General features: G+C 38.2%; 2 protein-coding genes across 2 annotated transcripts in view; one reads left to right on the top strand and one right to left on the bottom strand.

Annotated features, from left to right (window-relative positions):
* The window catches only part of KEL (Kell metallo-endopeptidase (Kell blood group)), a 74608-nt gene extending 65992 nt beyond the window's left edge, over window positions 1–8616 (bottom strand). The window contains exons 1-5 of the mRNA XM_053691816.1: window positions 8505–8616; window positions 6694–6840; window positions 6015–6080; window positions 3474–3653; window positions 2352–2494 (exon numbers count right to left, since the gene is read on the bottom strand). Of these exons, the coding sequence (XP_053547791.1) occupies window positions 2352–2494; window positions 3474–3653; window positions 6015–6080; window positions 6694–6840; window positions 8505–8564 (596 nt within the window). The 5' untranslated portion in view covers window positions 8565–8616. The remainder of the gene's footprint in view (window positions 1–2351; window positions 2495–3473; window positions 3654–6014; window positions 6081–6693; window positions 6841–8504) is intronic.
* Window positions 8617–58235: 49619 nt separating this feature from the next.
* On the top strand, window positions 58236–91439 carry LOC128640553 (DBH-like monooxygenase protein 2). Its single transcript, XM_053693022.1, has 8 exons — window positions 58236–58511; window positions 61123–61269; window positions 62035–62190; window positions 76187–76270; window positions 77509–77676; window positions 79504–79606; window positions 91164–91330; window positions 91413–91439. The coding sequence occupies exons 1-8, from the start codon at window positions 58236–58238 to the stop codon at window positions 91437–91439; spliced, it is 1128 nt and encodes a 375-aa protein (XP_053548997.1).
* The last annotated feature ends 52740 nt before the right edge of the window (window positions 91440–144179 follow it).

Genomic DNA, 144179 nt, shown 5'->3' with positions numbered 1-144179 from the left:
GGTGGAAAGGGTGGGTAAGCAATCTGGGAGGGGGTAGGGTAATGAGTGAGGGCAGCTACACTACAGAAAAAAATGATTTTTTTGTCTGTTTTTAATAAAAATTAAGTAAAACTTATAGCAAACTGGGTACTGGCAGACAGCTACCAGTACCTAAGATGGCGGCTAATAGGTAGAGGGGGGAGGGTTAGAGAACTGTTTGTGAGAGGATCATGGAAGTTGGGGAGGGTAAGGGGGGATCCTACACTGCAGAAAATATATATATTTTTTAAATTATTTAAAAAAAAGCCTTTTATTTTCATACTGGCAGACTTTCTGGCAGACAGCTACCAGTACCTAAGATGGCGGCTAATAGGTAGAGGGGGGAGGGTTAGAGAACTGTTTGTGAGAGGATCATGGAAGTTGGGGAGGGTAAGGGGGATCCTACACTGCAGAAAATATATATATTTTTTAAATTATTTAAAAAAAAGCCTTTTATTTTCATACTGGCAGACTTTCTGCCAGTACTTAAAGGTATTGGAAATCGCAAACTTTTCTTTCATTATTTGGATAGAATATACAATTTTAAACAGCTTTCCAATTTTTTTCTATTATCAAATGTGCTTCATTCTCTTGCTATCCTTTGCTGAATGCACACCAGTGCTAGTATCCTTTGCTGAATGCACACCAGTGCTAGTATCCTTTGCCGAATGCACACAAGTGCTGGTATCCTTTGCTGAATGCACACCAGTGCTGGTATCCTTTGCTGAATGCACACCAGTGCTAGTATCCTTTGCTGAATGCACACCAGTGCTAGTATCCTTTGCTGAATGCACACATGTGCTGGTATCCTTTGCTGAATGCACACCAGTGCTGGTATCCTTTGCTGAATGCACACCAGTGCTAGTATCCTTTGCTGAATGCACACCAGTGCTGGTATCCTTTGCTGAATGCACACCAGTGCTGGTATCCTTTGCTGAATGCACACCAGTGCTAGTATCCTTTGCTGAATGCACACCAGTGCTAGTATCCTTTGCTGAATGCACACCAGTGCAGGTATCCTTTGCTGAATGCACACCAGTGCTAGTATCCTTTGCTGAATGCACACCAGTACTAGTATCCTTTGCTGAATGCACACCAGTGCTGGTATCCTTTGCTGAATGCATACCAGTGCTAGTATCCTTTGCTGAATGCACATCAGTGCTGGTATCCTTTGCTGAATGCACACCAGTGCTAGTATCCTTTGCTGAATGCACACCAGTGCTAGTATCCTTTGCTGAATGCACACCAGTGCTGGTATCCTTTGCTGAATGCACACCAGTGCTGGTATCCTTTGCTGAATGCACACCAGTGCTAGTATCCGTTGCTGAATGCACACCAGTGCTAGTATCCGTTGCTGAATGCACACCAGTGCTAGTATCCTTTGCTGAATGCACACCAGTGCTGGTATCCTTTGCTGAATGCACACCAGTGCTGGTATCCTTTGCTGAAAGCACACCAGCACTATTACTATTGGTACTATTGGTGATAAAAAAAATAATAATATGGGCCTACACCCTAGTGAAGGAACAGAATTTTGAGTGAATAGGGCAGCACAAAACCTAAATATTCCACTGAGTAAACAGTAAATTTACTTAAAATTGTGTTATCATTCTGAATCATGAAAGAAACATTTTGGGTTTCATGTCCCTTTAAGTAATGTAAATTAGATAATGAATGAGCATTCAATGTCAGATACAAACAGAACGTTAAAGGGACACTGAACCCAATTTTTTTCTTTCATAATTCAGATAGAGCATGCAATTTTAAACAACTTTCAAATTTACTCATATAATCATTTTTTCTTCATTCTCTTGGTATCTTTATTTAAAGAGCAAGAATGTAAGTTTAGATGCTGGCCCATTTTTGGTGAACAACCTAGGTTGTTGTTGCTGATTGGTGGATAAATTCACCCACCAATAAACAAGTGCTGTCCACGGTGCTGAACCAAAAAATTGTCTGGCTTCTTAGGTTAGATGTCTTCTTTTTCAAATAAAGAAAACAAGAGAACAAAGAAAAATTGATAATAGAAGTCAATTAGAAAGTTGCTTAAAATTGCATGCTCTATCTGAATCACAAAAGAAAAAAATTGGGTTCAGTGTCCCTTTAAGGGACACATTAGCCATTTTTTTGCCTTCATCTAAAATAAGACATTTCAAAATGTCTATTCATTAGAATTGTTTCCTTTTTTTTCCTCAATAAAACATTGTTTCCTTGTAATACATGCAGGGCTGTGTCCCTCACAACCAGTAAAGGAAAATGTTGCTTTTTCATCTGCATGAACATTTAGTACAATATTTCTTTTGACTTAATGTAACCATTACCCATATTCTCACCTGTTTTGCACCTGACTGATAATCTGGGACATCGCTACAAGGTAGTCCATGTCATGCACAATAATCTCTTGAGAACGGTTCAAATCAAAACCATGAAATGTGTCTTGTAGACAAGTCATCCAATTAATAGCCGGCGCCACAGCCTGAAAAAGAGGTTAATTCAATGTCCTATGTGGGAGTAGATTCAAATAACACAAACTATATATGTAAAAGTTTCAGATTCTTTTCAGCCAAGATTATTGGCTTACCACAGACCCTTCTTTAAAATAAAAAAATGTGCATGAATATTTTATTTTGTTTTGACAGTTGAATTGTAGAAAGAATGTTCCCCTTGACACACGTTCTGTTATTTGAATGTTTCCATGGAGGAAATGTTGACCTTTCGAATGCTGGCTCACATAAGTCCATGAGAAACAGCAGTTGAATTTTGACAGAAGAATATTCAAATGTTTTATTTAAAGAGACAGGAAACACAAATGATTTATTTCATGATTTAGATAGAGCATACTATTTTAAACAACTTTCCAATTGACTTCTATTATCTGCACATTATATATGTGCAACCACCAACCACCAATCAGCCAATAGCACACAGGTGCTGAGACTACCTTGCTATGCTTTTCAACAAAGAATATCTAACTGATGAAGCAAATTAGATAATAGAAGTAAATTGGAAAATCATTAAAATTGGATTCCTGTCCCTTTAAAAATGGAATGATACATTCCTCAAAAAGGAAAATGTACTTTTTTGTAAAATGTATTTAGAATGTTCAGCAAACAAAAAATATAATTATTATAAATTAATAAGGAAAACATTTGTTATTTTTTAACAACTGTTTGAAACATTTGAACATTTTCAGTAAAAATATGCAACTGAATTCATATATAAATATTTCAATGAAATTTCCTAAAATACTGCATTGTTATACAATTTACAGTTAATCTGACATTTATTATGATTAAAAATAGCAATATTTTACATTACTGATGGTTTAACACTTTTGCCTTCATCTGTTCTTGAGTTCTGGTATTCATTCTGTTTGTATTTATTTACTTTACTTATTTGTTTTGTATTTAAAAACTGTTCTTGGCCTGTCTGGTCAGTACGAGTTTGCCAGTTACCTGTAGCTCTTGAGCGCTGCTTCTTTGGTAGAGTTTTCGTTGTTTGATTCTGTCCGGCATTGGGGTTACAGCCTGATGTAACTTAGAGGTGAAGACGAAGACATCTTGAATGAACTGAGAAGAGGATCCATTTAAAAGTAAATTTACACTCCACAAGTATTTACGATATTCATTATCATCCTGTTATATAAAGAATGTAATTTGCATTGCATTACTTTGTAAGGAACCAACATATATATATTTATACATTCTATACAAAACATATACATTGTTACCTATGTACCATTTGGTATAAAGGGTGGGAAAAGAGAGGGCAAATGGCCTTCCTTGAGTTTACACATGTCCATCATTTATACCTTAGCTCCTTGCAACCTTGAGGACTTTAAGACTCCTCATTAAACAGAAAAGAGAACATATTTTATAAATGGGGGACATATGACTTGTTAATTATAGGGTTGGTGGCCTAGTTATGATGGTGTGAGCGGACATGATCCATTATTGCAGATCATGTCCGCTGCACATCGATAAATGCCGACAGCAAGCGCAATCAACATTTATGATTGCACCAGCAGTTCTGGTGCAATGCTGCCCCCTGCAGATTCACGGCCAATCGACCGCTAGCAGGGGGTGTCAATCAACCCGATCGTATTCGATCAGGTTGATTTCTGTCTGCCGCCTCAGAGCAGGTGACTTGTTAATTATAGGGTTGGTGGCCTAGTTATGATGGTGTGAGCGGACATGATCTGATATTGTGGATCATGTCCGCTGCACATCGATAAATGCCGACAGCAAGCGCTCTCAGCATTTATCATTGCACCAGCAGTTCTGGTGCAATGCCGCCCCCTGCAGATTCACAGCCAATCGACCGCTAGCAGGGGGTGTCAATCAACCCGATCGTATTCAATCGAGTTGATTTCTGTCCGCCGCCTCAGAGCAGGTCTTTAGACCGCTGCTTCATAACTTCTGTTTCCGGCGGGGCATCAAGAATCATACGGAGCTTGATAAATATGCCCCTTGGTGTTAAAATGAGAGTATCCTGGTTCAGTATGGGACTGATTTATAGCAATAGATCATGGAAGTCTCTGAAGAGTTGCTTCTCAATCAGCCAAACACATAAATCCATGAGATCTCTGACTGAAAAGGACAATTATTCTATATTACTATAAGCCAAATTGTAATTAAAGGGATAGTAAATCCAAAAATTGTCTTTAATGTAATTTAAAGTAATTTTCTAGTTTACTCCTATTAATAATCTCTATTTGAAAAAGCAGGAATCTAAGCTAAGGAGCCAGTCCATTTGTGGTTCAGCACCCTGGATAGCGCTTACATTTAGCCACCAATCAGCAAGCGCAACCCAGATACTGAACCAAAAATGGGCCGGCTTCTAAGCTTACATTCTTTCTTTTCAAATAAAGATAGCAAGAGAACGAAGAAAACAATAATAGGATGCTCTATCTGAATAATGAAAGAAAAAAAATTGTGTTTACTATCCCTTTAAAAGGGAGGAAATTCACGTTAAATGGTTGAATAAAAAAAGATGGAAATGTAATTTTATAGACACTTTGTAGAAAAATAAACTAGTATGGGCAACTATGGCAACTTATCTTCCAAAATAAAACCACCATAATACGTAGAACCTTTTCAATCAAATGATCAGTCCCATGACCCTGATTATGACTTTGTTAATTAACTATTGCGAATATTTAAATGGATATAAAAGTTCCTGCAGCAAGTAAGGGACTCAAATGTTAATTCATTTAACTGTAAAATTGTAGCTTGTGTCCACATAAACGTTCTTAATTTAATTAACGTGGTATCAACTTCACACTGGTTGGGTGCAAACCTGCAACAAATCTGAATCAAATAAATCCACACTTTTTGTGTTCATTACAAAGTATCAGAAGCATCTTTGATTTTGCTGATTTCAAACACTGGGAATGGGGCATTTTTGAAAGTTTAGTGCTGATAAATAACTTCACAGGAGTGAGCACAATGTTATCTGTATGGCACACATGAACTAGATCTGTCTAGCTGTAAGAAAACTGTCAAATGCATTGAGATAAGAGGCAGCCTTCAAGGGCTTAGAAATTAACATATGAGCCTACCTAGGTTTAGCTTTTCTCAAAGAATACTAAGAGAACAAAGCAAGTTTGATGGCAAAATTAAATTGGAAAGATGTTTAAAATGTAATGCCCTATCTCAATCATGAGAGTTTAATTTTGACTATACTGTCCCTTAAAGTACTTACAGTATCATTATATATATATTATTTGATTGTCTATAATGTAATATAATAGTATTTTTTAGTTTTTAGTTTAATTCCTTTTTTTGTCCCCGTAAAAACAATGATATGATTTTTCTTTTAAAAATAATTTATTTATCTTAGCCTCTTTTGTTGCACTACATTTTTTAATCCTTGTTCTATTCTACCCATCACATATTCTTAGATTTGTTAAACTCTTTATTATCCTGAACAGATTTGATTTTTTACCCCCTTTCTGTCTGAACCATCAGGGAGCAAGTTGACACTTTCTGTCTTACCTGACCATCATATTTAGTGTCACTGGAGCCGATATCAGAGAAAATGTCAAACTCTGGCGGGTCAATCTACAAATTAATTACATAGAAAAACACATATTTAGCTTCCAATGGTATAGCAAATATTTAGTGATGTTATTTATCAAATGACCAATGAGGTTTAAGATCATTTATGCCCAATAATAGGCAAAATTACAAGTGGCACACAAAATGATAGCATGCGCACAATAACCAATATCGCTTAACCGCACTACCATTAACGCACAACTTTGATAAGCACATTAACCAGAAAAGGGTAAGCGCAGCCAACTTCGCTCGAGCACAGCCTATGCTTTCAATTGATATTGTGAACACGCTAAGTTGCACTGGTATTAAAAGTTGAAAATGATCATTTGCCCTTGAGTGCAAGACAAAATAGAACTAGAATATTTAGCACAACTCAGACCTGAAGTAAACTGTAGCAGTTAAAAAAGTTGAACAAAACAAATCATACACGCATTAAAATTAAATACTATACCCATATACTGTATACAATTTTAAATAACAAATATATAATTAATAGTAATAAAAACATTTTAAAGGGATAAAAGGGATATGCATTGTGGCAAAGTGTTTGACTTGAAAGGGCTCCAATGAGTGTGTATATGTAACTGTAATTGCAGTGCACTCTTTTTCATATTACCTGAATCCGATTGGTCATTGGGTCCCAGGGGGTGGAGTCTAGGTAAGCTTTGAAAAATGGGAATGTGTTAAATTTGCTCATCAAAAGTTTCAGAGTCTCATTGAAATCTGTTTTTGTCCAGTTATCAGAACCTGGCCAGCCCCCCACCTAAAAAATCCAATGACATGGAAAAGCAACAATAAATGAAATAGCACAATACAAATACGTCAGATTTATTTTACACTGTGAAAAACTTGACAAGCAAGAACAATGACCCAAAACACATAAATATACATAACGTATTCATACAAAATAAAAGAAAACAAAAATATGACAGTTAAGAGACGAGTTGCTCAAAGACTGGGCTTTTTTTTCTTTTTTTTTACTTTTTTGTAATTCAGTTAAACTTGGTTTATTAAGGTTCAATTCCACCTAAGACCAGCATCCTTAAAACATGTAATTAACAAAAGTATCTATTTAGAAACAGTATGGATGCTATTTAATATACTGGACCTAATTCCAATCTATCAGAATAACTGTGCAAACGTTATATGGCAGCTCAGGAGATTTAGTATGGCAGCTGTTTCAATTAGTAAAACCGCTAAAAATGTATCAACTTTATTTTATTATTATAATTTATATGTAAAGTACTAAAATATTATGCAGAACTATAAAATGGGTGCATTGTGCCATAATAAAAATGACCAAAAGTATTAAGGGTAGAGGGTCCGCCTATGAGCTTCCATCTGAGCGTATATATGGAGGTACCAGAGGAACAGATATGAGAAGGAAAAAGGATCTGAGGTGAGAAATTAGAGAAGTAGTTAGTGTAAGTTGTATGTAGTCTTTTTAGTAGTGTTTTTTTAGAGAATGTGTAAACAAATCTGAAGGTTTTGCAGCGGGTCTTTGGAACAAGGCAGTAAGTTCTACAACATAGGGGTTGTTCTATAAAAGACCTGTACGGGCAATGGGAAAAGGCAGCAAGAGAGGAGGAAAGAAGAACGTCTTGGTGAGAGCAATGAGTGAGTTGGAAAATGTTTTAAGACAAAGGCAGAGATGTAGGCTAGTGCAGTGGTGTAAGGGGTTTTGAAAGTAAGAGAAGAGTTTGGATTTTATTCTGGAGGTTAAAGTCAGCCAGAGAGATGCAACAGATGAGTGGGGTGGGGGTAAGTAATGTAAGTTTAGCAAAGGCAATTAGAAAGGATTGCAGAGGGGATACATGGGGAACCAGGGAGGGTAAAGGGGGAAAAGAACATTAGAATCTTAGATGTTTATAGAAATAGTTAAACGCATGAAAAGAAAATAGGAGCTAATAAGAAACAAACATATTGCAAGTTTTTCGTGGCTTTCCACTTGGTTTTAAATAAATCTTCATACTCAGCCAGAACAGAAGAGGAACATTTGGCTAATTCATTCATTATAATTAACGAGTTCTTAATATGTCTGAATTTATGTTTTCACTTAACCATAAATATTTATGTGTCCAGTAAACAGTTTCATGTTATTTTGAGTAATTGTATAATTATTAGTCCAAACACTTGTAAACATTGTAATTGTGAACAAACTTTCTGATATGTGATTAGATCAAAATGTTTAACTATTTGTAAACCAAAAAATACTGTTTTATTAACATGTGATCTGAGCAAAACAAATTTATTTTGAAAAAAAAAGAGATCGATTCTCACTTTGAAATTGAAAACCCTGAATAGAATTCGTACAATTCATTTCATAGGGGAATCCTGATGGATTGGAACAGACACTACTGCTAGGTAATAAGCAAACTATCAAACAACAGCAGGTAAAAAAATTGCAGATTACTTTCATAGGCTGACCTTTTCTATGACTTCTTTTAAGGGCTTGGACCCAAGGTGATTCAATGTTTTAGTGTCCATACATGAAGCATAGAAAGTCTGAGCTTGCTTTATAACAGAATCTCCTTCTCTGTTCTGTTCAGCTTCTGTTTGAGAGACAGACACACAATATTAGCAATGTATAAATATAATTGTAATTATGAAAACATGTTAGAAATGAGATATTATAAGAAATAGTAAAGACATTCAGAAACCAATAAAAAAAAGACAATACCCTACACCAGTGATGGTGATAGACCTTGACACTCCAGATGTTTCAGAACTACATTTCCCATGATGCTTCATGAGGACTTCAGAGTTCATCATGGGAAATGTAGTTCTAAAACATCTAGACTGCCAAGGTCGCCATTACTGCCATAGACCAATGCACTTGCTGTTTAACGGCTACTTCTTTTTAGAAGTAACTAACAGAAGGGCAGCACCTTTTCTGAATGTAATTTAATTTGAATTGAATATTAAAAATATATTTTTTAAGAAGCCTGTATGATTAAGTTTGTATCATTGCTTTATTCCTTTTATAGATATAAAACTTGATATGTAATGATTGGTACTAAACATTGTATTTCCTGTGCAATACTTCAATATGTTTTTATGAGAATGTAGGTTAAAGGTTGGTAGTCACAGATATGCACAACACATCACATGTGCCTGTAACACATTGGCTACTATGCATGATATATGCTCCCATTTTACTCTATGGACTCCATTTACCAAGTTACTAAAAGTAGAGGTGAACCTGTATGTGAATATCCTCCTCAATTTGCATCAATTTGAGCATCCCAAATTATAGTCCAACCTTAAAATTGATAAAAAATAGAGTTGTACCTATTCATGTCAATTCAGCACAATAAGAGGCAATGATTGATCAATTTGAAGCCAAGACGCGCATAAATTGATACCAGCAATACATGATTTTTTTAAAATTTTTTACTGATTATCATTCCTATGCAGTTTCTGGGAGACAAACATGATGCTTAAACATAGTGTACATTGCATCTAAAACAGTTTTCTAGCTGCCTGGAGAATGTCAGTTGACTCATACCAACCACAGCACTAGAAACCATGAAATTCAGGATGGCCAAATAAAAATTTGAGGTTACCAAGAATAAGCCTTGTTCTCTAGTTGGCCAGCTCCAAATAGAACACATTTCTTTAAAAATTAATTATCATTATTTGTTGCCTTGACAGTCTGAACTTGTTTGTAAGAGCTTCCAGACCACAGCAGGGCAAAAATAATCGCAGTACCCTTATGTGCTGTTTTTGGGCTAACTGTTGTGTGTGAGTGATAAGTGGTTTATCGTGGATCTTTGAGTGCATCGTATCTACCGCACATATAACAAGTTGAAAGTAAACGCGTTTGCTTGAGAGCAAATTTAATTTAGCGCAAACCCTCAGATCTCTGGTTAACTGTTACACTCGAATAAAAAGTTGCAAAACACATCTAAAATACATAACACCATCTAATAAAAATGATTTAAAAAATCTGCAATAAAAAGTTATAACGGCTCAAGTTATAAGGGGTTATAAGGACTCAAGATATAAGGTCTCAGGTGTTCATAAAAAGAAAAGACTGCCAAAGGACTTTAACATAGAGATACATACATTTACATGTCTATATGTATGTGTATGTATATATATATATATATATATATATACAGTGGGGCAAAAAAGTATTTAGTCAGCCACCAATTGTGCAAGTTCTCCCACTTAAGAAGATGAGTGAGGCCTGTAATTTTCATCATAGGTATACCTCAACTATGAGAGACAAAATGTGGAAACAAATCCAGACAGACAATCACATTGTCTGATTTGGAAATAATTTATTTGCATATTATGGTGGAAAATAAGTATTTGGTCACCTACAAACAAGCAAGATTTCTGGATCTCACAGGCCTGTATCTTCTTCTTTAAGAGGCTCCTTTGTCCTCCACTCATTACCTGTATTAATGGCACCTGTTTGACCTTGTTATCAGTATAAAAGACACCTGTCCACAACCTCAAACAGTCACACTCCAAACTCCACTATGGTGAAGACCAAAGAGCTGTTGAAGGACACCAGAAACAAAATTGTAGACCTGCACCAGGCTGGGAAGACTGAATCTGCAATAGGCAAGCAGCTTGGTGTGAAGAAATTAACTGTGGGAGCAATAATTAGAAAATGAAAGACATACAAGACCATTGATAATCTCCCTCGATCTGGGGCTCCACGCAAGATTTCACCCCGTGGGGTCAAAATGATCACAAGAATGGTGAGCAAACATTCCAGAACCACATGGGGGACCTAGTGAATGACCTGCAGAGAGCTAGGACCAAAGTAACAAAGGCTACCATCAGTAACACACTACACCGCCAGGGACTCAGATCCTGCAGTGCCAGACGTGTCCCCCTGCTTAAGCCAGTACATGTCCGGGCCTGTCTGAAGTATGCTAGAGAGCATTTGGATGATCCAGAAGTGGATTGGGAGAATGTCATATGGTCAGATGAAACCAAAGTAGAACTGTTTGGTAGAAACACAACTCATCGTGTTTGGAGGAGAGAGAATGCTGAGTTGCAACCAAAGAACACCATACCTACTGTGAAGCATGGGGTGGCAACATCATGCTTTGGGGCTGTTTCTCTGCAAAGGGAACAGGATGACTGATCCGTGTACATAAAAGAATGAATGGAGCCATGTATCATGAGATTTTGAGTGCAAACATCCTTCCATCAGCAAGGGCATTGAAGCTGAAACGTGGCTGGGTCTTTCAGCATGACAATGATCCCAAACACATCACCCGGGCAATGAAGGAGTGGCTTCGTAAGAAGCATTTCAAGGTCCTGGAGTGGCCTAGCCAGTCTCCAGATCTTAACCCCATAGAAAACCTTTGGAGGGAGTTGAAAGTCTGTGTTGCCCAGCGACAGCCCCAAAACATCACTGCTCGAGAGGAGATCTGCATGCAGGAATGGGCCAACATACCAGCAACAGTGTGTGACAACCTTGTGAAGACTTACAGAAAACATTTGACCTCTGTCATTGCCAACAAAGGATAAACAGGTGGCCCTCATTTTACAACGGTTCAATTTACACCGTTTCAGAATAACAACCTTTTTTTCCAGTCATGTGACTGCTATTGAAAAGCATTGAGAAGCAGTGCATTTATTAAAATAGCCAGTAGGTAAAGCTGTCCGCTTGTGTTGCAGCAAAGCCAAGCAAGCTGAAATCAATCAGTTTAACCAGACTTGAGCTATTGATCAGATTTCAAAGGAACAAGACCTTCCGGTCTATAAATCAGTCCAGATTGGAATGCATAGAAAGAACTGTTTGCAGAAAAATGCAAGTGAAGTCTGTGTTGTGTGATTATTTTATTAGGATTATAATGCTGTTTAGCAAATGTTTTTGTTCATATAACTTAGTTTAATTATATATTCTTTGTTGTGTGATTATTTTATTAGGTTTATAATGCTGTTTAGCATTTAAAGTCTTCATTTCAAAGCTTTAAAAATAATGTATTAGGTGTTACTTATGACAATTTTGAGAGGGGCCTGGAACCTATCTCCCTCACTTCCCATTGACTTATATTATAAACTGGGTTTCAATTTACAACGGTTTCGATTTACAACCATTCCTTCTGGAACCTAACCCCGGCGTAAACTGAGGGCTACCTGTATAACAAAGTATTGAGATGAACTTTTGATATTGACCAAATACTTATTTTCCACCATAATTTGCAAATAAATTCTTTCCAAATCAGACAATGTGATTGTCTGGATTTGTTTCCACATTTTGTCTCTCATAGTTGAGGTATACCTATGATGAAAATTACAGGCCTCTCTCATCTTCTTAAGTGGGAGAACTTGCACAATTGGTGGCTGACTAAATACTTTTTTGCCCCAATGTGTGTATATATATATATATATATATATATATATATATATATATATATATATATATATACAATTTATCTTTTTACAGATGTAAGCATGTGTTTATATATGTATTTACAGACATAAATACACATTTAAATACATTAAATACACATGTATACATATATATGCATTGGAGCCCTTTGCAGTCAAGTAGCTGAAAACATGTAAAAGCCTTATGCAAAATTCTTATTTAATAAAGTTTTTACCTGTTTATTTACTGTACATGTTTGACATTCCAATGCTCTTCACATAAGGGAATATGTTCTAAGTATTAATAAATAGATATTCATATATATATATATTTACATACAGAAAGAAGTACACTCACAGGAACGAACAACTGGCTCAATACCATTGTTAGCCTGTTCTATGGTGATTTACCACCTGGGTGCAGCTTTTTAGCCCAGTAATGCTTTTCACAGAGAAGAACTTTCCTGTAGTATTACAGTCTCATTCCGCCTATTACGGTCAGTCCAGTGCCGAAATACCAGGCAATTCCTCTCTGAACAAGGAACACAGCCACCCCAGATGATCATTTCGGCCTTCATTGGGCCTCGTCAGTGAGGTGTAGCCATATTCCTCTAAACACACTGAGCAAGGAGTCCACGTCTGGTTGCCCCTTTTTCCCATAGGGAGACTAAATACATACAGAAAGAAGTGCACTCACAGGAATGAACAACTGTCTCAATACCATTGTTAGCCTGTTCTATGGCGATTTACCACCTGGGTGCAGCTTTTTAGCCCAGTAATGCTTTTCACAGAGAAGAACTTTCCTGTAATATATCAGTCTGATTCCGCCTATTACGGTTAGTCCAGCACCGAAATACCAGGCAATTCCTCTCTGAACAAGGAACACAGCAACCCCAGATGATCGTTTCAGCCTTCATTGGGCCTCGTCAGTGAGGTGTAGCAATATTCCTCTTAGCACACTGAGCAAGGAGTCCACGTATGGTTGCCCCTTTTTCCCATAGGGAGACTAAATACATACAAAAAGAAGTGCACTCACAGGAATGAACAACTGGCTCAATACCATTGTTAGCCTGTTCTATGGTGATTTACCACCTGGGTGCTGCTTTTTAGCCCAGTAATGCTTTTCACAGAGAAGAACTTTCCGGTAGTATATCAGTCTGATCATGCCTATTACGGTTAGTCCAGCGCCGAAATATCAGGCAATTCCTCTCTGAACAAGAAACACAGCAACCCCAGACAATTGTTTCGACCTTCATTGGGTCTCATCAGTGAGGTGTAGCCATATTCATCTAAACACACTGAGCAAGGAGTCCAGGTCTGGTTGCCTATTTTCCCATGGGGAGACTAAATACATACAGAAAGAAGTGCACTCACAGGAACGAACAGCTGGCTCAATACCATTGTTATCCTGTTCTATGGCGATTTACCACCTGGGTGCAGCTTTTTAGCCCAGTAATGCTTTTCACAGAGAATAACTTTTTTGTAGTATATCAGTCTGATCATGCCTATTACGGTTAGTCCAGAGCCGAAATACCAGGCAATTCCTCTCTGAACAAGGAACACAGCAACCCCAGACAATTGTTTCGGCCTTCATTGGGCCTCGTCAGTGAGGTGTAGCCATACTCATCTAAACACACTGAGCAAGGAGTCCATGTCTGGTTGCCCATTTTCCCATGGGGAGACTAAATACATACAGAAAGAAGTGCACTCACAGGAACCAACAACTGGCTCAATACCATTGTTAGCCTGTTCTATGGCGATTTACCACCAGGGTGCAGCTTTTTAGTCCAATAATGCTTTTCACAGAGGCAATATATTTATATTGAACCTGCCCAGGATATACCTCTTTAAACATTTGGGGGTTCTGTGTGCAGCAGGGTGTAGTTGTTTGAATCCTCACTCTACCAAATTCTTGCTATCTGCTAAGCCTTACAATGTTTTTTATATGCTACTTATGCATTATGATTAAACTCGCTCTGATATGAGTATATTGTCGATAACATAGATCCCCCGACACTAATCTGCCCAGGCTACACCTCCACACTATTGTTGAAGGTTCTGTTTGCAGCTGGGTGTGGTTATCAAAAATATATTTCCTCAATACGTATTGCTTTGTGCACATTTGCATTACGAGGTACCTTGGTTCAACCTGGCCGGTCAGGTTTATTCTATTTCAATATTTTGTATCTGCTACTTATAGGAATTTGCTACTGTTAGCAATTTCACATAGGTTAGCCTACATTGTTCGCTTTAGTATTAATTTGAACATCCTCTGTTTTCTGGGGGATGCAGTGTGTCACATCTTTCAATTGCCTATGCCAATAAATTGTTATTTCGTTCACTTCAAATTTTGGAGCTGTTTATTTAGATGAAAAGAGTGCTGAAATCCCTGTCTATATAAAAATACGTATTTTCATTGTTTCTTTTCTCTCTCTAGCTTTTCTTGATATATATATATATATATATATATATATATATATATATATATATATATACCTATATATAATTATATATATATATATATAAAACACACAGAAAACCTGGCACTCGCCAGCAGATTGTCAGTTACATTTGGTGCCAAAGGATCAAGCCCAGGACCACGACAAGTGACAAAACACTGGGGGACTTCCCCTAGTTTTGCTTTTAAACATTACTGTGAATCTGCTGGCGAGTGCCAGGTTTTCTGTGTGTTGTGTTGATAATGTTTGTAATGCTTCCCTGCGGGCCTGTCACCCAAGCTGCTCTGGGGTTAACTGCCTGGGTTGCAGGGAACTTTGCAGCTGTCTGTCAGTGTTTAGGGCTGTGGAGTTTGATGTGGCTTAGGATGTGTACCCAGTCCAGTCTGTGAGTGCAGTCCATTCCTGTGTTTTGTATTTGCATAGGGGAGGTTACAAAAGCCCGTGTCACCCTGGGAGGTTCCCAGTTGGTTTGTTTGGAAGTATGCATTGTGTGGGTGCTGGTTTAGGGTCCCAGGAAGGGAGATGCCTTGTCGTGGTCCTGGGATTGATCCTTTGGCGCCAAATGTTACTAACTTCCCCCAGTTTTACTTTTAAACATTACTGTAAATCTGCTGGTGAGTGCCAGGTTTTCTGTGTGTTGTGTTGATAATGTTTGTAATGCTTCCCTGCGGGACTGTTACCCAGGCTGCTCAGGGGTTAACTGCCTGGGTTGCTGGGAAATTTGCATCTGTCTGTCAGTGTTCAGGGCTGTGGAGTTTGTTGTGGCTTAGGATGTTTACCCAGTCCAGTCTGTGAGTGTGGTCCATTCCTGTGTTTTGTATTTACATAGGGGAGGTTACAAAAGCCTGTGTCACCCTGGGAGGTTCCCAGTTGGTTTGTTTGGAAGTATGCATTGTGTGGGTGCTGGTTTAGGGTCCCAGGAAGGGGATAACTTGTCGTGGTCCTGGGCTTGATCCTTTGGCGCCAAATGTTACTGACTTCCCCCAGTTTTGCTTTTAAACATTACTGTGAATCTGCTGGTGAGTGCAAGGTTTTCTGTGTGTTGTGTTGATAATGGTTGTAATGCTTCCCTGTGGGCCTGTTACCCAGGCTGCTCAGGGGTTAACTGCCTGGGTTGCTGGGAACTTTGCAGCTGTCTGTCAGTGTTCAAGGCTGTGGAGTTTGCTGTGGCTTAGGATGTGTACCCAGTGCAGTCTGTGAGTGTGGTCCATTCCTGTGTTTTTTATATATATATATATATATATATATATATATATATATATATATATATATATATATATACAATTCTTTTAAAAAAAGGCACTCTCTATTATAAAACACTTTTACTTAATGTGAACGTTTTCGGGGATACCCCCGACCTCAGACTTACATACATAATAAAAACATAAACTTCTATGTGTTACCTTCACCAATGTGCAATCCCGACTGACTAGTGTCCCCTCAGCACAACTGCACATGCACGAGAGTCCGTATGGCAGCCCTGAGGGATCAAAATTAACCCCTTAACGACATACGTCGTACAGGGTACGTCTTGCACAAACTGGTCTTTAAAGACCAGCGACGTACCCTGTACGACATTAGGGTTGAAAGTGGCTGGAAGCGATCCACTTTCCGTTAATTGCAGTGATGCCTCGATAATTTGTGAAAAAGTGAACAATTTTTTTTTATTTGATCGCATTTGGCGGTGAAATGGTGGCATGAAATATACCAAAATGGGCCTAGATCAATACTTTGGGATGTCTTCTAAAAAAAAAATATATACATGTCAAGGGATATTCAGGGATTCCTGACAGATATCAGGGTTCCAATGTAACTAACGCTCATTTTGAGAAAAAAAAATGGTTTTGAAATAGCAAAGTGCTACTTCTATTTATTGCCCTATAACTTGCAAAAAAAGCAAAGAACATGTTAACATTGGGTATTTCTAAACTCAGGACAAAATTTAAAAACTATTTAGCATGGGTGTTTTTTGGTGGTTGTAGATGTGTAACAGATTTTGGGGGTCAAAGTTAGAAAAAGTGTTTTTTTTTTCCATTTTTTCCTCATATTTTATAATATTTTTAATAGTAAATTATAAGATATGAAGAAAATAATGCTATCTTTAGAAAGTCCATTTAGTGGCAAGAAAAACGGTATATAATATGTGTGGGTACTGTAAATGAGTAAGACGGAAATTACAGCTAAACACAAACACCACAGAAATGTAAAAATAGCCCTGGTCCTTAAGGGAAGAAATTGAAAAATGGCTTGGTCCTTAAGGGGTTAAAAGACAAAAAGCACAATGTCAGACATAAGCGCACGGCAGAACTGATAGATATATTGATTCCAAGATAATCTACTGTCAGCTCAACGTAATCTCAATATGTGAAATAAATGTGATGACTCAAAAAGAATCATAAAAGCAACATAAATAGAACGTGAAAAAAATTAAAAGTTCATTAAGGATATGCATATTCTTGCTGGGAATCTTCTGTTTTTTGTATCCTTAGAATCTCTCAGAGAAAAGAGAAATAAATTGCAACATAGTGTGATTCTGTAACAATAACCAGAATATACCAAACTTGTGGCCAAATGACTACTCACATGGATTAGAGCTTATGCCCAAGCTCAAGGAAATGCGCACACCCACTTTATACTGGTGGGTAAACAGTACTCACGGCAAAGTAGTATAAAAGAATTTATTAAAATACAATAAAAGCGTCACAAATGCTTAACATAACACCTATCACGAGGTTAATAGAGCAGTAAATGCTTATTATTGCTCACAAAAGCAAACTTCACTGAAGGATGCAAGCGGATTCGGGCAGCAGAAATTTAACCGCTAAACCGTCCAACCTGACCACAGATGGGAGTAGCTCCTCCTTCCAGTGCAAGAGCAAGTGTAGAGACGCACAAAAGAGTTAAAAGTTATCAATATGTGAAAATGATGTCAGTATTAAATTGGGCCTAATGTAACGATCTGAAGTATGTATATATATATATGAAGTATATGTACTATATATCGTACTAATTGATCATCAGTGTCTAAATATATTTATTAGGCTAAACGGGTAAATTGTCACCTAAAATGTATTGCTTAGCAAAATTTAGGATACCATTATTAGTCTATATGTATCTCAACCTTTTAGATTATTTCTTGTAATGGTCGGTCCACTGCCCATGTGGGAAGTTCTATGTAGGTAAAACCCAAGACGACGCACAAACTAGAATGGCCAACCATAGGTCAGCAATTAGAACAGCCATAAATTGTGGTAAATCAGACCAACCTGTGGCCAGACATTTTGTTCAGGGACGACATAATGTGACTGACCTTAAATTCATCATTATTGACCATATCCCCCCACTTTGGAGGGGGGTGACAGGGCTAAACTGCTGTTACAGAGGGAGAGTCAGTGGATCTTTAGGTTGGATACTTTGGTACCTAAAGGGTTAAATGTTCTTGATATGCAGTGTTTTTGTAATTGATGAATGGACAACATACACTCAGGATGGTTGTGCTTCCCTACTGGGGTCCAGCAGGGGTACTATGTACCTGTTAGCACCAATTAAAGGTTGAGATACATATAGACTAAGATGGTATCCTAAATTTGCTAAGCAATACATTTTAGGTGACAATTTATCCATTTAGCCTAATAAATATGCTATTTGGGTTAATGATAGATTGTGGCCGTGAATATGTATGTCCTATTATTTGCAAATGTGGACAGGTAGCCGAGGTTAGCTATGGTATGTAGGGTTATTCTGATTGGACATTAGTATACTATTGTATGTGCCAACATTAATACAATAGTACTGTGACTGTTGATTTAGTTCTATGATCAATGTAGGGTCATTATAAGTACTGTTATTGATTGATCAAAGTGACAGCTTTAGACTTGGTACATGGGGTTCCTTTCTGACCGGTTATACAGTGATATAACATTAGAACATTAGATCTATAGAATTCTAGTTACTTGGTGACTGGTGGCATTATCCTATTGAGCTGATATATTATTTTGTGACCTATATGAGTAATGAGTTTTGTATACTGCTCTTGTTATTAGTGTTAGATAGACACTGATGATCAATTAGTACGATATATAGTAGATATACTTCAGATCGTTACATTGGGCCCAATTTAATACTGACATCATTTTCACATATTGAGATTACGTTGAGCTGACAGTAGATTATCTTGGAATCAATATCTCTACCAGTTCTGCCATGCGCTTATTTTCTGACATTGTGCTTTTTGTCTTTTTAATTTTGATCCCTAGGGCTGCCATACGGACTCTCGCGCATACGCAGTTGTGCTGAGGGGACGCTAGTCAGTCGGATCGCACATTGGTGAAGGTAACACATAGAAGTTTATGTTTTTATTATGTATGTAAGTCTGAGGAGGGGGTATCCCCGAAAACGTTCACATTAAGTAAATGTGTTTTATAATGGAGAGTGCCTTTTTTAAAAAGAATTGTGGATATCTGTTTTGTAATACTCTCAGTTCCCTATACACGCAAAAGCTGAAGTTTATCGCAGTTCATGCATGAGTGGGAGCAATAAATTGTGCTTCATTTGTAAATTAGCCATTGGACCAATAACTTTTGCCTCTGTTGTAGAGCAATATGTTGTCTATGGTACCTTAGTATTGGTAAGATTGCAGCAATTGTAAATACTTCCATTCTCAAATCTATAAATGTTATGTGATTTTTTTTAGGGCCCAATTATATACGTACATATTGTTATGTATGGTAATTGAAAGAAAACTGATTTTGAATACACAATGTCATATTGACTAGTTGTGACTTTAATCTAGAGAACTCATTTCAGACAGACTTTCAGATCACTGTGCTCTATGGTGTTCACGACAAGAAAGGTGCAGAATACAGATTTGCTATACGTCAGATTGTTAGTCGCGAGTTACAGATATCACAGTTTGATAACTTGATCAGATTTGCTAGGGTGGAAAATAGGTTAAATCGATCTGTTGCTAATCCACATCGTAATTAAATTCAGTGCCAGTATAAAAACATTGTTTTAAATAGGGTTTGTATGGCATATTCTAGCAAAGAGCTTAAATGCTTAAATTTAGGAATGTAGCTATGCTCTGACACAATGCAACTCGTATTCTTACGAATTTAGTTCATACTCAGAGATGACTTTTTAAATGACAGCAAACTTTTAGTTAAAAAAAGATTTACTTATTTTCATGTAGTATCTCATCAAAACCTCACCTTAATGTTAGATTTGTTTCGGTTCGGATCGATTCAGAGTTTTTCAAATTTAGTTTCAGATCGATTCGAATTCGGAAAATGAAAAAAAAAAATGAATTCGTTTCGGATTCGTTTCGGATTCATTCGGATTAGAAAAAATTCGGCTGGATTCGGTTCGGTTCGGAATTTCGGTATGTGTGCTGTGTATTAGACTAGTATTATGTACTGTATATTAGGTGTAACCAATAGCAGAGTGATATAACCTAATATACTGTACAATACTAGTGTAATCCATGGCCATCCGAATTTACCGTAAATTCGGCAGTATTTTAATTCGAGAAATTCGGATCGATCCGAATCTCTGAATTTGCCGAATTTTCCGAATTTCCAAATCGATCCGAAACGAATTGCACATGTCTACTTAATATTAAACTCTTCTTCTTGAGGTTTTTTTTAGTGGGAAAGGCAAGAGGCATTTCTGAAAATTGTACAAGAAATATTTGACATCAATATATATTTACTTGTGGTTGTTGCTCAAATGCTCATGGGATTCCAGCAGCCATTTCAGCTTGGTGTATATGATAGAAACACAGTAATGAAATGCTAGAAACACTTTTTTGTCCATATATGCAGCAGAGTACCCAGAATGCACTGGTTCAATAACTTTTTTTTAACTGCAATGCTTGAAACCCAAGTCATAACATTTTTTTATGGTTTTAGCAACAATTGCAAATTATGCTATGGAATGCATTGTGGTCATATTTGGATACTAAGGGGTTAATGGTTAGAAACAGTACAATAAACACACATTAATACATATTTAGATAATTAAGTAATGGGCACACTGTGAAATACCCAATAGGCTCGGAGGATGACCATGTTGTTATAAAGCAATAGGGTAAAAGTTGTCTTGGAGAGATCTTGGTTTAGATCTTTACTGCGCTGCCAGTTACCACACACATGAGTAAAGAAGTCGTCACATGGATCCACAGAGGGGTCTTTAGATTTTATCAGGCGTTCAGTAAGAGACAGGCACTCGTGAGATACACAAGAAGTTGGACCTGTAGATGAAACAGAATTAGGAACAGATTGTGCTGAGCTTGGAATGGATCTGTTTTTTTTAATAACATCCATGGTAACAAATCAAACCTAAACACATAATAACTAGAAATAAGCAAATGTCACATTTTCATAGTCAAATGGTAGATCAAATGTTCCCCTTGACATTCATTCTGACGTTCAAATGTTTAAATGTAAATATTAGTTTCAAGAAAAACAGCTTTGAAACCTATAGGCTTAAAATTTAAATACATAACTCATACATAAATGTATTTAGAATGAATGCATCCAACATTATTTATTTAACAAATGAAAAAATTCACTTTTATTTTATTTTTAATGATTTTTTGTTGCAGTTTTTGTGTTTTTATAGAAATTCTGCTATATTAAATTTAGAAGTGACAATGTCTCTTCTAGCTTTGAAGGCATTTTTCAATAAGTAGTTTTTTATCCACAAACCTGAGCACAATACGTTTGTTTTTTTCCCAACCAACTTTAATTCAAATGAACATTCAGAATTTTTTTTAAAAAGAAGTATTTTACCTTTTAAAAACAGAAAGAAGATTTAAACCTTATTTTGATGTGCACTTTAAAATAAACTTGTATTTTGAACTGTTAAAAACATGGAAACTAATGGACAATCATATGTTCAGTTTTTATAACCATTTCTTTCCATAGCAGATTTCATATATATTTCTAATGTAAATTTTATAAAGTCTCTATTCAAAGAGATGAATTGCAGTATATACACTTTGGAGCCCTTTCCACTCAAATACCTTAAAACTTTATACAAAAAGTATACAAAATAATTTGTACTAAATTTTAATATTTAATAATGTTTTTAACTGTATATGTAATGTAAAATTTTTTTATACAATAGATACATCTGTATATAATTATACCTGTATATTTTCATAAAGATATATAGATATGGATTAATACGGCTAGATTACGAGTTTTTGTCGTAAAGCTTGCGGGGCTAACGCTCCTTTTTTCTTACCGCTCCCTTTAAACAACGCTGGTATTACAAGTTTTCTGCAAGCCGGCGTTAGCCTCAGAAAGTGAGCGATGAGCAAAATTTAGCTCCACATCTCACCTCAATACCAGCGTTCCTTAAGTCAGCGGTGAGCTGGCTAAACGTGCTCGTGCACGATTTCCCCATAGGAAACAATGGGCTGAACTGGCTGAAAAAAAAACTAACACTGCAAAAAAGCAGCGTTCAGTCCTAACGCAGCCCCATTGTTTCCTATTTTCCCATAAAATAAAAAATATGTCTACACCTGACACCCTAAATGAACCTCGAGTCTAAACACCCCTAATATACACTTATTAACCCCTAATCTGCTGCCCCCGACATCGCCGACCCCTGCATTATATTTTAACCCCTAATCTGCCGTTCCGGACCCTGCCGCCACCTACATTAATACTTATAAACCCCTAATTGCTGCCCAACATCGCCGACTCTACATTATATTTATTAACCCTAATCTGCCCCCCCAACGTCGCCGTAACTATATTAAATTTATTAACCCCTAATCTGCCGCCGCCGCCAACGTCGCCGCCACTATAATAAAGATTAACCCCTAAACCTAAGTCTAACCCTAACCCTACCCCCCTAACTTAAACATAATTTAAATTAAGCAAAAATTAATTTAACATAATTAAATAAATTACAATATTTAAAACTAAATACTTACCGATAAAATAAACCCCAAGATAGCTACAAATAACTAATAATTACATTGTAGCTAGCTTAGGGTTTATTTTTATTTTACAGGCAACTTTGTATTTATTTTAACTAGTTACATTAGTTATTAAATAGTTATTAACTATTTAATAACTACCTAGCTAAAATAAGTACAAAATTACCTGTAAAATAAATCCTAACCTAAGTTACAATTACACCTAACACTACACTATCATTAAACTAAATTACCTAAACTACCTACAATTAATTACAATTAGATGAAATAAACTAAATTATGAAAAACAACAAACACTAAATTACAGAAAATAAAAAACAAATTTATGCTTACCTGATAAATTTATTTATCTTGTGGTGTATCCAGTCCACGGATCATCCATTACTTGTGGGATATTCCCACAGCAGAGCTGTCTATATAGATCCTCCCCTAACTGCCACCTCCAGTCATTCGACCGAAGACAAGCAAGAGAAAGGAGAAACTATAGGGTGCAGTGGTGACTGTAGTTTAAAGTTAAAAAATACCTGCCTTAAAATGACAGGGGGGCCGTGGACTGGATACACCACAAGAGAAATAAATGTCAGGTAAGCATAAATTATGTTTTCTCTTGTAAGGTGTATCCAATCCACGGATCATCCATTACTTGAGGGATACCAATACCACAGCTAAAGTTCACGGATGAAGGGAGGGACAAGGCAGGTACTTAAACAGAAGGTACCACTGCCTGTAAAACCTTTCTCCCAAAAATAGCCTCCGAAGAAGCAAAAGTATCAAATTTATAAATTTTTAAAAAGTATGAAGCGAAGACCAGTCACCGCCTTGCAAATCTGTTCAACAGAAGCCTCATTTTTAAAGGCCCATGTGGAAGCCACAGCTCTAGTAGAATGAGCTGTAATCCTTTCAGGAGGCTGCTGGCCAGCAGTCTCATAAGCCAAGGTATTATACTTTTTAGCCAAAACGAAAGCGAGGTTGCCGAAGCCTTTTGGCCTTTCCTCTGTCCAGAGTAGACAACAAACAAAGCAGATGTTTGACGAAAATCTTTAGTAGTTGTAAAAAAATATTAAAAGCATGAACCACGTCAAGATTGTGTAATAGACATTCCTTCTTTGAAGAAGGATTAGGACACAATGACGGAACAACAATCTCCTGATTGAAATTCTTATTAGATACCACCTTAGGTAAAACCCAGGTTTGGTACGCAAAACTACCTTATCTGCATTGAAGATCAGATAAGGGGAATCACATTGTAAGGCAGATAGATAACACGGAAACTCTACGCCGAGAGAAATAGCTACCAAAAAATAGAACTTTCCAAGATAAAAGTTGATATCTATGGAATGAAGAACTTTAAGAACCAAATTTAAACTCATGGCAGAGCAACAGGTTTAACACAGGCTTGATTCTAACTAAAGCCTGACAAAAAGCCTGAATGTCTGGAACATCCGCCAGACGCTTGTGCAAAAGAATAGACAGAGCAGAAATTGTCCCTTTATGAACTAGCTGACAATCCTTTTTCCAATCCTTCTTGGAGAAAGGATAATATCCTGGGAATCCTGACTTTACTCCATGAGTAACCCTTGGATTCGCACCAATAAAGATTTTTACGCAATATCTTATGATAGATTCTCTGTGACAAGCTTTCGTGCCTGAATTAAGGTATCAATACTGACTCGGAGAAGCCACGCTTTGATAAAATCAAGTGTTCAATCTCTAGGCAGTCAGTCTCAGAGAAATTAGATTTGGATGGTTGAAAGGACCCTGTGTAGAAGGTCCTGTCTCAGCGGCAGAGTCCATGTGGAAAGGATGACATGTCCAAGATCTGCATACCAAGTCCTGCGTGGCCACGCAGGCGCTATCAAGATCACAGATGCTCTCTCTGTGATTTTGGCAATCAGACGAGGGAGCAGAGGAACGGTGGAAACACTAAGCCAGGTTGAAGGACCAAGGAGCTGCTAGAGCATCTATCACATTGCCTTGGGATCCCTGGACCTGGATCGTAACAAGGAAGATGGCGTTCTGAATCAATTGTGCAAACACCTCCGGATGGAGTTCCCACTCCCGGATGAAAAGTCTGTCGACTTAGAAAATCCGCCTCCCAGTTCTCTACACCTGGGATATGGATAGCTGATAGGTGGCAAGAGTGAATCTCTGCCCAGCGAATTATCTTTGAGCTTTCAACATCGCTAGGGAACTCCTTGTTCCCCTTGATGGTTGATGTAAGCCACAGTTGTTGATGTTATCCGACTGAAATCTTATGAACCTCATTGTCGCTAGCTGAGGCCAAGCCTGAAGAGCATTGAATATCGCTCTTAGTTCCAGAATGTTTATTGGAAGGAGTGTCTCCTCCTGAGTCCATGATCCTGAGCCTTCAGGAGTTCCAGACTGCCCCCAGCCTAGAAGGCTGGCATCTGTCATTACAATTGTCCAATCTGGCCAGCGAAAGGTCATACCTTTGGACAGATGGACTCGAGATAGCACCAGAGAAGAGAAACCCTGGTCTCTTGATCCAGATTTAGTAGAGGGGACCAATCTGTGTAATCCCCATTCCACTGACTGAGCATGCAGAGTTGCAGCGGTCTGAGATGTAGCAGCAAACGGTACTATGTCCATTGCCGCTACCATTAAGCCGATTACTTCCATACACTGAGCCACCAAAAAAAAAAAAAAAAAAAAAAAAAAAAAAAAAAAAAAAAAAAAAAAAAAAAAAAAAAAAAAAAAAAAAAAATACGAAGGGTGAGGAGTGGAATAAAGAACACGGCAGGAATTTAGAAGTTTTGATAACCTGGTCTCTGTCAGGTAAATCCTCATTTCTACAGAATCTATTAGAGTTCCCAGAAATGAGACTCTTGTGAGAGGGGATAGAGAACTTGTTTCTTCGTTCACTTTCCACCCATGCAACCTCAGAAATGCCAGAACTATGTCCGTATGAGACTTGGCAATTTGGAAATTTGACGCCTGTATCAGAATGTCATCTAAATAAGGGCCACTGCTATGCCCCGCGGCCTTAGGACCGCCAGAATTGACCCCAGAACCTTCGTACAGATTCTTGGGGCTGTAGCTAACCCAAAGGGAAGAGCTACAAACTGGTAATGCCTGTCTAGGAAGGCAAACCTGAGAAACCGATGATGATCTTTGTGTATCGGAATGTGAAGATAAGCATCCTTTAAATCCACTGTAGTCATGTATTGACCCTCCTGGATCATAGGTAGATGGTACGAATAGTCTCCATCTTGAATGATGGGACCCTGAGAAATTTGTTTAAGATCTTGAGATCTAAGATTGGTCTGAAGGTTCCCTCTTTTTGGGAACCACAAACAGATTTGAATAGAATCCTTGTCCCTGTTCCTCCTCTGGAACTGATGGATCACTCCCATAACTAGGAGGTCTTGAACACAGTGTAAAAATGCCTCTCTCTTTATCTGGTTTGCAGATAATTGTGAAAGGTGAAATCTCCCTTTTGGAGAGAAGCCTGAAGTCCAGAAGATATCCCTGGGATACAATTTCCAACGCCCAGGGATCCTTGACATCTCTTGCCCAAGCTGGGCGAAGAGCGAAAGTCTGCCCCCTACTAGATCCGTTACCGGATCGGGGGCCAATCCTTCATGCTGTCTTAGAGGCAGCAGCAGGCTTTTTGGCCTGCTTACCTTTGTTCCAAGTCTGGTTAGGTCTCCAGAGCGACTTGGACTGGGCAAAAGTTCCCTCTTGTTTTGTATTAGAGGAAGTTGATGCCGCACTCACCTTGAAGTTTCGAAAGGCACGAAAATTAGACTGTTTGGCCCTTGATTTGGACCTATCCTGAGGAAGGGCATGACCTTTTCCTCCAGTGATATCAGAAATGATCTCCTTCAAACCAGGCCCGAATAGGGTCTGCCCCTTGAAGGGAATATTAAGCAGCTTAGACTTTGAAGTAACGTCAGCTGACCATGATTTAGCCATAGCGCCCTACGCGTCTGAATAGCAAAACCAGAATTCTTAGCCGTTAGTTTAGTCAAATGAACAATGGCATCAGAAACAAAAGAATTGGCTAGCTTAAGTGCTCTAAGCTTGTCAAGTATATCATCCAATGGGTCTCTACCTGTAAAGCCTCTTCCAGAGACTCAAACCAGAAGACCGCAGCAGCAGTGACTGGGGCAATGCATGCAAGGGGCTGTAGAATAAAACCTTGTTGAATAAACATTTTCTTAAGGTAACCCTCTAACTTTTTATCCATTGGATCCAAGAAAGCACAACTGTCCTCGACAGGGATAGTAGTACGCTTAGCTAGTATAGAAACTGCTCCCTCCACCTTAAGGACCATTTGCCATAAGTCCCATGTGGCGGCATCTATTGGAAACATTTTCTTAAAAATAGGAGGGGGTGAGAACGGCACACCTGTCTATCCCATTCCTTAGTAATAATTTCTGTAAACCTTTTAGGTATTGGAAAAACATCAGTGTAAACAGGTACTGCATAGTATTTATCCAATCTACACAATTTCTCTGGCACTGCAATTGTATCACAGTCAGAGCAGCTAAAACCTCCCTGAGCAACACGCGGAGGAGTTCAAGCTTAAATTTAAATGTTGATATTCAGAATCAGGTTGAATCCTCTTCCCTGAGTCAGAAAAATCACCCACAGAAAGAAGCTCTCCTTCCTCAGCTTCTGCATATTGTGAGGGGGTATCAGACATAGCTCTTAAAGCGTCAGTATGCTCTGTATTTCTTCTAACTCCAGAGCTGTCTTGCTTTCCTCGTAACCCAGGTAGTCTGGATAATACTGCTGACAGTGTATTATCCATGACTGCCGCCATGTCTTGTAAAATAAACGCCATGGGCATGCTAGATGTACTTGGCGCCTCTTGAGCGTGAGTCCCTTGAGCGGGATTTAAAGATTCTGACACGTGGGGCGAGTTAGTCGTCATAACTTCCCCCTCGTCAGATTGCTCTGGTGATAAATTTTTTAAAGACAGAATATGGTCTTTATTACTTAAAGTGAAATCAGTACATTTGGTACACATTCTAAGAGGGGTTCCACCATGGCTTCTAAACATAATGAACAAGGAGTTTCCTCTATGTCAGACATGTTTAAACAGACTAGCAATGAGACCAGCAAGCTTGGAAAACACTTTAAAGCAAGTTAACAAGCAAATAATAAAAACGGTACTGTGCCTTTAAGAAAAATAAAAAAGGTCAGAATTTGAAAAACAGTGAAAAAAAGCAGTAAAACGAAATATTTACAGTGTGTATAATAAGCTAACAGAGCATTGCACCCACTTGCAAATGGATGATTAACCCCTTAGTTTAAAAAACGGATAAAAAAAACAATATAAACGTTTTTTAACAGTCACAACAAACTGCCACAGCTCTGCTGTGGCCCTACCTTGCCATACAAACAACTTTGGAAAGCCTAAAAACCCTTTAGAGAGGTCCTTATAGCATTCAGGGGACTCCTTGAGGGAAGCTGGATGTCTCAGTCTGCAAAAGTTACTGCGCAATTAAGCACTAAATTAGGCCCCTCCCACTCATGTCTACACAGTGGGAGGCCTAAGAAAACTGTTTCTAAGCAAATTTAAGCCAGCCATGTGGAAAAAAACTAGGCCCCAATAAAGTTTTATCACCAAAACATATATAAAAACGTTTAAGCATTCCCAGCAAACGTTTTATATGACAGGAATTGAAAAATAATAAGAGTATTACCTCTGACAGTAAGCATGATACCAGTCGCTATTAAATCACTGTAATCAGGCTTACCTTAAATAAATCTTGTATCAGCAGCATTTTCTAGCATTTACATTCCTCTAGAAAAAATTTAAACTGCACATACCTCATAGCAGGATAACCTGCACACCATTCCCCAGCTGAAGTTACCTCTCTCTTCAGTTATGTGTGAGAACAGCAATGGATCTTAGTTACAACCTGCTAAGATCGTTAGAGACCACAGGCAGATTATTCTTCTATTTTCTGCCTGGGACCAAAATAGTACAACTCCGGTACCATTTGAAAATAACAAACTTTTGAATTGAAGAAAAAACAACTACATTTCACCACATCTCTCTTACTGCTTCCATGCTTGTCGAGAGTTGCAAGAGAATGACTGGAGGTGGCAGTTAGGGGAGGAGCTATATAGACAGCTCTGCTGTGGGTGACCCTCTTGCAACTTCCTTTTGGGAATGAGAATATCCCACAAGTAATGGATGATCTGTGGACTGGATACACCTTACAAGAGAAAAGAATTACAAGAATTTTAAACTAATTACACCTAATCTAAATAATAAAATTTCCCTACCCTATACTAAATTACAAATAGCCCTTAAAAGGGCCTTTTGCGGGGCATTGCCCCAAAGTAATCAGCTCTTTCACCTGTAAAAAAAATATACAATACCCCCCCAACATTACAACCCACCACCCACACACCCCTACTAAAACCCACCCAAACCCCCTTAAAAAACCTAACACTAACCCCCTGAAGATCACCCTACCTTGAGCCCTCTTCACCCAGCACAAGTGGTCCTCCAGAGGCTCGGAAGCCTTCATCCGATCGGGGCAGAAGAGGTCCTCCAGATGGCAGAAGGCTGCATCTTCTATCTTCATCCTTCCGGAGCGGAGCGGGTCCATCTTCAATCCAGCCGACGCGGAGCATCCTCTTCAAACGAAGTCCTAACGAAGAATGAAGGTTCCTTTAAATGACATCATCCAAGATGGCGTCCCTTGAATTCCGATTGGCTGATAGAATCCTATCAGCCAATCGGAATTAAGGTAGGAAAAATCCTATTGGCTGATGTAATCAGCCAATCGGATTGAACTTCAATCCGATTATAGGATTTTTCCTACCTTAATTCCGATTGGCTGATAGGATTCTATCAGCCAATCGGAATTCAAGGGACGCCATCTTGGATGACGTCATTTAAAGGAAACCTCCGTCTTCGTTAGTACTTAGTTTGAAGAGGATGCTACGCGTCGGCTGGATTGAAGATGGACCCGCTCCGCTCCGGAGGGATGAAGATAGAAGATGCCGCCGGGATGAAGCCTTCTGCCGTCTGGAGGACCTCTTCTGCCCCGATCAGATGAAGACTTTGGACCCTCTGGAGGACCACTTGTGCCTGGCTGGGTGAACACTGCTCAAGGTAGGGTGATCTTCAGGAGGTTAGTGTTTTTTTAAGAGGGGATTGGATGGGTTTTAGAGTAGGGGTGTGTGGGTGGTGGGTTTTAATGTTGGGGGGGTATTGTATTGTTTTTTTACAGGTGAAAGAGCTGATTACTTTGGGGCAATGCCCCGCAAAAGGCCCTTTTAAGGGCTATTTGTAATTTAGTATAGGGTCGGGAAATTTTATTATTTTGGGGGGCTTTTTATTTTATTAGGGGGATTAGATTAGGTGTAATTAGTTTAAAATTCTTGTAATTCTTTTTATTTTCTGCAATTTAGTGTTTTTTTTCGTAATTTAGTTTATTTCATTTAATTGTAATTAATTGTAGGTAGTTTAGGTAATTAGTTTAATGATAGTGTAGTGTTAGGTGTAATTGTAACTTAGGTTAGGATTTATTTTACAGGTAATTTTGTACTTATTTTAGCTAGGTAGTTATTAAATAGTTAATAGCTATTTAATAACTATTGTACCTAGTTAAAATAAATACAAAGTTGCCTGTAAAATAAAAATAAACCCTAAGCTAGCTACAATGTAATTATTAGTTATATTGTAGCTATCTTAGGGTTTATTATATCGGTAAGTATTTAGTTTTAAATAGGATTAATTTATTTAATTATATTAAATTAATTTTGTTTAATTTAAATTATGTTTAAGTTAGGGGGTTAGGGTTAGACTTAGGTTAAGGGGTTAATAATGTTATTATAGTAGCGGCGACGTTGGGGTCGGAAGATTAGGGTTAATAATTGTAGGTAGGTGTCGGCGATGTTAGGGGGGCAGATTAGGGGTTAATAAAATTTAACTAATGTTTGTGAGGTGGGAGTGCGGTGGTTTAGGGTTAATACATTTATTAAAGTGGCGGCGATGTCCGGTCGGCAGATTAGGGGTTAATAATTGTAGGTAGGTGGCGGCAACATTGGGGGGGGCAGATTAGGGGTTAAAAAAATTTAACTAATGTTTGCGAGGCGGGAGTGCGGCGGTTTAGGGGTTAATACAGTTATTAAAGTGGCAGCGATGTCCAGTCGGCAGATTAGGGGTTAATAATTGTAGGTAGGTGGCGGCGACATTGGGGGCGGCAGATTAGGGGTTAATAAATATAATGTAGGTGTCGGCGATGTTAGGGGCAGCAGATTAGGGGTTCATAGGTATAATGTAGGTGGCGGCGATGTCCGGTCGGCAGATTAGGAGTTAAAAAAAAATATTTTAGTGTTTGCGATGTGGGGGGGGGGACGCCTCCGTTTAGGGGTTAATAGGTAGTTTATGGGTGTTAGTGCACTTTTTAGCACTTTAGTTAAGAGCTTTATGTTCCGGCATTAGCCCATAAAACTCTTAACTACTGACTTTTAAATGCGGTAGGAGTCTGGACAGGAGAGGGTGTACCGCTCACTTCTTCCAAGACTCGTAATACCAGCGTTAGGCAAATCTCATTAAAGAGATAGGATACGCAATTGACGTAAGGGTCTGGCAGGTACACCTGCACCTGCCAGACTCGTAATACCAGCAGGAGGTAAAAAGCAGCGTTGGGACCTCTCAATGCTGCTTTTTAAGGCTAACGCCAAACTCGTAATCTAGGCGATAGGGTTTCACTAGTGTGCCAACAGTTTGCTTTCAACTTGTAATATGTGAGCTAGTCTTCCACATTTAAAGCGTCAATCAGAAACTCGCCACCATGAGGAGAAATTTACACAACATCTTTGGTATTTTTTTAAGACCTTATTTTGTAATATAGGAATCTCTCCCTTATATATAATATAGAACCTGCAGAGTGAGAAACATCTATCAAGGTAAAATTTGTGTTTCAAAAATTCTTTTAGAGACCTAGTAGTACTGACAAGACATTTTACATCACCTTTAAGGGCAGTAAAAGAGCTGAATGCCCTTTTGAGGGCAATTCCCATACAAATGCCCCTTTAGAGGCAATGGGTAGTTTATTTATTTTTTAGTGTTAGGTTTTTTTATTTGGGGGTTTGGTGGTGGGGCGTTTTACTGTTAGAGGGGGGACTTAGTATTTTTTTAAGGAAAAGAGCTGTTTAAGGCCCCTTTAAGTGCTATTGATAGTTTAGTATTAGGGGGGGTTATTTTCATAGGGATCAGGTATAATTTTTTTTATTTTTGATCATTTTGTTTTTTATTTTCGTTAATGTTAGACTTTTTTATTTTCTGTAATTTTAGATTAATTTAAACTTCGTTTTTTTTATATTTTTAAAGTAATGTTAGTTTTTTTTATTTTAATTGTAATTTAGTTTTATTTTAATTTATGTAATGGTTAATTTAGGGGGTGTTAGGTTAGGGGGCTTAGTGATTAGTTATTTGTGTTGTGGGGTTTGGTGGTTTAAGGGTTAATAGATTTATTAGCATTATTGTGTTGTGTGGGTTTGGCGGATTAGGGGTTAATAGTTTAATAGGTTTATTGCGTTGTAGGTTAATGGCAGATAAGGGGTTAAAAGTTTGAATAGGTAGTTTGCGATGTTGGGGTTGGCGGATTTAGGGGTTAATACTTTTATTAGGTAGATCGCGATGTGGGTGAATTGTGGATTAGGGGTTAATAGTTTAATTAGGCATATTGCATTGGGGGTTGTCATTTTAGGGGTTAATATTTTTATTATTAGTTCCGATGTGGGTTTGATGGCAGATATGGGGTTTTTACGTGTCGGGTTTACTTTAGGGAGGCGTGTTAGACTTTTATGGGAGATTTTATGTTTTTTTTTATTTTCTTAGGTGCCGGCAGTTTAACAACCCACACACTGCTAAATACATAGTTAAAATACTGTTCAGGAGCCACGGCTCAACAGCAGTTTCTGCTTAGGACCAGCAGTTCTCTTTGGCTCATGAATGGTACTTTAACCATGTGTTTGACCCTTTTGCAGGGCTAAGTATATAGATTTACAGTGTTGACAATGATACAATAACATGCTCCAACAAATAAGAACATTAATTTTTTGTTGTTGCTATAATGGTCCTTTAGTTCTATTTGACTCTCTACATGTTAGTAATCTGAAAAATATGTTGGGTCATTCATATAGTAAGAGATTTATTTTCTTAATCAAGTTTGCATTTCTTTAATGCCTTATCTATAGAGAGCAATGCATACTCTATCTGTACAGGTAAGTGACAATTTTGTATAATACCCTTCATAAAAATTGTTGTAGAGAAAACCAATATCACAACGAATATTGTCAGTCCAAGGGTCCCGACGCCCCATAGGGCCACCAGCTTTGTCACCTTACATGTTTCCATCCCTAGATCACAATGATGAAAAAATACGTTCATTACTGGCACATTGTACCTTTCTTGGTTTCGTTTAGTCTTTTAATACCTTAAGCCACTTTATACACTTTTTATTGTCTCTCTTATCATTAGCCAATAAGAATGTAATATTTTTATCACTTCAAAATTATTTTCAAATGGAATTATTCATCTTAATATAGCATTAGTGGTAGTTGTAGAAGTACCACTATTATACTAATAATAATAATTTTAGAAATAATTATAAAAATATATATTATTTAGTTATGAAAAATAACAAACCAATCACATTACCAAAATGAAAAATAAAACATAGATTGGTCATAACTTCTCATGAATATAAAAACAATTTATGTATGTATAATTAATGTATTATTATTATTATTATTATTATAATAATAATAATAATTATTATTAGAACTGTATATCTTAATAAAATCTAATAATAATCTAATACCACAATAACAAGAATGAAATAATAAAAATATTATGCATGCACAACAGTATAATTATATGATACTAAATTAAAAAATAATCATCACACAGATGAGGAACTATGCTACATATATGTGCAAACTACGTATGTATGTTTTAGAAAAAAGTCAGTATTCACATCTTCTAATATTAATGTTGATGTTTTAATATTCATGTGATGCTTGTTTTGATATGTGTATTTCTTTGATAGAATACATCATTAATGCAAATTAAATAAATTATGTAACAATAGCTCGTAATAATAATATAAAAATGTAATATAATTATATATTAAAAAATATTAACTCCCAATATTCTGGTCGCTCAAGCAGTTAAAGAAAATGTAATGCTATATACAGTTGTAGTTAATTTATTTTCTGTCACTTGCTTCAGGTTGCAACTCCTTACATGTAAAGTATTAACACACTTATCATAATTATGTCATTAATATTTTTAGCTGTATCCAGTTTGACCAACACTTATTAGCTATCAGCCGTATTACTTAGTTAAGCTGTTTTCCAAACGTGCTCTCATTTAACTGGATACAATGAAAAGCATTAAAACATATAATATTAAATGATTCTTCTCACTGACCTGCATAGGACCTTGGTAACCGAGGATCTTATCTGTGAGCAGCAGTTAACTCAGTCTCCTGGAAAACTCACAGAGCTTGGCTGATATCTGCACAAAGCAGACACCATCCTCAGTACTGAAGAAGTGAATACTGTATGTAACCCACATGCTAATTGTAAACAAACAGCCACAGGCATCAAAAAGACCACATCAATCCACAGGCTGAGACCAGTACTGATAATTAAACGCAACACCCCAAGAACAGTAAATTAATTAACCACTTGACTACTGGACTAAATTAGTTCCAGCAAAGCGTAGGATTTAGTAACATGCCAGGATAAATACTATTTACATATAATATGTTTCTATAGTCTGTTTCTCTGAGCAGTATTTCCACATACAAAATAAAAAATATGAACTGAGGATCTAGTAATGGTTATCAAACTCACCTTAAGTAAACAAGTTATAAAACATTATTACAACAAAACATCCAAATGTCATAACAGGAACTTGTCTAAGAGAGTGAGTTATCCCTGCAGTAAAGCATGCTGTATCTTTAAGAAGGCCTAGAAGATCAGTTAAGCCCTAATTGTAGTAGTCTTCATAAGCTTTCTGTTTGCAGCATGATGTGGCTTGTGTATTGAGCATTTGACTACCTTTAACTCTGACATTTGTTATTTGGATATTCTAGTATTGATTTTTGGCTTCCCCCTGGATTTTGATTTTTTTTAATGATTCTGTGCTGTTTCTTTCTGTGAAGCTTTTACATGGACTGTCTGTCTTTGGGTTTACTTATTCCTTACTTGAGCACAGTGACTTGTAGTTAGTTATTGTAGCAAGACTACAGGGAGTGCAGAATTATTAGGCAAATGAGTATTTTGACCACATCATCCTCTTTATGCATGTTGTCTTACTCCAAGCTGTATAGGCTCGAAAGCCTACTACCAATTGCGCATATTAGGTGATGTGCATCTCTGTAATGAGAAGGGGTGTGGTCTAATGACATCAACACCCTATATCAGGTGTGCATAATTATTAGGCAACTTCCTTTCCTTTGGCAAAATGGGTCAAAAGAAGGACTTGACAGGCTCAGAAAAGTAAAAAATAGTGAGATATCTTGCAGAGGGATGCAGCACTCTTAAAATTGCAAAGCTTCTGAAGCGTGATCATCGAACAATCAAGCGTTTCATTCAAAATAGTCAACAGGTCGCAAGAAGCGTGTGGAAAAACCAAGGTGCAAAATAACTGCCCATGAACTAAGAAAAGTCAAGCGTGCAGCTGCCAAGATGCCACTTGCCACCAGTTTGGCCATATTTCAGAGCTGCAACATCACTGGAGTGCCCAAAAGCACAAGGTGTGCAATACTCAGAGACATGGCCAAGGTAAGAAAGGCTGAAAGACGACCACCACTGAACAAGACACACAAGCTGAAACGTCAAGACTGGGCCAAGAAATATCTCAAGACTGATTTTTCTAAGGTTTTATGGACTGATGAAATGAGAGTGAGTCTTGATGGGCCAGATGGATGGGCCTGTGGCTGGATTGGTAAAGGGCAGAGAGCTCCAGTCCGACTCAGACGCCAGCAAGGTGGAGGTGGAGTACTGGTTTGGGCTGGTATCATCAAAGATGAGCTTGTGGGGCCTTTTCGGGTTGAGGATGGAGTCAAGCTCAACTCCCAGTCCTACTGCCAGTTTCTGGAAGACACCTTCTTCAAGCAGTGGTACAGGAAGAAGTCTGCATCCTTCAAGAAAAACATGATTTTCATGCAGGACAATGCTCCATCACACGCGTCCAAGTACTCCACAGCGTGGCTGGCAAGGAAGGGTATAAAAGAAGAAAATTTAATGACATGGCCTCCTTGTTCACCTGATCTGAACCCCATTGAGAACCTGTGGTCCATCATCAAATGTGAGATTTACAAGGAGGGAAAACAGTACACCACTCTGAACAGTGTCTGGGAGGCTGTGGTTGCTGCTGCACGCAATGTTGATGGTGAACAGATCAAAACACTGACAGAATCCATGGATGGCAGGCTTTTGAGTGTCCTTGCAAAGAAAGGTGGCTATATTGGTCACTGATTTGTTTTTGTTTTGTTTTTGAATGTCAGAAATGTATATTTGTGAATGTTGAGATGTTATATTGGTTTCACTGGTAAAAATAAATAATTGAAATGGGTATATATTTGTTTTTTGTTAAGTTGCCTAATAATTATGCACAGTAATAGTCACCTGCACACACAGATATCCCCCTAAAATAGCTATAACTAAAAACAAACTAAAAACTACTTCCAAAACTATTCAGCTTTGATATTAATGAGTTTTTGGGGTTCATTGAGAACATGGTTGTTGTTCAATAATAAAATTAATCCTCAAAAATACAACTTGCCTAATAATTCTGCACTCCCTGTATACTTTTACTAAGGTCATTTTTTCTTTGGCATATAGATTTATTAATTTGTAGCGATGTCGCAAATAGTTCGCCGGCGAATAGTTCCCGGTGAACATAGCTTGTTTGCGTTCGCCACGGCGGCGAACATATGCGATGTTCGATCCGCCCCCTATTCGTCATCATTGAGTAAACGTTGACCCTGTATCTCACAGTCTGCAGACACATTTCAGCCAATCAGCAGCAGACACTCCCTCCCAGACCCTCCCAGCTCCTGGACAGCAGTAATTTTAGATTCATTTTGATCCTGCATTCTTAGTGAGAGGAGGGATAGTGTAGCTGCTGCTGATTTTATAGGGAAATTGATAGCTAGGCTAGTGTATTCAGTGTCCACTACAGTCCTGAAGGACTCATCTGATCTCTGATGTAAGGACAGCACCCCAAAAAGCCCTTTTTAGGGCTAGAACATCTTTTTTTTTTTTTGCCTGTGTAATTTTGACTATGAAACATCAGTCTGCTAGTGTAATCTAATTGCAGTTGCCTGCCTGCAGTGCCACCACTCATATCTGTTGTAACAGTAGTGTAAATTTAAAAAAACAAACTTTTTTGACTGTGAAACATCAGTCTGCTAGTGTAATCTAATAGCAGTTGCCTGCCTGCCAGCGTGTGTGCCAGGCCCACTTGCCAACTAGTGCCACCACTCATATCTGTTGAAACAGTAGTGTAAATTTAAAAAAAAAAATACTTTTTTGACTGTGAAACATCAGTCTGCTAGTGTAATCTATTTGCAGTTGCCTGCCTGCCAGCGTGTGTGCCAGGCCCACTTGCTAAGTGCCACCACTCATATCTGTTGTAACAGTAGTGTAAATTTTCAAAAAAAAATTTTTTGACTGTGAAGATAATCACAGTCAAAAAAGTCAATGTGTTAGTTATGTAAAACTGGGAAATGGGTAATAAAGGGATTATCTATCTTTTAAAACAATAAAATTCTGGTGTAGACTGTACCTTTAAATGGGGAGTTTGCGGTCCCAAGACTAAACCCACACATAAACACTTTTATTCGAATTTTATGTACCACTACAAGAATAGCTATAGCTAAATATTGGAAAAGCGAGACACCGACGTGGACAGAGGTCCTTAATAGAATACAGATGGTTTATTCAATGTACGAGACAGCAGCTTATATACAAGACACAGGGCCTACGTTCCAGAAGATCTGGTTTTACTGGATAACTAAAGAGGGCAGAAATGAGGTAGGAAGAAAGACAGGGATTCCCTTAGAGGAAGATAGTCGCTGATTTGACACGAGAGATTATTTAATATAAGGAAAATTGATGAGAAAGCTACTAATAGCAATATAAGTGAGATAAAAGGCGTGAGGTACCCGTGACTCCATTAGTTTAGTTTAATTTGTTATGTTATGAGAAATGTTGAGTTTTTGTTTATCTGTCCTAATTAGATTAACGATAAAGCTAAAGTTACATGAATCTGACCCCCCATGATTAGTTACTTCTAACAAAGAGTCATATATCCAAGGATTGCATAAAGAAGTAATGGAAGGAAAAATATGAAAAAGGGGAGAAACCTCCACATATACTGGAAACAGAGTAGCAGCATAAATTTAATGGAGATATCTATGGACATGAGGATAAAAATAGATACAGAGGGTTCATTGGAAACTCTGCTCAAGGAACTGTCTTCACAGCTGAGAACCATTCGTACCTTATTATATAAAGTATGAGTAAGGTATTCTTTATCATGCCTCCGAATGTTTTTCTCTGATTTTTGTTTTTTGTTTGTTTTGTTTGGTGCTTTTCTTTGTGCTTGCTTAATGTATCCTACATGTAATGTATCTGAAGTGTAATGGGGGAGGTTTGTGGTTTAATAAAAAATATTTTATCTAAATGGGGAGTTTGGTCTGTCACTGTGAAGCGGGCGTAACCCTTACACAACCTGATCGATACAACATCATACCTGATGTTTTAAGCACGTTATTCTAAACAATTTAGGAATGTTAGGTGATTTATGCCCTTTATGTTCGCGAACAGTTGCGGAAGTTTGAGTCCGCCGTCGCGAACACGAAATTTTTTAGGTTTGCGACATCACTATTAATTTGTAGTTATTTTCTAGTACTTGTGTGTTCTTTTACTTTGTAGGCTATTTAAAGTACACAGAAGAGTTCAGCTTATAAGTTTAGTCTCATTGCCTTGTATCCTTAATGTCTGTTTGGTTACTGTAAGTAATTTGCAGTGTCCTGCTAAGGGTTTGTTGTAAGTTGGGCCCTCTCAGCCATTGATCCTGCTCCTTATTTTTGATGCTGGTGAGATTCAGGTCTGGCCCAGGTAACAGTTTGCTGTTTGTTAAATTGTTCAGCCTATGGGGGTCAATTTCTCAAGCTCGTACAGAGCTTGATGCCCCGTTTTTCGGCGAGCCTTCTGCCGCCTGCTCCAGAAACGGTCTGCCTGCTCTGAGGCGGCAGACAGAAATCAACCGAATACGATTGGGTTGATTGACACCCCCTGCTAGCGTATATTGTTGGCATTTATTGATGTGCAGTGGATATGATATGCTACATTGTATCATATCCGCTCGCACATAATAAATTGACCCCTTAGTTTTAATGAGTCTATATTTTTTACTGAATAAAGTCATGAGAGCTCATTAAGATGATTTGTCATTACACCTGCTCTGCCCAAAGAGGACCTGTAGTGCCCTCATGTTATGCAGCAGTAAACATGTGCCCTACAGTAAATGCATTCTGTTATAACATATACAATCTGGGTAAAAATATTGCCCACCAAAAGATGCAAGAGTACCTGCCTTGCAAACTCAGCGTACTATCTGTGAGGATTTGGGAGTGCGATGGCCCCAATAACCCATGGATCAAGTGGAACAACAGGACCCAGATGGCATTTTGCAGGGTATGCCACAGAGGGCAACGTTGTGTCGGCTTATCCGTTTCAATTAAGAGAAATAACTCTCATAGGAGCCGTTAGCTGATATCCGCAAGTTCTTGTGAAAAAAATAAATCTGCAGAACTTTATTAGTGAGAATTCTAACTTTAAGTTGAGGTTAGACTTTAGTGGGCAGAGTCATTTTATTCTAGGACCAAAGTAGCACAATGTCTTGAGCCAGCCCTGGGTGCCAACAACCATCACTTCCTAAACTGGTAATGGCCAACGGTGACATTTTGTATGAAACCCTATAAATGGGACATTAAATGCTGGGTATAACTACTTTGGGATAGTTACTGCTAACCTTGGTATTGTTTTATTCTACTGTTCTGCAGCGCCCTTCAAATGAGTTTTCTTATTTCGAACCCTCTACAAGTGCTGGTTGGTAAAGTTCTGCATCACACAATAAGTGCCGCCATATTGGAGTTTTGGCATTTTTCCACCTGTTACCGAAGCGCTGTATATTTACAGAGCATTTATATTTGTCTCCTTGACAAGCCATAGGCATCTACTTATGAAGCCGTCACCCCGCAAATATGCTGGAATTCCTCAGCGTAATTGTGGAGAGCTTGCTTCGCCTTATTTATCAAAGGCTACGATCAGCACCAGGAAGAATCTGTGACGTTACATACGTTCCGCTGGTTAAAGTCCGACACAGATCGATGTTTACGTCACTACAGATATTCCGAATGCAAATTCGGCACTATCTGACTACTTTTGCTATTTAAACAAATACCTACCAGGTACGCTCGCCACTATCCGGCCCAGCGTACCTGGTTTTCAATCCGCCGCCCTGGAGCAGCGGATGCCATAGGAATCAATGGGAGTCTGAAAGCAGTGAAAGCTCATGTTCGCTGCTGCCCAATATCCCATTGATTCCTATGAGAGAAATAAAGTAACGTTTACACCTAACACCCTAACATGTACTCCGAGTCTAAACACCCCCTATCTTACACTTAATTACCCCTAATCTTCTGCTCCCGAACACCGCAGCCACCTCATTATACTTATTAACCCCCTAATTCTGCTGCCCCGACACTGCCACAATGAAATAAACTTATAACCCCTAAAACGTTACCCCGGAGCCCACCGCCACCTACATTATGTTATTAACCCCTAATCTGCCGCACCCAACGTCGCCACCCACTATTCTAAATGTATTAACCCCTAAACCCTAGTCTAACTCTAACCCCCTAACACCCTTAACCTAAATATTATTTATATAAATCTAAATAAAAATTAATATTATTAACTAAATTATTCCTATTTAAATCTAATACTTACCTAGAAAATAAACACCTAAGCTCAGCTACAATATAAACTAATAATTAAATTGTAGCTATCTCGGGTTTATTTTTATATTTTACAGGCAAGTTTGTATTTATTTTAACTAGGTTACAATAGTTATTAAATAGTTATTAACTATTTAATAACTACCTATATAAAATAAATACAAATTTACCTGTAAAATAAAACCTAACCTAAGTTACACTAACACCTAAACACTACACTACAATTAAATGAATTCCCTAAAATTAAAGTACAATTAATTTACAATTAAATTAAAATTATCTAAAGTACAAAAAAACCATCCACTAAATTACAGAAAATAATATAACAAATTACAAGATTTTTAAAACTAATTACACCTAATCTAATCCCCCCTAACAAAATAAAAAAGCCCCCCCAAAAAAAAAAAGCCCTACCCTACACTAAATTACAAATAGCCCTTTAAAATGGCCTTTTGTGGGGCATTGCCCCAAAGTAATCAGCTCTTTTACCTGTAAAAAAAAATACAAATCCCCCCCAACATTAAAACCCACCACCCACGCAACCAACCCTACTCTAAAAACCCACCCAATACCCCCTTAAAAAAACCCTAACTCTAACCCCTGAAGATCACCTTACCGGGAGAAAGTCATCACCCAACCGGGCCCGAAGTCCTCAACGAAGCGGGAGAAGTCTTCAGTCCAAGCTGGGCAAGTGGTCCTCCGACGGGCAGAAGTCTTCATCCAGACGGGCATCTTCTATCTCATCCATCCGGCGCGGAGCAGGCCATCTTCAAGACATCCGACGCGGAGCATCCTCTTCATCCGGAGTCTTCTTACTAAATGACGGTTTCCTTTAAGTGACGTCATCCAAGATGGCGTCCCTTCAATTCTTATTGGCTGATAGAATTCTATCAGCAATCGGAATTAAGGTAGAAAAAATCCTATTGGCTGATACAATCAGCCAATAGAATTGAAAGCTTCAATCCTATTGGTTGATTGGAACAGCCAATAGGATTGAGCTCGCATTCTATTGGCTGTTCCAATCAGCCAAAAGGATTGAAGTTCATTAATTCATGCTACTTTAGTTGTACCCAGCAGTTTAATGTCCCTTTAAAGTAGTGAGCATTTATATTTATATACATATATACTAGTCCTTAAAGCCCGTGTACACGGGCCATTTTTTGCAGTACAGCAGTCACACCCCTTGATCTCTTTCTCTGTCACCCCCCTCTCTTTTGTGCTCTCTCTCTCTTGTCCCTCTCTATTTTATGCTCTCTCTCTGTCCCCTCTCTTTTGTCTCTTTCTCCCCCTCTCTTTTGTGCTCTTTCTCCCCCCCTCTCTTTTGTGCTCTTTTCTCCCCCCCCTCTCTTTTGTGCTCTTTTCCCCCCTCTCTTTGTGCTCTCTCTCTCCCCCTCTCTTTTGTGCTCTTTTTCCCCCCTCTCTTTGGTGCTTTTTCTCCCCCCTCCTCCTTTGTGCTTCCCCCCCTCTCTTTTGTGCTCTTTCTCCCCCCTCTCGTTTGTGCTCTTTCTGCCCCCCCTTTCTTGTGTGCTCTTTCTGCCCCCTCTCTTGTGTGCTCTTTCTGCCCCCTCTTTTGCGCACTCTCTCTACTGACCATGCCCCGTCACACCTGCTCTACCCGGTCATGCCCCACCACGTCACGCCCCGTCCAATCTGCCCGGCTCCACCCACTCTCTCTGGACAGATCAGGGCGGTTTCGTTTGTGTAAGACCAGGCAGGGCCGGTGCTAGGATTTTTGGCCACACAGGCGAGGATACATTTGCGCCCCCCCCCCCCATTACATAACATCCCATTGCTAGTTAAAAGGAAATGAAACCCATTTTTTTCTATCATGATTCAGCTAGAACATGACATTTTAAGCAACTTTCTAATTAACTCCTATTATCAATTTTTCTTCATTTCTTGGTATCTGTATTTGAAAAGCAGGAATGTAAGCTTAGGAGCAGCACTGGCTGATTGGTAGCTAAATGCAAATTAAACAGTGGTAACACAGCATTGCAAATCAAACAATGGCAGTGCAGCATAGCAAATCAAACAGTGGTAGCACTACAAAGCAAATCAAACAGTGGTTGCACTGCATGACAAATCAGACAGTGGTTGTGCTGCATAACAAATCAAACAGTGGTTGTTCTGCAAAGCAAATCAAACAGTGGTTGTGCTGCATAGCAAATCAGACAGTGGTTGTGTTGCATAGCAAATCAGACAGTAGTTGTGCTGCATAACGCATCAGACAATGGTTGTGCTGCATAACGCATCACACAATGGTTGTGCTGCATAACACATCAGACAATGGTTGTGCTGCATAACACATCAGAAAATGGTTGTGCTGCATAACACATCAGACAATGGTTGTGTTGCATAACACATCAACAATGGTTGTGCTGCATAACACATCAGACATAGTTGCGCTGCATAACTATATATAACTAACAATCAAACCCTCTAGGAGGTACTTGTAGGAAATATGCAATGGAAAGCATTTTTGAGATAGGAAATCATTCTCACCTGTTCTGTGTGCTTGCTATCTCAAATATGCTTCCCATTGCATATTTCCTACAAGTACATCCTAGAGGATTTGGTTGTTAGTATAGGTACAGAAGGGGTAAAGAGTGACTGAGCTACAGAGAGAATGGGGATAAAAGGAAAAATATGAAAGAGATGCACATACACTTTTCAACCATTTTTTCCCTCTAAAAGGAACCAGGGGAAAGGGCCTGCAGTGAAGTCAGGGGTGTCCATAGGCTTGACATGATGGTTTAGGGGCAGGGTTTGTCATTTCTATTTTTAAGTGGTCCACGAACATAAATAGGCAAATGATGGATAGCAGGACAGAGCTCCCAAACTGGGGCCCTGTGCAGATACTCAAAGCCTCATAAAGTGATTCAGGTGGACTGTGTGTGTGATTGTTTAGAACAGAATGTTAAGAAAAAGGAAATAAGATTATGTAGGATTCAATCTTAAGCATACAGTGACTTACAGCCCTGTGCAAATTCTCACAGCCTTACAAAGAGTTACAAGCACCCTTGACTGACCATCAGGCAAACTGAGCAAATACTTAGTGGACTATGCCAGGGCCTTGCAACTCCCACATTGCCTACTGCTAGCAAGGGGCTGGTTGTGGCCCTTTCTGTCTAGTTTTTAGGAAGTATAGTGTCATTTACTGTGCCACTGCTCAGCTGCACTGACTGACGCTCAAAGTGCAGAGATTGGATCCAGCCCCTGCAGCAGTCAGGTAGTACACAACTGAGTACACAGTAAGTGACTAGTTGAACTTGGTGTGCACTCAGGGTGGGAGGAGGGGGTAGTTTTTGTATCTGGCTTTATTCAGTTGATGGCTATGACCAAGCACTGGCATTGCTAAAGGGGTTTATGCATTGTGGTGCTGTGCACTCTGACACCTGTTATACACAGACAGGCAGCACCACTGACAATTGCAGGGAGGGAGGCTGAGACAGACTGTAACAGAAAAGGCACCCCAGACCTACAGGACCTCAGGAGTCATACTATCTGTGGAAATAGGAGGGATGGGGAGATAGTGTAAAAGGAGAAAAGCAGAAAGGCAAAGTTAATAAAATGTAGTGTTAGGAAAAAATGATCACCTGTTCTGTGTCCCTGCTAACACTACATTATTTTAGCTTTGCCTTTCTGCTATCCTCCGTTTACACATTACACTATCTCCTGCCCTTTATTTCCCACAGATTATCATAGTATGACTCCGGAGGTCCTGTAGGTCTGGGGTGCCTTCTCTGTTACAGACAGTCTATCTCAGCCTCCCTCCCTGCATTTGTCAATGGTGCTGCCTGTTAGCATGCCAGTGCTTGGTCATATACATCAATATAGCCAGATTTAAGAACTACCCCCTCCTCCCACCCTGAGTGCACAGCCTCTATCATATGCATTCCTGACCTTTACCGCAATTAAATTATAATTAAGCGGCTTTAAGCCATCAAGGCTCACGCCATGATGAGTTGACATGACAGTCACCATGATTTTTCAGAAAATCCTACCGTAAGCAGTAACTGGTGGTCCTGGCCTGGCTGCTTTCTGGGACTGCAACTTCACCTCGACCGGGATGGACCCACCTAACCTGAGACCTCCTCACGAGTCACGTCGCCACTTGAGGCTCAGAGATGGTGGCTGGCTCAGGCTGCCTTTGTCACGTGGAGACCGGCGTCCGTTCCCTCTCACAGTCACTCAGAGTAAGTGACGTCATCAAGTAGGCTGCTTGTGGCTGATGGCTGTGTGCTGCGCGCAAGACAAGTAAACTCTGCCTCCGCATCCGCCTCCCTCGGGCTTGGCTTGTCATCATTCGCGGTTCACCACCAGTCCTCCTACCTCCTCCAATCATGATCCACCACTGAGCGCCTCTGCTCTGAGAGTCTGACGGCCGGCCGTCGCGGTCGGGTCAACTCATCAACAGACAGTGTGTGTACTGACTGTAGTGCTCAGTGCACATAAGTAAAACATAAGTAACTAACATACGTAACAGAATTCACTGACACCACATCGGGAGGGGGGGGGGGGAGTGCTGGATTCGGCACACAGAGTGAGGGACAGATATCAAATAAAATAAAAAAAATACTTTTAATTTTTTTTTTTTAATGGCAGCAGTGTCGGCAATAATCAGAATAATCAGCATTGCTCTCAGCGCCCCCTGCTGGTGCGCCCTAAGGCAGCAGCCTATGCTGCCTAATACAAAACGCCGGCCCTGAGACCAGGTGTGTTTGTCCTCACACTGTCTCTACTGCGCATGACAGCTGTGGACAAACACACTTGGCCTTTTATATTATAGGATATACCTTCTTTACTCAGGCCTTAATTATGTAAAAACTGTTAAATAAAAATAAAAATACTCTGAAATAACAAGTATAAATAGGCAATATGAAACAACGTTCAGCATGAAATCCATAAAAAGCTTGTGATTTTTGTTAACCCTTTCAGCTAAGGGTTGTGATACTCCAGGGTATGCTAACATTTGATTAACACTGACATAAGTGATTCAACTCTTCACTTTTAACATTTGATTAGAAATTTAAACTCTACCACATAATTTCCTTTTTTATTGGAATCATGTCATTGTGTGTTTTCATGTGATATATGTGTGCGTGTATTCTGTGTGTGCACATGTAATTTTTTCTGTGTGCGTTGATGTGTGTGTGTGCATATGATACTTTTGTGCACATGTACAGTCAATTTGTAGTTTGGGAGTAGTGTGTATGATGTGCTTAGTGTGTTTGTGTAATGTGTATGATGTGCATGGTGTGTGTCTGTGTGTGTTTAGTTGTATGATGTGCATGGTGTGTGTGTTTGTGTTACTTGTGTAGTGGGTATGATATGCCTGGTGTGTGTACTAAAGTGTGTGTGTAGTGTACATGACGTGCATGGTGTGAATGTTTGTGTATGTGTATTTGTGTAGTGTACATGTGTAAAATAAGACCTAACCTAAGTTACACTAACACCTAACACTACACTACAATTAAATGAATTCCCTAAATTAAATACAATTAATTACAATTAAATAAAATTATCTAAAGTACAAAAAAAAACCCACTAAATTACAGAAAATAATAAACAAATTACAAGATTTTTAAACTAATTACACCTAATCTAATCCCCCTAACAAAATAAAAAATCCCCCACCAAAATAAAAAAGCCCTACCCTACACTAAATTACAAATAGCCCTTAAAATGGCCTTTTGCAGGGCATTGCCCCAAAGTAATCAGCTCTTTTACCTGTAAAAAAAATACAAATCCCCCCCAACATTAAAACCCACCACCCACGCAACCAACCCTACTCTAAAACCCACCCAATACCCCCTTAAAAAAACCTAACTCTAACCCCTTGAAGATCACCTTACCGGGAGAAGTCTTCACCCAACCGAGCCGAAGTCCTCAACGAAGCCGGGAGAAGTCTTCATCCAAGCTGGGCAAAGTGGTCCTCCAGACGGGCAGAAGTCTTCATCCAGACGGCATCTTCTATCTTCATCCATCCGGCGCGGAGCAGGTCCATCTTCAAGACATCCGACGCGGAGCATCCTCTTCATCCGGAGTCTTCTTACTAAATGACGGTTCCTTTAAGTGACGTCATCCAAGATGGCGTCCTTTCAATTCTTATTGGCTGATAGAATTCTATCAGCCAATCGGAATTAAGGTAGAAAAAATCCTATTGGCTGATACAATCAGCCAATAGAATTGAACTTCAATCCTATTGGTTGATTGGAACAGCCAATAGGATTGAGCTCGCATTCTATTGGCTGTTCCAATCAGCCAAAAGGATTGAAGTTCATTAATTATGCTACTTTAGTTGTACCCAGCAGTTTAATGTCCCTTTAAAGTAGTGAGCATTTATATTTATATACATATATACTAGTCCTAAAGCCCGTGTACATGGGACATTTTTTTGCAGTACAGCAGTCACACCCCTTGATCTCTTTCTCTGTTACCCCCTCTCTTTTGTGCGCTCTCTCTCTCTGTCCCTCTCTATTTTATGCTCTCTCTCTGTCCCCCTCTCTTTTGTGCTCTTTCTCCCCCTCTCTTTTGTGCTCTTTCTCCCCCCCTCTCTTTTGTGCTCTTTCTCCCCCCCTCTCTTTTGTGCTCTTTTCCCCCCTCTCTTTTGTGCTCTCTCTCTCCCCCTCTCTTTTGGTCTCTTTTTCCCCCCTCTCTTTGGTGCTTTTTCTCCCCCTCTCCTTTTTACTTCCCCCCCTCTCCTTTGTGCTTCCCCCCCTCTCTTTTGTGCTCTTTCTCCCCCTCTCGTTTGTGCTCTTTCTCCCCCCTCTCGTTTGTGCTCTTTCTGCCCCCTCTTTTGCGCTCTCTCTCTCTGTCCCTCTCTATTTTATGCTCTCTCTCTGTCCCCCTCTCTTTTGTGCTCTTTCTCCCCCTCTCTTTTGTGCTCTTTCTCCCCCCCTCTCTTTTGTGCTCTTTCTCCCCCCTCTCTTTTGTGCTCTTTTCCCCCCTCTCTTTTGTGCTCTCTCTCTCCCCCTCTCTTTTGTGCTCTTTTTCCCCCCTCTCTTTGGTGCTTTTTCTCCCCCTCTCCTTTGTGCTTCCCCCCCTCTCTTTTGTGCTCTTTCTCCCCCCTCTCGTTTGTGCTCTTTCTGCCCCCTCTCTTGTGTGCTCTTTCTGCCCCCTCTATGTGTGCTCTTTCTGCCCCCTCTTTTGCGCACTCTCTCTACTGACCATGCCACGTCACACCTGCTCTACCCGGTCATGCCCCCACCACATCACGCCCCGTCCAATCTGCCCGGCTCTACCCACTCTCTCTGGACAGATCAGGGCGGTTTGTTTGTGTAAGACCAGGTGTGTTTGTCCTCACACTGTCTCTACTGCGCATGACAGCTGTGGACAAACACACTTGGCCTTTTATATTATAGGATATACCTTCTTTACTCAGGCCTTAATTATGTAAAAACTGTTAAATAAAAATAAAAATACTCTGAAATAACAAGTATAAATAGGCAATATGAAACAACGTTCAGCATGAAATCCATAAAAAGCTTGTGATTTTTGTTAACCCTTTCAGCTAAGGGTTGTGATACTCCAGGGTATGCTAACATTGATTAACACTGACATAAGTGATTCAACTCTTCACTTTTAACATTTGATTAGAAATTTAAACTGTACCACATAATTTCCTTTTTTATTGGAATCATGTCATTGTGTGTTTTCATGTGATATATGTGTGCGTGTATTCTGTGTGTGCACATGTAATTTTTCTGTGTGTGTTGATGTGTGTGTGTGCATATGATACTTTTGTGCACATGTACAGTCAATTTGTAGTTTGGGAGTAGTGTGTATGATGTGCTTAGTGTGTTTGTGTAGTGTGTATGATGTGCATGGTGTGTGTCTGTGTGTGTTTAGTTGTATGATGTGCATGGTGTGTGTGTTTGTGTTACTTGTGTAGTGGGTATGATGTGCCTGGTGTGTGTAGTAAAGTGTGTGTGTAGTGTACATGACGTGCATGGTGTGAATGTTTGTGTATGTGTATTTGTGTAGTGTGTATGATATGCATGGTGTGTGTCTGTGTGTGTTTAGTTGTATGATGTGCATGGTGTGTGTAGTAAAGTGTGTGTGTAGTGTACATGATGTGCATGGTGTGAATGTTTGTGTATGTGTATTTGTGTAGTGTGTATGATGTGCATGGTGTGTGTCTGTGTGTGTTTAGTTGTATGATGTGCCTGGTGTGTGTAGTAAAGTGTGTGTGTAGTGTACATGACGTGCATGGTGTGAATGTTTGTGTATGTTTATTTGTGTAGTGTGTATGATGTGCATGGTGTGTGTCTGTGTGTGTTTAGTTGTATGATGTGCATGGTGTGTGTGTTTGTGTTACTTGTGTAGTGGGTATGATGTGCCTGGTGTGTGGAGTAAAGTGTGTGTGTAGTGTACATGACGTGCATGGTGTGAATGTTTGTGTATGTGTATTTGTGTAGTGTGTATGATGTGCATGGTGTGTGTCTGTGTGTGTTTAGTTGTATGATGTGCATGGTGTGTGTGTTTGTGTTACTTGTGTAGTGGGTATGATGTGCCTGGTGTGTGTAGTAAAGTGTGTGTGTAGTGTACATGACGTGCATGGTGTGAATGTTTGTGTATGTGTATTTGTGTAGTGTACATAGTGTTTGTGTGTGTGTTAGTGACTACGGGGCATATTTATCAAGCTCCGAATGGAGCTTGATGCCCTGTGTTTCTGGCGAGCCTGCAGGCTTGCCAGAAACAGCAGTTATAAAGCAGCGGTCACAAAGACTGCTGCTCCATAACTTGTCCGCCTGCTCTGAGCAGGCGGACAGACATCGCCGAAATTAACCCGATCGAGTACGATCGGGTTGATTGACTTCCCCCTGCTAGCGGCCAATTGGCCGCGAGTCTACAGGGGGCGGCGTTGCACTAGCAGCTCTTGTGAGCTGCTGGTGCAATGCTGAATATGGCGAGCGTATTGCTCTCTGCATTCAGCGATGTCTTGCGGACCTTGATAAATTGGGGCCTTAGTACTGTGCATGGTGTGTGTGTGTGTCTTTGTGTAGTGTATATATAATGTGAATGATGTGTAATGTAAAACAAGTTTGTAGTTGAATAAATTGTGATGAAGTATACATTTAGAAAGATATATAAAACCTAGAAGCACACAAAGTGGGGCCGATTTATCAATATCTGGCGGACATGATATGCTGTAGCGTTACATGCCCGCTAGACATCACTGAATGCTGATAGCATACGCTGTCAGCATTTAACATTGCACAACCTGCTTCTTAACTCCTGTTTACGGCGACCCTTATGACTTGTGTGGAAACAGGGGCATCAGGCGCCATTCGGCCCTTGATAAATCGGCCCCTATGTGTTTATAGGCATGGGTTATCCTTAAGATTTAAATATAAAACAAATTATGAGCAAGCCCCTGGCTCCTGAGAGTCTTCTCCTCCTGTCACTTGTTTTGTTTCACACACAAACTTTATTACAAAACTATTAAACCCAAAAATAAAAAGACACCACTAATTGCAATAGACTTGTCTTTGAAGTGCTCTGTTCTCATTCAAATGTTCTTCAATCATCTGGACAACATCTGTAAGCTGACAGCATCTGGAGAAGAAATAAACTAAATACAAACAACACCTCAGAATAGGACTGCGTGTATTGCAACTGTCCTAAAAAAGAACAATCAAAAAGATCATTACAATCCCACTGAGTTTATTTTATTTTCTGGATATAAAACATTAAAGACGCTAATGTTTTAGAGCATTTTTTTATTGCACAAAGCAGTGTTGTTTCTGAGCCTATCTAGGTATGGTTTTCAACAAATAATACATGCGAACAAAATACGGGGTCGATCACAATACTTAAAGGGACACTGAAGTCAAAATTAAACTTCATGATTCAGATAGAGCAGCAATTTGAAACAACTTTCCAATTTACTTACATTAACAAAATGTGCACAGTCTTTTTATATTTAGACTTTTTGAGTCACCAGCTCCTACTGAGCATGTGCAAGGTTTTACAGTATATATGCATTTGTGATTGGCTGATGGTTGTCACATGGTACGTATATGCATTTGTGATTGGCTGATGACTGTCACATGTTACAGGGGGAGTGGAGTGGAAATAGAAATAACTTTTTAAAATCGTCAGAAAAAAATCTACTACTCATTTGAAGTTCTGACTAAGGGGTTGATTTATCAAACCTCTCAGCAGGCTTTGACTGCCTACGACTGCAGGTTCTCACAAGAGAATCTGCAGTCCGTATTCAACAAGCAGCGGTCCTCTTAGGTGGCGAATTTCAATCTCCCAGGTCTCGTCGGACCGAGGAGATTGACAGCTCCTGCCCATGCATGATTGGCTGTGCGTGGACAGGTGGCGGGATTGCAGGCGAGCGCAAAAATAGCGCTCGTGTGCAATGCTGAATTCCGTCAGCAGAATTCAGCCTGCCAAAGGCGAGCTGTGGCGTGTGTGTGCCCCTGTCTGCCGCAGCTTCTTAAATTGACCCCTAAGTGCTATTGCATTGTCTTTTTATCATGCATGTGTTGATTATGCAAATCTACTGTGTTTACTAGTTCTTTAAGAAAAAAATATATAATGGTTTTTAACAGAAAAACACTTTTAAAGTCTATGGACAGATAAATCATTTAACTTGCTAATTATTTTGATCGCCTCTTAAATTTGATATTAGAAATTGATTGGAAAGTACCTTGATTTTGTTTGTATTATATTATCAATTCTCTCTAGTCGGAGAGTTTCATTTTTTAAATGTAAATGAGGTTTAGCATTTATGGTGAACTTAAACTATGGCACCAATTGAATTCCTATCTAAAATCATAGTCATATTAATATTTTAATTTATTTTACATTTTTAGCTAAACAATATTTTATTTTTAACCATGCAAGGTATGTTCATTTTTCAAATAATTTTATATTATTTAAAGTCTATTTTTCTACTTTAAAAAATACAAATATATGATTATGGGGCATATTTATGATTGTGCGAGCGGACATGATCCAATATAGCGGATCATGTCTGCTGCACATCGATAAATGCTGGCAGCATACACTCTCGGCATTTATCATTGCACCAGCAGTTCTTGTGAACTGCTGGTGCAATACCGCCCTATGCAGATTTGCGGCCAATCGATCGCTATCAGGGGGTGTCAATCAACCCGATCGTATTGGAGCAGCAGTCTTTAGACTTCTGTTTCCGGTGAGCCTGAAGGAGCTTGATAAATATGCCCCAATATGTCAAGTTTAACATATCATACTGACTGAATTAAAAATGATAAAACAGGTGACATACAAATAATGATTTGGCTCTAATAATGAATATAAATTAACATATGTAATGGATATTGCATGTTGCATGGTCTTAAAATCAAGTTATAGTCCTTTGTATTATGCTTAAACCGAGGCTTCTGTAATGACAATGTAGAATACTTGTTTGAAACAAAGATATACTTTTACCAGAACAAAGATATATAGTGAAATAATCTAGTATAAGAGAGGGTAAAACAGGGTATGGGTGCAGGGTTGGGTTGCTCACACCGGCCACTCATAATCTTGCCCCATTGTATAACTGCACCCATTAAAAGACCACATTTATAAATAATTAAGGAATAGTATATACAAAAAAAAGTTTTAAATATATAATACCTTTTTAATACAACACTATTTTATTTATAACAATTTATACCATGTTCACTATGTCAAGTAATATCAATATGTTTAAATAATTTTTTTCTCTTTTTGAAAATATATAAATATGTAATATATGAGACACTTGTAGGCTATAGAAGTGTTTTCTATCACTAATTATTATGAATGCATTATATTTCTCAGTAACTAAAGCAATTGTGTATTATACATTCTATAACTACAAACATAAAGGACCATATTACAAGTGCATGATATCTATCGCTTTCCTCATGTGCAAACTTCGCTAGAAGTAAGCATTTAACTCATGCAGGTTAAATGCGTATTAAAAAGTTATAAGTAAAAGGTTTGTGCATGAGCAAAACATGATGCATGTTATCTTTAGGACTTTTGTATATTGTGACTGTGTTAACTTTGTGTTTTTTCCTTAGACTTAATGGAGTGCGCATTAAAACACACGCACCATGCACACTACACACAATGTACACATGCGCGCTACACATACAGTACACATGCACACTACACATGCACACTACACACACTGTACACATGCACACTACACATGCACACTACACACACAGTACACATGCACACTACACACACTGTACACATTTACACTACACACACAGTACACATTAACACTACACACACAGTACACATGCACACTAAACACACTATACACAAGCACACTACACACACAGTACACATGCACACTACACACACTGTACACATGCACACTACACACACAGTACACAAGCACACTACACACACAGTACACATGCACACTACACAAGCACACTGCACACACAGTACACATGCACACTACACACACAGTACACATGCACACTAAACATACAGTATACATGCACACTATACACAAGTACACATGCACACTACACACACAGTACACATGCACACTAAACACACAGTACACAAGCACACTACACACACAGTACACATACACACTACACATGCACACTACACACACAGTACACATGCACACTACACACACAGTACACAACCACACTACACACAAAGTACACACACAGTCAGGGCCGCTAGCAGGGGGTGACAGGGGTGACTCCTGTCAGGGGCCCAATGGGCCAGGGGGGCCCCATGAGGCAAGAACTAAAAAAAAAATGTTGGCAGTCACCAGTGGGTACTACAGCAGAGTGCTAATTGAGCATGGGAAATGTTATTACGAGGAGTTATTACCATATATATATATATATATATATATATATATATATATATATATATATATATATATATATATATATATTACATTCCAGTTTACTGCCCCTTTATGCAAGGACTTTCCAGATGCAAGGAGGCATTTTATCTAAGATTTTTACATCTGCATAATATGTTATACTCTCGGACTAAGATTGCTAAGTGTTTGAAATGAGACAGGTTAACATAAAACTGTTCAGTTTACACTACAGTTGACTTAATTTTGAAATACATACCAACAAGCCTAAATTCTGCATTTAGCCAGATCTAATGGTACAAGTACCACAGCTTATGGTTCCACCAAGACCATATAGAGTACAGCATTTTCAAAATACATAAGTACAGCTGGCAGATGGGAACATTTGTACACTATATTTGAAGTGGTGCTCTTGGTTGGGGAAAATGGGGAAAAAACAAGCAAACATATGTCAACCTTTTAAAAGTACCTTTCTTCATCTAGCCATCTACCCAGATCATTAATGTACAATTTTGAATTCACAGAATTATTTTTGTTTGCACATTTACAAATATGATTCTTTAAATTTCTGCAATTTTTTTATCATGCATGTCACACACTGTTGATTTAGGGAATGCAAGGTGCATAAATGTTTCCTCATGTGAGTGTTTCTGTGGGTGATTGTGTTTATGTCTTTGTGCTTTGGTTTGTGTCTCTATGAGTGTATGTATTTTTTTTCTGTGGGTCTCTAAGTGAGGGTGGGTGTGTATGTTTTTGTGCATTTTCTGTGGATGTCTGTGAGGGTGTGTGCAAATGTATTTGAGCTGTTTCTATGGGTGTCTCTGTGAGGATGTGTGTATGTTTGTCTTTGTGTATTTTCTCTGGATGCCTCTGTGAGGGTGGGTGTGTATGTTGGTGTTTTCTGTGGATGTCTCTGTGAGGGTGTGTGTGTGTGTGTGTGTATGTATGTATGTCTGTTTTCTGTGGATGTCTCTGTGAGGGTGTGTGTTTTCTGTAGGTATCTCTGTGAGGGTATGTGTATGTCTTTGTGTGTTTTCTGTGGTTGTCTCAGTGAGGGTGTGTGTATGTATGTCTTTCTGTGTTTTATATGGTTGTCTCTCTGTGTGTGTATGTATTTGTGTGTTTTCTGTGGGTGTCTGTGTGTGTGTGTATGTCTTTGTGTGTTTTCTGAGGCTTTCTCTGTCTTTGTTTCCTTGGGTGTATGTGCAAGTTTGAGTTTGTGTGTGTGTGTGTGTCCATTGTCTGTTCCTTTTTAGGACATTTTGACCTTACTACTGATTATTCACATCTTTCTACAGACTTTGAGACTAACGAGACCTTTCCGGAAGTCACCAATCCACCATTTTACCTTTAAATTATTGTTTAGGCAGTTCAGGACCCTTCCTTTCCGCCACTGCATGCTGTTGTCATAATTTAGTTTTCATCTTCCTTTACGAAAATAACTCCATATTTTGTTTTCTAAATCTCCTTTTTTTTTTACAAAACTATAGTTTACCTCATTACAAGTGCTGAGTGTCTGTTTGGGTGTCTGTGTCTGAGTGTTTTTCTTTGTGTGTCTGCTAGAGTGTCTATATGTGAATCCTTATGTGTGAGTGTGTGTGTTCCAGTGTATGTGTGTGTCTGTGTGTGTGTGTGTATGTTACTACCTTTACAACATTTCCAAGTTTAAACAGACACTTAAGATTAAAGTGTGTTTTATTCACTTGGTCAAAAATTTCACATGTCAAAGGAGGGGGGGCCCTGATCAATGGTTAAGTCAGGGGCCCCAAAATTTTTAGTGGTGGCCCTGCACACAGTACACAAGTGTACAACACACACAATACACAAGCACACTACACACACAGTACACATGCACACTACACACACAGTACACAACCACACTACACACACAGTACACATGAACACTACACACACAGTACACAAGCACACTACACACACAGTACACACATGCACACTACACACACTGTACACAAGCACACTACACATGCACACTACACACACAGTACACAAGCACACTACACACACAGTACAAATGCACACTACACACACAGTACACATGCATACTACACACACAGTACACAATCACACTACACACACAGTACACAATCACACTACACACACAGTACACATGCACACTATACTCAAAGTACACAAGCACACTATACACACAGTACCCAAGCACACTACACACACAGTACACAAGCACACTACACACACAGTACACATGCACACTATACTCACAGTACACAAGCAAACTATACACACAGTACACATGTACACTATACACACAGTACACAAGCACACTACACATACAGTACACAAGCACACTATACACACAGTACACAAGCACACTCTACACACAGTACACAAGCACACTACACATACAGTACACAAGCACACTACACATACAGTACACATGTTCACTACACATACAGTACACATGCACACTACACACACAGTACACAAGCACACTATACACACAGTACACATGCACACTATACTCACAGTACACAAGCACACTACACACACAGTACACATGCACACTACACACACAGTACACATGCACACTACACACACAGTACACAAGCACACTACACACACAGTACACAAGCACACTACACACACAGTACACATGCACACTACACACATATACCATGTACATATGAACCCTTATAAAAAATGTTATGAACATTTTAATGAATTATTTTATCAGATATTTTATATATGAGTGTAACTGTTTGTTTTAATGTATTTTTTGTTGAGTTTGGTGCACATTTGTCTTCACCCTAAGCCTTTATGCAAGGTCTTCAGCTGATTGACCAGACAATCCTTAAATTTGTTTGGGTTTGAGAGAATGCGTTTACTTTCAACTGGTAATATGTATGCAATTGCAATATCACCACCATAGCACACCACTTGTAATCGAGCCCTAAATCTGTTTAATTTGCATTGGTTATAATCATAAAAATATTATTTGAATTTAACAACGAAGTATGAGCCAATCACTTAACTGAGGGCTGACACACTGGTTATCACTTTTACTATGATTTTACAGCTTTATCTATGTGCCAGATTACAAGTGGTGCACAAAAATGTGTGGTTTATTTCGGGTGTTTGCACTCGTTGGGTATTACAAATTGAACATGATCAATTGACTTGATCGATCGACAAGACTTCTCAAGACTGGTCCCTATTTTGTGGAACTCTCTGCCTTGCTCTACAAGACTCTCCTCTAGTTTTCAAACTTGCAAGCGCTCCTTAAAGCCTCTTCTGTTCAGGGATGCATAAAATATACACTGACACATTCGTATCTTAGTTCCTCTCCTCCGTTATCCCCTTGAACCCCTTAGCATGTAGCCTATGAGCCCAGCTCTTTTGTAGATCACCTTCATGAGACCTGATTTACAACAGTGAAACTCTTTGCAAGGCCCTCTACCCATTTGTCTCACATAATTGTTACCTGCATATTAGATACATGTTTTAGCCCTGCATCATCTGTTTTAGCTCTAAAAATAACTGATAATAATATTAATACAAATAATATGATTGATGCGATAATATCAATCACTTATTTTGATAAACAAATGCTTTAGAGTTGCAAAGAAATGGGTTGATTCTAAATGATAACTATATTGTGTTTATTGTATTACATTTATATTATTTTTTTCCCTTCCCCAGAACAAACATATGTGGAGCCCTATGGTTTACACCATTACGTTACTGCAGTAAGCAGTGCTAATTCCTCTACGTCAACCATTCCAAGATAACAATAATACATCCAGACCAAGCCAGTCTCCTGTTCCAGCAAAGTACAACTATCCGTTTACTTAATACTTTATAAGATTACTTGTTCCGGATATAGATTTCATTTCAGGTTAACCATATCTGTTACTGCTCAGTCCTAGAAGTCATAGAACCTAAATTGTGAAAAAGCACATATTTTATACCTCTATATTAAACCTGTTATGTTTTTATATATATTAGTCTCAGTAAAGGTGCAGGAGATTTGTTTATCATCCAGCAAGCAATCAGTTCTTAAGGACCAGTCGTACATAAATATTTACTTCCGCTATTCTCCCACAAAAATTAGCATGTATGGTGTCTCCTTCACAAACAGCATCAGGTACATTGTCAGTTTACAAATTCCATACTGAGTACTGTTTTGTTGTTGACCAATTATGTTATTCTAATCGTACATCTAGATTATATTCTGTAAAAAAAAAGCTATGAAAGCAATTATCTGTAATATGTTTCTTACAGTTTAATGGGAAATATACTGTAAATAGAATATACTGTAAGTTATTGTTGTGAGGCAAAAGCTTTAACTATCTCATTACCAGACTCCTATTAATATCCTTCTCTGTGAGTAAGCTCCCTGTTAGTTAATAGCACAGAAACCAGAGTATGAGAGGTGATATCTCCTCCCATAACTTATAAAACCCCCATTGTTAACAATAGAGTAATCTTTTCACACAAGAGAGCTGCACTTAGTTTTTGAGGTTTTCAGCTCATTGTTTGTAGGCTAAAGACTCAGAGATGTGGCTTTTTTGTGTCCTTCTAGCTGGGGTGGTCCCAGTGGCGGTATCATGGAACGACATACCGCTACGATTCTCACGAGTGTTGACTGCGCATGGGAGAGAGGATACTGCAGTTATTACGTGGGGCTATAACAGGGAGAATTTGGACATCGTTATAGAGCTCACGGTACCAAAAGCATCTTGGATAGGTTTGGGTTTGAGCCCTGAAGGTAGTTTCAATGGAACTGATATTGTAATTGGAGGCTGGGATGAAAAAAGTGAACATTTTTTCTATGTAAGTCAGTAAATGTTTTGTTTTTAAATATCAATATAATATTTGTGCCATGCCACACTGACATTTTCTATACAAGATTATATATCTCATTATTACGTTATAGTTACACAGTTCTACGTAACTATGGAGCATAAATATGCAAAAATAAAATGGTCTAATGAACTAGAACATTTTATAAATGCACCTTTTTCTTGTATTTAAATATGTGTTTAACCCCTGAAGATAAGTTAAATACAAAGTTAAAATTAGCTCCAAGAAGGCAATGCACTTCTGGTAGTTAGCTGAGCACATCTGGTGAGCGAGTGACAAAAGGCATTTGTGTGCAGTCACCAATCACCAGCTGGCTCCCAGTAGAGCATTACTGATTCTGAACATACCTAGATATGATTTTCAGCAAAGGATACTAAGAGAACCAAGTACAATTAGTAGTAGAAGTAAATTGAAATATCTCTTTAAATTATATGTTCTATCTGAATCATGAGATTTTCATTTTTAATTTGACAACCCTTTAAAAAAAATATTTTGCAAAGTGGAACCTAATTGTTGATGTTTGTTATTAATTTACTGCCCTTATTCAATTTCCTGTATCCCTGGAAATTGAAGTTAAATGACTTCCCTCATATAATAATTGAATATACTAAAACCTTTAGTTGTGGAAAAGTTTTGAAGCTGTTTTTAATTTGAAGTTGAAACTAAGAGGAAATGCTTTTGTATTCATAAATAATTCCTAAGAATAGTAGTGACAATATACAGGACAAGGATATCCAGGATAGATAGATAGATGATTGATAGATTGATAGATAGGGGCATATTTATCTAGCTCCGTATGGAGCTTGATGCCCCGTGTTTCTGGCGAGCCTGCAGACTCGCCATAAACAGCAGTTATAAAGCAGTGGTCACAAAGACCGCTGCTCCATAACCTGTCCGTCTGCTCTGAGCAGGCGGACAGACATCGCTGGAAATCAACCCGATCGAGTACGATCAGGTTGATTGACACCCCCTGCTGGCGGCCGATTGGCCGCAAGTCTGCAGGGGGCGGCGTTGCACCAGCAGCTCTTGTGAGCTGCTGGTGCAATAATGAATACGGCGAGACCTTGATAAATAGAAGCCATAGACTCTAACTTTGAAACACAGCCTATAAGGGAAGTATTTAAATCTATAGTTAAAATTGGGTCTCAAGCAGCAATACATTAGTGATAGTTTGGGATTGGTGGCTATGCACATATGCTGCTTGTGATTGGTGGCTATGCACATATGCTGTTTGGGATTGGTGGCTATGCACATATGCTGTTTGGGATTGGTGGCTATGCGCATATGCTGCTTGTGATTGGCGGCTATGCCCATATGCTGCTTGTGATTGGTTGTCTATCAGTTTTGGACTAGTAGAGCACTGCAGCTCCAGAACACACTTTAATGATGTGCTTTACCCTTTGAGGTAAACAAATAGTTATATGAAAGCAATAGTGGAATAAAATGTTCTAATACATAACAGCATTTTTGTTTTGCAGTTTATGTCTATTTTATACACCTATTTCAATTTTTTAATAGCTTTCAAAGAGGCTGTCGGCATTTATCGATGTGCAGCGGACATGATACGCTACATCGTATCATGTCCACTCGCACTTTGATAAATATACCCCTATTTCTGTACATTTAATTCCTTTGGGTTTTTTTGCTTTTTCCTGTGGCACCTTACACTTTATCAAGACTACGCATATGAAGAAATTACAGTTAGTTAGTGCTCGTTATCAAGACTACGCATATGAAGAAATTACAGTTAGTTAGTGCTAGTTATCAAGACTATGCATATGAAGAAATTACAGTTAGTTAGTGCTAGTTATCAAGACTACGCATATGAAGAAATTACAGTTAGTTAGTGCTAGTTATCAAGACTACGCATATGAAGAAATTACATGTTAGTTAGTGCTAGTTATCAAGACTACGCATATGAAGAAATTACATGTTAGTTAGTGCTAGTTATCAAGACTACGCATATGAAGAAATTACATGTTAGTTAGTGCTAGTTATCAAGACTACACATATGAAGAAATTTCATGTTAGTTAGTGCTAGTTATCAAGACTACACATATGAAGAAATTACATGTTAGTTAGTGCTAGTTATCAAGACTACACATATGAAGAAATTACATGTTAGTTAGTGCTAGTTATCAAGACTACGCATATGAAGAAATTACATGTTAGTTAGTGCTAGTTATCAAGACTACACATATGAAGAAATTACATGTTAGTTAGTGCTAGTTATCAAGACTACACATATGAAGAAATTACATGTTAGTTAGTGCTAGTTATCAAGACTACGCATATGAAGAAATTACATGTTAGTTAGTGCTAGTTATCAAGACTACACATATGAAGAAATTACATGTTAGTTAGTGCTAGTTATCAAGACTACACATATGAAGAAATTACATGTTAGTTAGTGCTAGTTATCAAGACTACACATATGAAGAAATTACATGTTAGTTAGTGCTAGTTATCAAGACTACGCATATGAAGAAATTACATGTTAGTTAGTGCTCGTTAGTTGTTACATAATGTTCATTGAGACTTTCAGTCTGTGGTCACATGATACACACTTCTCTTTGCATAGGATGCTCACTTGCAAGGAGAGTGGCCGCCTGTTAAAGACAACTCCCAGGACTATGAGCTGATAGATCTGAGACATAACGAAACTCACAGTTTTCTAAAAGTCTGGCGCAAGTTATTTACATGCGACTCCAACGATCTTGATATTGAGGTAAGAGAATTGCAATGGCATTAAAACATTAAACCATCCAGCTCCACTATATACCTTGAATATTTAGTGCTCTATATGTTGTTAAATTGCATACAATTATAATCAGGATATATAATGTTGTTTATGGAGAAATAATAAGAAAATGTGCAGCTCCACCTGCAAGGGGCACAAAAAGTACAGAATTTAAGGATCTCCTGGATTGATAGATATTCAGAAATGAGAGGACCTAATTATACCCTTGAAAAGAGATTCTGTAACCTTAGTGTGGCTTTTAAGGACTGTAACTGGATGTGCCAAAAATTAAAATTACCATTGTCATAAAGGGTTTCCCTGCATTAGTGTTTGAAATGTAGTCCCCATATGTGCTGGGCATTCAAAGAAATGATCATAGAGATATTAAGGTTGGGAGGGATGGCAAAAATGGTTTAATTGTATATTTTATTATAACAGCATATAGTAGAGATATTACATCTGCAGTGGCGTCAAGTAAAAATAAAAGTAAAAACAGGCAAATGTTGAAATTCTGCATAATTGTAGAAACAAAATGCGCAACTGGAGCTTACTGCTCTTCCTATATTAACATGTTGGCTTCAAATTTTAAAATAGTTTGTTGTCTGGTGTTAAGTTGTATAAAAATCTCAGCAGACTGCAATATATCCCTAGATAACCTACTCCTAAAACTGAATATGAGACCGGCTTGCAAGTAGTTTAATGAATTCTACATCTATTCAACATAACATTTCACAACCTCTATCCCTGCATTAGAACGACACCATTCGTGTAATGGCAATTTTTGGAGATGACCGCGATCTCACTTATTCCGATGAGAAATTCTTCAAGCTGTCCATGCTTTTTATGTCGATAATTCCAGATGTTGAATTCAACGATAAAGTCTTGACATATGAATTGAGGCTGCCCCATGTGAGTATCTCAAGAACTCATTAAAAGTTATTAAATTTCCAATGCTTCTAGGTGGCAGATTATGTCACTCATTATGATAATAATCAGCATAAGGAAAAACCCTAAAATAAGGAACAGTAAATAAACTGAATAAATAAATAAATCATTTCTAAAAACAGCTGTAGATATATAGTTCCATAACTGGTCCGCTGCCTCTGAGGCTGCGGTCTGCAATCCGCCCGATCCTATACAATCAAGCTGATTGACACCCCCTGCTAGCAGCAGATTGGCCACAAACATGGCCAAAACATGAACTGCTTGTGCAATGTTAAAGCCAACAGCATATGCTACAGCGTATCATGTCAGACAGTCAATGATAAATCGGCCCCATAGTGTTATCCTAAAGATGTGAACTCCACAAGCATATAAGCACAGTTAAGGAAACATATAAAATTGTTTGTTGCACTGAGATTAATATTATAATGTTTACAAAAAAAATTAAAGATAAAATGAATACATACTTCCCAACATTTTAAATTCTTTGCTCAACAGAGGGTAAAAAATATGGCCTATATGACAAGTGGAGAGGAAATATATTAGCGCTATTGAATACTAACACCGCTCAAGTTAAATCAATAGCGCCCCTATTTTTGCTCTCACAATACAAGTTGAAAGTAAAAAGTTATTGCTTGAGCAAACGCCTCTGATGCACTAACATCTGGAGTTCCAATAGCATGGCTGTGATAAGTTCCTTTCCCCATAGACTTCTATGGGACACACTATATATTGTCCTCCACTTAGTAGAACATGTTATTTTTATATCTCTCTCTTTCTCTCTCTCTTTGTCACTCTCTCTCTCTCGTTATATATATACATATATACAGTATCTCACAAAAGTGAGTACACCCCTCACATGTTTGTAAATATGCTATTATATATTTTCAAGTGAGAACACTGAAAAAATGACACTTTGCTACAATGTAAAGTAGTGAGTGTACAACCTGTATAACAGTGTAAATTTGCTGTCCCCTTTAAAATAACTCAACACAGCCATTTATGTCTAAACTGTTGGCAACAAAAGTGAGTATACCCCTAAGTGGAAATGTCTAAATTGGGACCAAAGTCTCAATATTTTGTGTAGCCACCATTATTTTCCAGCACTGCCTTAAGCCTCTTGTGCATGGAGTTCACCAGAGCTTCACAGGATGCCACTAGAGTTCTCTTCCACTCCTCCATGACAACATCAAGGAGCTGGTGGATGTTAGAAACCTTGCGCTCCCCCATCTTCCATTTGAGGATGCCCAATAGTGTTTAGGTCTGGAGACATGCTTTGCCAGTCCATCACCTTTACTCTAAACTTCTTTAGCAAGGCAGTGGTCATCTTGGAGGTGTGTTTGGGGTCGTTATCATGTTGGAATACTGCCCTGCGGCCCAGTCTCCAAAAGGAGGGGATCATGCTCTGCTTCAGTATGTCACAGTACATGCTGGCATTCATAGTTCCCTCAATGAACTGTAGCTCCTCAGTGCCGGCAGCACTCATGCAGGCCCAGACTATGACCATGCTTGACTGTAGGTAAGACACACTTGTCTTTGTACTCCTCACCTGGTTGCTGTCACACATGCTTGACACCATCTGAACCAAATACGTTTATCTTGGTCTCATCGGACCATAGGACATAGTTCTAGTAATCCATGTCCTTAGTCTGATTGTCTTCAGCAAACAGTTTGCTGGCTTTCTTGTGTATCATCTTTAGAAGAGGCTTTCTTCTGGGACAACAGCCATGCAAACCAAAGTGATGCAGTGTGCGGCATATAGTCTGAGCACTAACAGACTGACCCCCACCCCTTCAACCTCTGCAGCAATGCTGGCAGCACTCATACATCTGTTTCCCAAAGACAACCTCTGGATTTGACGCTGAGCATGTGCACTCAACTTCTTTGTTCGACCATGGCAAGGCCTTTTCTGAGTGGTGAAACCGCTGTATGGTCTTGCCCACCATGCTGCATCTCAGTTTTAAGGGTCTTGGTAATCTTGTTATAGCCTAGGCCATTTTAATAAAAAAAAATTCAGATCCTCAGAGTTCTTTGCCATGAGGTGCCATGTTGAACTTCCAGGGACCAGTATGAGAGAGTATGAGAGCGATAACACCAAATTTAACACAACTGGTCCCCATTCACACCTGAGAACTTGTAACACTAACGAGTCACATAACACCGGGGAGGGAAAATGGCTAATTGGGCCGAATTTGGACATTTCCACTTAGGGGTGTACTTATTTTTGTTGCCAATGGTTTATACATTAATGGCTGTGTGTTGAGTTATTTTGAGGGGACATCAAATTTACACTGTTTTACAGGCTGTACACTCACTACTTTACATTGTAGCAAAGTGTCATTTCTTCTTGTGGTCACATGAAAAGATATAATAAAGTATTTACAATAATGTGAGGGGTGTACTCACCTTTGTGAGATACTGTATATATATATATATATATATATATATACACACACATATACATATACACACACACTATATGTCTGTCTGTCTGTTTGTCTTTCCAGGGTGTTTATAAAGTCCTTGGGCAACTTAAATTGTTAATGACTTTGCCAATTAATTAATAATTTAATTAATAATTAATTATAATTTACCATGCAAGGTTGGATTCTGCCAACAGATTGTGTCAAAATTTGCCAATTCCCATGAGTTTTTAGACATTTTCTGATGATTCAACTTTCAAAGTGAATAGCCACAATTTAGGGGGAAGAAATCCTCAAGAAGTCTGGCAACATGAAAGAGTCTCTCCAAAAATCAATGTCAGGTGCTCTCTCAGAAAGTCATGCATTTTTGGTCCCTTCTTTTTTGAAGAACCAACAATCAATGGTGAATGTTACCTTGCAATTTGCAAAATGTCCTTGCCCCTGAACAGTTAACTTTAAGATAGCACCATTTTTCAACAAGATGGTGCACCCTACCATTAAGCTCCGGATTTGCAACGTTTTTTAATTACGTCTTTCCAGACAAGTGGATTGGTAGGGCTGGGTGAATTGCTTTGCCACCCCATTCTCTTTAGATGAGCTTAGAGTCCGTATCACAGAAGCAATCCAGGAAATCACCGAGCAGCAACTGTGGGATGTTTTCAACAAGTAGAAAAATCGCACGATGTGTCACAAACGTTGCTGATCATACTGAATGTTAAATGTGAGGTGTTTTGCAGTAAAATTTTTGAAATATACGGCCAGATTACGAGTTTTGCGTTATGAGCTGTGCGGTGCTAAAGAGCAGTTTTTTCTCACTGCTCACTTACCTGCAGCGCTGGTTTTACAGGTTTTTACAAACCTGGCATTAAAAGGCAAGAAGTGAGCGTAGAGAAAAATTGTGCTCCATACCGCACTCCAATACCAGCGCTGCTTAAGTCAGCAGTGAGCTGGTCGTACGTGCTCGTGCACAATTTCCCCATAGACATCAATGGGGAGAGCCGGCTGAGAAAAAGTCTAACACCTGCAAAAAAGCAGCGCAAAACTCAGTAACGCAGCCCCATTCATTCCTATGGGGTAACACATTTTATGTTTACACCTAAAACCCTAACATGAACCCCGAGTCTAAACACCCCTAATCTTACACTTATTAACCCCTAATCAGGCACCCTCGACATCGCTGACACCTGCATTATACTTATTAACCCCTAATCTGCGGCTCTGGACACCGCTGCCACCAACATTATATTTATTAACCCCTAATCTGCTGCCCCCAACATGGCCAACACCTACATTATATTTATTAACCCCTAATCTCCCTTCCCAAATGTTGCCGCAACCTACCTACATATATTAACCCCTAATCTGCCACCCCCAACCTCACCGCCACTATATTAAATTTATTAACCCCTAACCTAAAGTCTAACCCTAACCCTAACACCCCCTAATTTAAATATAATTTAAATAAATCTGAATAAAATTACTATAATTAACTAAATTATTCCTATTTAAAACTAAATACTAACCTATAAAATAAACCCTAAACTAGCTACAATATAACTAATAGTTACATTGTATCTAGCTTAGGGTTTAATTTTATTTTACAGGCAAGTTTGTATTTTTTTTAACTAGGTAGAATAGTTATTAAATAGTTATTAACTATTTAATAACTACCTATCTAAAATAAATACAAATTTACCTGTAAAATAAAACCTAACCTAAGTTACAATAACACCTAACACTACACTATAATTAAATCAATTCCCTACATTAAATACAATTAAATAAATTAAATTAGCTAAATCACAAAAAAAAACCCACTAAATTACAGAAAATAAAAACAAATTACAGATCTTTAAACTAATTACACCTAATAGCCCTATCAAAATAAAAAAGGCCCCCCAAAATAAAAAAAACCCTAGCCTACAATAAACTACAAATAGCCATTAAAAAGGTCATTTGCGGGGCATTGCCCCAAAGAAATCAGCTCTTTTACCTGTAAATAAAAAATAAAAATACTCCCCCAACAGTAAAACCCACCACCCACACAACCAACCCCCCAAATAAAATCCTAACTAAAAAAACCTAAGCTCCCCATTGCCCTGAAAAGGGCATTTTGATGGGCATTACCCTTAAATGGGCATTTAGCTTTATTGCAGGCCCAGAGCCCTAACCTAAAAAATAAACCCACCCAATACACCCTTAAAAAATCCTAACACTAACCCCTGAAGATTCACTTACCGGGAGAAGTCTTCATCCAAGCGGCAAGATGTCCTCGACGAAGCCGGCAGAAGTGGTCCTCCAGACGGCAGAAGTGGTTCTCCAGACGGGCAGAAGTCTTCAACCAGACGGCATCTTCTATCTTCATACAGACGGCACGTAGCGGGTCCATCTTCAAGACATCCGACGCGGAGCATCCTCTTCTTCCGACAGACTAACAACAAATGAAGGTACCTTTAAATGACATCATCCAAGATGGCGTCCCTTAGATTCCGATTAGCTGATAGAATTCTATCAGCCAATTGGAATTAAAGGGACATCAAACCCAAACAATGTATTTCATGATTCAAACAGAGAATACCATTTTAAACAACATTCCTATTTACTTCTATAATCTAATTTGCTTCATTCTTTAGATATCCTTTGTTAAATAAATAGCAATGCACACAGGTGAGCCAATCACATGAGGCATCTATGTGCAGCCAACAATCAGAAGCTACTGAGCCTATCTAGATATGCTTTTCAGGAAAGGATGTCAAGAGAATGAAGCAAATTAGATAATAGAAGTAAATTAGAAAGTTGTTTAAAATGGTATTCTCTATCTGAATCATAAAAGAAAAAAAATGGGTTTAATAACACTTTAAGGTAGAAAAAAATACTATTGGCTGATTGGATCAGCCAATAGGATTGAACTTCAATCCTATTGGCTGCTCCAATCAGCCAATAGGATTGAGTTTGAATTCTATTGGCTGTTCCAATCAGCCAATGGAATGCAAGCTCAATTCGATTGGCTGATCCAATCAGCCAATAGGATTTTTTTACCTTAATTCCGATTGGCTGATAGAATTCTAGAATCAGAATCTAAGGGACACCATCTTGGATGATGTCATTTAAAGGTACCTTCATTCGTCGCTAGTCCGTCGGAAGAAGAGAATGCGCCATGTCGGATGTCTTGAAGATGGACACGCTCTGCACCGGAAGGATGAAGATAGAAGATGCCGTCTGGATGAAGACTTCTGCCCGTCTGGAGGACCACTTCTGTCTGTCTGGAGGACCAATTCGGCCAGCTTCATTGAGGACATCTTGCCGCTTGGATGAAGACTTCTCCCGGTAAGTGAATCTTCGGGGTTAGTGTTAAGATTTTTTAAGGGTGTATTGGGTGGGTTTATTTTTTAGGTTAGGGCTTTGGGCCTGCAATAGAGCTAAAGGCCCTTTTAAGGGCAATGCCCATACAAATGTCCTTTTCAGGGCAATGGGGAGCTTAGTTTTTTTAGTTAGTATTTTATTTGGGAGGTTGGTTGTGTGGGTGATGGGTGTTACTGTTGGGGTGGTGTTTGTATTTTTTTTACAGGAAAAAGAGCTGATTTCTTTGGGGCAATGCCCCGCAAAAGGCCCCTTTAATAGCTATTGGTAGTTTAGTTTAGGCTAGGTTTTTATTTTTTTTTATTTTGGGGGTCTTTTTTATTTTGATAGGGTTATTAGTTTAAAGATCTGTCATTTGTTTTTTATTTTCTGTAATTTAGTGTTTTTTTTGTGATTTAGCTAATTTAATTTAATTTATTTAATTGAATTTAATGTAGGGAATTGATTTAATGATAGTGTAGTGTTAGGTTTTATTTTACAGGTTTTATTTTACAGGTAAAATTGTATTTATTTTAGCTAGGTAGTTATTAAATAGTTATTAACTATTTAGTAACTATTCTACCTAGTTAAAATATATACAAACTTGCCTGTAAAATAAAAATAAACCCTAAGCTAGCTACAATGTAACTATTAGTTATATTGTAGCTAGCTTAGGTTTAGCTTAGGGTTTATTTTATAGGTAAGTATTTAGTTATAAATAGGAATAATGTACTTAATGATAGTAATTTTATTCAGATTTATTTAAATTTTATTTAAATTAGCGGCTGTTAGGGTTAGACTTAGGTTTAGGGGTTAATAAATTTAATATAGTGGCGGCGACGTTGGGGACGGCAGATTTGGGTTTAATATATATAATGTAGGTGGCGGCGATGTTAGGGGTGGCAGATTAGGGATTAAAATTTTTATTCTAGTGTTTGCAATGTGGGAGGTCCTCAGTTTAGGGGTTAATAGGTAGTTTATGGGTGTTAGTGTACTTTTTAGCACTTTAGTTATGAGTTTTATGCTACGGCGTTGTAGTGTAAAACTCATAATTTATGACTTTAAAATGCGTAATGGATATTGTCGGTAGAGGCTGTACCACTCACTTTTTGGCCTCCCAGGATAGACTCGTAATACCGGTGCTATGGAAGTCCCATAGAAAAAAGGGTTTACGAAAGTCTGTTTGCGGTAAGGCCAAACAAGTGTGCGGTACACCTATACCTGCAAGACTCCAAATATCAGCGGTGGTGAAAAAGCAGCGTTAGGACCTGTTATCGCTGCTTTTTCAGCTTAACGCAAAACTCGTAATCTAGCCAATAGCTTTTATATGCAGTTTACAGTGAATTTATATCATGTGTTTATCCAAAGGTATTAACGTTTAAAGTTGCACATGGACTTATATATATATATATATATATATCAAACGAGAAGAAAGGAAGTTGGTAGTTGCGCCAAATAGAGAGAAGAGTCATTTTGGAAATAAATGCCTAAGGTAAAAGTCTAACGAATGCTGCTATTAGTGGTGTCTCATCCCTCCTTGGTGAGACTAAATGGGGTAATGGTGAAAAGGGTTTGTTCTAATAGCGCTTGCAGAAGATGTTCCTCATGTGCATATGTTGGAAAGGATACAGAAATGCAAATATCCCAAATGAGTAAATGATCAAGCGGATGAAATAAGTGCCTATAAATGCTCACCTGTTGAATCACAGGGTCCAGTAGTCAGCGTCGTATGACCTATATTAATACTTCTGTTCACAAATAGATGACAACGTGTACACCAATATGGATAAAAGGTGAAAAAATATAAAATATATTAATATATATTTAAAAGAATAGTGGGTGATCTTGACCGGGAGACTACAAAGAGTATTTGTAGGACTTTCCCTTTGTTACCACTCTGTATGATTAAACAGAGGGTAGATAGTATGGAAATTCCTAGTTAATATGAGCTGTAGTCCAGAAAAAATAAGATATATATTTTAAAAAGAGTAAACAAATTGTTGTTTATTTGATTGGTTAAAAACAAAAATGCAAAAAAGATTAAAAAATAAATTTTATTTAAATTTGATGTTTAAAAAATGGGGGAAATATAAATATAGTGTTACAATGAATGGTTAAAAATCGGCTAAAGAATATATATGTGTGTAAGGGGACAAGTGTGATAAAAAGTGCGTATATTGTATATAATAAATATATATATGTGTAATTGATAGAGCAAGAACAAAAAAATATATATTGTGGCAAGAGTTAATAGGAGAGGTATATACACTGTGGTAGATACAGATATGGTGTAATAAATAACAATCGATGTATAAAATGAATAAAAAACATGAATAAAAAAACGTGAATAAAAAACTCAGGGTGAACCTAGTATATAGCTGATAGACCTATAATAACAAGGTTACCTGGAGATTGAGAATCGAGTCCGTATAACAATACATTTACTGTGGGATAAATACGGGCTGTAAAAGTAGGCGATGTAAAGTGCTGAATAGTAGCTGAATGAACAGCTGAAAAATTTCTACGAGGAGATGCTGGCGAACACGCCTGACAGTGTTATCGGAATTCCGGAAGTGACGTCACGAACGTGCGTCACGTGGCTTACGCGTTTAGTGAGCGTATCAGCTCACTTCATCAGAGGCTATGGATCCATTGCCATCCTGGTAGCCCTTAAAGTGAATGTAAATTTTTTATGTTATGAAAGTATAATTATATAGGTAATCAGTATACTAAACAAACCGCCACTTTCATTTTCTCATAAAATGTATAATAATTTTTTTAAATACATTTCTAAATATCGATTGTTGTATATACCTGCTCCTCCCACTCTCAACTTCCTTATTCTTTTTAATCCTACGGATACAGCGGTCCCACCCTCTGTTTACATAGTGGCAATGCACGCTCCCATGTATGCTAAACACTGCGCATGCGTCAAACCACGATGCTGCTGTCTGTCAACATAGTATTCAGTGAATGAATACATTCACTGAATACTATTGTTGGGTAAAGAAGCAAAGCATCTGATCGTCATTCCCGTAAAGCGCTAAAATATTTATAGAATGAATGAAGTCAGAGAAGTTTGCTATTGCGCATGCGCGAAATGTGAACGAGCTTCAGATAATAACGTCGGAAGAGCTGTCTAACGCAAGCACAATGAGGAAGTGTGACGAAAGCAAAAGGAGTTTGGTCCCCCGTGGTTAATCCAATGATTGGCTCTAAGGATCGTGACTACAATGACAATACATTATAGAAAATGCCCGGGCGGACAATTATAATGACGGATGCAACGGTATAAACAAAAAAAACACGGTAATTACAATCTTTAAAAAAAAATCATGAATTAAACTCATGTTATTTAAACGTAATTGTTAAGGGGAAGTTTAGAGAGAGCAATGAGTTTACATTCACTTTAAGTAGCCAAGAGCTATTCAATCAGGAGCTAATTAAATCGTATCAACACCTAATTAACTGAATAATTATTGTTAGGTTTGATAAAAACTGATGGCAAAGAATTGATGTTAACAAAAGTATGTTTGTAAAATTTTCGAATGGTAAGATAAGCGGAATAGAAGGGTGTCTGAAGAACATTTTGAAAAAATGGAATAAATCTTTTCAATTAACAATTTTGTGATGCAAGTACAAATAAATAAATAAATAGATGTATTGATTTATGTAGGAATTGCACAGAGCATTTACCAAGGGCAGAAATTGGCATAGAGGGTTATGTATAAAAGGAATCATAGATAAATTGATGATTTGTAATTACTCGATTGATAATTAATTTAGCATCATTATACGAATAGAGACTATAACAATTTAAACTATAAAATGTATAAAATTCATAAAATTTATAAACTATAAAATTTAGGATAGCTGTAAAGGATATTTTGCTCAGACTATTACTAAGTGCAATTTACCATGAAATGGAATGGATAAATAAATAGATATATAAACAATTTAATATATATATAAAATCATTAGTTTGGTAGTGCAGTTCTAAGAACTGAGGGTATCTTAGTATATTGTGATGTTAGAGTTAAACATATTAATACAGGTGAATTTGTAATGTTAAATTTTAAGTTAATTTTGTTTTGTGTTGTTTAAAGGAAGGCTGCCAGATCTATGTCTGTATTTAGAGTCTTAGACCATATGGTTTCCTGGTTCTTAGTTTATGGATCCAGTAGGTCTCGCTTTTTCTGAACTGTAGTAATCTGTTTTCTCCTATTTTGTGTGGAATATGTTCAATAGCCTCGATTTTTAAACCCTCCACACTTTTTTCATGGAATTCTTCGAAGTGGGTCCCAATGCCATATTCCGGTTGATCACTGGTAAAATTATATTAAAATAATTTCAGGGGCTAATTATAACACTTGTAATAGAGGGAAAGTCCTACAAATACTCTTTGCAGTATCCCGGTCAAGATCACCCACTATTCTTTTAAATATATATTAATATATTTTATATTTTTTCACCTTTTATCCATATTGGTGTACACTTTGTCATCTATTTGTGAACAGAAGTATTAATATAGGTCATACGACGCTGACTACTGGACCCTGTGATTCAACAGGTGAGCATTTATAGGCACTTATTTCATCCGCTTGATTATTTACTCATTTGGGATATTTGCATTTCTCTGTATCCTTTCCAACATATGCACATGAGGAACGTCTTCTGCAAGTACTATTAGAACAAACCCTTTTCACTATATATATATGTGCCACAGTTTTACTTTCATACTACAAGTAAAAAGTAAAATGTTAGCTCTTGAGCTAAAGCCTGTGGCGCACTAATATCTGAAGTTTGGATAGCTGCTAAAAAAAGAGCTAGAGCAACAGAGTGCAAGAGAGCACGAGAGAAAGCGTTTTAGCTATGGCAAGGTATTAGACTGGTGAGGACTCAAATGTGTGTGTGTGATTGTATGTGTGTACAATATGTATGTATGTATGTATGTATGTGTTTATGTGTGTACAATATGTATGTATGTGCTTATGTGGGTACAATATGTATGTATGTATGTGTTTATGTGTGTACAATATGTATGTATGTGCTTATGTGTGTACAATATGTATGTATGTGTTTATGTGTGTACAATATGTATGTATGTATGTGTTTATGTGTGTACAATATGTATGTATGTGCTTATGTGTGTACAATATGTATGTATGTGCTTATGTGTGTACAATATGTATGTATGTGCTTATGTGTGTACAATATGTATGTATGTGCTTATGTGGGTACAATATGTATGTATGTATGTATGTATGTGTTTATGTGTGTACAATATGTATGTATGTGCTTATGTGGGTACAATATGTATGTATGTATGTGTTTATGTGTGTACAATATGTATGTATGTATGTATGTATGTATGTATGTATGTGTTTATGTGTGTACAATATGTATGTATGTGTTTATGTGTGTACAATATGTATGTATGTGCTTATGTGGGTACAATATGTATGTATGTATGTATGTATGTGTTTATGTGTGTACAATATGTATGTATGTGCTTATGTGTGTACAATATGTATGTATGTGTTTATGTGTGTACAATATGTATGTATGTGCTTATGTGGGTACAATATGTATGTATGTATGTGTTTATGTGTGTACAATATGTATGTATGTATGTGCTTATGTGTGTACAATATGTATGTATGTGTTTATGTGTGTACAATATGTATGTATGTGCTTATGTGGGTACAATATGTATGTATGTATGTGTTTATGTGTGTACAATATGTATGTATGTATGTGCTTATGTGTGTACAATATGTATGTATGTATGTGTTTATGTGTGTACAATATGTATGTATGTATGTATGTATGTATGTGTTTATGTGTGTACAATATGTATGTATGTATGTGTTTATGTGTGTACAATATGTATGTATGTGATTGTGTGTACAATATGTATGTGTTTATGTGTGTACAATATGTATGTATGTATGTGTTTATGTGTGTACAATATGTATGTATGTATGTGTTTATGTGTGTACAATATGTATGTATGTATGTGCTTATGTGTGTACAATATGTATGTATGTATGTATGTGTTTATGTGTGTACAATATGTATGTATGTGCTTATGTGTGTACAATATGTATGTATGTATGTGTTTATGTGTGTACAATATGTATGTATGTATGTATGTATGTGTTTATGTGTGTACAATATGTATGTATGTGCTTATGTGTGTACAATATGTATGTATGTGTGTATGTGTTTATGTGTGTACAATATGTATGTATGTGCTTATGTGTGTACAATATGTATGTATGTATGTATGTGTTTATGTGTGTACAATATGTATGTATGTGTTTATGTGTGTACAATATGTATGTATGTATGTGTTTATGTGTGTACAATATGTATGTATGTATGTATGTATGTGTTTATGTGTGTACAATATGTATGTATGTATGTGTTTATGTGTGTACAATATGTATGTATGTGTTTATGTGTGTACAATATGTATGTATGTATGTGTTTATGTGTGTACAATATGTATGTATGTGTTTATGTGTGTACAATATGTATGTATGTGTTTATGTGTGTACAATATGTATGTATGTGTTTATGTGTGTACAATATGTATGTATGTATGTGTTTATGTGTGTATAATATGTATGTATGTATGTGTTTATGTGTGTACATGTATATGTGCAAACCTACATACATATACACACACATACATATAAAAATATAACCAACAAAGTCCCAGTCCCAAAAGGAATGGTCCAGGAAAAAGGCGCCAAATACTGGCTAATATTGACAGTCTATCAGATTCATCGGATCAAATCATTGAAAAAACAAACAAAAGAAGGTGCTCCAATGGCACAGTATGTCTGATCCAAATTAAGATTTCAATCACCCACATACCACAAAGACTTGTACAATTTCCCATGCACCACACAGGTGCTAAATGCACATTCTGGGTAGAGTAGGAGCCTCCCAGCTACCTCCCTCCAGGATCCATAGTTTTCCAGGACACTGCAAAAGTGAAGCACAGACACTCTCCAATGGCACAGTATGTCTGACCATACCCTCCAAATACTCCTACACTCAGAGGGCAAATACTCTTTATAAATGTAAGCCTCTCAGCTAGCTCCCTCAGGTTCCACAATAGTCAAATATCTATTATGAAAAGAACAAACACTTCACCACAATAAACATCCCTAAAACTTCAATGGGGGATTTATTTAGTACTGAAGATTATAAATAAAACAATAATTTAAACTGTAACATGTTTCATAGCACCATGATGCTATTTCATCATGCAGCATAACACATAATAACTGTTTCACACCCTTTTATAATACGTATCATACCAATCAAGCATCTCTATTGGTTAATTGCACTTTTGAATTCTTACACATTAGTAAATGTTTCCCTTGATTTGATTGGCCCTTCCCACCTTTCTAAGGAATGCCTGCTAGTCACCATCCCATGATTATCATCACATGACCGCTGTCATGTGGCTACTGTCATGTGGCTGCTGATCAAAACAAAATATAGTGAATTACTACATTCATAAACCACTGCTTCATTCATTTATTTAACTACAGTTCCCTCATGTGTTTGCAAAGCAACATTACATCCACACATTCAAAATATACACACATATTCAATTCAATTGGCCATCCTAAGTAAGTCTTGGATGGCCAACTGGTCCCCTGTAGTGTGCTATAAGGTCCCTATGACCAGGGGATGCCCTTGCTCACACTTGACTACTCCTAACACCATCCATGACATGCCTAGCCGCACCAACTGTACAATTGTGCCTGCACCCTTCTTGTCACAGCTCCACCAACAAAGTGACAATGAGCCACACCCTTTAGTCCAAAGTAAAAAAATAAAATACTTTGAATTCTACTTTCATTATTTATTTTGCACCCTTTTTCTGTGTTACCTCTGAAAATTGTGAGTTTTCCAATTCTGAGAATTAAAAGTGCACACTGCAGACTTCTCAAACTTAACATAATTGGACTCTATGGAGGTAATAAGATAACATATAGCAAAAAATGCAAGTGTCCCAAATAAAATGATAGGGGAAGCCTTCTCTGTTCCAAAAAATTTACATGTGAATTTTTTGCAGGACTGTCTTATAATTACAACGTGATTTATGTTGACTGCACTATAATGCAGTGTTCATCCGGGTCAAAGCTATTGTTATATATAACTTTTTTCTCCATAAGTTTCCAATTCCTGCAGATGATACCACCTATGCCTGCACATTTCTACCCTTGCCACCAGTAACTACAAAACATCATATCATAAAGGTAAGTTTCCTTATTAATACATTATCCTTAATGTCACAGTCACTAATCTGTGGAGCTGTTAATTCTCACGAGACATACAATTAGGTGTCTCTTCTCCAGACAACATTATGGATCAGTTAAAATCACACTATAAAATGAAAAATCAAACAGTGCAAATATTTTCCTATGTGATCACCCAGGCTCAGAAATCTGCAATAAGTTTACATTTATGTAACCATTAATTTGATTGTATAGCATTAAAATCACTAATACACCCTCACAAAAACGGAATTTTATCAACTGTATCCAGTTTTTATTTATTAGGTAAAAATCAGAAATATGTTATGTAATTACAACACAATTATAAATTACAACACAATTATAGTATTATATTCTTCAGTTTTTGCAATGAGTGTTTACAATTTATGCTACTATTCTATATATAGGGGCCTATCTATCAAGCTTCGTACAGAGCTTGAGGCCCGTGTTTCTGGCGAGCCTCCAGGCTCGCCAGAAACACCAGTTATGAAGCAGCGGTCTAAAAATTTTGTCTCCATGTTAAAAATCCGGCTTTAAAGTGAAAGTCAATACTAGCATTTTACAAACGCTAGGATTGACTATTGAAACAAATAAAGGGGACTTTCATTTATGAAGTATAAGATACTTCATGTAGAAAGATGCTTTATTTGTTTCAATCGATCGCCGTTCTTAGCTGCAAAGGCAGCCCACGACTGAAAAGAAAATTTTTGCTAAGAGGTGACGTTTTCACCTCTTAGCCAATAGCCGTGCGATAAATCTGGTTTGGAGTCCATGGGAGCCAGATTTACCGCACGGCTATTGGCTAAGAGGTGAAAATGTGACCTCTTAGCAAAAAAATGTTTTAGCCATGGGATGCTGTAGCAGCTAAGAGCGCCGATCGATTGAAACAAATAAAGGAGCTTTCTACATGAAGTATCTTATACTTCATTAATTAAAGTCCCCTTTATTTGTTTCAATAGTCAATCCTAGCATTTCTAAAATGCTAGGATTGACATTTTCACTTTAATCTGCGAGACAAAAACGTGTGATTATGTTTAAACTAAATGTAGTCTTTTGGAACCAAAAATCCACCAAAACAAATCAGCCAATAGATTGTGATCGACCCCAACGTTTAGAGACTAAAACTAAAATATAATACTGTATCAAGTCAGAGTTTTGTTTTTGTAGCAGTTATTTCAAGTAATTCTTTTAATGTTGTTCACACTGAAATCTCTTGACAGTACGAGGAAGTATTGACCCCCACTTCTGTTGGAATTGTGCATCATATTCTTGTCTATGCCTGCTCCAACCACAGCGAAGTGCCATCAGAAATTGCACCATGTTACGGTGAGGACCCCAGATACGCAAAATGCCAGGAAGTCATGTTTGGATGGGCCGTAGGAGGAGAGGTGAGTCTGAATGGGCAAGAGCAAAAGTAAAGAAATGTCATACCAGACAGGTAGACAATGAGGCCAATTTAACAAATGTCTTGTGGACCTGATCCGACAGTGCGGATCAGGTCCGTAAGACATCGCTGAATGCGGAGAGCAATACGCTCTCCGTATTCAGCATTGCACCAGCAACTCACAGGAGCTGCTGGTGCAACGCCACCCCCTGCAGACTCGCGGCCAATGGGCTGCCAGCAGGGGTTGTCAATCAACCCGATCATACTCAATCGGGTTGAATTCCGGCGATTCCTGTCCGCCTGCTCAGAGCAGGCGGACAGGGTTATGGAACAGTGGTCTTTCTGACCGCTCCTCCATAACTTGTGTTTCTGACGAGTCTGAAGACTCGCCAGAAACACGGGCCGTCTAGCTCCATACGGAGCTTAATAGATAGGCCCCATTATCTGCTGGGCTCTTTAAAGGGTCGTGAAACAGTTCTCTTTTAAAAAAATAAATTTTAATATTTTTGTTTAATGTATTTTTATATATATATATATATATATATATCTATTATCTATCTAATATATATATGTATATAAAATCAAAGTATATCTAAAAAGAAACAGATTGTGGCCAATTTATCAAAGTCTGCTGTAACGTATCATGCCTGCCAGACATTGCTGAATGCAGGCATTTAACATTACACAAGCAATTCTAGTGAACTGCTTGTGCAATGCCGCCCCCTGCAGAGTTGTGGACAATCAGCCTCTAGCAGGGGGTGTCAATCAACCCGATTGTATAGGATTGGGTGGATTGATGTCCACAGGCTCAGAGGCAGCGTACCAGTTAAGGAGCAGCGGTGCGGAAACAGGGGCATCAGGGGCCATTCGGTCCTTGATAAATCGGCCCCATTGTGTTAAAAAGCAGCATTATTGTTTTCTTGCAAAATGAGCGCTTAGAACATCTCTGTGTAGCCACTGCCTGCAACTTGATAAGGGAGCAGACGAGCTGAGAACTTAAGTTGAATTCTGCCTCTTCTGATAATTGCTTTTTTATTACAACAATGAAACAGACTGTTGTCTATCCCTTTAAAGCTCAAATTAATAAATTCTGGTTTCTGCGTATCCCTGGTCTTCATTTGAGTGAAATATATAAGGAAAATAAGTGGATGCAGACAATTTATCACTGCCTAGGGCAGCACAAAAAGTAAATACACCACTGAGTACATTAAAAATGATTAAATATTGTTTCTAGCATTATCTGGGCTACACTGCTGCTGAATAGCATTGACAGTCTGTTGAATCCAACTAGTGAGTCTTTTGTGATTGGATGCCATATGCAGTCCTGATTGTGATGTCATCAGTGGGTGGAGCTTGGCAGTCATTTCAAAGTGAACAGAAACAATATTCCTTTTAAAATAACTTTTTTTACTGTTCCTACTACATGATATATAAAAGGGTGCACAAGGCTATTTGCAGCTTAATCTAATCTAAGACTTTAAGATGACTAAGGTGTTGACTGTCTTTAACTCATCTGTACACAGATCTTCTTGCCATTTCTACGCTTGGCAAGATGTTTCCAAGAAATCTGTTAGAAAATTGTGTATAAGAAAATGTACAAATTATATTAAAATAACAACATGACATTTCAAATTCTATTTACTCTAAAACTAGACATTTTAGCAGTGCAGGATACTCAGTTAGATGCTGTCTGCTGAACCACAGAGCCATGTCATGTTTGGTTCCTTTTATTATTGATTTTAATAAGGTCTGTAAGATGCTAACACTGAGATCTAGAGAGATTTGTATTGAATCTTCCTCATCTAGATACATTTTTTTTATATCTTTCTAGGAATTTTATTATCCAAAAGATGTAGGTGTACCAATAGGAAGAGAGGATGACCCTAAATATATCAGACTAGAGGTCCATTACAGCAACTTTGATAACATAGACGGTAAGAAATGAGATCGAGCTGTGTTTTCACTTAAGATTAAAGAGGAGTCTTGCGTTCAGCTAACTGGGCTGACAGTGTAATGACCCCTAGTAGGTCTGAAGTGCACATGCAGGATGTGTGTGAGATTGTGTGATTGCTTCATTACAGAACATAAAGGTGGGAGCTATAATATACCTACAATGTATTGCCCATAAATAAAACTATTGTGCATCACCTATAAAATATGTTTTTATACATTAAAGATCTAATGATTTAGATCAGATAGTGTATATATGAGTCCAGCACTTTATTTTAATGTATTTATGCTGTGTTTGGTGCACTTGTTTTATTTATTTATTTGCAATTTAACAATCTGTTTTTTACACTGGTTTTCATAGAAAAGAAGTAGAAATAAATAAAAGTGAAAAGAAAATGGGAAAAATAATGTACGAGATGTATAACAAATTGTGTAAATGTATTTGGCTTTAATAGAGCTATTCTTGTTAATGTAAAACTACACATGTATAGTGTATGGTTCGACTACAATTAATTACAGTCTTGTGTCAATTGTTTTAATCTCAACTAAACATTTATCATAGTTTCATCACAAAAATTGATACTCACAAATCTTAGCAAATAATTAGTAACTACCAAAATGATTTATTAAAATGCATCTCACACATCTGAGAAGATGAAAAAGATTTGACTCTTGGAACTGCTATTAAATGTACGTAAGCTAGAGATGATCTATGGGACTGCTATTAAATGTATGTAAGCTAGAGATGATCTATGGGACTGCTATTAAATGTATGTAAGCTAGAGATGATCTATGGGACTGCTATTAAATGTATGTAAGCTAGAGATGATCTATGGGACTGCTATTAAATGTATGTAAGCTAGAGATGATCTATGGGACTGCTATTAAATGTATGTAAGCTAGAGATGATCTATGGGACTGCTATTAAATGTATGTAAGCTAGAGATGATCTATGGGACTGCTATTAAATGTATGTAAGCTAGAGATGATCTATGGGACTGCTATTAAATGTATGTAAGCTAAAGATGATCTATGGGACTGCTATTAAATGTATGTAAGCTAGAGATGATCTATGGGACTGCTATTAAATGTATGTAAGCTAGAGATGATCTATGGGACTGCTATTAAATGTATGTAAGCTAGAGATGATCTATGGGACTGCTATTAAATGTATGTAAGCTAGAGATGATCTATGGGACTGCTATTAAATGTATGTAAGCTAGAGATGATCTATGGGACTGCTATTAAATGTATGTAAGCTAGAGATGATCTATAGGACTGCTATTAAATGTATGTAAGCTAGAGATGATCTATGGGACTGCTATTAAATGTATGTAAGCTAGAGATGATCTATGGGACTGCTATTAAATGTATGTAAGCTAGAGATGATCTATGGGACTGCTATTAAATGTATGTAAGCTAGAGATGATCTATGGGACTGCTATTAAATGTATGTAAGCTAGAGATGATCTATGGGACTGCTATTAAATGTATGTAAGCTAGAGATGATCTATGGGACTGCTATTAAATGTATGTAAGCTAGAGATGATCTATGGGACTGCTATTAAATGTATGTAAGCTAGAGATGATCTATGGGACTGCTATTAAATGTATGTAAGCTAGAGATGATCTATGGGACTGCTATTAAATGTATGTAAGCTAGAGATGATCTATGGGACTGCTATTAAATGTATGTAAGCTAGAGATGATCTATGGGACTGCTATTAAATGTATGTAAGCTAGAGATGATCTATGGGACTGCTATTAAATGTATGTAAGCTAGAGATGATCTATGGGACTGCTATTAAATGTATGTAAGCTAGAGATGATCTATGGGACTGCTATTAAATGTATGTAAGCTAGAGATGATCTATGGGACTGCTATTAAATGTATGTAAGCTAGAGATGATCTATGGGACTGCTATTAAATGTATGTAAGCTAGAGATGATCTATGGGACTGCTATTAAATGTATGTAAGCTAGAGATGATCTATGGGACTGCTATTAAATGTATGTAAGCTAGAGATGATCTATGGGACTGCTATTAAATGTATGTAAGCTAGAGATGATCTATGGGACTGCTATTAAATGTATGTAAGCTAGAGATGATCTATGGGACTGCTATTAAATGTATGTAAGCTAGAGATGATCTATGGGACTGCTATTAAATGTATGTAAGCTAGAGATGATCTATGGGACTGCTATTAAATGTATGTAAGCTAGAGATGATCTATGGGACTGCTATTAAATGTATGTAAGCTAAAGATGATCTATGGGACTGCTATTAAATGTATGTAAGCTAGAGATGATCTATGGGACTGCTATTAAATGTATGTAAGCTAGAGATGATCTATGGGACTGCTATTAAATGTATGTAAGCTAGAGATGATCTATGGGACTGCTATTAAATGTATGTAAGCTAGAGATGATCTATGGGACTGCTATTAAATGTATGTAAGCTAGAGATGATCTATGGGACTGCTATTAAATGTATGTAAGCTAGAGATGATCTATGGGACTGCTATTAAATGTATGTAAGCTAAAGATGATCTATGGGACTGCTATTAAATGTATGTAAGCTAGAGATGATCTATGGGACTGCTATTAAATGTATGTAAGCTAGAGATGATCTATGGGACTGCTATTAAATGTATGTAAGCTAGAGATGATCTATGGGACTGCTATTAAATGTATGTAAGCTAGAGATGATCTATGGGACTGCTATTAAATGTATGTAAGCTAGAGATGATATATGGGACTGCTATTAAATGTATGTAAGCTAGAGATGATCTATGGGACTGCTATTAAATGTATGTAAGCTAGAGATGATCTATGGGACTGCTATTAAATGTATGTAAGCTAGAGATGATCTATGGGACTGCTATTAAATGTATGTAAGCTAGAGATGATCTATGGGACTGCTATTAAATGTATGTAAGCTAGAGATGATCTATGGGACTGCTATTAAATGTACGTAAGCTAGAGATGATCTATGGGACTGCTATTAAATGTACGTAAGCTAGAGATGATCTATGGGACTGCTATTAAATGTACGTAAGCTAGAGATGATCTATGGGACTGCTATTAAATGTATGTAAGCTAGAGATGATCTATGGGACTGCTATTAAATGTACGTAAGCTAGAGATGATCTATGGGACTGCTATTAAATGTATGTAAGCTAGAGATGATCTATGGGACTGCTATTAAATGTATGTAAGCTAGAGATGATCTATGGGACTGCTATTAAATGTACGTAAGCTAGAGATGATCTATGGGACTGCTATTAAATGTATGTAAGCTAGAGATGATCTATGGGACTGCTATTAAATGTATGTAAGCTAGAGATGATCTATGGGACTGCTATTAAATGTATGTAAGCTAGAGATGATCTATGGGACTGCTATTAAATGTATGTAAGCTAGAGATGATCTATGGGACTGCTATTAAATGTATGTAAGCTAGAGATGATCTATGGGACTGCTATTAAATGTATGTAAGCTAGAGATGATCTATGGGACTGCTATTAAATGTATGTAAGCTAGAGATGATCTATGGGACTGCTATTAAATGTATGTAAGCTAGAGATGATCTATGGGACTGCTATTAAATGTACGTAAGCTAGAGATGATCTATGGGACTGCTATTAAATGTACGTAAGCTAGAGATGATCTATGGGACTGCTATTAAATGTATGTAAGCTAGAGATGGTCTATGGGACTGCTATTAAATGTATGTAAGCTAGAGATGATCTATGGGACTGCTATTAAATGTATGTAAGCTAGAGATGATCTATGGGACTGCTATTAAATGTATGTAAGCTAGAGATGATCTATGGGACTGCTATTAAATGTATGTAAGCTAGAGATGATCTATGGGACTGCTATTAAATGTATGTAAGCTAGAGATGATCTATGGGACTGCTATTAAATGTATGTAAGCTAGAGATGATCTATGGGACTGCTATTAAATGTATGTAAGCTAGAGATGATCTATGGGACTGCTATTAAATGTATGTAAGCTAGAGATGATCTATGGGACTGCTATTAAATGTATGTAAGCTAGAGATGATCTATGGGACTGCTATTAAATGTATGTAAGCTAGAGATGATCTATGGGACTGCTATTAAATGTACGTAAGCTAGAGATGATCTATGGGACTGTAACGCATTGGGAAGAACTCTTTCATAAAGTCAGTTCTTTCTTCAGTTCAGACAATAACTTCTTTCTGACTGTGCTCCATATTTCCTCAGTGCTGATCTGGATAAAATAAAAGTCTTTGTTGCTGACATTTTAATCTCAGAACATCTGCCAATCATTTTTTTCCTACTACTTGGCTAGAATTACACATAATCTAAACCAGTGTACTAATCTCTATTCAGCACAACTCGCTGATCTGTAAGTGATTAACAGACTTCATTTCTGATTAGTGATGAGGTTTTGGCATTTTTTTTTTGGCAAGGTACATAAATAATTCCAAGCAAATCAAAGACAGACTGACACTATGGGGCATATTTATCAAGCACCGTACGGTGCTCCATAACATGTCCGCCTGCTCTTAGGCGGCGGACAGAAATCAACTCGATCAAATACGATTGGGTTGATTGACAACCCCAGCTAGCGGCCGATTGGGCAGGGGGCGGCATTGCTTTAGCTGAAGCAATATTTGCGCTCTACTTTGTAATACCAGTGCACGCTAATGTGCGTTGGTATTACAAGTTTACAGCAATATGAATGCAAGCTCACGTTCACATTGCTAGGAAGCATTGCGCTCGCGAGAGCGTGCTTCGATAGGCTCCTATGGGAGCCTCGTTCTGATGCCTTCATAGACAGCATCAGAACATTGCGCAGCGAAGAGGTAATTAGCGCAGTGATGGTGCTGATATACATATATATTTATGTGTTAATATGTAATTAGCGCAGTGATGGTGCTGATATACATATATATTTATGTGTTAATATGTAATTAGCGCAGTGATGGTGCTGATATACATATATATTTATGTGTTACTATGTAATTAGCGCAGTGATGGTGCTGATATACATATATATTTATGTGTTACTATGTAATTAGCGCAGTGATGGTGCTGATATACATATATATTTATGTGTTACTATGTAATTAGCGCAGTGATGGTGCTGATATACATATATATTTATGTGTTACTATGTAATTAGCGCAGTGATGGTGCTGATATACATATATATTTATGTGTTAATATGTAATTAGCGCAGTGATGGTGCTGATATACATATATATTTATGTGTTAATATGTAATTAGGACAGTGATGGTGCTGATATACATATATATTTATGTGTTAATATGTAATTAGCACAGTGATGGTGCTGATATACATATATATTTATGTGTTAATATGTAATTAGCGCAGTGATGGTGCTGATATACATATATATTTATGTGTTACTATGTAATTAGCGCAGTGATGGTGCTGATATACATATATATTTATGTGTTACTATGTAATTAGCGCAGTGATGGTGCTGATATACATATATATTTATGTGTTACTATGTAATTAGCGCAGTGATGGTGCTGATATACATATATATTTATGTGTTACTATGTAATTAGCGCAGTGATGGTGCTGATATACATATATATTTATGTGTTACTATGTAATTAGCGCAGTGATGGTGCTGATATACATATATATTTATGTGTTACTATGTAATTAGCGCAGTGATGGTGCTGATATACATATATATTTATGTGTTACTATGTAATTAGCGCAGTGATGGTGCTGATATACATATATATTTATGTGTTAATATGTAATTAGCGCAGTGATGGTGCTGATATACATATATATTTATGTGTTACTATGTAATTAGCGCAGTGATGGTGCTGATATACATATATATTTATGTGTTAATATGTAATTAGCGCAGTGATGGTGCTGATATACATATATATTTATGTGTTACTATGTAATTAGCGCAGTGATGGTGCTGATATACATATATATTTATGTGTTAATATGTAATTAGCGCAGTGATGGTGCTGATATACATATATATTTATGTGTTACTATGTAATTAGCGCAGTGATGGTGCTGATATACATATATATTTATGTGTTACTATGTAATTAGCGCAGTGATGGTGCTGATATACATATATATGTATGTGTTACAATGTAATTAGCGCAGTGATGGTGCTGATATACATATATATTTATGTGTTAATATGTAATTAGCGCAGTGATGGTGCTGATATACATATATATTTATGTGTTACTATGTAATTAGCGCAGTGATGGTGCTGATATACATATATATTTATGTGTTACTATGTAATTAGCGCAGTGATGGTGCTGATATACATATATATTTATGTGTTACTATGTAATTAGCACAGCGATAGTGCTGATATACATATATATTTATGTGTTACTATGTAATTAGCGCAGTGATGGTGCTGATATACATATATATTTATGTGTTACTATGTAATTAGCGCAGTGATGGTGCTGATATACATATATATGTATGTGTTACTATGTAATTAGCGCAGTGATGGTGCTGATATACATATATATTTATGTGTTACTATGTAATTAGCGCAGTGATGGTGCTGATATACATATATATTTATGTGTTACTATGTAATTAGCACAGTGATGGTGCTGATATACATATATATGTATGTGTTACTATGTAATTAGCGCAGTGATGGTGCTGATATACATATATATTTATGTGTTAATATGTAATTAGTGCAGTGATGGTGCTGATATACATATATATTTATGTGTTACTATGTAATTAGCACAGTGATGGTGCTGATATACATATATATTTATGTGTTACTATGTAATTAGCGCAGTGATGGTGCTGATATACATATATATTTATGTGTTACTATGTAATTAGCGCAGTGATGGTGCTGATATACATATATATTTATGTGTTACTATGTAATTAGCGCAGTGATGGTGCTGATATACATATATATTTATGTGTTACTATGTAATTAGCGCAGTGATGGTGCTGATATACATATATATTTATGTGTTACTATGTAATTAGCGCAGTGATGGTGCTGATATACATATATATTTATGTGTTACTATGTAATTAGCGCAGTGATGGTGCTGATATACATATATATGTATGTGTTACTATGTAATTAGCGCAGTGATGGTGCTGATATACATATATATTTATGTGTTAATATGTAATTAGCGCAGTGATGGTGCTGATATACATATATATTTATGTGTTACTATGTAATTAGCGCAGTGATGGTGCTGATATACATATATATTTATGTGTTACTATGTAATTAGCGCAGTGATGGTGCTGATATACATATATATTTATGTGTTACTATGTAATTAGCGCAGTGATGGTGCTGATATACATATATATTTATGTGTTACTATGTAATTAGCGCAGTGATGGTGCTGATATACATATATATTTATGTGTTACTATGTGTATAAACATAAATATAGATGTATATAAGCATATACATTTATATTTACATTGCAGTCTATGTGGGCACACAGTTCCCATAGACTGCAATGTAAAGGCACTTTTCAGTACATTTTTTATTCTAACACCCCACTCCCACAAACTTTAAAGCCCCAAAACTGCATAGTGCAGTTTTATTGTATTGAAAAAAAAATGCTAAATTTTTTTTAAAATTAAAAACTATAATGCCCTCTGGTTAATTTTCGTAGTGCTAATTGCTACTGCGAGGTTGCGGTAGCAATAACCAGTTACTTGTAATGGCTGGTTAATTATTGCACTCCCGTTAACGGGCAAATTTGGCCGTTTGCGGAAGTGCAATCATTTAGCGTTCCACTTGTAACCCTGTGTGTGTTATAATATAATATGCACTAAAATATTGACAGATAGCGCAGGTGTGTTATTTTCCTCAGATAATAGATTTCTGTGAGGGCCCACACTAGAATTTATGTCTGATAACACTTAAGTGCTATACACCTTCCATGTTTATGAATGCTCAACAGTAAGTTGTAACAGTTAGTACCTGGTTTTCAAAAGCACTAAGTGTGAAATCTATATTTTGAATTGTACACAAGCACAACACTTAAATGATGACTTGCAATAATTGAGTACTGCTAGCTATTGAAAGTATAGGGCATGCTATTTAGGTATTGGTTACGTTACAGATGTTTTGCTTAAAATACATTTTAAACAACAATTTTCCCTACTTAATTGTGTATTATTGTTTGTGCAAGGCTGAACACAAAATAGCAAGGTGAGTTTTCAGTTGCACTAAACTTAATGGACCACAAACCTAGTAGAATAGAATAATCAATAAATACATAATCAAAGTACTTACGGCTAGATTTAGAGTTTTGTCGGTAACGACCCGCGTAGCTAACGCTGGCTTTTTTCCCCCTCGCACCTTTTAAACAACGCTGGTATTTAGAGTTCACAGAATGGCTGCGTTAGGCTCCAAAAAGGGAGCGTAGAGCATAATTTACCGCCACTGCAACTCTCAATACCAGCGGTGCACGATACACGATTCCCCCATAGGAAACAATGGGGCCGTTTGAGCTGCAAAAAAGCAGCGTTCAGCTCCTAACGCAGCCCCATTGTTTCCTATGGGGAAACAGTTTCTAAGTCTGCACCTAACACCCTAACATGAACCCCGAGTCTAAACACCCCTAACCTTACACTTATTAACCCCTAATCTGCCGCCCTCGCTATCGCTGACACCTGCATATTTTTTTAACCCCTAATCTGCCGCTCCGTACACCGCCGCAACCTACATTATCCCTATGTACCCCTAATCTGCTGCCCCTAACACCGCCGACCCCTATATTATATTTATTAACCCCTAATCTGCCACCCCTAATGTCGCCTCCACCTACCTACAATTATTAACCCCTAATCTGCCGACCGGACCTCACCGCTACTCTAATAAAGTTATTAACCCCTAAAGCTAAGTCTAACCCTAACACCAACACCCCCCTAAGTTAAATATAATTTAAATCTAACAAAATAAATTAACTCTTATTAAATAAATTAATCCTATTTAAAGCTAAATATTTACCTGTAAAATAAACCCTAATATAGCTACAATATAAATAATAATTATATTGTAGCTATTTTAGGATTAATATTTATTTTACAGGTAACTTTGTATTTATTTTAACCAGGTACAATAGCTATTAAATAGTTAATAACTATTTAATAGTTACCTAGTTAAAATAATTACAAAATTACCTGTAAAATAAATCCTAACCTAAGATACAATTAAACCTAACACTACACTATCAATAAATTAATTAAATAAAATACCTACAATTATCTACAATTAAACCTAACACTACACTATTAATAAATTAATTACATAAAATACCTACAAATAAATACAATTAAATAAACTAACTAAAGTACAAAAAATAACTATTTAATAGTTACCTAGTTAAAATAATTACAAAATTACCTGTAAAATAAATCCTAACCTAAGTTACAATTAAACCTAACACTACACTATCAATAAATTAATTAAATAAAATACCTACAATTATATACAATTAAACCTAACACTACACTATCAATAAATTAATTACATAAAATACCTACAAATAAATACAATTAAATAAACTAACTAAAGTACAAAAAATAAAAAAGAACTAAGTTACAAAAAATAAAAAAATATTTACAAACATTATAAAAAAACAATTTTAAGCTAATTACACCTACTCTAAGCCCCCTAATAAAATAACAAAGCCCCCCATAATAAAAAAATGCCCTACCCTATTCTAAAATACAAATAGAAAAGCTCTTTTACCTTACCAGCCCTTATAAGGGACTTTTGCGGGGCATGCCCCAAAGAATTCAGCTCTTTTGTCTGTAAAAAAAAACATACAATACCCCCCCAACATTACAACCCACCACCCACATACCCCTAATCTAACCCAAACCCCCTTAACTAAACCTAACACTAAGCCCCTGAAGATCTTCCTACCTTATCTTCACCACGCCGGGTATCACCGATCGGTCCAGGCTCCGAAGTCTTCATCCAAGCCCAAGCGGGGGCTGAAGAGGTCCATCATCGGGCAGAAGTCTTCATCCTATCCAGGCAAAAGAGGAGATCCGGACCGGTAGACATCTTCATCCAAGCGGCATCTTCTATCTTCTTCCATCCGACGACGAGCGGCTCCATCTTCAAGACCTCTGGCGCGGATCCATCCTCTTCTTCCGACGTCCTAACACAGAATGAAGGTTCCTTTAAGGGACGTCATCCAAGATGGCATCCCTCGAATTCCGATTGGCTGATAGGATTCTATCAGCCAATCGGAATTAAGTTAGGAAAATTCTGATTCAATAGAATGCGAGCTCAATCTGATTGGCTGATTCCATCAGCCAATCAGAATTTTCCTAACTTAATTCCGATTGGTCGCGGCTGGAAAGTGAGCCTTAGACCCTTTCCTGACTGACTCTAAATACCAGCGGTAGCCCAAAACCAGTGTTAGGAGCCCCTAACGCTGGTTTTGACGGCTAACGCCAAACTCTAAATCTAGCCGTTAGTTTGAATTACTTCATATGAGTAGTAGATTTCTAACAAATGTTAAAGTTAGTTCTATTTTCCCTCCCACTGCATCATGTGACAGCCATCAGCCTATCACAAAATGCATATACGTATATTCTGTGAATTCTTCCACATATAAAAAGATTGTGCACATTTAGATATTGTGAGTGAATTGGAAAGTTGTTTAGAATTCTGTTTTCTATCGGAATCATGAAAGATTAATTTTGTCCTTTAAAGCATAAACAATGCGTTAGAAATACTTGTGTTCAAGAATGTTTATGTTTTATTATCATGTCCATTTAAAACATTAAAACAACACTTATAAAACAGATATAAAGTATATTTTTGATAATATTCTTTTTTCATATTTAATTACTTGTTTTTTAACTACATTAATCATAAAATTAGTGTAAATCTTATTCTCATGGGCTCAGATGCCAGATAAATAGTCATTTGGAAAAGATTGTTTTCAAAGTGTTTTTATAAAAAAAAAAATATGATTTCCAGGGAGGTAAAAAATGATCCACGAGCACTTTTTGTGTAAATTAGATTATCAAAAAGATTATTAAATATTTATCTACAAAAACGTCCTTAGACTTTAAGGATGAAATTTGTAGAAAAATCATGAGATACATTCAAGTATTGTGATCAATCATATGATCAGATATTATATAATATGTTGACGAAATAAGGCAAATCCCACGGAACGTGATCTCACAGAACATGAAAATGCCATTTTGTAGCCCAAAAACAGAGGCTATAAGAGAGTTGACTGAAATGCAATGTAGGTGAGGGTTACCATATTTCAAATTCCATTTTATTTATTTATTTTTTGGCTTTGCTAAAGATAATTTCACTTTTTCATGTTTGTTTTAGTTGTGTAGACAAAAATGCCATAATCCATTTCTGAGGCTTTACATATTTTGTCTTAATGAACAGATAATGATGATTTGAGTATTCTGGCTTTAGCTGTGCAGAGTCAGACAGCAGTAACGTTTTTGTCTTGCAGGGCTAGTTGACAACTCAGGAATAAGGATTAAATACACTCCAGAACTGCGCAAATATGACAGTGGGGTTTTTATGACCGGCGTCTTCACATTCCCAGTTCAGTTTCTACCTCCTGGAGCCCATATCTTCAACAGCTATGGACTCTGTGACACAAGTATATTCTCTGAGGTAAAGTGCAATGAATATTATTTAGAATTTTTAAAATGGGATTATATGCAGTATATCTGTTTTATTTTTTATATTGTCTCAGCTATTTATGGCTAGATTAGTGGAGTGAGGCACTATTTATCGCTCCCGCTGGTGCGTTAACTCCGCTAGATGCGCTTACCTGACGCAAACTTAGAACACTGAGACCACATTAAAGTATTACTCCATAGACGTCAATGGAAAAGTGGTAAAAACACCCAAGAAATGTCTCAAATGTGCTAACCTGATATGAAATATGAATATTTTACATTACAATCTTCTTTACATAGTTTAGTAGAGCACCTCAGTTAGTGCTAGATATACGGTCTGGGATCTATTTGGTCACCCAGAAGACCAACTTCCTGCACAGGAGCTGATGTAAAGTGTAAAGCACCTCTCGTGGTGCTATAGAGGCATGAAGGGGTCAATTCAGTCACCCAACAGACTTGTAGCCAGACATCCAAATGGATCCAGAGGTGCAAAAGGATCCCACAATTGATCCAGAAAAGGAATTAATCCTCAGGAAAAGGATAAAAGATATATATCCCAAAGAAAGATGCAGCAAGTGTTCAAAATATTAAAAAGTGACTTTAATAAAATTGTAAAAATAACAGGCAACGCGTTTCTCAGCCAATGGCTGTTGAAAAAGCCATTGGCTGAGAAACGCGTTGCCTGTTATTTTTACAATTTTATTAAAGTCACTTTTTAATATTTTGAACACTTGCTGCATCTTTCTTTGGGATATATATATTTTATCCTTTTCCTGAGGATTAATTCCTTTTCTGGATCAATTGTGGGATCCTTTTGCACCTCTGGATCCATTTGGATGTCTGGCTACAAGTCTGTTGGGTGACTGAATTGACCCCTTCATGCCTCTATAGCACCACGAGAGGTGCTTTACACTTTACATCAGCTCCTGTGCAGGAAGTTGGTCTTCTGGGTGACCAAATAGATCCCAGACCGTATATCTAGCACTAACTGAGGTGCTCTACTAAACGTGAGTTTACTCATCACCTTAAGATCTATTTATTCTGGATCAAACAATATTGGGCCATGTGGCGCTTCTGTCTTTTCTCTTCATAGATTGCTGCTCCTGGATCCTGGCCTGGATCATCACAGATAGCTGCCTCCCATCCCAATAGAGACTTTCATTTTATTATCACTGTGTTTGTTTTGATTGTTTATTACTTTTACCCTGTATCACATTGCTATCGATTAACACTGTATAACATTGCACATTGTATGATTTATCACTTTAAAACCACATTGACACTGGTTCCCACAGTATATCACCTTGATTTATCACTTTAGCATTTTTTAATATTAATCTAACATCTAGATACATAAGTATAGAATTATCATAGAAGTATAGAATTATTTGGTCACATCTTCTCTCCTACACTTAGGGCGCCCCCTCTTTTTCTTTTTTTTCTTTACATAGTAGAATATGTTCTATTTATTCTTAAATACATATTCTATAAATATCTGTTGCTGTTTTGCTAAAATATATATCTATACCTATATACAGATGATTATAATTTATATATATATATATATATATATATATAAAAATATAAATTTATAAATACATAGAGCATATTCCCCTATGTGAAGAACATTGAAATGTGAAATATTTACAGTAAATACAAAGTATAACACTTTGTTAAAAAAGGAATATTGCATAAATATGCTTTTTCATGTTTTCATCTACTTGACTGCAAAGGGCCTTAAATGCACTTATATGTGGCTATATGGGTGTACATACATATTTATATGTTTATATATGCATATATATCTGTAAATACATAAATAATCATTTAAATAATGGTGGAGATAAAAATCTGAAATTAAAATCCTCCATGTCACTAAAGTAAGTCAATATAAAATGTTACACAGGAAATTAGCACATCTAACAAGTGTCCCGCTTGCTTTCACCCAGAAACACTCCATATACACTGTTGCCAATGTACAAGAAGATTCTGGGTGAGATATGCAACTGAATTTGGATTTAATCCTGAAATTAGCTCTACCTAAGCAACAATCAGAAATCTATCTGCTACTGAAGAGTTCCAGAAAGAACAGAACAGGCTTATCTAGCATGGATTTCTGTATTGTTGCATTTAATTGCTGTGTATTAACACAGTATTGGAGCAAACAATCTGAGATGTTGTATATGTAATTTGCATATCTCACCCAGAATCCTCTTGTGCATTGGCAACAGTGTATATGGAGTGTTTTTGGGTGAAAGCAAGCGGGGATACTTGCTAGATGTGCTCATTTCCTGTGCAACAATTTATATTGACTATAGAAATCCAAGATATAGGGGCATATGTATCAAGCTCCGAATGGAGCTTGATGCCCCGTGTTTCTAGCGAGTCATGAGACTCGCCAGAAACACAAGTTATGAAGCAGCGGTCACAAAGACCGCTGCTCCATAACCTGTCCGCCTGCTCTGAGCAGGCGGACAGACATCGCCGGAAATCAACCAGATCGAGTACGATCGGATTGATTGACACCCCCTGCTGGCAGCCTATTGGCCGCGAGTCTGCAAGGGGCAGTGTTGCACCAGCAGCTCTTGTGAGCTGCTGGTGCAATGCTGAATACGGTGAGCGTATTGCTTGCCGTATTCAGCGAGGTCTGGCGGACCTGATCCACGCTGTCAGATCAGGTCCGCCAGACCTTGATAACTATGGGCCTTTGTGCGCTCCAACTCCCCCCAAAAAAAGGGATCAATCCACAAGATATATATAAAAGTTCAAAAAGTTTATTGTGTCACATATATTGACTATATATATATATATAAAATATATCAAAGGCATGCACTCTCTGTATTTGTGCAAAATAAGTGCTTTAATGGCACAAATAAGTGCCTTTAAAGCACTTACGGCTAGATTTAGAGTTTTGTCGGTAAAGACCCGTGTAGCTAACGCAGCTTTTTCTCCGACCGCTGATCCAAACAACACTGGTATTTAGAGTGTCTGAGGGGCTGCGTTAGGCTCCAAAAAGGGAGCGTTGAGCCGAATTTACCGCCACTTCAACCCTCAATACCAGTGTTGCTTACGGTAGCGGTAAGCTGGCAAAACATGCTCGTGCAAGATTCCACCATAGGAAACAATGGGGCAGTTTGGGCTTAAAAAAAAACTAACACCTGCAAAAAAGCAGCGTTCAGCTCCTAACGCAGCCCCATTGTTTCCTATGGGGAAACACTTTCTAAGTCTGCACCTAACACCCTAACATGAACCCAGAGTCTAAGCACCCCTAACCTTACACTTATTAACCTCTAATCTGCTGCCCCCGCTATCGCTGACCCTGCATTACAAAATTAATCCCAATCTGCCGCTCCAGACACCCTCATACCTACATTATCTGCTGCCCCCAACATCGCAGACACCTACATAATATTTATTAACCCCTAATCTGCCCCCCAACGTCACTGCCACCTTCTTAGTATTAACCCCTAATCTGCCAACCAGACCTCGCCGCTACTCTAATAAAGTTATTAAACCCTAAACCACCGCACTCCCAGCTCGCAAACACTATAATAAATAGTATTAACCCCTAATCTGCCCCCTCCAACGTTGCCGCCACCTAACTTCAAGTATTAACCCCTAATCTGCCGACTGGACCTCGCCGCTACTCTAATAAATGTATTAACCCTTAAAGCTAAATCTAACCCTAACACTAACACCCCCTAAATTAAATATAATTTTAATCTAACAAAATAAATTAAATCTTATTAACTAAAGTATTCCTATTTAAAACTAAATACTTACCTGTAAAATAAACCCTAATATAGCTACAATATAACGAATAATTATATTGTAGCTATTTTAGGATTTATATTTATTTTACAGGCAACTTTGTATTTATTTTAACTAGGTACAATAGCTATTAAATAGTTATTTACTATTTAATAGCTACCTATTTAAAATAATTACAAAATTACCTGTAAAATAAATCCTAACCTAAGTTACAATTAAACCTAACATTACACTATTAATAAATTAATTTATTAAATTACCTACAATTACATACAATTAAATAAACTAAACTAAATTACAAAAAAAAAAAAAAAAACTAAATTACAAAAAATAAAAAAGATTACAAGAATTTTAGGCTAATTACACCTACTCTAAGCCCCCTAATAAAATAAAAAAGTCCCCTATTCTAAATTAAAAAGTAACCAGCTCTTTTGCCAGCCCTTAAAAGGGCTTTTTGTGGGGCATGCCCCAAAGTAATCAGCTCTTTTGCCTGTAAAAAAAAAATACAACCCACCCAAAAATTAAAACCCACATACCCCTACTCTAACCCACCCAAACCCCCCTTAAATAAACCTAACACTACCCCCCTGAAGATCTCCCTACCTTGAGTTGTCTTCACCCAGCCGGGCCAAAGTCTTCATCACATAGGGCAGAAGAGGACATCCAGACCAGCAGAAGTCTTCATCCTATCCAGGCAGAATAGGACATCCGCACCAGCATACATCTTCATCCAAGCGGCATCTTCTATATTCATCCATCCGGAGCAGAGCGGAGCCATCTTCTTCCAGCCAATGCGGATCCATCCTCTTCAACCGACGCCTACTCGCCGAATGAAGGTTCCGTTAAATGACGTCATCCAAGATGGCGTCCCTCGAATTCCGATTGGCTCATAGGATTCTATCAGCCAATCGGAATTAAGGTATGAAAAATCTGATTGGCTCATTCAATCAGCCAATCAGATTCAAGTGCAATCCGATTGTCTGAGCCAATCAGATTGAGCTCGCAATCTATTGGCTGTTCCGATCAGTAGTGTTAGGTTTATTTAAGGGGGGTTTGGGTGGGTTAGAGTAGGGGTATGTGGGTGGTGGGTTTTAATGTTAGGGGGGTTGTATTTTTTTTTACAGGCAAAAGAGCTGATTACTTTGGGGCATGCCCCGCAAAAAAGCCCTTTTAAGGGCTGGTAAAAGAGCTGATTACTTTTTAATTTAGAGTAGGGTAGGGGCCTTTATTATTTTGGGGGGCTTTTTTATTTTATTAGGGGGCTTAGAGTAGGTGTAATTATCCCAGTATTCTTGTAATCTTTTTTATTTTTTGTAATTTAGTGTTTGTTTGTTTTTTTAATTTAGTTTAGTTTATTTAATTGTATGTAATTGTAGGTAATTTATTTAATTAATTTATTGATAGTATAGTGTTAGGTTTAATTGTAACTTAGGTAAGGATTTATTTTACAGGTAATTTTGTAATTATTATAACTAGGTTGCTATTAAATAGTTAATAACTATTTAATAGCTATTGTACCTAGTTAAAATAAATACAAAGTTGCCTGTAAAATAAATATAAATCCTAAAATAGCTACACTATAATTATTCGTTATATTGTAGCTAGTTTAGGGTTTATTTTACAGGTATTTAGTTTTAAATAGGAATACTTTAGTTAATAAGATTTAATTTATTTTGTTAGATTAAAATTATATTTAATTTAGGGGTTAGACTTAGCTTTAGGGGTTAATACATTTATTAGAGTAGCGGCGAGGTCCGGTCGGCAGATTAGGGGTTAATACTTGAAGTTAGGTGGCAGCGACGTTGGGGGGGGCAGATTAGGGGTTAATACTATTTATTATAGGGTTTGCGAGGCGGGAGAGCTGCAGTTTAGTGGTTAATAACTTTAATAGAGTAGGTGCGAGGTCCGGTCGGCAGATTAGGGGTTAATACTTATAGTTAGGTGGCGGCAACATTGGGGGGGCAGATTAGGGGTTAATAAATATTATGTAGGTGTCGGCGATGTTAGGGTCAGCAGATTAGGTGTTCATAGGAATAATGTAGGTGACGGTGATGTGCGGTCAGCAGATTAATGGTTAAAAATATATATTATAGTGGCGGCGATGTGGGGGGACATCGGTTTAGGGGTACATAGGTAGTTTATGGGTGTTAGTGTACTTTAGAGCACTGTAGTTAAGAGCTTTATATACCGGCGTTAGCCCATGAAGCTCTTAACCACAGCCTTTCCATGGGCGGTAGGAGTCTTGTCGGTAGAGGGTGTACTGCTCACTTCAGCCAAGACTCCAAATACCAGCGTTAGGAAGATCCCATTGAAAAGATAGGCTACGCAATTGGCGTAAGGGGATCTGCTGTATGGAAAAGTCGCGGCTTGAAAGTGAGCGGTACACCTTTACCTGGCCGACTCAATATACCAGCGGGCGGCCAAAAGCATGCCTTTGTTCAATTTTATGAGTATACCTGCCTGCATCAAAGAAAGAGTACTGGATGCTCCGATAAAAAGTAACAAAATTTATTGATTCTTCGTATTAAAAACGTTAACATGGAGAGACAAAATAGACACGAGTGCAGGCGCAGCACCAGGGATTACGCGTTTCGGCTATAGAGCCGTAATCATAGCATACAGGTGCTGTGCCTGACAGGTACATTTAACACCTTAGGTTGATTCTTATTGGCTAAAAGAGAAATTTAAAAGAAAAACAACCCGCCCGCTTGGTAGTGTCATAATGAGTACATAAAAAAGCTAAAACTTCACCTGAGAGCTCTGACCACTAAAGCCAAATTTTTCATTGAAAGCAATAAGGCGGGGAAAATGCTAGCTAGGTCATTAAAAAAGAAAAAACTGCAGGCACATATTCGCGTGATACGAGGCAGGGATGGTACCACACAACATCAAAACGACGCTATTGTTGACAGCTTCGCCGACTATTACCGGTCTTTATATAATTTAAACAAACAGAACACTTGTAGCAAATTAGAGTTAATACAGAACTATCTCTCTAAAATAGAGGTCCCGAAGATGACTGACACAGATAAGGAATATATAGAAACACCCATTACCTTACAAGAGGTTTTAGACACCATTAACTCACTACCAGCAGGTAAAGAACCGGGTCCAGACGGTCTCACCTCTAAATTTTATCAACTATTCAAAATCCACCTAGGAAAACAACTACTAACACTCTACCAAGACATAGATAATGGCTCACAATTCTCCCAACCGTTACTAGAAGCATCCATTACTGTGATACCAAAACCAGGAAAGGCAGGCGATAAAGTTCAAAACTACCGACCAATTTCTTTAATCAATATCGACATGAAAATATACGCAAAATTGTTAGCCACAAGACTTAATAGCATACTCCCCCAGATCATTAATAAAGACCAGGTAGGTTTTGTACAAGGACGGGAAGCAAAAGATAACACCACTAGAATACTCCACACACTACAAGACGTGACGGACAATAAGACACCCATGACATTCTTATCCACAGACGCCGAAAAGGCATTTGACAGAGTTGACTGGGACTTCATGTGGGCGACATTGACGAAATTCGACTTCCCCTGTAAATTTATAAATAGAATTAAAGCCCTGTACACAACTCCCTCAGCCAAAGTAATAGCCAATGGTACTCAATCCAAAAGCTTTTTAATTAGGAACGGAACAAGACAGGGATGTCCCCTCTCTCCCTTACTATTCATTCTTACTGTAGAAATTCTAGCGACTATAGTCAGAAAACACCCTGATATCAAAGGTTTCACATACGGTCCATATACTCAGAAATGTTTACTCTTCGCTGACGACATTATATTTACATTGACAGAACCTAAGACCTCCTTACCCCCTCTACTAGAAATCTTTCGGGAATATAACCAGGTCTCAAATTTTTCAATCAATTTGGATAAGTCCATGTTGATGCCCATCAACTTGGATGAGTCAACTACTCATTATATCACCGAACACACACAATTCGATATAGTCAGGTCGATCACTTACCTTGGGACGATTATCCCTGATAACCCGTCGGAGATTTATAATAAAAATTTTGCACCTTTATATAAGGGAATGGGCCAACTACTTGGCACATGGCACAAGCAGGGACATTTATCATGGTTGGGGCGCATAAATGCGATTAAAATGTCAATAATACCCAAATATCTCTACCTATTTCAAACATTACCCATAGGTATCCCCCAACACTTCTTTAACACGCATCAAAAACTAATAGAGTCCTTTATCTGGGCATATGGCAAACCGAGAGTAGCGAGAAAGAATTTGTACCTTGTCAAAGAGGACGGGGGATTGAATGTCCCGATCCTTAGAAATTATTATTTAGCGACTCTCCTTGCGCGCATAGTAGCATGGTGCCATAACAGTCCATCAAAACAATGGGTCCATATGGAAGCACAACTAGCAGGCTCACTTAATATGTCTAATCTACCATGGCTACTGAAAAAACACAGACCAAACCAAACAGGGACTAACATATTGATCAGAACCACTCTGGAAGCTTGGGACAAAACACTTAAAGAACAAAATAACCTGTCCACACAGATCTCCCCTCTATCCCCTATATTTCAAAACCCTTACTTCTTTCCAGACAGTTTAGAGGGCTTGGTAGACTCCCCCTCTACTTGCATAAATGTTCCTATACATGCGTTAATACATAACGGCTTGTTTAAGAGCCAACACGACCTAAAGGAGGAAATAGGACATCCTTTTGACAAGTGGTATGTATACCTGCAAACTAGACACTCAGTTATGTCGGATCCACGAAAAAATTAGCTTTTAAGACCCCTTACACCCTTTGAGAAATTGTGCACATCAGAAAGCATAACAAGCTCACATGTCTCACTGATTTACGCAATACTGAACAAAAAAACGCCTAACACAAGACCGTCATATACAAAACAATGGGAACACGAGCTACAAATAGAAATTACTGATGAACAGTGGTCTCACTCTTTCACCTCCACTAAAAAATCTTTCATCTCACTTCATATAGTAGAACTAAACTATAAGATATTGTCTAGGTGGTATCTTACCCCACATAGGCTGTGCAAGATCTTCCCTTCAGCGTCGCCTTTATGCTGGAGACACTGCGGGGAAATAGGGACCATGACACATATTTGGTGGTCGTGTCCCAAATTGAAACCATTCTGGGACCAGGTAACTTCATATATAAGAGATAAAATAAAATTTAACATAACATTAAATCCTTCAATGGTTCTGTTGAATCAAACCCCTAACTTAGGCTGTGAATACAGAGGGAAATTATTATCCTGCATGTTAAATTGTGCGAAGCGACTGATCCCTAGAATGTGGAAAAAAGAAGAGATCCCTAATCTAACACAATGGATTTTGGAGGTCACAATGGTATTAAAGCTGGAAAAAATGCATTACAGCTATATAGGGAAAAAAAACTTCATCCTAGATGTTATATTCCTCTGGGAGCTAGACCCTGCTAATATTGAGTAGACATTCTGGGTATTATCAAACCAGAGGTATAGGCTGAAGTGTCAAATACAGATGTGGCCTGCTATAATACTGTAATGTATTGTTATTCACTGCTCTCTCTCTTTCTTTTGCATATGGGCTAATCAGATACAATTACAGGGTTGCTGTTCTGCGAGAGTTGTATTGTACTTGTGATATCAGAATTCTTGTTTTGTTTTGTTTTGTTTTTTTTTTCCCTTCTGTATAAAACAAACTGGAAAACATTCAATAAAAACATTTATTTAAAAAAAAAAAAAAGCTAAAACTTCAACAGAGAGATACGCTGTAAATATGAAAGAGAGAACCACATTATACAAAAAGTTCAAATTTGGACTTAGAGATAAATGCTGAGTGATAGAATATAAATTAGACACTGCATACAGAGAAGGCAATAGGAAATAACAAATGTGAATACGGAATGCTTTGTAATATAAGGATAAGTGTGATAAACTATATGCAGAATACATGTCAGAGCTATGTGTATGCAATGTCATGAACATATAATGATTAGATAAAGTAAAACGTAAACAAAGTACAAGTCCAAGCTGTGTATATAAAATATCATCACAGAAATGTGTATAATGAATAAAGCATGTGTATAAAATATATAAATTATTAGTGACTGAAGGGCAAAAAAGGACATAAGAAAATATATATAATAATGATAATAATGAGAACCATTGTGATGGTCCTATAGATGTAAACAATAGTCACAAAATAGATCAGGAGACTCTAAGGGACTAAGAATGAGTATAGATTATAAACAGGGTCCACATCTGACTAGTAAATAGGTATCTTTATTATGTGGTATGTGCCCTACAGGCAGAAGACAGCCTAAGGAGAGAGAAAGAGAAGTTGGACTTAGGGATGATAACAAAGGACTGGTAATTATTCCCAGTAGTTTATTAGATCATACCTGGACTTAAGTCCTTTGGGTATTCTGGTGTCGAGTTTAAACATCCAGAATGCCTCTCTCTTGGCAAGTAATTGACTTAGATTGCCACCTCTACTGGGCAGAACAACTTTTTCAATGATGCACCATCTAAATGAACTAAGATTGTTACCATGTATGCCATTGAAGTGTAGTACCAGGGGTGTCGTGGCCTTACCTATATTAAAGGATGAAAGATGTTCTCTGAGTCTTGAATTCATTTCCCTAGAGGTAAGTCCTACATATTGCAGATGACAATGTGTGCAGGAAATTAGATATATGACATTGCTAGCTGTACAGTTGAGGCAAGTCTTGATGTCAAAGGTTTGGCCATTAATGTAAGACGTGAAATCTTTAGTGACCTGGACAAAGTTGCAGGGTTTGCAACGTCTACTGCCACATTTGTACATCCCGCAGTGCCTCAACCAAGAGCTTTGGTTAGTCTCAGTCTTTCTAAGCTCTGTCGGTGCTAAAATGCCCCCCAAGGTGCTACTCTTCCTATAGGAACATCTCAAACCTTGATCAACAGTAGTCACTAGTTTGTCATCAGCAGCCAATAGGGCAAAATGTTTTTTTTACTATGCTGCATATTTTATTGTACTGTGCACTGAATTGCGTGACAAAATGCACTCCTTGGGGAGATTTTGAAGTGATGCTTCTTGGTTTGTCTTGTAAAAGTGTCTTCCTATCAATTTGTTCAAGGGATCTTTTGGCCCTTATAACATCATGTGAAGGATACCCTCTCTCACGCAGCCTTTCTGACAGAAAATTAGCTTCCTAATCATAGGTAAATCTGTCAGAACAATTCCTCTTTAACCTAGTGAATTGCCCTTTTGCAACTGCGAATCTCATTTGTTTGGGATGGCTGCTGTTGCCATGCAACAGGGTATTCCCTGAGATGGGTTTACGATAGACACTCATGGAGACACAGCTGTCCTGTATACCTGTTAGGGTCAGATCTAGATAGTTGATATGTGTGCTGTGCAGCTCAAAGGTAAACTTTAAATTTAAATCATTGGAATTTAGAAGTTCTAGAAAAAGTGGGACATCTGACTGATTACCTGACCATACCAGAAGGAGGTCGTCAATGTACCTCCTGTAGAATTTGATGTCCTTTTTGAAGGGGTTACCATCTCCAAAGATGCAGCACAGCTCCCACCAACCTAAGTATAGGTTGGCGTACGAGGGAGCGAACTTGGCTCCCATGGCTGTGCCGCATCTCTGGAGATAGGAATCCCCCTCAAACTTAAAAAAGTTGTGTGTAAGAAGGAACTCAATTACCATAATCACATAAGTCTGAAACTCAGGTGAGAAATCACTATAACTCTGAAGAAAAAAAGAGACGGCTTGCAGGCCCTTCGTATGGGGTATAGATGAGTAAAGGGCAACTGCGTCTATGGTCAACCACGCATATTCGTCTTTCCATTCAAAACCCTCCAGAATATTAATTATGTGCTTGGTGTCACGAACGTACGATACTAAAGTTAGTACCATTGGTTGTAAAATAGAGTCAACCCATTGCAAGAGGTGCTCCAAAAGAGAGTCAATCCCACTCACAATGGGTCGGCCCTGAACATGGACAATACTTTTGTGAACTTTCAGGAAATGGTGGAAACAGGGAGTCCTGGGAAATTGTACATCCAGATATTTGACGGTCTTGTCATCTAGGAATCCCTGTTCCCTACCATCATCCAGAATGTGTTTCAATTGAGATTTGAAAGTATTTGTGGGATCTCTGTGGAGCTTTTCATAATAGTCTGTATTATGTAGTTGGCGTTTGGCCTCTGCAATGTAGTCATTCCTATTCATTACAACCACCGCCCCGCCCTTATAGGCGGGGCGTATCACTATCTGATTATTGCCCCTGAGTTGGGCTAGTGCCTCTTTTTGCTTGAGTGTAAGATTCTGGCCTAGATTTGGAGTTCGGCGGTAAAAGGGCTGTTAACGCTCCGCGGGCTTTTTTCTGGCCGCACCATAAAATTAACTCTGGTATCGAGAGTTCAAACAAATGCTGCGTTAGGCTCCAAAAAAGGAGCGTAGAGCATTTTTACCGCAAATGCAACTCTCGATACCAGAGTTGCTTACGGACGCGGCCGGCCTCAAAAACGTGCTCGTGCACGATTCCCCCATAGGAAACAATGGGGCTGTTTGAGCTGAAAAAAAAACCTAACACCTGCAAAAAAGCAGCGTTCAGCTCCTAACGCAGCCCCATTGTTTTCTATGGGGAAACACTTCCTACGTCTGCACCTAACACTCTAACATGTACCCCGAGTCTAAACACCCCTACCCTTACACTTATTAACCCCTAATCTGCCGCTCCCGCTATCGCTGACCCCTGCATATTTTTTTAACCCCTAATCTGCCGCTCCGTAAACCGCCGCAACCTACGTTATCCCTATGTACCCCTAATCTGCTGCCCTAACATCGCCGACCCCTATATTATATTTATTAACCCCTAACCTGCCCCCCACAACGTCGCCGACACCTGCCTACACTTATTAACCCCTAATATGCCGAGCGGACCTGAGCGCTACTATAATAAAGTTATTAAACCCTAATCCGCCTCACTAACCCTATCATAAATAGTATTAACCCCTAATCTGCCCTCCCTAACATCGCCGACACCTAACTTCAATTATTAACCCCTAATCTTCCGATCGGAGCTCACCGCTATTCTAATAAATGGATTAACCCCTAAAGCTAAGTCTAACCCTAACACTAACACCCCCCTAAGTTAAATATAATATTTATCTAACGAAATAAATTAACTCTTATTAAATAACTTATTTCTATTTAAAGCTAAATACTTACCTGTAAAATAAACCCTAATATAGCTACAACATAAATTATAATTATATTATAGCTATTTTAGGATTAATATTTATTTTACAGGCAGCTTTGTAATTATTTTAACCAGGTACAATAGCTATTAAATAGTTAAGAACTATTTAATAGTTACCAAGTTAAAATAATAACAAATTTACCTGTAAAATAAATCCTAACCTAAGTTATAATTAAACCTAACACTACCCTATCAATAAAATAATTAAATAAACTACCTACAATTACCTACAATTAACCTAACACTACACTATCAATAAATTAATTAAACACAATTCCTACAAATAAATACAATTAAATAAACTAGCTAAAGTACAAAAAATAAAAAAGAACTAAGTTACAGAAAATAAAAAAATATTTACAAACATAAGAAAAATATTACAACAATTTTAAACTAATTACACCTACTCTAAGCCCCCTAATAAAATAACAAAGCCCCCCAAAATAAAAAATTCCCTACCCTATTCTAAATTAAAAAAGTTACAAGCTCTTTTACCTTACCAGCCCTGAACAGGGCCCTTTGCGGGGCATGCCCCAAGAAGTTCAGCTCTTTTGCCTGTAAAAAAAAACATACAATACCCCCCCCCCAACATACCCCTAATCTAACCCAAACCCCCCTTAAATAAACCTAACACTAAGCCCCTGAAGATCTTCCTACCTTGTCTTCACCATCCAGGTATCACCGATCCGTCCTGGCTCCAACATCTTCATCCAACCCAAGCGGGGGTTGGCGATCCATAATCCGGTCCAGAAGAGGCTCCAAAGTCTTCCTCCTATCCGGCAAGAAGAGGACATCCGGACCGGCAAACATCTTCTCCAAGCGGCATCTTCGATCTTCTTCCATCCGGAGCGAAGCGGCAGGATCCTGAAGACATCCAGCGCGGAACATCCATCCGGACCGACGACTGAACGACGAATGACTGTTCCTTTAAGGGACGTCATCCAAGATGGCGTCCCTCGAATTCCGATTGGCTGATAGGATTCTATCAGCCAATCGGAATTAAGGTAGGAATTTTCTGATTGGCTGATGGAATCAGCCAATCAGAATCTAGTTCAATCCGATTGGCCGATCCAATCAGCCAATCAGATTGAGCTCGCATTCTATTGGCTGATCGGAACAGCCAATAGAATGCGAGCTCAATCTGATTGGCTGATTGGATCAGCCAATCGGATTGAACTTGATTCTGATTGGCTGATTCCATCAGCCAATCAGAAAATTCCTACCTTAATTCCGATTGGCTGATAGAATCCTATCAGCCAATCGGAATTCGAGGGACGCCATCTTGGATGACGTCCCTTAAAGGAACAGTCATTCGTCGTTCAGTCGTCGGTCCGGATGGATGTTCCGCGCTGGATGTCTTCAGGATCCTGCCGCTTCGCTCCGGATGGAAGAAGATCGAAGATGCCGCTTGGAGAAGATGTTTGCCGGTCCGGATGTCCTCTTCTTGCCGGATAGGAGGAAGACTTTGGAGCCTCTTCTGGACCGGATTATGGATCGCCAACCCCCGCTTGGGTTGGATGAAGATGTTGGAGCCAGGACGGATCGGTGAACCTGGTATGGTGAAGACAAGGTAGGAAGATCTTCAGGGGCTTAGTGTTAGGTTTCTTTAAGGGGGTTTGGGTTAGATTAGGGGTATGTGGGTGGTGGGTTGTAATGTTGGGGGGGGGGGTATTGTATGTTTTTTTTTACAGGCAAAAGAGCTGAAATTCTTGGGGCATGCCCCGCAAAGGGCCCTGTTCAGGGCTGGTAAGGTAAAAGAGCTTGTAACTTTTTTAATTTAGAATAGGGTAGGGAATTTTTTATTTTGGGGGGCTTTGTTATTTTATTAGGGGGCTTAGAGTAGGTGTAATTAGTTTAAAATTGTTGTAATATTTTTCTTATGTTTGTAAATATTTTTTTATTTTCTGTAACTTAGTTCTTTTTTATTTTTTGTACTTTAGCTAGTTTATTTAATTGTATTTATTTGTAGGAATTGTGTTTAATTAATTTATTGATAGTGTAGTGTTAGGTTAATTGTAGGTAATTGTAGGTAGTTTATTTAATTATTTTATTGATAGGGTAGTGTTAGGTTTAATTATAACTTAGGTTAGGATTTATTTTACAGGTAAATTTGTTATTATTTTAACTAGGTAACTATTAAATAGTTCTTAACTATTTAATAGCTATTGTACCTGGTTAAAATAATTACAAAGTTACCTGTAAAATAAATATTAATCCTAAAATAGCTATAATATAATTATAATTTATATTGTAGCTATATTAGGATTTATTTTACAGGTAAGTATTTAGCTTTAAATAGGAATAATTTATTTAATAAGAGTTAATTTATTTTGTTAGATGTAAATTATATTTAAGTTAGGGGGGTGTTAGTGTTAGGGTTAGACTTAGCTTTAGGGGTTAATACATTTATTAGAATAGCGGTGAGCTCCGGTCGGCAGATTAGGGGTTAATAATTGAAGTTAGGTGTCGGCGATGTTAGGGAGGGCAGATTAGGGGTTAATACTATTTATGATAGGGTTAGTGAGGCGGATTAGGGGTTAATACATTTATTATAGTAGCGCTCAGGTCCGCTCGGCAGATTAGGGGTTAATAAGTGTAGGCAGGTGTTGGCGACGTTGAGGGGGGCAGATTAGGGGTTAATAAATATAATATAGGGGTCGGCGATGTTAGGGGTACATAGGGATAACGTAGGTGGCGGCGATTTGCGGTCGGAAGATTAGGGGTTAATTATTTTAAGTAGCTGGCGGCGACGTTGTGGGGGGCAAGTTAGGGGTTAATAAATGTAATACAGGGGTCGGCGGGGTTAGGGGCAGCAGATTAGGGGTACATAAATATAACGTAGGTGGCGGTCGGCAGATTAGGGGTTAAAAATTTTAATCGAGTGGCGGCGGTGTGGGGGGACCTCGGTTTAGGGGTACATAGGTAGTTTATGGGTGTTAGTGTACTTTAGGGTACAGTAGTTAAGAGCTTTATGAACCGGCGTTAGCCAGAAAGCTCTTAACTCCTGCTATTTTCAGGCGGCTGGAATCTTGTCGTTAGATGTCTAACGCTCACTTCGGAAACGACTCTAAATACCGGCGTTAGAAAGATCCCATTGAAAAGATTGGCTACGCAAATGGCGTAGGGGGATCTGCGGTATGGAAAAGTCGCGGCTGAAAAGTGAGCGTTAGACCCCTTAATCACTGACTCCAAATACCAGCGGGCGGCCAAAACCAGCGTTAGGAGCCTCTAACGCTGGTTTTGACGGCTACCGCCGAACTCCAAATCTAGGCCTCTGTTTGACTTTTTTGGTCTCTTTTTGAAGTTTAATTAGATCCATCTCAATTCTATGTTGGTAGGTCTCTAGTATTTGGCCTCTGCTCATTATGGGGTAGATATTTGATTTCTCTATGAGTGTAGTGCCTATATTGATGGAACCTGTATCTGTAAGAGACTCTGTGGCTAGGGACTGTAAAGTAACTACGTCACACATTTCTGCAAAATCACTAATGTTGTTAGAGATAGAAGGTGTAGATACAGCTTGCTCATCTGGCATGATGTGTGTACTGCTGAAATGTTTTTTCAAAGTCAAGCTTCTAATTAGGCGATTCACATCAATGAGTGTTTGAAAAAGATTGAAATTGCTTGTAGGTGAAAAGCCTAAGCCTAAAGCTAAAATAGAGTGTTGTTGTGATGTTAGGTTAACAGATGAGAGATTAATGACATTGGTTGTCATTTGTATTTTGTCTGCGGTTTGTTCCCCCTCCGTGGGTATCTGCCCTGACCCATTTGGGTCGGTCCTCCACTGTGTGTTTGATCTAGGGCCTGTGGAAAAACCTGTTCTAGATCATTAGAGGCCAAATTTGCACTGGTAGTATCCACAGTAGGGGGAACAATTGGCATATGTGATGTAGTATATTGACTGGTAGTATGTTCCTGTGAGTGTGGCTCATATTGTCTTACCACTAATACATTTTCTGGAGCAGGAGCATATGTATATTTGTTCTTGAGTATGCCTGTGGGAATGGAGGGCACTTTCTGAACAATGGAAGCAGTAGTAGACGCAGAGGGAGCAGTAGTGGACGCAGAGGATTTGTTGCCCTCATCAGAGGAACATTCGTTATCACTACTAGAGAAAGAGACATTTCAGGAGTTAGATCTATGTCTTCTACGTCCTCTATTGCCCCTCCGTGTGCCTGAGGAGAATTGATTCCGTCTATATTCTCCTCTCTGCTTACGATTCCAAATGTATACAGAGTTACTCTGATAGTCTGAGCGATCTCTTAAAAATGTAGAATGTTTATTCTCCATTATTAGGCTCTTCCCTCTTGCTACCATGCCCCTGAGAATAGAATCACATTTTGCAAATTGGGGATCTGAAATACGTTTGTCCATTTCCATTTGCAAGTCTGTAATGTCTTTTTTGATTGTGTCCAGTTGTTTAGATTTGTAACTCCTCAGCATAATCATTAGTCTTGAAGAGCATTCAGAAAGAACCTCATTCCACTCTTTTACAAAATCTTTATCAGTTGCGTCCACGTCAAAGGAGGGAAATTTGTAAAGTCTTAGGCCTATGGGTATCATACCCTCTTGCATATATTTGTCAAAGGCCCACACATCCCATTGTGCCTTACATTCTTTTAAGAGTCAGGTTTCCATTAATTCAAAAAGGGAGCTAAGGGAAAGAACCTCTTTACTGTCAGAAAAAATCTGTTCATAGTTGGACTTGTCATTGCTCCTGGCCGTGGCAGGCATAAGCGAGAAAAAGTCTCTGTTAGTATGAGCTTGATTAGTGTTAGAAGAATAGTCCTCCATGTTAGAAATAGATAGAGCTCCGAAATGTCCCAAAAATGTGGAAAACCACCTACTGATTCCTTGAGGTACCTCCAGTAGTACCTAAGAGAGCACAATGTCAAACAGTAGAAGGAAGGCAGAAGGGTGGTCCCACAATGGCGTGAATGTCACTTGCGCCAAAAATAAATGAACTTTGAGACTGTACCCAAATCCCCCAAAAGTAAAAATCAACAATGTCACTTGACATAAACACTTCAGTACAGGCAAAGAGCAGCACTTTCTCAGATATACAGACTCGTCGGAGACAATGGGAACACTGGCTTTCTATAACTTCACGCCAGACTCACCTAAATCCGGTGGTTCCTCAGCTCTCTAGAAGAGAACGTCTGTCGGCTGGCTTGTGCTGGGCGTTATGTGATGAAGCCGCTGAACAGTGTGTAGCTGGTGCCAAATCTGTACGTATTACAGAGGAACAGCGTCTCGGTCGAGGTCCACCTCCGTATCAATACTTCAGAGTGGTGTCAGGAAATCCAATAAGCAGGGACTTGTGGAGCTCTAGACGGCAGCAAACCAGTGGTCTGGAGGCAGTAACATCAAAGAAAGAGTACTGGATGCTCTGATAAAAAGTAACAAAATTTATTGAATCTTCGTATTAAAAACGTTAACATGGAGAGACAAAATAGACACGAGTGCAGGCGCAGCACCAGGGCTTACGCGTTTCGGCTATAGAGCCGTAATCATAGCATACAGGTGCTGTGCCTGACAGGTACATTTAACACCTTAGGTTGATTCTTATTGGCTAAAAGAGAAATTTAAAAGAAAAACAACCAGCCCGCTTGGTAGTGTCATAATGAGTACATAAAAAAGCTAAAACTTCAACAGAGAGATACGCTGTAAATATGAAAGAGAGAACCACATTATACAAAAAGTACAAATTTGGACTTAGAGATAAATGCTGAGTGATAGAATATAAATTAGACACTGCATACAGAGAAGGCAATAGGAAATAACAAATGTGAATAGGGAATGCTTTGTAATATAAGGATAAGTGTGATAAACTATATGCAGAATACACGTCAGAGCTATGTGTATGCAATGTCATGAACATATAATGATTCGATAAAGTAAAACGTAAACAAAGTACAAGTCCAAGCTGTGTATATAAAATATCATCACAGAAATGTGTATAATGAATAAAGCATGTGTATAAAATATATAAATTATTAGTGACTGAAGGGCAAAAAAGGACATAAGAATATATATATAATAATGATAATAATGAGAACCAGTTGTGATGGTCCTAATAGAGTAGGTGCGAGGTCCGGTCGGCAGAATAGTGGTTAATACTTATAGTTAGGTGGCGGCAACATTGGGGGGGCAGATTAGGGGTTAATAAATATTATGTAGGTGTTGGCGATGTTAGGGTCAGCAGATTAGGTGTTCATAGGAATAATGTAGGTGGCGGTGATGTGCGGTCGGCAGATTAGGGGTTAAAAATATATATTATAGTGGCGGCAATATGGGGGGACCTCGGTTTAGGGGTACATAGGTAGTTTATGGGTGTTAGTGTACTTTAGAGCACTGTAGTTAAGAGCTTTATATACCGGCGTTAGCCCATGAAGCTCTTAACCACAGCCTTTCCATGGGCGGTAGGAGTCTTGTCGGTAGAGGGTGTACCGCTCACTTTAGCCAAGACTCCAAATACCAGCATTAGGAAGATCCCATTGAAAAGATAGGATACGCAATTGGCGTAAGGGGATCTGCGGTATGGAAAAGTCGCGGCTTGAAAGTGAGCGGTACACCTTTACCTGGCCGACTCTATATACCAGCGGGCGGCCAAAAGCATGCCTTTGTTCAATTTTATGAGTATACCTGCCTGCACCCTGGTAGTTGTCTTTTAGATGGGAGTGCGCTCTACATTGAACATTTGATCCAAAAGATCCAGACAAATTGAATTTGTGGGCGCTGCACATGAACAAAAAAAAACAATTCTCCCCTGCCTCTAAGCACGCTTGTGCAATAAGGATTTGCCTCCTGTGCAGTAAATCAGCAAAATCCCTAATACTGAGCTACTGAAAATCATGACTGTTATATATAGGACACCTATAGAGAATACAATGTATGAGATCCGGCAGGTAGCTTTGTACTAAGGTCAGTAGCTCTGGTTTTCCTCTCTTCATTTTCTTTTCTTTAAGCTAAAGAGTTAGTGCAATAATATAATGAATTCATGCATTTAACTGCCAGCATCTAACAGACATAATTGATCATTTATCTTTCCTCCTAGGTAATGGATAACCCTCCAGAAGAATATATAGTCAGTGCATATCTACTACATGCCCATCTCACAGCGCGTAGTCTACGGATAATGCATTATAGGTACAATACTTCTTTACATATTAAAACAAGAAGGTTTGGTTTTAAAATTTGGTAAACTGATGCATTTTTTAAAAAGAAAAATAATGTCTTAATTTTAAAAATAATGCTATTAAGTTCTACCATAAAAAATGATTAATAGAAGCGTGACCAATGCCGTCAATCATAACTTTTTTCAGTTGTTAAAAAGATCAAATTAAACTCCGAGAGGGTGTTGTTAAAGTGCAAATCCGTGCTTTTTAAAATGTTTGACACTATACCAAAATAATTTGGATTAATTCTATTATGTTACACAAGTACACGGTCACGTTCGCCATTTTAGGTGTATGTATCAATATATGGTCTAGATTCATTAAAGCTATATTCAGCATTATTGTATAGTCTTTTGGTAGTGAGCAGGACAGACATTTATATATGTATTTAATAGACTGATACGTGATTTCTCATAAAGCTAAAGAGATATTTAGGAAACAAACTCATGACTGCCACGTCTCAATGCATTTAAGAGAAATTGTGCTCTTAACATTTTTGCTTTTCTTTCATACTCGCATTTTCATTATTCTAAGTTATAATAATTTCTTCTTCTTAAAGGGATATGAAAGAGCCTAGCATTTTAAAAAGTTTCCAATTTACTTCTATAATGAAATTTGATTCATTCCCATAATATTTTGTGTTGAAGAGATACCTAGGTAGCATCTGGAACACTACATGGGAGTAAACAGTGCTGCCATCTAATTATTTTGCAAATGGATAACATTCTTGCAAAACTGTTGCAATATAGTGCTACAGAAATGAACTGGCTCCTAAGCTTACGTCACTCATCTCCAACAGGAGATACCAAGAGAATGAAGAAAATAATAGAAGGAAATTAGAAAGTTGTTTAAAATTGAAAACTTTATCTGAATCAATTTTTGGGTTACCTATTCCTTTAATTGTGATTTCTATCAGCAATTGGGTATATGTAATCAGAATTAAACAGTTTTGCATAGTTTACACAGTAAAAAATTGTGTTTTAAAAAACTGTTACCTAGATTACGAGTTTTGCGTTAGGAGCTATGCGGTGCTAACAAGCAGTTTTTCTCACCGCTCACTTGCATGCATGCTGGTATTACGGGTTTTTACAAACCCGTCGTTAAAAAAATAGAAGTGAGCGTAGAGCAAAATTGTGCTCCATACCGCACTCCAATACCAGCGCTGCTTAAATCAGCGGTGAGCTAGTTGTATGTGCTCATGCACAATTTTACCCATAGGAATCAACAATTAAAGTTATGTCTACACTTAACACCCTAACATGAACCCCGAGTCTAAACACCCCTAATCTTACACTTATTAACCCCTAATCTGCCGCCCCCGACATCGCCGACACCTACATTGTATTATTAACCCCTAATCTGCCGCTCCAGACACCGCCGCCACCTACATTATAGTTATGAACCCCTAATCTGCTGTACCCAACATCGCTGACACCTACATTATTTTTATTAACCCCTAATCTGCTGCCCCCAATGTCGCTGCAACCTACCTACACTTTTTAACCCCTAATCTGCCACCCCCAACGTCGCTGCCGCCACTATAATAAATATATTAACCCCTAAACCGCCACACTACTGTCTCGCAAACATTAGTTAAATATTATTAACCCCTAATCTGCCGACACCTACCTACATTTTTAACCCCTAATCTGCCGCCCCTAACATTGCTGCCACTATGTTAAAGTTATTAACCCCTAAACCTAAGTCTAACCCTAACCCTTACACCCCCTAACTTAAATATAATTTAAATAAATCTAAATAGAATTACTATCATTAACTAAATTATTCTTATTTAAAACTAAATACTTACCTGTAAAATAAACCCTAAGCTAGCTACAATATAACTAATAGTTACAGTGTATCTATTTTAGGGTTAATTTTTATTTTACAGGCAAGTTTATATTTATTGTAACTAGGTAGAATACTTATTAAATAGTTATTAACTATTTAATAACTACCTAGCTAAAATAAATACAAAGTACCTCTACAATAAAACCTAACCTAAGTTACAATAACTCCTAACACTACATTATAATTAAATACATTAACTAAATTAAATACAATTAAATTAATTAATTAAATTAGCTAAAGTACAAAAAAACCACTAAATTAAAGAAAATAATAAACAAATTACAGATATTTAAACTAATTACACCTAATCTAATAGCCCTATTAAAATAAAAAAGCCCCCCAAAATAAAAAAAAACCCTAGCCTAAACTAAACTACCAATAGCCCTTAAAAGGGCTTTTTGTGGGGCATTGCCCCACAGTAATCAGCTCTTTTACCTGTAAAAAAAATACAAACAAACCCCCAACAGTAAAACCTACCACCCACACAACCAACCCCCCAAATAAAATACTATCTAAAAAAACCTAAGCTCCAGATTGCCCTGAAAAGGGCATTTGGATGGCCATTGCACTTAAAAGGGCAGTTAGCTATTTTTCAGCCCAAAGTCCCTAACCTAAAAATAAAACCCACCCAATACACCCTTAAAAAGAACCTAACACTAACCCCCTGAAGATCGACTTACCAGGAGAAGTCTTCATCCAAGCCGGGCCGAAGTCCTCAACGAAGCTGGGAGAAGTCTTCATCCAAGCCAGGCAAAGTGGTCTTCCAGACGGGCAGAAGTCTTCATCCAGATGGCATCTTCGATCTTCATCCATCGGGTGTGGAGCGGGACCATCTTCAAGACATCCGACGTGGAGCATCCTCTTCTGCCGACGTACTAACGATGAATGAAGGTACGTTTAAGTGACATCATCCAAGATGGTGTCCCTTAGATTCCGATTGGCTGATTGGAGCAGCCAATAGAATGCAAGCTCAATCCTATTGGCTGATCGAATCAGGATCAGGATTTTTTCAACCTTAATTCCGATTGGCTGATAGAATTCTATCAGCCAATAGGAATCTAAGGGACGCCATCTTGGATGATGTCACTTAAAGGTACCTTCATTCGTCATTAGCCAAATGGGAGTGTTCACTTAGCGCCTACTGCTAATGAACCCTTGGCTCTGATAAATGACCCCTAGTGGTCAAAGCGTTTTGGAAAATCAGAAAAAATATATATCAAAGCGCCAGCTATACGGCAGGGTTCAGAATAAAACCAAAAGCACCTTACAGCTTAATGAAGATAAAAAGTTTTATTAAAAACAGTCTTTAAAACAATCTTCTAAAAACAGCTGGTGACGCTATCTTAAACAGACACAATACAATTCTGGTATACATACAATAAAAATAATTTATGACATACTACAACAGATCATCTTACATGGATCCATGTAATAACAATATGATATCATGAACAAGAACAAAAACTCAAAAAATCCTTAAACAGTGTCCAATACTAATAATAAATATAAAGTTAAACCAGAGTGATATCTGATTAATAGGTACTGTCTTGTAACTCTGATGTGATTATCCCTTTCCGGTTTCCCTGGTGTTTCGTGTGTGTATTATGGTGAGCGAGTTTGGGTATATTCTAACTAAGATATTGGCCTTAACTTGTGATGATTCCTTATGTACTAAGAGCTAGAACAAGAGGTCTGATACACTGTACCTCAGTGGCGGTGTTCCGCTAGCGGAATAGGATAAATAATTTGTGCTGTATGCAAACAGTGTTCCGTGCCTATAAAAGGTATGTGTTCATTGATGCAAAATACTCAAAGTGACAGTCCAAAATTCAAAGTTATAAAAAAAAATCAAAATAAAAAAATAAGTGATTTGTGCTAATATACAATCCAAAAAAATATACAATCCAAAAAGTATGATAACGCTTAGGAATGATGCTCCTAAACAAAAGGAGCAGATATATGTGACTAAGAAATCACACACAAAAAAACAGCAATATACTCCCAAATAAATAAGTGTGTATCAGTGAAATGCGAAAAAACAATAAATGCTGAATCTTCAAATTCCACTAGTGACCAGCATGATTAATAAAAAATGCAGCAAAATAAACAGAGATAAATATACAAATAAGTCAATCGTAAAGAGTGTGTTTGGGTGCTCCAGATAAAATGTAGGTTATATTCCTCTTTCAGTGGTTCAAAAAAGTCTATGTGCAGTATTATTTCTTGTAGCGGGGATTGGGCTTCAGCGTTAATAGGCAGGTAACAGCTCCAGCGTAACCGGGGTGTTTAATCCTTCTGCCGAAAAAAGTATATAATAGTGCAGATTGTTTTCAGACAAATATAAAGATTAGATTATTACTCACCAGTCGACGCGTTTCGGTCATACACTGACCTTGCTCAAGACTGGTTTTGTGTGGAAATCAGGGTCTTTAAATACCCCATACAAAATTCCCCTTATCATGATCTCGGAAAGAATTTCTTAGCAATTCCGGTTCATTGGGCTTCAATTCTTTGTCACTTTTATATATTCGTTTCTATTTAATATTGGATCTCTTATTTAATGTAGTGTCTTATTTATTATCAACATTTAGTGTAATGTGAAAACAAATAGTTTATTTTCTCCTAGTATATTGGCCCCGATATTTCTCCAATCCTATTGGTTAACGTTATATCCCTTTCTCTGTATACCGTACACACCTCTTTTTGAACCAATAAGAAAGGGATATCACGTTAACCAATAGGATTGGAGAAATATCGGGGCCAATATACTAGGAGAAAATAAACTATTTGTTTTCACATTACACTAAATGTTGATAATAAATAAGACACTACATTAAATAAGAGATCCAATATTAAATAGAAACGAATATATAAAAGTGACAAAGAATTGAAGCCCAATGAACCGGAATTGCTAAGAAATTCTTTCCGAGATCATGATACGGGCAATTTAGTATAGGGTATTTAAAGACCCTGATTTCCACACAAAACCAGTCTTGAGCAAGGTCAGTGTATGACCGAAATGCGTCGACTGGTGAGTAATAATCTAATCTTTATATTTGTCTGAAAACAATCTGCACTATTATATACTTTTTTCGGCAGAAGGATTAAACACCCCGGTTACGCTGGAGCTGTTACCTGCCTATTAACGCTGAAGCCCAATCCCCGCTACAAGAAATAATACTGCACATAGACTTTTTTGAACCACTGAAAGAGGAATATAACCTACATTTTATCTGGAGCACCCAAACACACTCTTTACGATTGACTTATTTGTATATTTATCTCTGTTTATTTTGCTGCATTTTTGATTAATCATGCTGGTCACTAGTGGAATTTGAAGATTCAGCATTTATTGTTTTTTCGCATTTCACTGATACACACTTATTTATTTGGGAGTATATTGCTGTTTTTTTTGTGTGTGATTTCTTATTCACATATATCTGCTCTTTTTGTTTAGGAGCATCGTTCCTAAGCGTTATCATACTTTTTGGATTGTATATTTTTTTGGATTGTATATTAGCACAAATCGCTTATTTTTTTATTTTGATTTTTTTTCATAACTTTGAATTTTGGACTGTCACTTTGAGTATTTTGCATCAATGAACACATACCTTTTATAGGCACGGAACACTGTTTGCATACAGCACAAATTATTTATCCTATTCCGCTAGCAGAACACCGCCACTGAGGTACAGTGTATCAGACCTCTTGTTCTAGCTCTTAGTACATAAGGAATCATCACAAGTTAAGGCCAATATCTTAGTTAGAATATACCCAAACTCGCTCACCATAATACACACACGAAACACCAGGGAAACCGGAAAGGGATAATCGCACCAGAGTTACAAGACAGTACCTATTAATCAGATATCACTCTGGTTTAACTTTATATTTATTATTAGTATTGGACACTGTAAAACCTTAGATAGCTACAATGTAACTATTAGTTATATTGTAGCTAGCTTACGGCTAGATTTGGAGTTTGGCGGTAAAAGGGCTGTTAACGCTCCGCGGGTTTTTTTCTGGCCGCACCATAAATTTAACTCTGGTATCGAGAGTTCAAACAAATGCTGCGTTAGGCTCCAAAAAAGGAGCGTAGAGCATTTTTACCGCAAATGCAACTCTCGATACCAGAGTTGCTTACGGACGCGGCCGGCCTCAAAAACGTGCTCGTGCACGATTCTCCCATAGGAAACAATGGGGCTGTTTGAGCTGAAAAAAAACCTAACACCTGCAAAAAAGCAGCGTTCAGCTCCTAACGCAGCCCCATTGTTTCCTATGGGGAAACACTTCCTACGTCTGCACCTAACACTCTAACATGTACCCCGAGTCTAAACACCCCTAGCCTTACACTTATTAACCCCTAATCTGCCGCCCCCGCTATCGCTGACCCCTGCATTACACTTTTAACCCCTAATCTGCCGCTCCGTAAACCGCCGCCACCTACGTTATCCCTATGTACCCCTAATCTGCTGCCCTAACATCGCCGACCCCTATGTTATATTTATTAACCCCTAATCTGCCCCCCACAACGTCGCCGACACCTACCTACACTTATTAACCCCTAATCTGCCGAGCGGACCTGAGCGCTACTATAATAAAGTTATTAACCCCTAATCCGCCTCACTAACCCTATCATAAATAGTATTAACCCCTAATCTGCCCTCCCTAACATCGCCGACACCTACCTTCAATTATTAACCCCTAATCTGCCGACCGGAGCTCACCGCTATTCTAATAAATGTATTAACCCCTAAAGCTAAGTCTAACCCTAACACTAACACCCCCCTAAGTTAAATATAATTTTTATCTAACGAAATAAATTAACTCTTATTAAATAAATGATTCCTATTTAAAGCTAAATACTTACCTGTAAAATAAATCCTAATATAGCTACAATATAAATTACATTTATATTATAGCTATTTTAGGATTAATATTTATTTTACAGGCAACTTTGTAATTATTTTAACCAGGTACAATAGCTATTAAATAGTTAAGAACTATTTAATAGTTACCTAGTTAAAATAATAACAAATTTACCTGTAAAATAAATCCTAACCTAAGATATAATTAAACCTAACACTACCCTATCAATAAAATAATTAAATAAACTACCTACAATTACCTACAATTAACCTAACACTACACTATCAATAAATTAATTAAACACAATTGCTACAAATAAATACAATTAAATAAACTATCTAAAGTACAAAAAATAAAAAAGAACTAAGTTACAGAAAATAAAAAAATATTTACAAACATAAGAAAAATATTACAACAATTTTAAACTAATTACACCTACTCTAAGCCCCCTAATAAAATAACAAAGACCCCCAAAATAAAAAATTCCCTACCCTATTCTAAAATACAAAAATTACAAGCTCTTTTACCTTACCAGCCCTGAACAGGGCCCTTTGCGGGGCATGCCCCAAGAATTTCAGCTCTTTTGCCTGTAAAAAAAAACATACAATACCCCCCCCCAACATTACAACCCACCACCCACATACCCCTAATCTAACCCAAACCCCCTTAAATAAACCTAACACTAATCCCCTGAAGATCTTCCTACCTTGTCTTCACCATCCAGGTATCACCGATCCGTCCTGGCTCCAAGATCTTCATCCAACCCAAGCGGGGGTTGGCGATCCATAATCCGGTGCTCCAAAGTCTTCCTCCTATCCGGCAAGAAGAGGACATCCGGACCAGCAAACATCTTCTCCAAGCGGCATCTTCTATGTTCTTCCATCCGATGACGACCGGCTCCATCTTGAAGACCTCCAGCGCGGATCCATCCTCTTCTTCCGACGACTAGACGACAAATGACGGTTCCTTTAAGGGACGTCATCCAAGATGGCGTCCCTCGAATTCCGATTGGCTGATAGGATTCTATCAGCCAATCGGAATTAAGGTAGGAATATTCTGATTGGCTGATGGAATCAGCCAATCAGAATCAAGTTCAATCCGATTGGCTGATCCAATCAGCCAATCAGATTGAGCTCGCATTCTATTGGCTGATCGGAACAGCCAATAGAATGCGAGCTCAATCTGATTGGCTGATTGGATCAGCCAATCGGATTGAACTTGATTCTGATTGGCTGATTCCATCAGCCAATCAGAAAATTCCTACCTTAATTCCGATTGGCTGATAGAATCCTATCAGCCAATCGGAATTCGAGGGACGCCATCTTGGATGACGTCCCTTAAAGGAACCGTCATTCGTCGTCTAGTCGCCGGAAGAAGAGGATGGATCCGCGCTGGAGGTCTTCAAGATGGAGCCGGTCGTCATCGGATGGAAGAACATAGAAGATGCCGCTTGGAGAAGATGTTTGCCGGTCCGGATGTCCTCTTCTTGCCGGATAGGAGGAAGACTTTGGAGCACCGGATTATGGATCGCCAACCCCCGCTTGGGTTGGATGAAGATCTTGGAGCCAGGACGGATCGGTGATACCTGGATGGTGAAGACAAGGTAGGAAGATCTTTAGGGGATTAGTGTTAGGTTTATTTAAGGGGGTTTGGGTTAGATTAGGGGTATGTGGGTGGTGGGTTGTAATGTTGGGGGGGGGGGTATTGTATGTTTTTTTTTACAGGCAAAAGAGCTGAAATTCTTGGGGCATGCCCCGCAAAGGGCCCTGTTCAGGGCTGGTAAGGTAAAAGAGCTTGTAATTTTTGTATTTTAGAATAGGGTAGGGAATTTTTTATTTTGGGGGTCTTTGTTATTTTATTAGGGGGCTTAGAGTAGGTGTAATTAGTTTAAAATTGTTGTAATATTTTTCTTATGTTTGTAAATATTTTTTTATTTTCTGTAACTTAGTTCTTTTTTATTTTTTGTACTTTAGCTAGTTTATTTAATTGTATTTATTTGTAGCAATTGTGTTTAATTAATTTATTGATAGTGTAGTGTTAGGTTAATTGTAGGTAATTGTAGGTAGTTTATTTAATTATTTTATTGATAGGGTAGTGTTAGGTTTAATTATATCTTAGGTTAGGATTTATTTTACAGGTAAATTTGTAATTATTTTAACTAGGTAACTATTAAATAGTTCTTAACTATTTAATAGCTATTGTACCTGGTTAAAATAAATACAAAGTTACCTGTAAAATAAATATTAATCCTAAAATAGCTATAATATAAATGTAATTTATATTGTAGCTATATTAGGATTTATTTTACAGGTAAGTATTTAGCTTTAAATAGGAATCATTTATTTAATAAGAGTTAATTTATTTCGTTAGATAAAAATTATATTTAACTTAGGGGGGTGTTAGTGTTAGGGTTAGACTTAGCTTTAGGGGTTAATACATTTATTAGAATAGCGGTGAGCTCCGGTCGGCAGATTAGGGGTTAATAATTGAAGGTAGGTGTCGGCGATGTTAGGGAGGGCAGATTAGGGGTTAATACTATTTATGATAGGGTTAGTGAGGCGGATTAGGGGTTAATAACTTTATTATAGTAGCGCTCAGGTCCGCTCGGCAGATTAGGGGTTAATAAGTGTAGGTAGGTGTCGGCGACGTTGTGGGGGGCAGATTAGGGGTTAATAAATATAACATAGGGGTCGGCGATGTTAGGGGCAGAAGATTAGGGGTACATAGGGATAACGTAGGTGGCGGCGATTTGCGGTCGGAAGATTAGGGGTTAATTATTTTAAGTAGCTTGCGGCGACGTTGTGGGGGGCAAGTTAGGGGTTAATAAATATAATATAGGGGTCGGCGGGGTTAGGGGCAGCAGATTAGGGGTACATAAGTATAACGTAGGTGGCGGTCGGCAGATTAGGGGTTAAAAATTTTAATCGAGTGGCGGCGATGTGGGGGGACCTCGGTTTAGGGGTACATAGGTAGTTTATGGGTGTTAGTGTACTTTAGGGCACAGTAGTTAAGAGCTTTATAAACCGGCGTTAGCCAGAAAGCTCTTAACTCCTGCTTTTTTCAGGCGGCTGGAATCTTGTCGTTAGAGCTCTAACGCTCACTTCAGAAACGACTCTAAATACCAGCGTTAGAAAGATCCCATTGAAAAGATAGGCTACGCAAATGGCGTAGGGGGATCTGCGGTATGGAAAAGTCGCGGCTGTAAAGTGAGCGTTAGACCCTTTAATCACTGACTCCAAATACCAGCGGGCGGCCAAAACCAGCGTTAGGAGCCTCTAACGCTGGTTTTGACGGCTACCGCCGAACTCTAAATCTAGGCCTTAGTGTTTATTTTACAGGTAAGTATTTAGTTTTAAATAGGAATTATTAAGTTAATGATAGGAATTTTTAATTAGATTTATTTTATTATATTAAAGTAGGGGGTGTTAGGGTTAGACATAGGGTTAGGTTTAGGGGTTTATAACTTTAGTAAATTGGCGGCGACGTTGGGGGTGGCAGATTAGGGGTTAATAACAGTAATGTAGGTTGCGGCGATGTTAGGGACAGCAGATTAGGGTTAGTGTTTTTGCGATGCGGGACTGTGGCGGTTTAGGGGTTAATATGTTTATTTTTGTGGCAGCGATATCCGGAGCGGCAGATTAGGGGTTAATACATTTATTTTAGTGTTTGCGATGTGGGAGGGACTCAGTTTAGGGGTTAATAGGTAGTTTATGGGTTTTAGTAAACATTTTTGCACTTTAGTTATGAGTTTAATGTTACAGCGTTGTAGCGCAAAACCCATAACTGCTGACTTTCAGTTTACGGTATGGATCTTGATGGTATAGGCTGTACCGTTCACTTTTTGGCCACCCAGGCAAACTCGTAATACCGGCACAAAGGAAGTCCCATTGAAAAAGGACTTTTTGAAAGCTGCAGTAGTTACGCTGCGTTACGTCCAAAAAAGTGTGCGGTACAGATATACCTGCAAGACTCATAATACCAGCGGTAGTGAAAAAGCAGCGCTATGAGGCTTTTTCAGCCATAATGCAAAACTTGTAATCTAGCTGAATGCAAGTAACAGTAAAAGTACCAGTGCAAGTACCAGTGCAAGTAACAGTGCAAGTACCAGTGCAAGTACCAGTGCAAGTACCAGTGCAAGTACCAGTGCAAGTAACAGTGTAAGTACCAGTGCAAGTACCAGTGCAAGTAAAAGTGCAAGTACCAGTGCAAGTACCAGTGAAAGTACCAGTGCAAATACCAGTGCAAGTACCAGTGCAAGTAACAGTGAAATCATGAAATTCCATTTTTTTTCTAGAAACGGCAAACTGATTGGTAGTCTGGGGGAAGACAAGAGATACGACTTCGGTCTTCAACAAATTAGATATTTACCAAAAGACATCATAGTAAAACTAGTAAGTATGAAGAGGCCTAAGCATACTTGACTATTTCAAAACCAAAGAAAATTAATTAATTAGGTATAATTCCAAACGTGAAACCTCATGGTCTGTAGTTAATATGTACACAGGATGTGATTAGTTATTTTAAAGATAAACTTAATACTTAATACTGTGTGGGGGAAATGAAAACACAATATCCTCCAGTTATAGCTATATTTAATTAATTTTATTATGTATAAGTAATCTCTGCATATGAAGAAGCTCGAGAGACTGGTGAAGCTGTAGTGACTAGTGAGGTTGGTGAATCTAGAGAGATTGGTAAAGCTAGAGAGGCTGGAATGACTGTTGAAGCTGGAGAGGCTAGTGAGGTTTGTGAAGCTAGTGAAACTGGAGAGACTAGTGAGACTGGTGGAGCTGGAAAGACTGGTGAGGCTGTAGTGACTAGTGAGGCTGGTGAAGCTAGAGAGACCAGTGAAGCTGGAGAGGCTAGTGAGGCTGGTGAAGGTAGATATTGGTCAAGCTGGAGAGACTAGTGAGGCTTGTGAACCTGTAGAGACTGGTGAAGCTGGAGAGACTGGTAAGGTTGGTGAAGCTGGAGAGGCTAGTGAAGTTGGTGAAGTTGAGGAGACCTGGAGAGAGTAGTAAGGTTGGTGAAGCTGGAGAGACTTAGAGACAGTAGTGAGGCTGGTAAATTTGTAGAGCCTGAAGAGTCTGGTGAAGCTAGAGAGACTAGTGAAGCTGGAGAGATTGGTGAAGCTGGAGAGACTAGTGAGGCATGTGAAGTTGGAGAGACTGGTGAAGCTGGAGAGAATAGTGAGGCTTGTGAAGCTGGAGACTAGTAAGGCTTGAGAGAATGGGGGTGACTGGTAAAGCTAGTTAGACTAGTGAAGCTGGTAAAGCTGGAGAGACTCAATAGACTGGAGAAGCTGGAGAGACTAGTGAGGCTGGTGAAGCTGGAGAGACTGGAGGTGACTTGTAAAGCTGGTGAGACTAGTGAGGTTGGTGAAGCTGGAGAGACTGCTGAAGCTGGAGAGATTAGTGAGGTTGGTGAAGCCAGAGAGACTAGTGAGGCTTGTGAAGCTGGATAGATTAGTGAGGCTGGTGAAGATGGAGAGACTGGTGAAGCTGGAGAGACTAGAGGTGACTGGAACAGCTGATGAGACTAGTGAGGCTGGTGAAGCTGGAGAGACTAGTGAGATTGGTGAAGCTGGAGAGACTGGTGAAGCTGTAGTGACTAGTGAAGCTGGTGAGCCTAAAGAGATTGGTAAAGCTGGATAGACTGGTGAAGCTGGAAAGACTAGTGAGGTTGGGGAAGCTAGAGAGACTGTTGAAGCTGGAGACACTGGAGGTGGCTGGTGAAGCTGGAGAGACTAGTGAGGCTAATGAAGCTAGAGAGACTGGAGAGACTGGTGAAGGTGGAGAGGCTAGTGAGATTGGTGAAGCTGGAGAGATTGGTGAAGCTGGAGAGACTAATGAGGTTGGTGAAGCTGGAGAGACTGGTGAAGCTGGAGAGACTAGTGAGGTTTGTGAAGCTGTAGAGACTGTTGAAGCTGGGGAGACAAGTAAGGTTGGTGTACCAGGGGAGACTAGTGATGCTGGTAACATTGGAGAGATTAGTGAGGTTGGTGAAGCTGGGGGGACTAGTAAAGTTAATGAAGCTGGAGAGACTGGTGAAGCTGGTGAGCCTAGAGAGATTGGTGAAGCTGGATAGACTGGTGAAACTGGAGAGACTAGTAAGGTTTGTGAAGCTGGTGAGACTGTTGAAGCTGGGGAGACAAGTAAGGTTGGTGTACCAGGGGAGACTAGTGATGCTGGTAACTTTGGAGAGATTAGTGAAGTTGGTGAAGCTGGGGGGACTAGTGAGGTTAATGAAGCTGTAGAGACTGGTGAAGCTGGTGAGCCTAGAGAGATTGGTGAAGCTGGATAGACTGGTGAAGCTGGAAAGACTAGTGAGGTTGGTGAAGCTAGAGAGACTGCTGAAGCTGGAGACACTGGAGGTGACTGGTGAAGCTGGAGAGACTAGTGATGCTAATGAAGCTAGAGAGACTGGAGAGACTGGTGAAGCTGGAGAGGCTAGTGAGATTGGTGAAGCTGGAGAGACTAGTGAGGTTGGTGAAGCTGGAGAGACTGGTGAAGCTGGAGAGACTAGTGAGGTTTCTGAAGCTGTAGAGACTGTTGAAGCTGGGGAGACAAGTAAGGTTGGTGTACCAGGGGAGACTAGTGATGCTGGTAACGTTGGAGAGATTAGTGAGGTTGGTGAAGCTGGGGGGACTAGTGAGGTTAATGAAGCTGGAGAGACTGGTGAAGCTGGAGAGACTCGTGAGGTTGGTAAAGCTGGAGAGACTGGTGAAGCTGGAGAGACTAGTGAAGCTAGAGAGACTGGTGACGCTGGAGAGACTAGTGAGATTGATGAAGCTGGAGAGACTAGTGAAGCTAGAGAGAGTAGCGACGCTGGTGAAGCTGGAGAAACTAGTGAGGTTGATGAAGCTGGAGAGACTAGTGAGGTTGGTGAAGCTGGAGAGACTGGTTAAGCTGGAGAGACTAGTGAGGTTGGTGAAGCTGGAGAGACTGGTGAAGTTGGAGAGACTAGTGAGGTTGGTAAGGCTGGAGAGATTGATGAAGCTGAAGAGACAAGTGAAGCTAGAGAGACTGGTGAAGCTGGAGTTACTAGTGAGATTGGTGAAGCTGGAGAGACAGGTGAAGCTGGAGAGACTAGTGAGGTTGGTGACGCTGGAGAGACTGGTGAAGCTGGAGAGGATAGTGAGGTTGGTGAAGCTGGAGAGACTGCTGAAGCTGAGGAGACAAGTGAGGTTGGTGAAACAGGGGATACTAGCAAATCTGGTGAAGCTGGAGAGACTAGTGAGGTTGGTGAATCTGGAGAGACTGGTGAAGCTGGAGAGACTAGTGAGGCTGGTGAAGTGGGAGAGACTAGTGAAGCTGGAGGGACTAGTGAGGTTGGTGAAGCTGGAGAGACTGGTAAAGCTATAGTGACTAGTGAGTTTGGTGAAGCTGGAGAGACTGGTTAAGCTCGAGAGACAAGTGAGGTTGGTGAAACAGGGGAGACTAGTGAGGCTCGTGAAGCTGGAGAGATTAGTGAAGCTGGTAAAGCTATACCTGATGGATTTGGAAATATTTTGGATGCTGATACCTCTTACTGAATTTTGCGTACTGAGCAATAACATGGTTGGCATAATAAACTGACTCATTATTAACACCAAGACATTTTTACAATGAACTCTCAGCAGCTGCCTTTAAATACACAAAATAAGAATAGAGGGGGATGACTATTTTTCCATTCAGACTGCCTGGTACAACTTAACACCATATCTAAATAGTTCTGGTTACAACAAAATGTCCAATCTGGTTAACAATTCATTATGACATTTAACATCACTGTAAAAAATATTTATTTTGCCATAAGTAATCTAACTAGACAATAATTCCATAGAATAAAGACTAAAGGTAGCAGATTAGCATTTGCACATGCACATAGGGTGGTTTGGCTAACACTTTCCATTGATGGTCCATTTGTATTCTTTAATGGGAATGAAATTCAACTACTTTTGAATATTAACCTTAATTACCATTCTCTATAAGTTTGCTGACATATATCAATATTTTTTTAGCAGTCATATGGTATGTAATTAATAACACATATCACTTATTTTACAATTCAATAAAGCTGACAAAACTGATATGATGCACATTAACTCTTCTCTTTTTGTGTTTTCTCCCATAGTTTAAAGTTGACTTTTTTTCTCCTCAGGGGGACCAGATTTTGGTGGAGTGTACAGGAAACACATTAGACAGAGAAGAAATTACATATGTAAGCCAATATTCTTTAAATCTGTACTTGTATTGCTGGTTAAAATTATGGGCTGATTTATCAACCTCCGTATGGAGCTTGATGCCCATGTTTCCACATGAGCCTTCAGGCTTGCTGGAAACAGTAGTGTTAAAGCAGTGGACTAAAGACCGCTGCTCCATAACTTGTCCGTCTGCTCTAAGGCCGCGGACAGAAATCAACCCAATCGAATACGATCGGGTTGATTGACACCCCCTGCTAGCGGCCAATTGGCCTAGAATCTGCAGGGGGCGGCATTGCACAAGCAGTTCATAAGAACTTCTGGTGCAATGATAAATGCCGATACATTGTATCATGTCCGCTCGCACTAGGATAAATCTAACCCTATGTATCTTTTTTTTTTATATTAAACTGGTTTATTAAATTTTTTCAAACAGGAGTACAGAGAATGCAATTGCAACCCCTATGTATCTTACAGCATTGAGACAGTGTGCTAGATAAATATTATGTATCTGATAGCACTGAGACAGTGGCCTCTAGTTATCAAGCGACTTACTTACCTGCCATCGCCGGCCCCAATACACCCGCCTAAGCTCGCCTCACATCGCAGGCCGCGGACCTGAATACGCTTGCCAAAGTTATCAATAAAGCTGTCAAAAAGCCGCGCACCAAGTACGGGGTGATGAGCAGCGGACTGTGATAGTTATTACTTATCTGATCTCGCTGCTCTTCGGCTTTTCTACAGCTTTATTGATAAGCTGTCACTAAGCACCCACACTAAACTATTCTCTTCTACCCCCTATACCGGCACCCCCGGAGCCCCCCACAACTAAATAAAGTTATTAACCCCTAAACCGCCGCTCCTAGACCCCGCCGCAACTCTTATAAATGTATTAACCCCTAAACCACCGCTCCCGGACACCGCCGCCACCTACATTATACCTAGTAACTCCTATCCTTCCCCCCCTATACCGCCGCCACCTATAATAAATTTACCTTTAAAATAAACCCTAATATAGCTACAATATAAATAATAATTATATTGTAGCTATCTTAGGATTTATTTTTATTTTACAGGCAAATTTCAATTTATTTTAACTAGGTACAATAGCTATTAAATAGTTATTAACTATTTAATAGCTACCTAGTTAAAATAAAGAGAAATTTACCTGTAAAATAAAAACTAACCTAAGTTACAATTACATCTAACACTACACTATCATTAAATTCATTATTCCTATTTAAAACTAAATACTTACCTGTGAAATAAACCCTAGGATAGCTACAATGTAATTAATAATTACATTGTAGCTATTTTAGTATTTATATTTATTTTACAGGTAACTTTGTATTTATTTTAGCTAGTTAGAATAGTTATTAAATAGTTATTAACTATTTAATAACTACCTAGCTAAAATAAATACAAAATTACCTGTAAAATAAATCCTAACCTAAGTTACAATTAAACCTAACACTACACTATCATTAAATTAATTAAATAAATTAGCTACAAATAGCTACAATTAAATACAATTAAATAAACTAACTAAAGTACAAAAAAATAAAAAAAATAAGTTACAAAAAATAAAAAAAAATAAGTTACAAACATTTAAAAAATATTACAACAATTTTAAACTACTTACACCTAATCTAAGCCCCCTAATAAAATAACAAAGCCCCCAAAATAAAAAAATGCCCTACCCTATTCTACATTAAAAAGTTAACAGCTCTATTACCTTACTAGCCCTTAAAAGGGCCTTTTGTGGGGCATGCCCCAAAGTATTCAGCTCTTTTGCCTGTAAAATAAAAATACAACCCCCCCAACATTAAAACCCACCACCCACAAACCCCTACTCTAACCCAAACCCCCCTTGAATATACCTAACACTACCCCCCTGAAGATCATCCTACCTTTAGCCATCTTAAGCCAGACGACCACTGATGGAACAGAAGAGGACATCCGCAGCGGCCGAAATCATCATCCAAGGGGCGCTGAAGAAGTCTTCCATCCGATTGAAGTCATCATCCAAGGGGCGCTGAAGAAGTCTTCCATCCGATTGAAGTCATCATCTAAGGGGCGCTGAAGCGGTCTTCCATCCGATTGAAGTCTTCATCCAGGCGGCTTCTTCAATCTTCATCCATCCGGAGCGGAGCGGAGCCATCTTCAGACGAGCCGACGCGGAGCCATCTTCTTCCACCGACAACTTCCCAACGAATGCCCGGTTCCTTTAAGTGACGTTATCCAAGATGGCGTCCCTCGAATTCTGATTGGCTGATAGGATTCTATCAGCCAATCGGAATTAAGGTAGGAAAAATCTGATTGGCTGATTTAATCAGCCAATCAGATTCAAGTTCAATCCGATTGGCTGATCCAATCAGCCAATCAGATTGAGCTTGCATTCTATTGGCTGTTCCGATCAGCCAATCGGAATTCGAGGGACGCCATCTTGGATACCATCACTTAAAGGAACCGTCATTCGTCGGTAAGTCGTCGGTGGAAGAAGATGGCTCCGCGTCTGCTCGTCTGAAGATGGTTCCGCTCCGGATGGATGAAGATTGAAGAAGCCGCCTAGATGAAGACTTCAATCGGATGGAAGACCTCTTCAGCGCCCCTTGGATGATGACTTCAATCGGATGGAAGACTTCTTCAGCGCCCCTTGGATGATGACTTCAATCGGATGGAAGACTTCTTCAGCGCCCCTTGGATGATGACTTCGGCCACTGCGGATGTCCTCTTCTGTTCCATCAGTGGTCGGCTGGCTGAAGACGGCTAAAGGTAGGATGATCTTCAGGGGGGTAGTGTTAGGTTTATTTAAGGGGGGTTTGGGTTAGAGTAGGGGTGTGTGGGTGGTGGGTTTTAATGTTGGAGGGGTTGTATTTTTTTTACAGGCAAAAGAGCTGAATACTTTGGGGCATGCCCCGCAAAAGGCCCTTTTAAGGGCTGGTACGGTAATAGAGCTGTTAACTTTTTAATGTAGAATAGGGTAGGGCATTTTTTATTTTGGGGGCTTTGTTATTTTATTAGGGGGCTTAGATTAGGTGTAAGTAGCTTAAAATGGTTGTAATATTTTTTAAATGTTTGTAACTTTTTATTTTTTATTTTTTGTAACTTACGGCTAGATTTAGAGTTTTGTCGGTAAGGACCCGCGTATCTAACGTTGGCTTTTTTCTGGCCGCACCTTTAAAATAACTCTGGTATTGAGAGTCCACAGAATGGCTGCGTTAGGCTCCAAAAAAGGAGCGTAGAGCATATTTAACGACACTGCAACTCTCGATACCAGAGTTGCTTACGGACACGGCCAGACTCAAAAACGTGCTCGTGCACGATTCCCCCATAGGAAACAATGGGGCTGTTTGAGCTGAAAAAAAACCTAACACCTGCAAAAAAGCCGCGTTCAGCTCCTAACGCAGCCCCATTGTTTGCTATGGGGAAACACTTCCTACGTCTGCACCTAACACCCTAACATGTACCCCGAGTCTAAACACCCCTAACCTTACACTTATTAACCCCTATTCTGCCGCCCCCGCTATTGCTGACCCCTGTATATTATTTTTAACCCCTAATCTGCCGCTCCGTAAACCGCCGCTACTTACATTATCCCTATGTACCCCTAATCTGCTGCCCCTAACACCGCCGACCCCTATATTATATTTATTAACCCCTAATCTGCCCCCCACAACGTCGCCTCCACCTGCCTACACTTATTAACCCCTAATCTGCCGAGTGGACCGCACCGCTTTTATAATAAAGTTATTAACCCCTAATCCGCCTCACTAACCCTATAATAAATAGTATTAACCCCTAATCTGCCCTCCCTAACATCGCCGACACCTAACTTCAAACATTAACCCCTAATCTGCCGACTGGAGCTCACCGCTATTCTAATAAATGTATTAACCCCTAAAGCTAAATCTAACCCTAACACTAACACCCCCCTAAGTTAAATATAATTTTAATCTAACAAAATTAATTAACTCTTATTAAATAAATTATTCCTATTTAAAGCTAAATACTTACCTGTAAAATAAATCCTAATATAGCTACAATATAAATTATAATTATATTATAGCTATTTTAGGATTAATATTTATTTTACAGGTAACTTTGTATTTATTTTAACCAGGTACAATAGCTATTAAATAGTTAAGAACTATTTAATAGCTAAAATAGTTAAAATAATTACAAATTTACCTGTAAAATAAATCCTAACCTAAGTTACAATTAAACCTAACACTACACTATCAATAAATTAATTAAATAAAATACCTATAATTATCTACAATTAAACCTAACACTACACTATCAATAAATTAATTAAATAAAATACCTACAAATAACTACAATTAAATAAACTAACTAAAGTACAAAAAATAAAAAAGAACTAATTTACAAAAAATAAAAAAATATTTACAAACATTAGAAATATATTACAACAATTTTAAGCTAATTACACCTACTCTAAGCCCCCTAATAAAATAACAAAGCCCCCCAAAATAAAAAAATGCCCTACCCTATTCTAAATTACTAAAGTTCAAAGCTCTTTTACCTTACCAGCCCTGAACAGGGCCCTTTGCGGGGCATGCCCCAAGAAGTTCAGCTCTTTTGCCTGTAAATAAAAACATACAATACCCCCCCCAACATTACAACCCACCACCCACATACCCCTAATCTAACCCTTAAATAAACCTAACACTAAGCCCCTGAAGATCTCCCTACCTTGAGTCGTCTTCACCCAGCCGAGCCAAATTCTTCATCCAAGCGGAGCAAGAAGAGGTCCTCCATCCGGTAGAAGTCTTCATCCAAGCGGGGCAGAAGAGGTCTTCCATCCGATTGAAGTCTTCATCCAAGAGGCATCTTCTATCGACATCCATCCGGAGCGGAGCGGCAGCATCCTGAAGACCTCCAACACGGAACATCCATCCTGGCCGACGACTGAACGACGAATGACGGTTCCTTTAAATGACGTCATCCAAGATGGCGTCCCTCGAATTCCGATTGGCTGATAGGATTCTATCAGCCAATCGGAATTAAGGTAGGAAAAATCTGATTGGCTGATTGAATCAGCCAATCAGATTGAGCTCGCATTCTATTGGCTGATCGGAACAGCCAATAGAATGCGAGCTCAATCTGATTGGCTGATTGGATCAGCCAATCGGATTGAACTTGATTCTGATTGGCTGATTCCATCAGCCAATCAGAATATTCCTACCTTAATTCCGATTGGCTGATAGAATCCTATCAGCCAATCGGAATTCGAGGGACGCCATCTTGGATGACGTCATTTAAAGGAACCATCATTCGTCGTTCAGTCGTCAGCCAGGATGGATGTTCCGCGTCGGAGGTCTTCAGGATGTTGCCGCTCCGCTCTGGATGGATGTCGATAGAAGATGCCTCTTGGATGAAGACTTCAATCGGATGGAAGACCTCTTCTGCCCCGCTTGGATGAAGACTTCTACCGGATGGAGGACCTCTTCTTGCTCCACTTGGATGAAGAATTTGGCTCGGCTGGGTGAAGACGACTCAAGGTAGGGAGATCTTCAGGGGCTTAGTGTTAGGTTTATTTAAGGGGGGTTTGGGTTAGATTAGGGGTATGTGGGTGGTGGGTTGTAATGTTGGCAGGGGCGGTATTGTATGTTTTTTTTACAGGCAAAAGAGCTGAACTTCTTGGGGCATGCACCGCAAAGGGCCCTGTTCAGGGCTGGTAAGGTAAAAGAGCTTTGAACTTTAGTAATTTAGAATAGGGTAGGGCATTTTTTTATTTTGGGGGGCTTTGTTATTTTATTAGGGGGCTTAGAGTTTGGTGTTATTAGTTTAAAATTGTTGTAATATATTTCTAATGTTTGTAAAAAAAAATTTATTTTTTGTAACTTAGTTCTTTTTTATTTTTTGTACTTTAGTTAGTTTATTTCATTGTATTTATTTGTAAGAATTGTATTTAATTTATTTATTGATAGTGTAGTGTTAGGTTTAATTGTAGATAATTATAGGTATTTTATTTAATTAATTTATTGATCGTGTAGTGTTAGGTTTAATTGTAACTTAGGTTAGAATTTATTTTACAGGTAAATTTGTAATTATTTTAACTATTTTAGCTATTAAATAGTTCTTAACTATTTAATAGCTATTGTACCTGGTTAAAATAAATACAAAGTTACCTGTAAAATAAATATTAATCCTAAAATAGCTATAATATAAATATAATTTATATTGTAGCTATATTAGGATTTATTTTACAGGTAAGTATTTATCTTTAAATAGGAATAATTTATTTAATAAGAGTTAATTAATTTCGTTAGATTAAAATTATATTTAAGTTAGGGGGGGTGTTAGTGTTAGGGAGGCGACGTTGAGGGGGGCAGATTAGGGGTTAATAAATATAATATAGGGGTCGGCGGTGTTAGGGGCAGCAGATTAGGGGTACATAGCTATAATGTAGGTGGCGGCGCTTTGCGGTCGGCAGATTAGGGGTTAATTATTGTAGGTAGCTGGCGGCGACGTTGTGGGGGGCAGGTCAGGGGTTAATAAATATAATAAAGGGGTTGGCGGTTTTAGGGGCAGCAGATTAGGGGTACATAAGTATAACGTAGGTGGCAGTCGGCAGATTAGGGGTTAAAAAATTTTAATCGAGTGGCGGCGATGTGGGGGGACCTCGGTTTAGGGGTACATAGGTAGTTTATGGGTGTTAGTGTACTTTAGAGCACAGTAGTTAAGAGCTCTATGAACCGGCGTTAGCCCAGAAAGCTCTTAACTATTGACTTTTTTCTGCGGCTGGAGTTTTGTCGTTAGATTTCTAACGCTCACTTCAGACACGACTCTAAATACCGGAGTTAGAAAGATCCCATTGAAAAGATAGGATACGCAAATGACGTAAGGGGATCTGCGGTATGGAAAAGTCGCGGCTGAAAAGTGAGCGTTAGACCCTTTTTTGAGTGACTCCAAATACCGGCGGTAGCCTAAAACCAGCGTTAGGAGCCTCTAACGCTGGTTTTCACGGCTATTGCCAAACTCCAAATCTAGGCCTTATTTTTTTTATTTTTTTGTACTTTAGTTAGTTTATTTAATTGCATTTAATTGTAGTTATTTTGTAGCTAATTTATTTAATTAATTTAATGATAGTGTAGTGTTAGGTTTAATTGTAACTTAGGTTAGGATTTATTTTACAGGTAATTTTGTATTTCTTTTAGCTAGGTAGTTACTAAATAGTTAATAACTATTTAATAACTATTCTAACTAGCTAAAATAAATACAAAGTTACCTGTAAAATAAATATAAATCCTAAAATAGCTACAATGTAATTATTAATTACATTGTAGCTATCTTAGGGTTTATTTTACAGGTAAGTATTTAGTTTTAAATAGGAATAATTTATTTAATGATAGTGTAGTGTTAGGTGTAATTGTAACTTAGGTTAGGATTTATTTTACAGGTAAATTTCTCTTTATTTTAACTCGGTAGCTATTAAATAGTTAATAACTATTTAATAGCTATTGTACCTAGTTAAAATAAATTGTAATTTGCCTGTAAAATAAAAATAAATCCTAAAATAGCTACAATATAATTATTAGTTATATTGTAGCTATATTAGGGTTTATTTTATAGGTAAGTATTTAGTTTTAAATAGGATTAATTTAGTTAATAAGAATAATATTTATTTAGACTTATTTAATTAATATTTAAGTTAGGGGGGTGTTAGGGTTAGGGTTAGACTTAGGTTTAGAGGTTAATAATTTTATTATAGTGGCAACGGTGTAGGGGGGGGCAGGATAGGGGTTAAAAAATGTATTATAGGTGGCGACGGTGTAGGGGGGGCAGTATAGGGGTTAATAAATTTATTATAGGTGGCGACGGTGTAGAGGGGGAAGGATAAGGGTTAATAAATTTATCATAGGTGGCGACAGTGTAGGGGGGGCAGGATAGGGGTTAATAAATGTATTATATGTGGCGGCAGTATAGGGGGGGCAGGATAGGGGTTACTAGGTATAATGTAGGTGGCGGTGGGCTCTGGGAGCAGCGGTTTAAGGGTTAATACATTTATTATAGTTGCGGCGGGGTCTAGGAGCGGCGGTTTAGGGTTTAATAAGTTTATTAGAGTGGCGGTGGGCTCCGGGAGTGGCGGTTTATGGGGTAATAACTTTATTTAGTTGCGGCGGTGAAGGGGGGGACAGATTAGGAGTGTTTAGACTTGGGGTACATGTTAGGGTGTTAGGTGCAGACATCTCCCATAGGAATCAATGAGATATCGGGCTGCAGCGAACATGAACTTTGGCTATGGTCAGACTCCCATTAATTCCTAAGGGATCCGCCGCCTCCAGGGCGGCGGATTGAAAATCAGGTACGCTGGGCCGGAAAAGTGCAGAGCGTACCTGCTAGTCATTTTATAACTAGCAAAAGTAGTCGGATTGTGCCGAACTTGTGTGCGGAACATCTGGAGTGACGTCCAGCGGATCGAAGCTTACATCACTAAATTCTACTTTTGCCAGGCAGCAGGGCTTGATAACTAAGGTGAATCAGCCTCGCCACAAATATGCTGCGGAATTCCAGCATATTTGAGGTTGATGGCTTGATAACTAGGCCTCAGTGTGCTTGATAACTATTATGTATCTGATAGCACTGAGACAGTGTGCTTGATAAATATTATGTATCTGATAGCGCTGAGACAGTGTGCTTGATAACTATTATGTATCTGATAGCGCTGAGACAGTGTGCTTGATAACTATTATGTATCTGATAGCATGAGACTGTGTGCTTGATAAATATTATGTATCTGATAGTACTGAGACAGTGTGCTTGATAACTATTATGTATCTGATAGCGCTGAGACAGTGTGCTTGATAACTATTATGTATCTGATAGCACTGAGACAGTGTGCTTGATAACTATTATGTATCTGATAGCGCTGAGACAGTGTGCTTGATAACTATTATGTATCTGATAGCGCTGAGACAGTGTGCTTGATAACTATTATGTATCTGATAGCACTGAGACAGTGTGCTTGATAACTATTATGTATCTGATAGCGCTGAGACAGTGTGCTTGATAACTATTATGTATCTGATAGCACTGAGACTGTGTGCTTGATAACTATTATGTATGTGATAGCGCTGAGACAGTGTGCTTGATAACTATTATGTATCTGATAGCGCTGAGACTGTGTGCTTGATAAATATTATGTATCTGATAGCACTGAGACAGTGTGCTTGATAACTATTATGTATCTGATAGCATAAGACAGTGTGCTTGATAAATATTATGTATCCGATAGCACTGAGACAGTGTGCTTGATAATTATTATGTATCTGATAGCATAAGACAGTGTGCTTGATAAATATTATGTATCTGATAGCACTGAGGCAGTGTGCTTGATAAATATTATGTATCTGATAGCACTGAGACAGTGTGCTTGATAAATATTATGTATCTGATAGCACTGAGACAGTGTGCTTGATAACTATTATGTATCTGATAGCACTGAGGCAGTGTGCTTGATAACTATTATGTATCCGATAGCACTGAGACAGTGTGCTTGATAAATATTATGTATCTGATAGCGCTGAGACAGTGTGCTTGATAACTATTATGTATCTGATAGCACTGAGACAGTGTGCTTGATAATTATTATGTATCTGATAGCATAAGACAGTGTGCTTGATAAATATTATGTATCTGATAGCACTGAGACAGTGTGCTTGATAAATATTATGTATCTGATAGCACTGAGACAGTGTGCTTGATAACTATTATGTATCTGATAGCACTGAGACAGTGTGCTTGATAAATATTATGTATCCGATAGCACTGAGACAGTGTGCTTGATAACTATTATGTATCTGATAGCGCTGAGACAGTGTGCTTGATAACTATTATGTATCTGATAGCACTGAGACAGTGTGCTTGATAAATATTATGTATCCGATAGCACTGAGACAGTGTGCTTGATAAATATTATGTATCCGATAGCACTGAGACAGTGTGCTTGATAAATATTATGTATCTGATAGCGCTGAGACAGTGTGCTTGATAACTATTATGTATCTGATAGCACTGAGACAGTGTGCTTGATAAATATTATGTATCTGATAGCGCTGAGACAGTGTGCTTGATAAATATTATGTATCTGATAGCACTGAGACAGTGTGCTTGATAAATATTATGTATCTGATAGCACTGAGACAGTGTGCTTGATAACTATTATGTATCTGATAGCACTGAGACAGTGTGCTTGATAACTATTATGTATCTGATAGCACTGAGGCAGTGTGCTTGATAACTATTATGTATCTGATAGCGCTGAGACAGTGTGCTTGATAACTATTATGTATCTGATAGCACTGAGACAGTGTGCTTGATAACTATTATGTATCTGATAGCACTGAGACAGTGTGCTTGATAACTATTATGTATCTGATAGCACTGAGACAGTGTGCTTGATAAATATTATGTATCTGATAGCACTGAGACAGTGTGCTTGATAAATATTATGTATCTGATAGCACTGAGACAGTGTGCTTGATAACTATTATGTATCTGATAGCACTGAGACAGTGTGCTTGATAACTATTATGTATCTGATAGCACTGAGACAGTGTGCTTGATAACTATTATGTATCTGATAGCACTGAGGCAGTGTGCTTGATAACTATTATGTATCTGATAGCGCTGAGACAGTGTGCTTGATAACTATTATGTATCTGATAGCACTGAGACAGTGTGCTTGATAACTATTATGTATCTGATAGCACTGAGACAGTGTGCTTGATTAATATTATGTATCCGATAGCACTGAGACAGTGTGCTTGATAAATATTATGTATCTGATAGCGCTGAGACAGTGTGCTTGATAACTATTATGTATCTGATAGCACTGAGACAGTGTGCTTGATAATTATTATGTATCTGATAGCATAAGACAGTGTGCTTGATAACTATTATGTATCTGATAGCACTGAGGTAGTGTGCTTGATAACTATTATGTATCGGAAGGAGAGCAAAGAGAGGGGGAGAAATAGAGCCAATGAGAGGTGGAGCAAGAGACAGCACAAACGAGAGGGGGAGACAGCGCAAAAGAGAGGGGGAGAGAGCACAAAAGAGAGGGGGAGAGAGAGCAAAAGAGAGGGGTGGAGAGAGCAAAAGAGAGGGGGGAGAGAGAGAGCAAAAGAGAGGTGGAGCGAGAGAGCCCAAAAGAGAGGGGGAGAGAGCGCAAAAGAGAGGGGGAGAGAGCAAAAAAGAGAGGGGGAAAGAGGGAGAGCAAGGAGTGGAACCGCTGTACTGCAAAAAATGGCCCGTGTGAATGGGCTTTAGGATTAGTATAAATATCTATTTATATAAATATGTACATATATATTTATGTGTTAATATTTGTATATACACATATTAACACTTACTTTTTTTTTTTTCTATAAGCATTACATATATGTATATTTTCTGGGAACACACAGTTCCCATAGACCGCAATGTAAAGTCACTTTAGTGCTGTTTTTTCTTTTCAAACACCCCGCTCCTGCCAACTTTACCCCCAAAATACTGCCAACTGCAGTTATTTTTATTAAAAAATAAAGATGCTGCTATCTTTATTTTTTAATAAAATATACTACACTGTATTTGGGGGGCATTTGGAGCACATTTATAAAAAATTAACCAGAGATCTAATTTCTGGTTAATTTTATAAGCACTAATTGCCACCGCGAGCTTGCGGTATGCATGTCTTCATCTGCGAAACTGTACGGGGGCTTAATTTTGTGCTCCATAACGCACCACACATTCTCAATTGGAGACAGGTCAGGACTGCAAGAAGGCCATGCTAGCACCCGCACTCTTTGCTTACGTAATAACGTGCTTGTAACGTCTGGATGGAAGGCTGTGTTTTTCAAAAACTATATGAAATGTTGACTTGTTGGACCACAAAACACAATTCCACTGTGCTACTGTCCATCTCAGATGAGACCAAGCCCAGAGAAGTCAGTGGCGCTTCTCGACATTGTTGATGTATGGCTTCTGTTTTGCATAGTAAAGCCTTAACTTGCATCTGTGGATGCAGCGGTAAATGGTATTGACTGACAAAGGTTTACCAAAGTATCCTGAGCCCACCTCAGGATATCCATAACAGACTCATGATGGGTTTTGAGACAGTGATGTCTGAGGGATCGGAGATCACGCGCATTCAGAAGTGGTTTTTGGCCTTGCCCTTTATGCATGAGATTTGACCGGATTCCTTGAATCTTTTAATTATATTGTGCACTGTAAAGAGTGAAATGTTGTTCTCAAAGTGTTGGATTATTCGCTGACGCATCTGTTGGTAGATTGGCGAACCTCAATCCATCCTTACTCTTGAAGGACTAGGCCGTTTTTAGAGGCTCCTTATATACTATGATTACACGATTGCCTCACCTGTTTCACATCACCTTCTTATTGCAGCTTGTCACATCACTATTTGTCCTAAATTGCCCCTGTCCCAAATTTTTTGGAATGTGTTGCAGCCATCAGATTTGAAATAAATGTATATTTTCAAAAATACATTGAATTCACAAAGCAAAAGTGTGCATATGCACATATTAACACATACATATATGTAAATAAGCACATACATACATATTTACAGGGAACACACAGTCCCCATAGACCGCAATGTAAAGGCACTTTTCACTGCTGTTTTTTTTCTAACACTCCAAAACCACAGCATATATCTCCATAAAATTGCTTCATGCAGTTTTTTAAAAAATAAAATAAAGACACCATTTAGTTTTTTTTACTTAAACAGAACATTACACTAAAGTTTTGGGGCCATTTGGGGCACTTTTTAAAAATTAACCAGAGGTCTGACGAAGTGCCTGTCGGCATGAAACGCGTAGAATGTTTCACCTGACCTGTTGAACATGTGTGATATGTCTTGTTATTCACCATATAAAGAATAAATCTATGCACTTATTACCACACTGGATCGTTTTTTCTTTGGTCACAGAAAATTGATATGTCAAATATTTACTGTAAATACATAGGGGCCTATCTATCAAGCTCCGTACTAAAGACCACTGCTCCATAACCTGTCCGCCTGCTCTGAGCAGGTGGACAGACATCGCTGCAATTCAATCTGATCGAGTACCATTGGGTTGATTGACACTCCCTGCTAGCAGCTGATTGGCCGCGAATCTGCCAGGGGCAGCATTGCACCAGCAGTTCACAAGAGCTACTGGTGCAATGCTGAATGCAGAGAGTTTTCACCCATTCACAAACTTGAGTGATAGAGGGCCTCTTCATTCGTCCAGTAGGTGTCAGATCATGATTACCAGCAGCCATTCATTTGTTCCACTCTTCTCGCATAAAGACCTTAAATGTTTTGTTGATAGAAACGTTGAGAGGTTGCAACTGGCTGGTAAGACCTCCCAGAATTACAGCCAGATGAGTCTTTACTTCTTTAAAGCTTTTTTTTTGTAGTTTTGCTAATATGTGCTCTAAACTGGTCAAGCACTAATAAGACAGTTTTTTTCAGAAGCCCTCCAGGATGTTTGGACCACACTTTTTCAAGCCATACTCTCATTCCATTTTCGTCCATCCATCCTTTCTCATGAACATGTACAACAACTCATATTGGAATCACTTCTTTTGGAAATGTTTTTCCTTTTGAAAATTAACATGGGTGGCAATTTGGTGCCGTCTGCACAGCAAGACAACACAACCGTGTAATGAGTTTTCTCATGTCCAGAGGTTTTCACGGTGATAGTTTTGGCACCTTTCAGATCAACAGTCCTATTAGATGGCACATCAAAGGTTAGCGGGACTTCATCCATATTCCCAATCTGGCCAATATCAAACCCATTTTTCTTCCTAGCATCAATTACAAATTTATGAAAAGACAGAATCTTATTTTCATATTCTTTTGGCATTTTTTGCGCAATTCTAGTTTTGGTGCGCATAGCAAGGCCACATCACCTCATAAAACTGTAGCACCACTAAGGTTATACAGTAAAATCGTGAATGCCTTTCTCTACAGCAATGCGTTTTGCTTCATATATTATCCTTTTTGTAGAGACTGATAAGCCATTATTCCAGTGATGTGTGATCCATTCTTTCATGGTCACGTCTAACTGTGGCCACTTTGCAGCATGCCCACGAAAAGTGTGCTTAATTTTATTTGCTTTTTGTAGCTGATCCTCCTGTTTTCCCCATTCTCTTATCATTTTTTCAGTTGGAGGTGGCCCAAAATGTCTCTCTGCTGCTCTGTTTCTATGCTCCTTTGCATATTTTACTACCTCTAGTTTAAAAGGAATCTTATATGCTATTCTTTTCTGCTTTATCATCATTGTACCAATATGTATGGGAGAGGTTTTCTGCAAGAAAATACAGTGATGAAGAAACTGTCAGTAATGTACCAGTATCTCCAATGTTTACCACTGAGCGCTGACCATTTGCGTTATCTCTGAGCATGGTCTTACCATAATTCAGAAAGCACACTCTGGTGGCACAAATCAAATAGAATTGCATCCATATTAAAGAAATATTACGGTAAATAGAATTGCATCCATATTAAAGAAATATTACGGTAAATAGAATTGCATCCATATTAAAGTACGGTAAGAATTTACAACTCTGCATCCTTCCCTCCTTCATGCCGCACAATCTCGGTATGCTTCCCTGCTTTTCACCCCTGCACTTGGCGATTTGGCTCCAGGACACACACACATTTGCTCCATAAGACCTGTACACACTGTGATTGTGTTCTGTGAATAGCAGTGTTTTATGGAGGCTTTTAAAGTTTGAAATGAAATACCGTAAAGCATCTTGGATGTATACATACGGTAGATTTTGACTTCTGGACTTTCTAGGATATACGGTAGTGCGCTAAGACGAGGATACATTTTGCCGCCCCCCACCCCCCCCATGATTACCGGTACATACCATCCCCATAGCTAGTTAAAGGGATATGAAACCCCATTTTTTTCTTTCATTATTCAGACAGAGCTTGCAATTTTAAGCATATTTCTCATTTACCGTACTCTAGACTTGTGCACGGCGAAAAAAATTGTTTCGGTTCGTTTCGGATTGATCTGGATGTTTTCAAATTTCGTTTTCGGATCGATTCAAATTCGGATACATTTGAATGCATTAGTTTCGGATTTGTTCGGATTCATTCGGATTCAAATAAATTCAGATGCATTCGGTTCGGATTCGATTTGTAAATTTGGATGTTAGGTATGTGTTAAGTGGGATGTGCTGTGTATTAGACTAGTATTATGTACTGTAATATTAGGTGTAACCCATAGCAGAGTGATATAACCTAATATACAGTACAATACTAGTGTAATTGTGATTAGTCCATGGCAATCCAAATGTTACGAATAAACCCGAACTAATTCAGATTTATTCATTAGATTCGGTGCTACGGTAATTCGGAAATTTGAATCAATCCAAATCTCCGAACTTGACAAATTCGTCCGAATTTAAATTTGGAACGAAACGAAATGCACATGTCTACCGTACTCCTATTATCAATTTTGTTTCTTCTCTTGCTACAGTATCTGTATTTTAAAAGTAGGACTGTAAGGTTAGGAGCTGTCTCATTTTTGGTTCAGCACCTGAGTAGCTCTTGCTAATTGGTGGCTAAAATCAAACATTTTATACGGTATAAATAAATAAAGGACTGTAATGTTTAACTACCGGTATATACCAGTAACATGTCATTAGGTGCCCTGGGAGGAACAATTTCTATTTGCTGATGCCTGATGTGCCAAGGGGAGGGGGATAACCCTAACCCTAATAACCCTAACCCTGAATCCTAACCCTAATAACCCTAAACCAAAACCCTATCCCTAATAACCCTAACCCTAATAACCCTAACCCGAAACCCTAATAACAATAACCCTAAACCCTAATAACCCTTATAACCCTAACCATAAAACCCTAACCCTAATAACCCTTATAACCCTAACCCTAACCCTTAACCCTAAACCCTAACCCTAACCCTAAACCCTTTCCCTAAACCCTAACCCCTAATAACAATAAAACCCCTAACCCTTAACCCTAAACCCTAACCCTAAACCATAACCCTTACCCCTAATAACCCTAACCCTAACCCTTAACCCTAACCCTAATAACCCTAACCCTAACCCCTAATAACCCTAATAACCCTAACCCCCTAAACCTAAACCCTAACCCTAAACCCTTAACCCTAAACAGTAACCCAAACCCTAACCCTAACCGGCAGTGCCAATTTTTAAAACATCAAGGGCCAGATTTACAGTAAACCCTTACAGGTATATACCGGTATGTAAAATTCACCTGCTCCTCCAGCCCACAAACAGTAAAACTGGAAAAGGTCACTATTAGAGCTTTTTTTTTGGCAGCATATGGCTCATCTGTTGCCAGTGTTCTTCACCAGTACAAGTTCTGCTCCACAGTAGCACTAGCTGCAGCAGATCCACAGGCCTGCCCTTCACACAGCAGCTTCCGGTTCACTCAGATCAACCCCCAGTGTCGGCTGATGCAGTGCTTCCTCATTCACTTCTCAGGATCAGTGACAGATACGGTAACCTGCACCCCGCACGCAGGAAGTGGAACTTAGAAGACAGTGCAACCATTTACCGGTAGGTGATGTGACACCATCGCCACTGTTAACCCCGCTGCTCTGACGTTGTGACATGAACTTGTTGATACTCTACGGGGAATATTTTACAGCTGTTTTTAACAATGCACAGAATACTTGTGCAGTATTCAGTATACACAACGGTAAGCATTTTTATATAGTGTATTGTCTCAATGGGTACGGCCTAGTTTTCCTTTAAAGTTAAACTATCTCTGAGAGCCATATTTAGTATTGGCCGGCATAGGGTCTCCAACTTCTGGAGGATGTAGAAAGCCCTCAAATTAAAAGGGCTGCTTCGCCTTCACCCCCTTTTTGCGTTTGAACTCAGTTTCTGCAAACACAATTATTATTACGGTAAGCACAGGGCCTGCATTCTGCATTTCTCCTTACTTCTGAGGGGGAAAAAGTGCGTCTTCTGGAGCGAAAAATATGGTATATATATGTCTATATTTTTGTTTATATGTGAATATATGTCTGTAAATACATACAGTATATAAATATGTGCACATATATACATATATAGAGTATGTTCACATAAATATCCATCTTTAGACATGTATATGTATGTATCTCTATGTTCAAGCCCTTTGCCTGGATTTTATTTTTCTAACACCTGAGACCTCATATCTTTGAGCCTTTATAACATTTGTGTGCAATTTCTTTTTAAATAAGTTTTATTAGATGGCGTTATTATGAGTTTAACTATACTTTGCAATGTATTTTTGATGTGTTTTGTTTAGTAAAACAGTTAACCACAGCTCTGAAGACGCAGTAATCATTCTAGCATAAATAGCGATTGCGTTCACGCATGCACATTTACTTTCAACTTGTAATACAAGTGCAATTTAACCTGCGTGCCAACGATTTCGAACAACCAATATTGGTCCGGCTAAAACGTTTGCGCTCCACTATTAATATGGCCCTGATTTTTTATGTGTTACATTTTTCTCCTGTCATGTGTTTGTGTGTGTGTATGTATATATTATGTGTGTGTGTATATATATATATATTATATGTGTGTGTGTGTGTATATATGTATTATGTGTGTGTGTATATATATATATATATATATATATATATATATATATATTATATATATATATATATATATTATGTGTGTGTGTATATATGTCTGTGTGTGCACACCCATA

Source organism: Bombina bombina, chromosome 9 (genome assembly GCF_027579735.1).
Source record: "Bombina bombina isolate aBomBom1 chromosome 9, aBomBom1.pri, whole genome shotgun sequence".
Lineage (NCBI taxonomy): Eukaryota > Metazoa > Chordata > Amphibia > Anura > Bombinatoridae > Bombina > Bombina bombina.
Note: the sequence above shows the minus strand (reverse complement) of the source record. Positions and strands in the feature narration are given on the sequence as shown.

Coding starts and splice junctions, on each gene's coding strand:
- LOC128640553 (XM_053693022.1), top strand. CDS start 58,236: ATGTGGCTTTTTTGTGTCCTTCTAGCTGGGGTGGTCCCAGTGGCGGTA. Junction 58,512..61,122: donor AAAGTGAACATTTTTTCTAT/GTAAGTCAGTAA, acceptor CTCTTTGCATAG/GATGCTCACTTGCAAGGAGA. Junction 61,270..62,034: donor CCAACGATCTTGATATTGAG/GTAAGAGAATTG, acceptor TCCCTGCATTAG/AACGACACCATTCGTGTAAT.